General features: G+C 44.2%; 2 protein-coding genes and 1 pseudogene across 12 annotated transcripts in view; 2 read left to right on the forward strand and 1 right to left on the reverse strand.

Moving 5' to 3' along the window:
• On the forward strand, positions 13,099 to 13,664 carry Gm19140 (predicted gene, 19140; annotated as a pseudogene).
• On the forward strand, positions 20,352 to 77,451 carry Trmt9b (tRNA methyltransferase 9B). Of its 7 annotated transcripts, none has more exons than XM_006509136.4 (6): positions 20,352 to 20,423; positions 21,025 to 21,250; positions 51,911 to 52,112; positions 61,194 to 61,348; positions 68,419 to 68,592; positions 74,440 to 77,436. In XM_006509136.4, the coding sequence occupies exons 4-6, from the start codon at positions 61,195 to 61,197 to the stop codon at positions 75,453 to 75,455; spliced, it is 1,344 nt and encodes a 447-aa protein (XP_006509199.1). In that variant the 5' UTR covers positions 20,352 to 20,423; positions 21,025 to 21,250; positions 51,911 to 52,112; position 61,194; the 3' UTR covers positions 75,456 to 77,436. The 7 variants fall into 7 exon arrangements, with proteins under 7 accessions (XP_006509199.1, NP_001371028.1, NP_001371032.1 ...); NM_001384099.1 differs by having other exon boundaries at positions 20,415 to 20,758; positions 74,440 to 77,451; NM_001384103.1 differs by having other exon boundaries at positions 20,415 to 20,505; positions 74,440 to 77,451.
• A 53,154-nt stretch (positions 77,452 to 130,605) lies between these two features.
• Dlc1 (deleted in liver cancer 1) overlaps positions 130,606 to 144,179 on the reverse strand; it is a 385,446-nt gene continuing 371,872 nt past the window's right edge. For 3 of the 5 annotated variants that reach the window (NM_001194940.2, NM_001194941.1, NM_015802.3), the window contains 8 exons: positions 142,414 to 142,573; positions 142,091 to 142,289; positions 139,902 to 140,115; positions 137,674 to 137,788; positions 136,822 to 137,040; positions 135,535 to 135,752; positions 134,132 to 134,305; positions 130,606 to 133,270 (listed from right to left, as the gene is read on the reverse strand). In NM_001194940.2, coding sequence (NP_001181869.1) covers positions 133,150 to 133,270; positions 134,132 to 134,305; positions 135,535 to 135,752; positions 136,822 to 137,040; positions 137,674 to 137,788; positions 139,902 to 140,115; positions 142,091 to 142,289; positions 142,414 to 142,573 — 1,420 coding nt within the window. In that variant the 3' untranslated portion in view covers positions 130,606 to 133,149. The remainder of the gene's footprint in view (positions 133,271 to 134,131; positions 134,306 to 135,534; positions 135,753 to 136,821; positions 137,041 to 137,673; positions 137,789 to 139,901; positions 140,116 to 142,090; positions 142,290 to 142,413; positions 142,574 to 144,179) is intronic. The other 2 variants (XM_006509166.4, XM_017312892.1) reach the window with 1 other exon arrangement.

Here is a 144,179-nt window from a genome sequence, read left to right on the forward strand (position 1 = left end):
AATTCTGAATGCCTATGAGCCTGATGTTTGCCGACTTCCATTGGGAAGAAGTGAAGTGTATACTGGGAACGCCTGGATAGGTAGCTCTGCTTAGGGAAGGCAGAGACAAACGGGACAGGAACAGAGATAAAAAAATAAATAAAAAGCCGTGCGTAGCATCATCTCAGCAAAGAAAAAGAAATCAGAGGTTCAGCCCACAGAATAGACCCCCAAAGGGAAAAGAAACACTTATAAGGAGCTGAAGAGATGGCTCAGCAGTTAAAAGAACTGACTTTTCCACAGGATAGGGTGCAATTCTCAGTACTCTAACGAGAGTTTGCAACTGCCTATAACTCCAGTTGCAGGGGATCTGTCGCCCTCTTCTGGTATCCCTGGGTATTGCATGCGTGGGATACACAGACATACACGCAGATAAAACACCCAAATAGGAAGGCAAGGTTAGAGCACAAGGCTGAACAAGGAGGCCGGGTTTGTAGTATACAGCTGGATGAAGGGGACAGGTTTAGCTAATCCCAGTAGGAGCAGTTTCTGTAGGGGAACAGTCTTCAGGCCACAAACATCAGGGAAGGGATTAGGCTATGGTGAACATTTTTTTTTTCACACAGTATCAACACTCACATAAAAGAAAAATAAACAAATCTTTACAAAAATGTTTATTGGATTTAAAACATAACACACTTGCCAAATGTTTGTGCCATAAACCATCTTGATCCACCCACTCACTCCCAGAAAAACCTTAGTTCAATAAAATTCATAATGGATTAGCTTTATGAAAAGGGGCTCTCAGTTCAAAGGGGGGCTTCTAGCTGTCAAGGCCAGAGATTTGAGGGGCTTGAATTTTTGGATTCTGTAGAAGTGAGGATCTTAGAGTCTCAGAGTTTAGGAACATGCATAAGACAGCCAATGATAGGATTATACCTTCTTCCTGACAGCACTGAGCTCAATAGAGTTCACACATCCAAGAAATAAACAAGAAGAGAAAGAATAACTACAGGCAGCATGAGCTATTAACAGCAATACAAGAGCTGTTACCAAAGCAAGACCCTCATCGAGCGGGGGATACATGGGGGAAAATGTATTTTTAAGGAATCTATATATGCCCACAGGACAATAGGCACATTCCTGAGTGTGCTTGACTTCACATATACACAACTGAGTGTGCTCAGCTTAAGGTCTTTAAGAAGGAAAGACAGCCTAACAGATCGCTTGACATGCTCAGCTCGCTGGGTAGATGACAGTCTGACATACTTCTGGGCCCACTGAGCTTCTTTCCCCATAAAGGTTTTAGCTATGTGTCTTAGTCAGGGTTTCTACTACTGGACAAAACATCATGACCAAGAAGCAGTTGTGGAGGAAAGGGTTTATTCAGCTTACACTTCCATATTGCTGTTCATCACTAAGGAAGTCAGAACTGGAACTCAAGCAGGTCAGGGAGCAGGAGCTGATGCAGAAGCCATGGAGGGATGTTACTTACTGGCTTGCTTCCTCTGGCTTGCTCAGCCTGCTCTCTTATAGAACCAAGACTACCAGCCCAGAGATGGTCCCACCCACAAGGGGCCTTTCCCCCTTGATCACTAATTGAAAAAATACCCCACAGCTGGATCTCATGGAGGCACTTCCCCAACTGAAGCTCCTTTCTCTGTGATAACCCCAGCCTGTGTCAAGTTGACACATAAAACCAGCCAGTACACTATGGCTTTAGAAAAGGATGCTTTGAGAGTGGACTAATATATGAGTTTCTTCTTAAGGAAGCCCACGTCAGCTGATAACACAGCTGGTCCACAATGGAGCTGTTCTAGTCTTTTCCCACAATCACTCATCTTGGACTGGTCCTTTCTTACACCCCTCACCGAATGATTCTTCATGCTGTGGCCTCTTTTGCTGCCATCAGTCATAAACCCGACGTCCTCAGTCACTTGCTGGTGTTTTTCTTGACTCTTTATCCCGAGGGCTTTTGCTACCTGAGTTGTCTAGGGTGGTGAGAAAATGAAGAGAAGACTGACAGATGGGCGCACATACGAAAAGCTGGGATCAAGTGATCTGAGCTCTGAAGATGGAGAGCCCTCAACACATTGGAAGTTCAGCAGTGTTTATTATAGAGAGTTGAACAGGGAGGCGGGGGTATCATCTACAGCTGGACAAGGATGTAGGCTTATTACCTAAGGAGGCAGGGTTTGGGGTGTACAGCTGGGTCAGGAGGACAGGTTTAGCTTATCGCAGTCTGTAGAGAAACAGTCTTTACAATACAAACAGCAGGGGTGGAGGTAGGAGACCATATGGACATTCTCTTCACACCCTCAACACAAACTCCGTCCCCTGAGGGAGCCTCTGCTCTGGGACCCTTGACATGACCGTTGCCATATCAACAGCACGATGCACTGATGTCACAACTCAGTCTTCCTCTGCTCCCCACAGGTCTGATGTCTCAATTTGACGATGCCTACATCACTGCCTGGGGCTCTTGGAATCATCTCCCTATTTCAAATCTACAGGCATTAGTTTTGTTCCCTCCCGCCCCCATCCCCTTCTTTCTCTTTCCCACTGTAGAAGGTAAGGGGATGGTGAGACGTGGTCAGATTCAGGGTACAGTGAGAGTGAGAAGAGTCAGAGGTGAGTGCCCTTTCATTCCCTCCCCTCCCTGTCCCTCCCCCCTTCTCCTCTCCCTTCTACTCCCTTTCCCTCCCCTTGCTTCTCCCCCCTCCTCTCCCCTCCGCTCTTTCCCCTCTTCTCTACTTCCCTACGGATAGTCTCATCTGTGCTCTCTGTATTTACTTGGCTTTTCTTCGCAGCACATATAAGATATGGAATGCGGCTTATCTGTTTAAATGTTGATCATCTTATTTAAAAATAAGCTTTACAGCTTGGTTTCATTATACTTAGGACCAAGAACAACAGTGTTTGGCACAGGCGCTCGATCTATATTTGTCAATAATCTGGCTACTCAGTCCAGCAAGGTGATTCAAAATGACTGCTAAAAAAAAAAAAAATGTCGGTACCAGCAGTAGAGGAAATATAGCTGGGTTCCACAGTTCCCTGTTCTCAATCCTGACCTCCAAAAGCTCTGCTAAGTCATAGGTTAATAACTCACCAGCTTCCCCACCCCCGATATTTTGCTTGGCAAGTAACTCTTAAATTCATCTCAATGCAGTATGAATACATTCCAAATTTGAGTAACTTTGTTTTGGCTAATTTATTTTTTTACTTAAAATAAAAAAAAACAGTGTATGAAAATTCTTGGTATTCAAAGTTGTGTGTTTTGTAGATATTTTCTTTAAAATAGGTTTAAAAAAATAGCTCATTTTCCAATGGGAAAACTGACAGTTTTATTTGCTGATGGTAAAATTCAAGCTTAAAAGTGAAACGTAAGTTTCTGCATTTTCTGATGTCATCGGTGACTGTTGTCGAGTGTGGGTGGGGTCTTGAGTCTGTTTAACAGTTCTGCTCATGCATGGAAGATCACCATAGCTCAGTGAGCAGCCTCATGCCAAAGATCCAGTGTGTCATGTTACCAAATAAGTGGATTCACTCTTGGAATCCTGTACTCAGACTGAGGCAGAAGGATTGCGAGATTGGGACCAGTCTGGGCTGGCTGCCAAATTTTACTGATAAATTTTCAGATTTGACGTTTTATTGAATCTCTGGGAGATTATTGTTCCTTCCAAGTGCCAGCATATATGTATATGTGTGCAGTGTGGTATATGCAGTGTCTAGAGGGAGTGGGGAGGCTAGGACAGAGAAAGTACCCAGGGAGCTGAAGGGGACTGAAGCCCCATAGGAGGAACATTAATATGAACTAACCAGTACCCCCAGAGCTCCTTGGAACTAAACCTCCAATCAAAGAAAACACATGGTGGAACTTGTGTCTCTAGCTGCATATGTAACAGAGGATGGCCTAGTCGGTCATCAATGGGATGAGAGGCCCTTGATCCTGTGAAGGCTTGATGCCCCAGTATAGGGGAATGTCAGGGCCAGGAATGGGAGTGGGAGGGCTGGGGAGCAGGGGGAGAGGGGGATAGGGGATTTTCAGAGGGGAAACCAGGAAAGGGGATAACATTTGAAATGTAAATAAAGAAAATACCTAATTAAAAAAAATTCCCTATCAAATTTGCTTCTAGAAGCAGAGAATAGTAGGGTCAGAATGAATTGTAAATATTTACATTTTTCTGTGTCTCTTTCTTGGTGTTTGAAATTACAAAATAATAATAATAATAATAATAATAATAATAATAAGCTCAAAAGCATCATTTTCCTTATAGGAAAATGATGTCATTTGGACCCTAATATATTTTTATATTTTGGGAAATGATTTGACGTTATCTGTAATAACTAAGGGGAGCATATTCTTTTTCGGTTGGTAGGCTGGCTTCCTGTTTGCTCCTGTGTCGCACAGAGGCTTACTATGTGGCACATACAGAAGCGCACTGCGTTACCTTCTGACTCCTCTGCTTCCTAGCTCCTCCTCCCAAATGCTGGGATTAAAGATGTACGCCCCATACTTGCTGATGCTGATCATTGGTAGTACATAGGAACATTTTCCCAAGTCAGACTGTGTTTGCCCATTGAGTGTTGGCCATATTCTCAGTGTGCAACTGCATGTCATACTTACCGTTGTACCTTTTCCCATGATCCATATTTCTTGGTTGTGTAATCACAGAATCTGTTTTATCTTTTTCTTTTCTTTTCTCTTCTCTTTTCTTTTCTTTTCTTTTCTTTTCTTTCCTTTTCTTTTCTCTTCTTTTCTTTTTTATAGTGCTGATTAGTGATGAGCTTTGGCACCACCAATTGCCAGCTCCCTAATTTCTCCCCCGAAGTAATTATATCTCGTTTTCCCACCTACGCGCAAGCATGAATTTGTGACTAATTTGAAAATCATGAGGGAAAAGACTCTTAAAAGCCTGTCTTTTCCTGAAATAACGCAGTGGCCTTGATTTATAGCAGCTGAATTGTTTCCATCCCTTCTGTAAATACATCAGTTCGACAGAAATAGCTCAGGCCAGCTGTACCTCTGCCTGCTCCAGAGCACCAAGGGCCTTGGGTAACCGAGACTCACACAGGTGTGAAGCTTCAGTAGAAGAGTGTAGGTCGTGTTCAAGGACACATTTCCCATCGTTCTCAAATACTTAGGGGACTCTGATGAGCACCCAACCTACATTAAAAAGTAAGTAAGTCACACCTCTTCATCATCAGGCACAGCAGTTGACCCACTCATTCCACGATGGTTCAGAGAACCTGTCGTAAGCCAGGTTATGCTGTAGACATCACAAGGAACTAAAAGGATGATTGTAACATGATCCCTCACACAAAGAATGTTCTAACCTTTAAAAAAAAAATAAATGCACTCCAGTCCTTCATTGAATAATTACTATTGAGTGCTACTAAGTGCTAGGAATCCAATGGTGGCCAAGACTCAGCTATGGAAGTATAAAAGGAGACTAGAGCTCCACTGTAGTCCAGAGGGGAACGGGTTCATTTTATGTATAAGAAACAGGGCTTCCTATAAGCGACATTTGTGCTCTGACACCCCTGTGTCTTAGTGGGTAAAGATGTTGTCTTAGTCAGGGTTTCTATTCCTGCACAAAACATCATGACCAAGAAGCAAGTTGGGGAGGAAAGGGTTTATTCGTCTTACACTTCCACATTGCTGTTCATCACCAAAGGAAGTCAGGAATGGAACTCAAGCAGGTCAGGAAGCAGGAGCTGATGCAGAGGCCACGGAGGGATGTTCTTTACTGGCTTGCTTCCCCTGGCTTGCTCAGCTTGCTTTCTTATAGAAGTCAGGACTATCAGCCCAGGGATGGCACCACCCATAATGAGCCCTCCCACCCTTGATCAGTAATTGAGAAAATGCCTTCATGAGATCCAGTTGTGAGACATTTTCTCTGTAATAACTCCAGCTTGTGTCAAGTTGGCACACAAAATCCTCCAGTACAGATGTAGAAGGGTAGAGTTTCAGGACAAGAGACCTTAGGAATGTTGCAGTTTGCCAACCAATCTCTATGAAAATTGTCCAAAGGGTGGTGGTGTGGTTTCCTCGCTGCCCATCCCAATGTTCTGGGTTCTTGAATGAAACACACACACACACACACACACACACACACACACACACACACACAGCCTTATATTTTAATAAGCCTTAAACAGCTCAATAGCTGGGTCACTCCCACACCTCCACATTGCTAACACCTCCCATCTGATATTCCTGAGTTATTACTCACTAAAATATCTACTCCATCTTTGCTGCCCTAGACCCAGTTGGAGGGCAGGGGTTTAGGGCCGCTCTTCCCTGGCTCTTAGGTGATTGTTATGCTTTCTCTTCTGCACCTCTCAGGCCTGGTCCTTACTCCTTTCCCGACATGGCAGCTATATCTTCCTCCCTCCCTCAGTCCCTTGCCCCGGAATCCTAAAGTCACACCCCTGTCTCCCTGCCTAGCCATTAGCCACGGGTAACTTTATTTACCAATCAAAATCAACTGGGGCGCCGGGCAGTGGTGGCACATGCCTTTAATCCCAGCATTTGGGAGGCAGAGGCAGGTGGATTTCTGAGTTCGAGGCCAGCGTGGTCTACAAAGTGAGTTCCAGGACAGCCAGGGCTACACAGAGAAGTCATGTCTCAGAAAAAAAAACAAAAACAAAAAACTGGGAGGCAGGGTCCTTGGTATCTTACATGCAGATGTGCAGATTCCCAAGTAATTTGGGGGACCAAATTAACATAATTTAAGTAACATTAGATCAAATCCACAATATGGGAGCAAAGGGAGGCCTATGCAATAGTGTGTGTGTGTGTGTGTGTGTGTGTGTGTGTGTGTGTGTGTGTGTGTGTGTGTGTGATGGTAAATACATACCTGACACTCACATGTGGCAGATATATAAGATACGAGGTGTTATAGCACACAACTTCCAGCTTCCAACTGTTACATCACGGTGAGACTTAGCACACTGGAGAGTCTTCCATGTGGACATTTGTGGGTCCATGAATTCTTTTCTCTTTACTTACTCTGTGTTCAGGAGATAGAGATGAAGGAGGGAGGTAAGGAAAGAGGAAGGAAGGCAGCAAGCAGGTACCACTGCTTCTGACATCCTACTCTCCAGAGTCAGGTCACATGGACAAGGTACCAGTTGACTGCAAAGGACACTGGGCCATATGATCTCCCCAGGGGCACAAGAGGTAAGTGAACGCAGTTTGTGATCAGCGCTATTTCTATCATTACCTACAAACGCCCATTCATTTAAAGAGCTATCATTAAATAGCTTACTAGTTAGCATGTTGCTATTGTTGCATGTATCCTAACCACCACCACATATCTTGCTAGTAGATGCTGAATAACTGTTCTACAAGACAATGCTCTGGACTCTGAAATGCAGGCCATGCTGTTAGATTCCGAAGCGGTTTCAGATTTGACAGGATCAGGACTCTTAAGGATTGAGGGAAATAACAGAGTGCTCTATAAGGTGTGTTCCAAACTGCCAACCATACATAATACAACTTCAACTTTCCAAGATGAGGGATAAAAGAGGCCAAAGAGTGAAAACTCCGAGATGTACAGAGAAGGTTGAAACCCCTAGTGAACAGTGCTGTCTTCTCTGAGCAGCTTCCTATCAGCCCAGTGGCAACCGTCTTGCGCAAGCCTTCTGAGGGAAGGTGTTTAATCTCCTGACAGGTAAAATCAGGATCACAAGAAGTTTTGACACTTTGCTGGGGTCGTTTACATTTCTTATGTCTAAGTGGCTCTTTATTACCATGAAGAATACTCACTCCGGTGCTAGAGTGATGGGTGGGTACTTACAAGCCCTGGCTGCTCTTCCAGAGGACCTGGCTCAATTACTACATGGTACCAACAACTACATGGTAGCTAACAGCTATCTGTAACTCCAGTCCCTGAGGATCAAGTACTCTCTTCTGATGCTTTTTTGTTTGTTTGTTTGTTTGTTTGTTTGTTTGTTTTTTCAAGACAGGGTTTCTCTGTGTAGCCCTGGCTGTCCTGGAACTCACTTTGTAGACCAGGCTGGCCTCGAGCTCAGAAATCCGCTTGCCTCTACCTCCCGAGTGCTGGATTAAAGGCGTGCGCCACCACCGCTCGGCTTTCTGATGCTTTCTTAAATACCAGGCACACACAGGGTGCAAACACACACACACACATAGATAAAACACTCATATACATAAAGTACACTTTATAAACAAACAAACTAAAGCCTAGTGTTAGAGTTAAGTACAAATAACGTCCACCTATAGGACAATCATTCCTTGTCTTTGGGACAGTAGCTTAATATAGCCTCAATCTCCACGTTAGTGAGACCAAAACCTTGAAAAGGAAAATAACGTCATGATCTAAAGGCTGTCTCAGAATCTCCTGAGGATTTCCTGGGTTCATGCACAATGGTACTTTGCTCACCGGCTAGCACATGCAAAAACAAAATATTTTTTAAGTATTATAATAATGTTTAAAGTCAATATTGGGGGGAGGATGCAACCGGTTTGACATAACATGAAATATGATGAAATCCTGGTGTTGATTTTTAAAAGCCAGGAGAGCAGTGTGGCCACTATGTGTGGACGCCGTCCTTAGGAGCCACAGCTGGGAGTGCTTTCATTGTCTCTGCACGATTTTGTTTCTCTTTGGTGCAATTGACTTCTAAATCCCTTCCATCTCCTAGATTTGCTAAGCACACATAACTGCTTTATTAATGTCATCTGCTCTTTTATGGCCCTTCCTCTTACAGACAGGAAGACACACACACACACACACACACACACACACACACACACACACACACACACACATACACCCCAAAGCAGGAGAAGACAGGAAGACCCCACCCCTCCCCAAACCAGGAAATCTGTGTTGTGCCCTGGCCTTCGAATAATTGGCCAGCAGCATTAAAAATTAATCTGTTGAGAAGCAAATCGTATTTTCAGTCCCTTGACATTTTTTTTCTCTCTCACACAGTAAAAAGAACCTCTTAAAATATCTTTTCAAGTCCTTGCCCACCCTATTTTTCTCTAATATGCCCCTGGATCTTGACTCAATTCATGGAATACTGGCCATGTCTCATGTAAAATTTTATTTACTCAAGGTGGAAAATGGCAGTCGGTGTTATGCTCCAAACCAGTCCAAGCTTTTTTTTTTAAAGCTGAAGCTTAACGTATATTGAATTTGTACATTTACTCTAGAACACAACCTCGGGTAGAACTGAAATCTGGGGGAAAGCAGTCCATTTGTCTCAACACGATGCCCTTCCCGGGGCACAGACATCTCCATTTCTCATGCGTAGTCAGCCCTTTCTTTATATCAGGAGTGTTTATCTCTTAGTATCTATTCCATTTGGATGCAGGAGAACTGTACCTGACATTTTGCTTAAGCTGCTCGCTTTAGGGTACACGGATTTGATTTATGGCCAGGCAGAGCTGGGCTTGTTCGTTCGTGATGGCTGCCCGTGCTGCATTGTGCTTTCCTGTACGCAGCCAGAATCACAAGCATAGGAAAGCTTTTGTCTCAGAGAATGGGAGAGCTGCAACTGATTCTAGGTTACCACATTCAAAGTTTAAAAATGCTCATCTGCCTTGTGATCTTGACTTGAACGTCGGTCTATTTCACCTGAAATCTTGCCTGGTGGAAGATACTTACTCCTGTTCTGTGACCTTCTCCTTTTCCTTATCCCACACTTCAGGCTGGCCTTGAAGTCCCTATGGATAACCTTGAACTTCTGACCCTTCTGTCTCTACCTCCTGAGCTCTGGGATTACAGCCATGTGCCACCATGTCCAGTTTTATGTATGCTGGAGATTGCTAGACAAGTACTGGGCTAATAGAGCTACAGTCCCAACCCTTATTTTTTGCCTAGGGAAAAAAAATGCTACCATGTTTCTTGAGAATATTTTGTTTGTCAGTTACATTTCTCAAATGGTTTTAGTCATCTTACTACTGACTATCTTTGCTAGCTTCTTTTATTTCCTGTTCTTCATTCGTGTTAAATGCAAAAGTACATGAACAAATTTCACACTAATGTATGGTCTTATGTCAAAACAAGGTCCTCTTTCCCTGGATCTTCTGTGTGCAAGGCCTTGTGGTTGCCACATAAGAGTCCCTGCTCTGGACTCAAGTGAATCCCTTAGTTAGTGGAATATTAATCTTTGCTGTTCTTTCTCATATTTGTATGTGTCTTTTAAAAATATATTTCTTTTGTTTGATTTGTACACCATGGGACTGTCTCGCACCTGAAAATGCCAGAAATGATTGATTTATCTCCTGGGACTAGAATTACAGACAGTTGTGAGCTACAGTGTGGGTTCTGGAAATTGAACTCAGGTTCTCTGAAAGAGAAGCTCGTATTCATAACCACTGAGCCATCTCTGTAGCCCTCGTTTGTATCTTGACTGCGAATTCCCCTAAATAACCAGTTTCTTTTACATTATGTCTAAGGAGACACCACAAGAAGCAAAAATAAAGCAGTTGTGTAGACTCTGCCGAGAAGACCAAGCTCACAGTATCTGCATTCAGCCACTTGTCAAAGTCCTGTGTGTTTACCACTTTGTCTTTCATAGTCTCAGAAGATAAACTATTTTAAATTGTTTTCACATATATACACACATATGCTGTGTGTGTGTGTGTGTGTGTGTGTGTGTGTGTGTGTGTGTGTAATACTTTTATAACTCAGTTTTCTAAAACTAATCTCTACTAAGCTAACTTTTGGTAGCATACATTAGAATTTACTCTTTTAAATAAAATGTTTTAGATGCATTTACTTTTATTTTATGTGTATGAATGTTTTGCCTGCAGGCGTCGGTGTACTATGTTTGTGCAGTGCCTGCAGAGACCAAAAGAGGCCATCAACTTCCCTGGAATTGGAGTTACAAATGGTTGTGAGCCACCATGGAGGTGCTGGGAATCGAACCCTCAGTCCTCTGGAAGAGCAACGGGTACTCTTAACCACTGCACAATCTCTGCAATCCCAGGTCTTTCTCTTAACAATTCATTCATCATTATAAAGTATTTCAAAGCTTATATGCCAAAAATTCCACCCAAAATGGGGCTAGGGAGATGGCTCAATAAATAAAGTGTTTGCCACAGAGCAATGGGGACCTGCTTTGCTCCCCAACCCCCAGTAACCACATAAAAACCCAGAAGCAGTGGTCTTTGTCTGTACAGCCCACGTTGGGGAAGCAGAAACAGGTAGATTTTGAAGGTTATTAGCCCAATTGAAGAGCTCCAATCCCAGTGAAAGACTCTGTGTCAAAAAATAAAGTAGACATCAAAGAAGACACATGATATTTTCCTCTCATAGTCACACACATGCATGCACACACCTATGTGTATGTATGCGCACATGCATGTGTGTATACACCCACATGAACCATAACAGAAAATTTAAAATTCCACAGAGTAATAGTAGAGAAAAAAATATAACCAACCATCTTAAAATCTGCCCTCTAAGGGCTGGAGAGATAGCTCACAACCATTCATGGTGAGATCTGATGCCCTCTTCTGGTGTGTCTGAAAACAGCTACAGTGTACTTACATATAATAAATAAATAAATCATTAAAAAAAAATCTGCCCTCTCTTTCCCCAGACTTTCATGTCTTTAGGGACTCTGCATGCTTCTGGGACCATGAGCACACAGAATGATTCCACTTCTTTGCTTCTCCATTGTCCCCTAGAAACTGATTTTCATATAAACTATATTTCATTATTATTAACAGTGTATGTAGGCAAAATACCCAGGCAAAGAGTCAGTATTTGACCTTCCCCGTGTGTTACTTTATTGCTTGCTTCTTGTGATAAAAATACTCTGACAAAAGCAACTTGAGTGGCAAAGACCATTACAGAAAACCACAAACCAATCAAAATGGAGAGCTGTGAAGCCCAGTCCCAGTGGACACATCTACAGCACAACTCCTGCATAAGACTCAGGGTTCATTTAGAAAGATGAGGCAGAAAGATTGTTAAGATCCAGAGGAACAGTGAGTTTGCCATGAGAGTGTAGAGTTTGCCGTGAGACTGTAAAGTTTGTCATGAGACTGTAGAGTGTACCATGAGATTATAGAGTGTGCCATGATATTGTATCTGCTAAAATTTCAGAGCTGCTGCACCCATGAAGTCTCATCAACATGGCTGCCTAGTCATGACCTGAACAAGAATGAGCAACAGATGAGGTAACATGAAGACAGAAATCCCAAGAGGCTTCATCCCTAGACAAAAGCTATAACCAACTAAATAGTTGAGCAGGCCAATTGCTTACCCAGTACCACATGGTCAGCCTCGAAAACATATTCATGCAAGTAACATTATACTGACCGAGCTAACTGTATTTATGTATTTAGCAATGTATATCAAGAGTTTAAAAAATACCATGGATTTGAAAGCGATCAAGAGGAGGTTTTGGAGGGAGGAAAGGGAAGATGGAAAATGTTCTATTATCTCAAAAATGTTTTAATTATCATTTTAAAAAGCAATTTAAGAGAGACAGGAAACTGTGGACGGCGAGATGTGCCAGCAGGCAGAGAAGATGAGATTCAGAATAAGGAAGGAACCTGGAATCTGGAAACAGGTGAAGAGGAAGTGAGATCAGGCTATAAACCCTTAAGATTTGCCTCCTCCTCTTGAAAGGTTCCACAACCTTGCCAAACTGCGCCACTAGCACAGGGCAAACACATAAGACTATGAGGGAGGGAGCTGGAGAGATGCCTCAGCAGTTAAGAGCACTGACTGCTCTTCCAAAGGTCCTGAGTTCAACTCCCAGCAACCACATGGTGGTGCGCAACCATCTGTAATGAGCTCTGACACCCTCTTCTGGTGTGTCTGAAGACAGCTATAGCGCACTTACATATAACAATAAATACATCTTTGAGTTGGAGTGAGCAGGGGTCTTGACTTCAATTCCCAGCAACCACATGATGGCTCACAACCACCTGTGCAGCTACAGTATACTCAAATACATAAAATAAATTAATCTTTAAAAAAAAACACTATGGGAGACATCTTACATTCCAACCACATGTAATAAACATACAAATACCCAGTGGTTATAATCCAACATGGGGTGTGTGTAGCCAACCTTGAGCATGGTTGTGAATAGGTCTTTGCGATAAGAATGTTGTGGTAGACACAGCGTAGCAGTGGCAGTTCAGATACAGAGCAGCGAGACCCTGCCACCCCAGAGCCTGAGGAACAGGAAGAAAGAAAACCTTCTGCTACCCAGCAGGAGAGAAAACACCAAACTCCCTAGAAAACTAAGTTATCCACTAGTGCTAAAAGAATTCAGAGGGGCTGTCTGAGATCACCCGTGATCCTCCTCCTAACTGCAATGCTGGGCCTAAAGGAGATAACATTTATGATTAGAGGTCAACTAGACTTGGTCTACCAGGTTCTGTATATGAGGGTAGGTTTTTTTCTGGATACCACATTTCCTTCAGATTATCCATTTAAACCACCAAAGGTTTCTTTCCGTACCAGAATTCATCACTGCAATACCAACAGTCAGGGAGTCATCTGCAGATGTCTAGATGACAACTGGAGTCCTGCTTTGACTATTTCAGTTTTCACTCTCTATTTGTTCCTTTTTGATATATGGCAACCCTGCAGATCCTCTGGTTGGAAACATAGCCACTCAGTATTTGACCAACAGAACATGACAGAATAGCCAGATAGTGGACCAAGAGATATGCAACATAATTCACATCATTTGTATGCAGTGTGAAGGAGCAGAAGGCCTCTTCCCACCGTGCTGTGGATCTTTATAGCCTTTACAATACGGACTTCTGTGTGTATGTTATACTGACTCTACCCTTGCCTTTATCCTCTGGAGACTGGGAGAGTCCCCCAAAATGTAAATGCTACCAATAGTAGAACTTTGTAGCTGTAGATTAGTGATGTTTAAAATTCCTACTTGCAAGTCTTGCTTCTTTGGAATATCAAAATGTATTTTGTGATGCACTACGGATACTGGTCCTGAAGTCTACCAAATATTGCAGTGCATTTTAGCCTAATTCTTTATCTGTATGAAGTTATAAAAGTATCTGTAGATGAGTAGGAATTATGTCATTTGTATTAAGCCCAGATCTATTTCTGAGTATGTGGTTCATGCTGTTGTGAAAATGGGTTACCTTTGTCAGGTTGTAATGAGAGGATTTCCTTCTACCCTTGTAGCTCAGAGAGCACTGATGTATCATATCAAACACAGCATGCTTCTGAAAGCATAGTTTCTTGCCATAATGTTGAAAGTCTTGTCAGAAGGTGTGTCTGAGATGATTGCTAATAAAATAAAGATGTGACTATGAAGATTGATTATTAAGGACGAGTACAAATGAATGAATTATTAAATTGAAAACATTTTTTAAAAGAATGCTGTGGTAATTGCAACCACCATATTTACAACAATTGCACTCTCTTGCATTGCTGCACTTGAGGATTTAAAATAATGGTAAAGAAACAAGAGGACAGCGTGTGGCCACTGCTTTCCACATCCTCGATTGCTAAGAGCTATGTTGCAACATCCTTGCTCCTGCGAGAAAGGACTGTGGCTGTAAATAAGGGTATGCCTTACTTCCAAACAATATGCAGACCCCTTTCTCCTTAAAGATGAACTTTATTCCATATAGGTGAACATTAAAAATGAAAACTCTACTGCTCGGAGAAAACAGCTCACATGGTTTCCGCATGCTTGTCCAGTTTTTTTTCCTTGTACATACATGTTAATATTTGCAAAACTACATAGAGCTATTGTCCATTAAATAGTATGTTCTATTTCCATGTCATTCACTTGTCTTCAACATCCTGACTCTGTTTTGTTCCTTCTGTAAATGCTTCATTATTTATGTAATATATACTCTTAGAGAAATTTATTTTTTCATAGTCTCGTTTCCTATTGTGTCAGACACAGTCACTATTCCCATGCCCTGTCCATCCCACCATCCCAAACTAAAAACAACACAGAGAGAGGGGAGGAGGGAGAGGGGGGGGAGAGAGGAGGGAGAGAGGGGGAAGAGACAGAGAGAAGGGGGAGAGAGAGAAAGAGAAGGGGAGAGAGGGGTAGAGAGAGAGAGAGGGAGGGAGGGAGATAGAGAGAAGGGGAGAGGAAGGGAGGGAGGGAGGGAGGGAGGGAGGGAGGAAGGGAGGGAGGGAGGGAGGGAGGGACGAAGGGAGGGAGGGAGGGAGGGAGGGAGAGGGAGAGAGAAACAGAGAGAGACAGACAGAGAGATTGACAACATAAACTAAAATGTGTGTCACTCACTGTTGCTGGGGAAAAAAAAAACGCTGACTCTCAAAACTGTATGCCCTCAAATTGCAAGTGATAAAAGAGGAGAAATTTTATGGCGAGAGAGAGGAAAGTCCCATGATGTTCCCAGTGTCCTCAGAGACTGCAAGAAAGTGGGTAAATAACACAAAGGCTAACTGCAGGGTGGCCTAGTTTCTGCAAGGCAAAATAAACAAGCTTGTCTACAGTTAGAACAAATTCCAGGGACTGGTGGAGAGTGAGAAAGGACACACACTTGACAACCTCCTCTGGCCTCTGCATGAACACATACACTCACACACATTCACACACACACATCACATACTGTAGAAATCAGGAGAGTGGATAAAAGTGGAAAGCATGGGAGACAAATGATTGCGGTAGAAACAATAAGAAAGGAATGTGTAGATAAAAAGCTATGGAGACAAACCTGGCAAACTGCAGCTGCCAGGGGGAGATACTGGGTGAGAAACGAGAGAGTCTAGGGGCACACCAGGTGCCTCAAGGACAGGGATTCGTGGAAGAAAACTGCTAGAAGCCCATTTAGGTTCACAGAGAGCCCAGAGCCTGTTGCCAATGTGAGTCACCCTGATAGAGATGTCAAGCAAGATGCCAGTCACAGCGACCTGGAGGTTTCTGAGATTTTGTGGGTGGGGGGAGCACCTTCACAGAGTCTCTCCTGAGATGAAAGAGATGGTTGCCATGGTCCTGGGAAAGATCACACATGCAGAAAAGCAGAAGTTGGAAGACAGTTGGTTGGGGGGTGTTAACATTTGACACATCGGTTTTCACACAGTGCAAAAAAACAGAGAGGAAACAGGCTCCGTCTCTTCCTGGCTCATAAAATCTTATCAGATAGTTGCTGGGAAGACAACGGGGAAGCCCACTAGGCTTTGTAGGTGTGGGCGTCCAGTTCCCTGGACAAAGATAGCAGCTCCAGACGCTGGTACAAAAGGGCTGGAGAAGTGAAGGGCACAGGACTGAGCCATAGCCCTTGTCCCCCAGATACCTGGGGCAGGTCAGGGTGGCACTTCCTTGTCTAAATTGTGCTGACTTACTTTATAAACAGCTGGGAGCTCTTGGTTCCCCTGGCCAGTCGGACCGGTTTGTGATAGGGAATAATTTAAATCTGTGAGACTGTAAAGCCTTGCCCATCTCTCTCAAAGGACTGTTTTTGTCTCTAAGGCAATCTCTCTACAGAAACTACACTTCACAGTTTCTCCCCATGATCTCAAACTGACTTCTCCTCTGTTCATCATTCCACTGGTGACAGGCTCTCTTCTGTCTTTGTCAACAGAGTATTATGTCAACTAACTAGAATCACTCAAAACTGTGACTTGGAAGGGATGAAAACAGTAATTATTTTTTTATAAAAGTCTCCATCATCAAAATACGTTGTATAACTGAACTTTTTCAAAGAATAAACAAATGTTACTTATAAAAGTGTCTGTCACATCTATAATAAAAACAGATAATAGATAAGATAGGTAATAGGAATATATATACATATATATACATATATATATAGAGAGAGGGGTAATAGATGAATGGATAGATAGATGAATGAATGGATAGAGAGATAGATAGATAAATAGACACATACATATGTATACACACATATACATACATAGATACTTAGATACATAGGTGGTGGAGGAAGATATAAGTAACAGATAGATGGATACATAGATAGATAGATAGATGGATATAACTGTAAGAAAGACCTGCAGTAAGCCCTGGAAACAGTGAAATCATGACACCAGGCACTATGTAGACAATAGTGAGGTTTACAGCTGTAGAGGCAAACTCAGTCCAGATATATGCACTGAACTTTAAATGTTAGAGGTTGTGCTAAGTAAGGATCAAACAAGTCAAGCCATGATCAACAGCTCCAGAAAAAGCACTCGCATGAATGTCTTACAGGTACATGGGCGGCACCTATGGGAAGTGTAGAAGCTGAGACTGTATAAGCTGGAAATAACTCATGATTTTCCTTGGACTCAGACACATAGCCAGGCAGGGTCCAGTTCTTGAGGAGCCCTGCATCCCACTGGATAGGATTTGTGGTACATACTAAGACACGGAAAGAGAGAAGCAAATGTCAGACAAAAGGATTGCAGAATAATTTGTTTATAATTTTTATTAATTATATGTTTATTCTATGTTTCCATAAAATGAGTCATTTAAAACACTAGCTGCTACATTCTGGTTGTAGTTTTTAATAACGATTCCAAAATATTTTATAAGAAATTGTTTATTTTACTAGCAAAAATAAGAAAGTTAAAGGTCTAGAGAGATGGCTCAGCAGTTAGGAGAGATTATTTTGTTTTTGTAGAGGACACGGGTCTGGATCTCAACACTGACAAAGCAGTTCCAAACCAACTGGTAACTCCGGTTCCAGTGCCCTCTACTGACCTCTAGAAAACCCAAGGCATGCTCGTGGTGTACATGCATGCCCAAAGGCACAACACTCAAGACACGGAAACCAAAAATGAGATACAGAAATAATCGTGTTAAAAAGATCGACTGAAAAGTGACTCGTTTTACAATCATTTGTCAAGGAAAACATTCATGGCTTGTGCTTATACAGGGAAGAAGGAAGAAAGAAGAAACCACACAGGGGGCACGGTGGAAAGGACAACCAGAGATGCCTCTGATTGTCATGACAGAATCGGGGGCAATCAGGAAGCTGTACTATTAAATCAGGTCAAGTCGGAAAAGAATCAGCTTGTCTTATTGGTCCATGAGGAAACAGCCACCTGAGGAAGTCCGGTACTTTCGCTTCTTTCAAGGCAGAGAAGGAAACAATAGCACAGCTGAGAAGGTTCATAGCCTGAGTTCAAATCCACAAGCCCCCCCCCCCCCAAAAAAAAACCAGCCATGGAACCGCTGGAACTGCTCAGGGGTCATTATCTGTGATGACTAGTTTTGACCGTTGACTTGATACTATGTAGCACCTGGAAGCGGAATCTGCAGGGAGAATCTGGATTGGGTTGGCCTGTAGGCGTGCCTGTGAGGGATTTTCTTAGTTCGAAAGCCCCACGCTGAAAGCAGCTGCTCAGTTTCCTGGACTGGTCCGAGAGCCAGTTGAGCACTAGTGTGCATTCACTAATTCCTGCTTTCTGCTCTTGAGCAGGAGTGTGAAAGGACTAGCTGTTTCAAATCCCTGCATCTTGACTTCTCTGTAGCGGGAGTTGCATACCTGCCCAGGAGCTATCTTTGGATCCTCGAATGAAACACACACACACACACTCTCTCTCTCTCTCTCTCTCTCTCTCTCTCTCTCTCTCTCTCTCTCTCTCTCTCTCTCTCTCTAGCTTATTTTTTAAATGCCTTTGATTACCTCAAAGGTTGGGCACTCCCAATCCTTCCTACCCCACACCCATTCGGTGAAGTAGCCAGTGGTCACTTACCCGAAACCTCACATGGCTGGTTGGCTTTATCTCCCGCCACTCCTGCATCCGATCTTCTTCCCTGGGTCCTGGCGGTTGTCTGCCTCCTCTGCCCTGCATCCTAGCCTGTACAACTCGAAGCGTTCTGCCTTGTCTCCCTTGCCAAGCCATTGGCTACTGACATCTTTATTGATCAATCAAAAGCCAATTGGGGACAAGAACCCTTAGCATTTGAATCAAAGCATTAGAACCAATCTCCAACACTTCCCTATAGAGATGGCCTGGATTCTGGAACTATGAGCCAAATAAACCCTTTCCCATGAAGATGCTATTACCTATTGCCTGCTGGGTATGTCATCACAACAACAGCAAATCAAAACCAAAAAAAGCTAAGACACCCTCTAATACAGCACACTCCTGCTGGTGAGCTAGACACCAGTATGCCTGACTGAGCTAGTCATGTGGTGGGCAATGCTAGGCTGTATACAGGTTAGCACTGTGGTGCCTGTCTCAGACGTGGGAAGCAAACCATGCTGGGACTGAGGCATGTGCATGCACAAGACAGGTGCTCAGTGACTTCCGTCTTCTTCTGATGTATATGCCAGGACTGAAGATCTAAATAGAGGGTCGGATCAAGTAACGTCATCACCGTCACAATAATGAATAATATCACATAGCGTCGTCATAAAAGGTCATTTAAAAAGGAACCAAGCTAATTAGGCAGTATATAGTGGTTGTTTGTTTGTTTGTTTTGTTTTCTTCTGTTAAGTCCAGAAAAAAAAAACAGGCATTAGCTTCTCAGCATTCTACAGTGGTCTGGTTTCTATAGATGCTACGTCAACACATATCATCATTCATTGTAAGAGAATATTCATTGTTTCTGTTGAAATTCTTCTTACTACGAATGTCATGTGTATCATTACTGACATCTTCATACTATTTCCTTTTTCATTTCTTTAACATTTTATTTATTACTCCATGTGTGTGTGTGTGTCTGTGTGTGTTTATGTGGTTGGCTTTATCACCTGCCACTCCTGCGTCCCATCCTTTTTCCTTGGGTCCTGGCGCTCCTCTGTCACCTCTCCCCTACTTCCTAGCCTGTGCAACAACCCTAAGGGTTCTGTCCCGTCTCCTTTGGCCACTGGCCGCTAACATCTTTATTGATCGATCAGAAACCACATGTGTGCCTCAGCACCTGCAGAGGTTTCTACAGAGGACTAGGAGATGGTTATTTTGTTATTTGTGACATTGCAATAGAAATCCAAACAGAAGTTCTCCCTGGGCCACCCCAGTAGCCTGAGTACTAGAACACTATCCCTGAATTAAACTAATCTCCAGCAGTCCTCCTTGTGGCGTTTTAAATGCACATTGTCTTTGTGAGACCTTAAGATGAGTCCTTACCAACACTTATAACAGGACAGAAACTCAACAACATCAGGGTCTTATCCAAAAGCCAGCAAAGCATTACTGAATGTATTGGGCTCCGACTCCGGGGAACATGTATTTAAAAAAAAAAAAAAAAAGTACAAAGAACCCTGCCTGTAACTGTGTTGTTTACGAATAGGGGTTGAAGGTTACCAGCTAAGACACTGAAAGCAATTAACACTATTATTGCAAAAACAATGATCTATATCCATTTTGGGTGATCGCTTCTATATCCCACCCTGCACTGTTGTGATATACGCGGCTTTTGACCCGCTCGTTTTAGCAAAACATTCAAAAGATTGAGCAAGCGTGCCTGTGCGGTGACAGGCTGGACTTGATTCCTCCAATCCTGAGTCAGCCCACGTGCCCAGATACCCGGTAGGGATTTTTCCTTTACAGTAGGTTGCGGTCAGGATCAAAGGGGAAGAGTTGGGCTCAGGGTCACGTGGTGTCACCACAGGTACTGAGCTGCGCTTAAGGCCCGCCAGGTGTACCCGCCCAGTGGCGTCTCTCCCACTTAGGACCCTTCACCCCACCAGACACTGGAGGTGGGAGACAGGAAGGTCATCCTGAGCCCAGCCTCTGGCGCGTCCGGGCGCGGCGATCGCAGGGGACAGACAGAGCAGCCACACGGCTTGGGCTACGCCGCGCGCCCGCGCCGCGCCGAGCCGACTCGGAGGCGCCGCGGGCTTGCGGTTGTAGCCTGGGGAGAGGTGAGGGCGGGCCCAGGCGGTGGGGACTCCGCTGGGTGGGGGTCGTGGGAAGTCGCAGCTGTCACTCTGGCGCCCAAGCGGTGCAGCTCGGCAGGAGGTCCCCACCGGAGCCTGAATGCGCGCGGCCTCGCGGCTGCATTCCAACTTCTCTACGGAGCCGCGCTCTAGCCCGGGCGCGCGCTTCCGTCCCGCGCGTACTCCCAAAAACCCTTCCCCGCCCCCTGTCCCTCTCTCTAGTCCTCTCCCTTTCATTCTCACGCTCCTAGGCCGACCCGTGGAAGTTGCATCCTGGATAGCCCGGGCTGCGCTACTGAAGAGCTCCGAGCTAGAGCTCGGCCGAGCCTCCCGCCCGGATCCCGGGCAAAGACCGCCCAAAACCTGGTGCTGACCTTCGTCTGCACCGCTCTATGGTGACCCGAATCTCCGCTGCCCGAGTTGCAGCGGCTGTGCACCCCAAGGACTGCCAGAGCGCCCGGGAATCTGCAAGCCTGGGTGAGTTCCTGGTCTTTCTCGGCCATCCTTGTTAATGGTGGGAGAACCTGTTTACCCTGCAAACTTGAGATGTGACCAAAGCAGAGCAGCATGCCTTGCAGGACGTTTTTCAGATGGCAGGGAGGATAAATAGGCTCTCGGAGTCCAAGGCGACAAGCTCAGAAGTATAAAGGTGAAGTTGTATTTTTGTTTCTGGTCGCACGTGTATCTTTCCCTTTAAAAGCCGTGACTTGGGAAATGGTTTTCTACCCAGCAGGAGGCGGGAACTAAGATAACTCAGCAGCCTGAAAGTTTCCAAAGCTGAGAATGAAAATACAGTTTATTGGAAGGAAAGTCAAAACAGGATGGTGGGATCTATACAATGATACGTGCCTCCTGTGTGCGCCTGTTAGAATTAACTTGAGCTCTTTGTCAGAAATAACATATAAAAAGAGACAAAGATGCAAACAACTCCGAGCCCGGCCTTTCTTTATGTATTAGTTGGTGTGCATGAAATCTTTAAAATGCACCTAGGAAATTTCATGCAGGAAAAGACTATATCCGTCTAGCTTGGAAATTAAGGTTATTCCTAATACACCAGTAAAGGGCATTTAACACTCCCCCTCCCCAGCCCCCAGATAAAAGCACTGTTATTCCTATAGCCCGTTAAGGTATCTATTCTTTCTGCTTCCTGGGGGGGGGTGATTAATTTGTATTGAAATTTAGTGAAGGGAAAGTTGTTGGATTTTTCAGAGATCAAGAAGCCTGCTACAGCCGTGTAAACAGCTCTGGTGATGTGATCCATCAGTGACCTAGGGACACTTGGGGTGGGTCTCTGGAGATAAAGATCTCTGGGGAGGAATGTCCAGGAGCCACTGGCTGGCTGTGTGTGGTGCATTTAAAAGGAGACTGTGACAAGTTGCAAAGCATCCAATCACTAAGGAAACCATTGCAAAGAACTGCTGCTTTGTTGATGGCCACGTCTGAAAAGAGGGCCCTCTATAGGCTCCGTTCCTCACTGGAAAGAAAGCCTGCCTCTAGAAAGATCTGGTTGCTCTAAAGATGCTCTTTGAAAATACTTCATCCTTTGGCGTGTGTGTGTGTGTGTGTGTGTGTGTGTGTGTGTGTGTGTGTGTGTCTTGGTATATCTAAGGTAGTTCAGGTATTCTAATGTTTCTCCTTGCGGAAGGGATGGTGACATTGAAAATGACTGGTCTGCATAGTTAAGAACTTAACCTGATTTTAAATGTAGGGACCAGGGGGCAGAGCATTCCCACGAAACTGTAAACCTTCATTTTGTGTGTTTGTTTGTTTGTTTGTTTTATAAAGCTGAATCTTACTGGTTTGGAGGACTCTAAACAAGAAGTGCTAAGTGGGCTTAGTTCTGAAGTGTCTGCTTCTTTAAGACTTGGGCTATGTGTGTCTATCTGACTATCAAGGTTCTGTCACTGCTTTGAAGAAGCCACAAGCCAGACACAGTTGGCAATACAGAGTAACTTGATGTTGAGAGGACAGTTCTCGGTGATGCTCTGGCTCTGATTAGGATCTGAGCAAAAGATGTCATTGGAATGAGCCTTTGGCATGGCCAGTTGTCGTGATCTGTCGTCGTCCACGTCTGTGGTCATCTGTACATTCCTGGTCTCACTCTTACACAAAGGAGGATGTGTTCTAGATATGTAGCGGGGAAGTGTGAGGAAAGCTGCCAACTGTGTTTGAGGAGAGACGGGGGTGTGGGGGGGCGGGGGGGGGGGACTAAATCCAAACTGAGCTCAACTCATAATTGGATCCCCAAGAACCCTGGAAGAAGAGTGATGTTAAGAGGTTAGGTGAGTGCCCCTTAGCTTTTGTGACTCACTTCTCCAGATAGCCTGAGAGAGAAATTTGCTTAAGACCCTTTGATGAGAGGTTCTTCTCAAAGTGAGTGAATGTCATTCATTATTAGGGGACACTTCGAAACCAAAGAAACCAAAGAAGCAAGTAAGGAGGGCTTTCTTTCTTTCTTTCTTTCTTTCTTTCTTTCTTTCTTTCTTTCTTTCTTTCTTTCTTTCTTTCTTTCTTTCTTTCTTTGAGCTGTAACTAAATCTTCTAAACTGAAACCTGGCTCAAGCCTTTTCCTCATCTGTGACATGGGCATAATGACTTCTCTCTGAAGGCAGTTGTGGGGAGTGCATAAGTGGTGATTGTAAAATGCTTAGTTTGCTTTTAAAGGTGAGCAATTATAAAGAGTGGGTAGAGGGTCTGGAGAGACACTTCCATGGTAAATAGTACTCAAGGCTCTCACTCAGAGAACCAAGAGGTCATATCCCAGCATGGGAGCATCAGGCATAAATGCCTATAACTCCAGGTGTCCAAGGGATGAAACACCTCCTTCTGGTCCCTCTGGGCACTTGTATACACACACACACAAACCCATTTGTGTGTGCACGTGCACATATCTGGGGGAGGGGAGGAGACAGGCAGAGAGACACACTGGGTAGAAATAGAAGTGAACTGGGTGTATTGACACAAGTGACACCCCCCTGCAGTTGCACAGCGGGTTTACTGCATTGTTGGCTGAAGTGAAGATTTGCCTACAGAACTACCCGATAAGTGGAATTCCCAAGTCAGCCCATCAGGACACATGAAAGAAGAACATTTAATGGAAACTGAACACTACCTGTCCATAAGTAAGGGCTGGGAGAACTACCCAGAGCACAGGCATCTTTGACAGGAGCTGTGTGAAGGAGGCAGAAACGGTAGGGCTAGCCTGGGAGAAATGTGATTTTTTTTTTTAATTTTATATAGTCTTTGTAGAAATCTTGGGATATGGGACTGTCTTGCCTTGGGATGGCTTTATTCAGATTACACCATTAAACTGCAAAAGGGAATTTGCAATGTTTAAGCTACTCTGAGATGAAGTGGTATTTATCATAGTTCATTTGCCAGTGCTTTGCATTGCAGGTCTGAGCTTAAGATCCTGTAGGGCTGGAAATGTAACTCAGTAATCAAGCAAAGCCATTAGTCTATCTACCCTGTTGTAGAAATTATTTAATCCAAACCCGGGGTTTCTACCAGGCCTTTGACTATTTAGTTTCCAGATAAAAGACACACACAACCTTTATATTTACAACAAGCCTTAAACAGCACAAGAGCTGGGTAGATACCTGTCCTCTATGCTATTAGAATCTACTTTCCTTTCAATAACCCTGAGTTATTACTTTCTGTGTTTCCTCTGAGCTGCTCTTAACACCAGTTGACCCGCCCTCAGGACAACGTTCTCTTCTGGCTCACCTAACCCATGGTGGCTTCTCTCCTCCTCCTGCACCTTCTTCTCCCTCTCAAGGTTCTCCTCTGACCCCAGGCACAGGAAAACTAAACCCCACCCATGTCTCTTTTGCGAAACTCTTAGCTGTTGGCATCTTTGTTTGCCAGTCAGAAATAACTTGGGGGCAGGGTCACATAGCATCACTTGGGGTCTACATGCAGACTTCAGGTCTTAGGGTCCACGCTTAGTATTACAATAGTCAGCAAGACCAAGCCTCATATCCCTAGCACCCTCTTCCAATGCTAAACAAGGTTTAGATTAATCTTCCATTTATATATTCATATATTTTTTTCCTATTGGTCCCACAAATATTTTATTTGAATCTGGGGAACCCTTAAGGACCTGTAGGACATGATTCATTTTGAAATGTCATAGGGAAGGCTCTGGTCTCTCAGAGAAAAGGTCAGAGTAGAAACATGAAAACGGTCTCCCCTGAAGGGCAGATCTCCCAAGGTCATTTGAAGGACTTTTGGTTGGTTATCTTCTGCACATAGGTGGATTCATTATTTTTCTTTGTCTTTGTCTTTCCTCTCTTGTCTTCTGTCTTTCCTTCCTTAGTTATTTCTCAGCTTGTCTAATGATGCTTTGACTTCAACTCCATCCTTTCATTTAGGTAGCCCTGGGTCTGCTCTGTGGCATTGTTCTCTAACACACAGTTGTGTGCCAGATGGGCACAGGCCCCTTCATTTTTCTCCCAAAGCACTTCCTAACATCACCATCGGTGCTCCCTTTCTGGTGACCGTCAGAAAAGTGTCACAGTGACTTAAGCAAAAAGGGGCTTAGCATGGAGATGAAGTGGTCACAGGAAGTTAGAGAGGGAGGATGCTAGCAGAAGGGAGAGGAGAGAGCGCTTGTGAGCTCCATGAATTCCTGCCAAGCAGCTGGGCTGAAGTGGCCCTGGAGCTGCTGTTACCTTCATGGCCACTGTCAGAATTCTGAGACTCAGCCACCAGCAAGGTGCAGAGTTCACGAACATGTCACTTTTCTGTGTTCCACTAATCAGAGGAAATGCTGCATTCTTCCCCCCAGGAATCAAGGGAGTGAACCCTGCTGCCAACAACAAAAACAGGCCAGCCAATAGCGTCCCCAGACACTTTCCACTTCCTTCTCTGGCCATTCTGTCTGGTAGAACCTTACCTTTGTCTTGCACCCTTCAGAGGACTCTGGAAAATGGAGTCTAAAGACTTCTAGCCTCGGAGCTGATGGAATGAACACTTGAAGACTGAAATTTGAGTGACAGGACATCACGTCTAACACATATCTAAAATATCGTCTGAGACAGAATAATTAATTCAAAGTAGGCTAAGACTGACTTTGGGTAATATTTTTTTTTAAGTGAAAAAAGAAAGTAGTTGGTAAACAAATTCCCCTTCAAACAGAAGTATATTGTAGGTATAGAGTTGAAATTTCTAGGGGGAAAAAGTGTTAAGTAAATAAACTAACATGTTATACATCTAAACATAAAAATATTCTTCTGTTTGGGTTGGTAATCAAAAGAAAATATTAGGAAAGTAAGTTTTTATATGTAACTGTGTGCTTCTATGGTGTTTGTTTGAAGCTTACTAGGGTAGATGTGAGCATGTGTGTGTACGGGGCTTACAGGCCAGAGGTTGATGTTGGATGTCTTTCCTTGATGGTTGTCCACCTTAATTTTTTGAGACAGGATCTCTCTGTGTACCTGATGCTCATCAATTCAGCTCTACTGGCTGATAAGCTTGAGGGAACCGCTTGTCTCTCCCAACCAGTGTTGGGGTTGTAGACACAAGCCATGGTTCCTAACTTCTTGCATGAGTTTTGGGGATCCCAACTTCCCCAGCAGGCACTATAGACTAAGCCATCTTTCTTGTCCCAGAAGGAAGATTTTTAAGACAATCCTCCTCACCAAAGCTTCAGCTAGCAATACCCATTTCATGACCCATAAAACAAAGGAAGGCCGCAGTCCATTCAGAAATCATAGTCTCTGACTGGCTGGTTCATTCATTAGATGAATCACTCGTGAACTTGTGGTTTTGCTGACTCTTTCTTTCCTCTTTAACATGCATAGTACTCTTATTAATGCTGACAAAGTCAGAAATTACTCGTTTCTTGGATAGCAAAATAAAAATATGCTTGATTTTACTCCAATCACTTTTTTCATGCCCTGGCATTGGTCAGATTCCCCCCCCTCCTTTTTTTTCAAATTTCTTCTCTTCTGTTAGTAATTTATGACCTTGTTTGCACTCAGAAATTGCATTAAGACAGCTAGGAATAGTCTCTATCGTTGAATAAAGTAAACTTCACTTTGCTGCTAAAACTTGGGAAAGGAGAGAAGACAGGAGCAGATTGGAGCACATAATGAATTTGTTAGTCTGTTGCATCAATGTTCTTGTATTGAACGTTATCTCTTAAAAGATGACAACCATTTCATCATCTTCTCCAATGATTGATGGGAAATATTTAAATGCAGAATTATAAATGGTACCTGGGTAAATCATACTCTCATATGACTGTATGCTTCAGATGTAGTGGTGACATCAGTAATTTAGCCACTCAACCCCTTCTCATCAAGAATGAACATAGCTAAATGTTGCTCTGATCCATGAATACCCCCTCAAGTCTTCTATCCCAACCCACATCAAGCTGTTGTTCACGAAGCCTACTTATTTCACAGTCTCTTGGGTGTAACTGTTTGACTCTAACATGGATTGATTGATTAATTAATTTTAAAGGAAAGTAGGAACTACTTTCTATGTTGTAGTTACCTGTAAATGACCCCCCCCCTCCAGCTTCTCTTTCTTTTCCAAGTTTTCCTCTTTAAGTCATAGTTGAGCAAACATTGGGAGTAGAGCTCTATGTTTCTTTCTCTGGGCTCTAAGTGTGACACATTCTTGCCTTGTCCAAACATATTGAGTGTACTTGGAGATAATGGTGTTTACAAAACTGCTGTTGTGGACCAAGAGTCAATATGGGGCTGAAAAGATGAGTTGACAGTTAAAAGTGGTTGCAGCTCTTGCAGAAGGCCTAGCCTCAGTTTCCAGAACCAACCCGATGGCTCACAACATTCTGTAACTCTAGTTCCAGAGGGTCCAATGCCCTCTTCTGGCCTCCATGAGCATGAGGTATATACGGAGTATGCACACATATATGCAGGCAAATAGTCTCATGACCCAGTCCCGGGGCCAGTCAACAGGGTCTGCAAGAGAGAGAGAGGGGGGACTGAGGGACAAGAGACATGAAGAATGGCGACAAGACAGTTTGCTTGATCAAGTCTCAAGTCTCGTTTATTAGAAGGCAGCTATGGGTATATAAGCACAAGCTGGGACGTGCAGCTGGAGACACTTAACCACAAGTCCAGGATATATAGGAGAAAAACAAGATGTTATCAGAGTGTGCTCAGCTGTGGTGGGCTGCTTGCAAAAACATCATGCTAGGAAAACAAGTCTCTCATCAGGGTGGAAAAGTAAATAGCCCGAGATGGCTGCAGAGGTGATAGCCGCTTCCTGCTAAGAGTTGGCTCCCAACAGTCATAGATACAAAAGTTTAAGAAGTAATAAAAGAAAATCAAAATCAATTTTTATTTGCTAAGTATCATATAGTGTAGGCCATCCAAATGTGACTTTTCCTGGTTAGGTCGCTGGGATGCGTTTGAAAGGGAGATGAGTAGTAAACACCTGTGTGGACTGTTTGTTTATTTCATTTTCCATGTCTTTAACAAGTTTGTGGAGAACCAAACAAGACTCATGGAAGGACTGGCATCTATGATGTAGATGATAGTAGTGTTAGGACAGTGTGTGTGATGGTTAATCTCAATGGTCAGCTTGCCTAGATTTACAGTCGCTGTACTGGCTGATTTTGTGTCAACTTGATATAAACTAGTGTCATGAGAAAGGAAGGAGCCTCAGTTGAGGAAATACTTCCATAAGATCTAGCTGCAAGACATTTTCTTAATTAGTAATGGACTTGGGCGGGCCCAACCTATTGTGGATGGTACCATCCCCTGGGCTGGTGGTCCTGGGTTTTATAAGAAAGCAGACTGAGCAAGCCATGGGAAACAAGCCAGTAAGCAGCATCCCTCCATGGTCTTTGTCTCCAGGATCCTGCTGTGTTTGAGTGCCTCTCCTGATTTCCTTTAATAATGAACAGTGATATAAAAGTAGAAGCCAAATAAACTCTTTTCTCCCCAACTTACTTTTGGTCATGGTGCTTCGTCACAACAATAGAAACCCTAACTAAGACAGTGTTTGTACTGGCTAGTTTTGTGTCAACTTGACACAGCTGGGGTTATCACAGAGAAAGGAGCTTCACTTGAGGAAATGCCTCCATGAGATCCAACTCTAAGGCATTTTCTCAATTAGTGATCAAGGGGGAAGGGCCCCTTGTGGGTGGGACCATCCCTGGGCTGGTAGTCTTGGGTTATATAAGAGAGCAGGATGAGCAAGCCAGGGGAGGCAAGCCAGTAAAGAACATCCCTCCATGGCCTCTGCATCGGCTCCTGCTTTCTGACCTGCTTGAGTTCCAGTCCTGACTTCCTTGGTGATGAACAGCAGTATGGAAGTGTAAGCCGAATAAACCCTTTCCTCCCCAACTTGCTTCTTGGTCATGATGTTTGTGCAGGAATAGAAACCCTGACTAAGACAGTGTTCATGGAAACATACTCCAGGGTAAGCTTATATGGATGTTTCTTGAAAGGTTTAACTTGAAGAAGGCCAACCCACCCTGAATGTGGGTGACACCAATGGGCTGTGGTCCTGGTCTTCTGTGGTCAAGAAGAAAGTGAGCTGCGCATTTATCTTTTCTGGCTTCCTTACTATGGATGAAATGCCTCATGCTCCTTTGTCTATGCCTTCCCCACTTCATTTACTCATGGTGAGGTTGAAGGTACCATGAACTGAAACAATACTTTTGACTTCAGAGAATATTTGCATTGACAATAAAAGGGATTTGAGGAGCAAAGACAGCAACAGAAGTCTAGGACCATGTTTTTGTTGTTGTGTGGGAGCTGGTTAGTGAACATGTGTATGTAGGTGCCCTCAGAGGCCAGAAGAGGGAATTGGATCCCTGGAGCTGGAGGTATAAGTAGGTTATTCTGACATATGTGGGTGCTCAGAACTGAACTCAGATTCTCTGAAAGAGCAGTGATATCTCTTGGCCTGAGAGCCATCTCCCCAAGCCCCATGCCTTTCTTCCATCTATTTTTTTTTTAACCTGTAGGAATTGAACCATAGGATTCTATTCAACATTCAGTAGTTTTACTGTTTAAAGTAGTAATTTCATAAGAAGCTTGCTTTTGATATTTGAATATGATCAGAATATAGTAAAAATCAGGTACAAATGATCAGACCCTACGGAGTTTCACTGGGCATCAAATTTATAGTCAGAGTCATTCAAGAAAATGAAGATATACACATTTGCCAACAAAGATGAAGGTCCAATAGTTTGTTCAACTCGATGTTGTAGAACTAGATATAGCAATAGCCTCAATGACTTATTGTCTAAGCCAGGAAACCTTTGTGAGTGAATGGGACACTATTAATGACTGTCCTGGGGAAAGAAGCATAAATGAAGACTGTTATTAAATCTGGAGTGACAAAGGTTTACGTTGACCGAAGATTAAGACTTATTTTGTCAGTGGTCCCTGGTGTTGCCAGAAACCATGTGGAAATCCATTGTCGTTGCTCCCACTGACTGTAAAGAACAAGGAAGCTACTTTTGCCATTGATTAGTGCAGATTCAGTTGAGAAAAAGAGACATAAAAAGCTTCTGTTACAAACCCTGTTCCCACTTCACTACAACCCCACCCCCACCCCCGCCCAAGTAACATCATAGACAGAAAGCTGTCAAAGAGAACTCTTAAAAATTGTAATAAGGATGCTGAAGTGTAGCTCTTCACAATTGATGGTTTCTGGTAGGAGTAGGGATGGGAAGGACTCAGTTTCTTTTAAGAGGCTGGCCACCAGGAGTTTGTTCATGCTCTAGTCAACACAAATTGGACTTGGTCATCTTCGGCCTCTGCCTCCGCCCCCGCCTCCGCCTCTCCCTCTCCCTCTCCCTCTCCCTCTTCTTCTCCTTCTTCCTCCTTCTCCTCCTCCTTTCTCTCCTCCCCCTCCTCCTCTTAATTTTCAGTTTTTTTTTCTGTATCTTTGTCTTCGTCTTATTTTGGAGGGGGTGTCACAAGGGCTGGGGGCAGACCTGGAAGGACTACAATGAGGGTGTGATAGAATTTATGATATAAACTTCACAGATAATCAAGAAAAGTATTATGTTAACAAGACTTTACTCCTATACATGACTGTATACCTACAACACTGACTTTTTACAAGGCAGTCCTAACTAAACAATAATGTTTTAACCAGGTTTAAGGTACAGTTCTCTGTTACTTGGTAATAGTCACATCATTGTACAATGGCCACAATTGCCCATTTCCAGAACTCTCTACCTTCTCAGAGTCATTGGATAGCTTCCCATCTCCCCACCTTTACCCTGGTAACTTTCGTCCTTCTAAGTGTGGCTACTCTAGGAACCTCACAAACGTAGACTCACGTGCTTATTTGCCTCATTGTGGCTGGCATATTTCCCTTACCATAATGTGTTCAGTGTGTGGTCCGATCACTTGTCCATGCTTCTCACCTATGTTGTAACGTGTATCTGAGTCTATTTTTTTTTAAGGCTGAATCGTTGTCCTAGTTAGATGTTTGGTCATCTATTGCTATGATGACCAAAAGCAAGTTGTGGAGGAAAGAATTTACTTAGCTTACACTCCCACATTGTAGTCCACCACTGGGAACAGGAACCTACAGGCAGGAGCTGATGCAGAGGAATGCTGCTTACTAACTTGCTCCCCATGGCTTGCTCAGCTTGCTTTCTTATAGAACCCAGGACCACCAGCCCAGGGATAGCACCACGCACAACAGGCTGTGTTCTCCCCAGTCAATCACTAATAAGAAAATGCCCCTCAGGGCTCTCTGTGGCTGGTATCTCACATTGCATCTCATTCAAGGAAAGAAGCCTGTTTTCCTGTCATAACCTCCACAGTGCACAGACCACAGACACTGCTAGGGGGAAGGGGCTCCATCTAGGCTTTGAGTTTTTATGCAAGTGAATATCCTTCAGCAGCACAGAGAGCCGGCAGAACAGTGTGAGGCTGAATACCAGAATGTTCTGTGTGATCAAGAACATATCTGTAACAGGGGCCAGGAATTTCCTGGGAACGAGGTAGCTGGAAGGAAAGGAAACTAGCTCTTCTTGGATGCGACCTCTAGTCACAGAGACAAGTCTTCTAGCATTAGCTGTGGAAGTACATAGCAGAAGGCCATTGTCAGGGACACTGGCATAGGCGATCTCAACCAAGCTCTTCCCTCATAGAATACAAGCGTCAGAGAGTAGTTCTTTAAAACTGTATGGAATTCCATTTCCCCAGGTAGTTACCATCCTAGGAAGTAATACTATCGTGTCTAAAACAGATGAGAACTAGCCTCTGGGTAGGAATCACTAGGTAGGAATTACTCTCCCTCTTTGCATCCCTATCCACCATTGGCTATGTGTAAATCTAACAGGGAAAACTATGCATCTATGGGAGCACTCTTGAAGTAACATGATAAGCTTCTGACCGTCTGTAGTAAATGAACCCCAGAAAGTACCTCTGAAGAAGTTATGGGCTAAATAGACACAATAACTGAGGGTTGTCATTTTCAAACAAATGAACCCAAAAGCCTGGGTTTGGGGAGGTGGTGAGTCAGGGATTGAGAATACTGGCTGCCTTTCCAGAGGACCCAGATTTGATTTCCTACACCCATATGGCAGCTCACCCCCATCTTTAATGCTGGTTCTAAAGGATTTGCCCTCTTCTGACCTCTGTGGACAGCAGGCATGCACACAGTATACAGACATACAGGCAGGCAGAGCACCCATGCACAAAACAATGAAATAAAGCAATAAAGCAAAACCTGAGCCCAAAGTTATTTCCTTACAGATGCCTTGAATGGAAAGCATCCTCCCGATGATTCGCATTGAGTCGACTTGTACTGATGAAGATGGAAAACTAGTGGGCAGGTTCATCAAAACCCGCATGGCAGCTTTATTCATAATTGCTAACAATTGGAGGCAACTGAGATGTCCGTAAATGAATGGTTATGCAAACTGTGATATGTTCATATAAAGAAGTCTTAGCTTGTACTTAAAAAGAAATGGCCTACAGGAAGACACGAAGGAAATTAAGATGCTTATTACTAAGTTAAAGAAACCGATCTAGAGCTAAAGGGGTCTGCAACCCCATAGGTGGAACAACAATATGAACTAACCAGTACCCCCAGAGCTCGTGTCTCTAGCTGCATATGTATTAGAAGATGGCCTAGTCGGCCATCACTGGGAAGAGAGGCCCTTGGTATTGCAAGCTTTATATGCCTCAGTACAGGGGAACACCAGGGCCAAGAAGTGGGAGTGGGTGGGTAGGGGAGTGGGGGAGAGAGGGTCTGGGGGACTTTTGGAATAGCATTTGAAATGTAAATGAAGAAAATACCTAATTAAAAAATTAAAAATAAAAAAATCTGGGTTTGGTAAATATTGTAAGATATTAAAATAAATAGTGGTAAAATCTTAGGAAACAAAATAAAAATCAAATTACTGACAAAAATACACATATTTTAAATCATTGACAGAAAAGTTATAATTCTGATGTCTATATAGTATTGTTTGTATATATGTTTTCAGGATTTACCATTTGGGATTAGATATTCAGTGATGTTTATATTCTCAAAAATAAATGAAATACATCTTATTCTAAAAGAAAAAAATTAATTGAAAAAATAAATAAATAAAAATTAAAAAAAGAAACCAATCTAAAAATACGAAAATATGCTATGGTTCCACTAACTGTCATTCTGGAAAAGCAAAACTAGATATAGACAGAGTAAAATGACGAGGGTTACCAGGGGTAGAAGGTACAGGGAAATAGGAGGCACTTAGGACAATTTAGGGCCATAAACTCTTTCATGTTATTGCTGTAGTGGATACACACTATTGTACACCTGATAAAACTCAGAATTGAACACTCCAAAGAGCAAAGGCTAGAATAGACTATGGATACTGGTTACCAATAATGAATCAACATTGGTCTACAAGTCATAACCTGTCTCACCTGTGCAAGCTTTTAGTTTATCCATATCGTAAGATGTTTTTCACCACTTAGAAATTCCATTGGTACAAGATGCATAAAGCATCAATTCTAGGGGTCTGAATGGCAGTATGACAAGTAGTAAGGGCATATAGCGACGTCATGATGTGGGTAGTGTCCCTGTCATGTGCTCAGCAGAAGAGTCTCCTAAGTGACTCGACACCTTCGGGTGCAGACATTGCACCTGAGCTCTTAACAGGTAGGAAGAATGCATCCAGGCTTCCAAGTCAAGGAATCCCTCCTCACCATGCAGTTTCATATTGGTTATCCTTGGGGGAGAACCCGTAGACTCCATTCACTGATAGGCATTAACCCAGACAAAATGCAAGGCAGGGAGCTGCAGAGATGCCCATCACTTTGCCCTCCTGCCTGCTGCTGCAGACCTGATCTGGCTTCTCTGGATCACTTCCTATGTAGAAGCTTGAGGCTTTGTGCCAGGTTAGCAGCAGTGTGGATGGGCACTTATTTGGCGAGGCTGCACATTGTGGTGCCTATTTAACATGGGAAAGGCTGGAGTCTACTTGGGTCTCATAAGAAGCTACACAGACACCTCTGTAAGGATGCCGAACATGTAGAAATATGTCAGTAAAACTGTTGACTATCTACTTCTAAAGGGTTTTTTTTCCTCTCTCTCTCTCAGCTAAAGTAATTTATGATCTCTGGTAGTTTGTCTATTTTACTTGTTAAAATTCGAGCTTTCGGAAATGTATTGCGAGCGTGTCCACACTGAAACCTTTTATCCTCATTATAGTGATGCATTTTCTCTGGGGTAAGCAGGACGGGTTTATGTGTCACAAGCTATGTTACTGTAAGTTTTGAAATGGAGAAAGTCCTAGAAATCCTAATAATGGCCCACCTGAAGAAGACAGACGTCATACTCTGCGGTGTGTTTCACTACAGTCAAGAAGTATCTTGCCAATTATTTGTAAGGTTACAAACTTAATCATGTGTAGTGTGCATGGCCTACTTGTATGTACATGTGCCATGTAAATACAGGGGCCCTCCATGGCCAGAAAGGGATATTGGATCCCATGTAACTGGAGTTCCAGGCAGTTGTGGGTGCTGAGAATTGAACCCAGGCCCGTGGCAAGAGCGATACATGTTCTTCACTGCTGAGCCATCTCTTGACACTTTTCTTTTTCCTCCTAGCTTTTAGTCAAACTTTTAATTCAGAGTGCCCAGTGCTCTGGGTCTCAGGATTTATCCATTCAAGCAGGGAATTGAAGATTAGTTGGAAAATAAAATTTTAGATAAACAAAATGTATACAGTTTCTTGACATTTTTTTCTTATTATAGGTCAATAATACTCCCTTAAGACGTTAGTTACTGAATATGTAATGTAGTGCCTACCTTTGTTAGGACTGTGCGTGGGTCACTTCTGCCTTCTGTTTGTCTAGACTAGACCGTGGGTGGGTACAATGGCTACTCATGAATCCAATGCTTAGTCCTTAGGAATGAGATGTGTGTTTTCTGTGCTGATGGCCCCTCTGGCATACGTGACCCTCACCCCTGGCATCAGCCTTGGTTTTGCATTCACCTGCCTATTTTTGACTCGCCTTTTTCTCCTGCATGAGCTCTGTGACATCTCAGTTCCTACAAGTTGAGGAGGCCATGAACCAAAGGTCTGATGGTCAACAGAGAATGTGGAGCTTGCCGCAAAAGGTTGAGAGAACCAAGTCATTCCAGGTTATTTCTGTTATTTCTCATGAATTTTCAAAAGCACAATGTCTTGTCACTTCTGAAACGAGGCTTTTGCAACTCACTTGGTTAGTGCATGGCCGTACCTCACAGTCGGTGGCATATATTCCGCTTTCTTGACAATAAATAAATTATGCATAAGACAAAACAGATTGTAGCTTAGGCTCTGTGTAACGCTGTTTTCTGTCCATTTGTGAGAAACATTTCTCTCCTGCCTCAGGAGCTTTGGGTTGAGCGCTCTGTCATGTTTTAAAATTTTAAATTTAGAACCAGAGCTCTCTCACCCTGATTCATCCGCTTGAAAAGTAGACTATAGCGGCTTCCGCTGAAGGTTAAAAATGGTATCTGTGACTTTAAATCTGAAATAGTCAACAGTGAACAACTATACCTGGGCTTATCTCTGAAGAAACCAACCCATAAACTGCAGCATGGAAACTGAAAAAAAAAAAAATTAAACCTTTCCAAAACAATCCGGTTTATTCTGGGCACCGACTTAATCACTCCCGCTGCTAGGAGAAGTACAATTTGCTGCCCCGGGAAGGCTTAAAATGTCAAACACGTTCTTGCAAAACACAATGCTCTCGCTGCCTGCAGATGAAAGCATCCTTTTGACTGGAGCGATTCCTACTTCTGTGCAGCTTTCGTGATTGTAGCACTAACTCAGAATTGAAAGCCTCTCCACATGATGTAAACAGTCACACCCCCATGACCCTGCAGAGGTTTTCCTGAGCGCAAAGCAAGTGTGGGCTGAGGCAGACAATGGAGCAAACTGTAAGACCCACCTACAAAGGTCTAGGACAGAACCCAGAGTGTGGGAGTCCAGCAGGGAGCCCAGCTGAAGAGCAGAAGGCTCTCAAGTCTCAGGGTCGAAGGTGAGGCTGGCCTTCTAAGCATCTTCTCCTGATCACAGTACAGAGCCAACACAGCCTGTACACGGTCAATATAGGCACCGCCAAGTTCACTTATCCAAAACTGACTCCTCTGTTACTTGTAAATCTTTATGGTTCATGTTTTAGTTGGGACTCCAACAGAAATGGTCAATATTAAGCCCAGAGCAGAAAAAAAAATGTAGCAAATTAGAGAGTGAAGAAGCCTGCTTGAGACCATCACTGGGTGAGAAGTCACAGCAGGTAGCAAGGCAGGCCGCAGAGAGGTTAGAAAGCATCCCTTTTATCCATGGTTCCCCATCCACAGATTCAACCAATTTCAAACCAAAACTAGTATGGAGGGAAAAATCCCACGTAAATGTGTAATTTTTTTTCCTTACTGTTATTCACTGAACAATAAAACTTGACAGCTATTTGCAGAACATTTGCATCGTACAAAGGACCTAGAGATGGTATGATGCTTGCAGAGAGATGTGCATCACATGGGACAGGTAAATGTCATTTTCTATTTCACTTGATCATCCTGCAGTTCTTGATACCCTCGAGGCGAGAGTTCTTGGATAATTCTTGTAGATGATAATAGGTGATTATATTCAAGCCAGTTAAGGCCCTAGGGAGTATCACTATTTTATAACTCACTGCCCTGGGCCAGGAAGTGGATGTGGGTGGATTGGTGAGCAGGGGGAGGGGAAACCTGGAAAGGGGACAACATTTGAAATGTAAATAAAGTAAAAATCCAATAAAAAAAAAGTATAAAAAGTAACTCACTGTCCTAATTTGTCCTCAGTTGAAAAATGGTATTTATCAGCTGCTTAGAAAGAGTAAACTTATTTAGCATAAATAGAAAGTGGTTTTGTGAAAGCCATTAAAATAAATAATACCTCAGTACTGAAACAGATCCATTTCAGCTGTTTCCTTCATTAAATATTGTGACAGCTTCTTCTTTAACTGATCTAAACATCAAACTCAGCACGAATTTATTTAGCAAGGACTCTAGATTAATACAGCGATGCCACACGCCAACACCTTCTAACTTGCAAGAGTTGTGTTAATTTCTTTTCCACTGCTGTGATAAAACAGCATGACCAAGGCAACTTATAGAAAAAAAAAAGAGTATATCGGGTGTGATAGTTTGTACATGCTTGGCCCAGGGGGTGGCACAATTTGGAAGTGTGGCCTTATTGGAGTAGGTGTAGCTTTGTTGAAAGAAGTGTGTCACTGTGGGAGTGAGCTTTAAGACCCTAATCTTAGCTGCATGGAAGCCAGTATTCTGCTAGCTGCTTTTGAAACAAGATGTAGAATTTCCAGCTCCTCCTGCACCATGCCTGCCTGAATGCTGCCATGCTTCCACCTTGATGATTGTAGGCTGAACCTCTGAACCTGTAAGCCAGCCCCAGCCAAATGTTGTGCTTATAGGAGTTGCCTTGGTCATGGTGTCTGTTCAACAACAGTAAAGCCCTAAGACACAGGATTTTACAGTTACAGAGAGTGAGTCTGTGACCATCATGGCAGAGAGCATGGCAGCAGGTAGGCATGGAGCTACAGCACTAGATGAGAACTCACAACCTGAGCCACAACCATAAGTCAGAGAAAACTAATTGGAAGTGGCAAGAGAAAGGCATGCCTTCTTTACCAAGACCACACTTCCCAGTCATTTCCAAACAGTTCCACCAAAAAAAGGGCGGGGGGACCAAATATTCAAAAATATGAGCCTATGTTAATGAACCATTCTCATTCAAACCAGCACAAGAACAGAGACAAAAGTCTGTGGCTGCCTAGTGAGCAGCTCACTTTTGCCATCTGGATCAGGGAATCACCTATTGGAAATGGGGCTTGAGCCTGTAGTGTTCGGTACCATATGGCTTATGTTTTATGGTGTTCCTTCCTATTTCTACCTTATGATAGATTGTAATCCAAAGACATTCTGGGCCTTGATAGTGTCCAACATCATTAGATCCTCAAAATTGTTCATCCTCCAGAGACATGGGAAATTGTCTTAGGGCTTTACTGATGTGAACAGATACCATGACTAAGGCAACTCTTCTAAAGACAATATTTCATTGTGACTAGGTTCAGTCTACTGTCATCAAGGCAGGAGCATGGCAGCATCCAGGTAGGAATGGTGCAGGAGGAGCTAAGAGTTCTACATCCTCATCTGAAGGCTGCTAGCAGAATACTGGCTTCCAGGCAGCTAGGATGAGGGTTTTAAATCCCACACCCACAGTGACACACCTATTCCAACAAGGCCACACCTACTCCAACAAGACCACACCTTCTAATAGTGCCACTCCCTGGGCCAAGCATATACAAACCATCACAGAAATGCAGGTAAATAAATCATGGGCAGCATGAAAATAAGTTTTTGGATAGTTCAGGAGGGATTGGATTGAGAAGCACAAATGTTCTGCAAGTTTTGTACTCAAGTATTGCTTCCCTCTGGAATCGTGAACATCTTCACTGATGCCTTTGGCCACATAAATAATAAGGTGGTAGGCGAAAACACAGGAAGAAAGTCACTCAAGGTTTAGGATCATGTGTCCCTTGGTGGGAATGCATGGTGCTGCTGGGAGTTGACCTTGGGACCTCTAGTCTGTTCACACGCTCTTGCTTTACACTGTAGCTCCTACACAAGGTTCAACCCCAGTGGACCACAGTTAGATGGCAGGGGTGGCGACTTTAAAGGCAGGGATAGTGGGGTTCTTCTCATGTTAAAAAATGACATAAAAAAAAGACGTCTTGTTCCATCTTAGGATGTCCAGAGTTGGATTGTTTTTAACTTTTTCCCACCAAAGCAGTATAAGCAATACATCTGTTCTAATTAAAGCTGCTCTTTAAAATTGGCAAAGTCCCCTGGTTTTTCTAGTCTCTCTGTTAAAGTAGTCACTTTCCCGCTATAATGACAAACATTAATCCACCCAGTGCCAGATGGTATATTCTCAGTGGATGGATGATTGCCATGGTGTAATGTTTTCAGAACACTGTATGATAAAGCCATGCCAATGGTAACTGGGACCAAGCTTAGCCCCTGAATTTCAAGCATCATTACGAGTATAACCTTGCCATCGTTCCTCACAGGCCGAGGAACCTTTTTTTTTGTTGTTAATTGGATATTTTCTTTATTTACATTTCAAATATTATCCCCTTACCTGGTCCCTCTCCCAGAAACCCCCTATTCAATCCTCCCTCCCCCTATTTATATGAGGGTGTTCCTCCACCCACCCACCGACCCACTCCCACCTCTCAACCCTCAGTTCCCCTACACTGGGGCATCTATTGAGCCTTCATAGGACCAAGGACCTCTCCTCCCATTGATTGATGGATGATAAGGCTATCCTCTGAAACGAATGCAGCTGGAGCCATGTGTACCCTTTGGTGATGGCTTAGTCCCTGGGAGCTCTTGGGGAACTGGTTGGTTGATATTGTTCTTCCTGTGGGGTTGCAATCCCCTTCAATTCCTTCAGACCTTTCTCTAATTCCACTAATGGGGACCCTGTGCCAAGTCCAATGGTTGGCTTCGAGCACTCGTCTCAGTATTTGTAAGGCTCTGGCAAAGAACCTTTTAATATAGCTGCCTTTAAAAAAAATTATTTATTTTATGTATATGATACACTGTAGCTGTCTTCAGACACACCAGAAAAGGGCATCAGATCTCATTACAGATGGTTGTGAGCCACCACGTGGTTGCTGGGAACTGAACTCAGGTCCCATGGGGTAGAAGGAGAAAGCTGAATCCTGAAAGCTTGTCCTGTGGTCTCCACATGTACACCATAGCACATAGGTGCACACACATGCTCACAGGAATGTAGTTTTAAAAAGTCAATATACACTATGTACATAGTGAATGAGAGATGCTGGTCCAATTATCAATGTCAACTATGTCAAGGGACTGTACAGAAGTCTGCAAAAGTAAGGGACCTTCCTGGATTGTGGCCTGTTAATAAAGGATAATGTCAGAAGGGATCAAGGTCCACAGACCTTTCTGATTCTAATTTAGAAACGGGTAGGCTTGCTCTTCAGATGGAGTGATTCCATGTAGATTTTTCTCTCCTAAATGAATGCTGTCCAATGACAGACACTTTGACAAACCCTAGTTTCTTTGACATCAAGAACTAGATACTTCCAATTAAGTATACAACAGTTGTTTCTTGCTTTCTAATCTGTGGTCTGAATGTTGTTTATAAATTCAGTCCAAGAGAACTCCTCCCTCCGTGTGTTAAGCTCTTACTGGATCAGGCAATACAGAAAGCACCATTGTGAGCATTCACAGGAGCATCAAGTGCATATATTCCCTATGCAGAGGTCACTCTCCCTCTTAACAGTGCCAGTCAATTACTAGATGCATGGGCACCCATGCTCTTCATTACCTACCCTGGCTTGGCCTGGCTACATTGCAAGCAGCAGCAGGTCTATGGGACCAAAAGTCAAAAGTTACATAGGTCTTGTGTGTATGTATATACAGCCTGCATTCAGCCAAGTGGGAGGTTGGTTCCAGGACGCTTAAAGATGTCCTGCAGATACTTAGACCCCTTATGGAGAGTGACACAGTATTCACACATAACCTATGAGTGTCCTTCCATACACGTCTAATCATTTACATTAATTCTGTTTCCTAATACTAGCTGAACTAGCTATGTAAACAACTACTCTATTATTTAGGACATAAGGATTAGAAAAGGTATGTAGATGTTCAGTACAGATCCAATAATTTTTTTCAAAAGGTTTTAAATTTTTGTTTAGATAACATGTGCATGTGCTTATATGCACAGAGGTCCAAGGACAACTCTCTGGAGTTGTCTGTCTACCATCACGGTATCTAGTGATCAAACGCTACAAAGATGTGTTCTGACCTCTACATGCATGCTATGGCAGAAGCGTGTCCCCACCCATACACACCTCCCAACACACAAAGTACTTCAATAAAACACAATGAAAACTTTAAAAAGGAAAAGTAGAGCTTCATTTGGAAATGGAAATAGGAGTAACCTCCAAGCTTAGCAGTAGCTAACTGCTTACTGTCTATCTGTCCATCTGTCTGCCATGTCACATCTTCTCAGCTCCTGATTTGAATGCTCTAATGGATTTGAAAGTGTTGTGACCCGTCCAGCAGGTCCAGTTATTCGAGGGTCTTGAGGGGACCTTCTCCTAAGAACCAAATTGGGGGGTAGAGAGAGATGAGGGTCTTGTGCGAATAATGACACGGAAACGTTCTGAATTGCATCAAGACCCCAATGTATTAGCCAGGCCCAAGGTTTAAATGCACAAGCAAAAGGGGAAGTACTCAGCAGGAGGAATGGGGAGTGGAAATGCACCTCAGCAGGCGGGACGGGGCAGCGGAAATTTTTCTTTTGGCAACTACACTGGGAAGCAGGAACTTGGCGGTATCAGGGTACATCTTGAGGTCAGGACTTCCGGCGCTGACTTAGGGCTGGAACAATCTGTGGTTGTTCTCAGAGCGGTGCGTCGTGCGTCGGTGGCCCACTTTTGACCCTCTTTTCTTCTCGGGGGAGAGGCCCAATTCAGAGATCAGGACAATTGTGTTGTCTTAATAGCTCCCAACAGTGTTGGGGTACTCTTGGGCTGCATCAAGAATCAGAGCTTAGGGACTGGGGAGGTAGAGGCAGTGGAGGTAGAGTGAGCTTGCCTAGCGCCCACGAAGCCCTGGTTTAATCCTCAGCACCTCAGACTGCTGTATTAGCACAGGCTTATAAAGGAGTGTCAGGAGTTCAAGGCCATCCTCAGGACATTCCAGGCTATCCTGGAACACATGAAACATGGTCTTAAAACAAAGGAGGCAGGTGGGGGGCACACACCAAAGAGGAAGCAATTCCTGGTGGAATTGTTTCTACAGTTTGTTATTCTTGCTTTTGATTGTATTTTCAGGGCACTTTGTATATAAGCTCTGCATCTGGATCACTTCTGCCCTTCCCTTCCCCCAACTCCTCCTGGGTCCCCTCCCAATTATTTATACAGAGAGTTATATAGAGTTATATATATATTGGTGTGTGTGCGTGTGTGCACACATGCACACAGGTGCACAAACATGTACATAGGCTTACTGATTCCATCTAGAACACCTGTATAGACTCATGCCCAGGGCTAGCACATTTTTTCAGCATGCCAACATGTTACAACTTCTATTTTTGAATTTGTGTGAGAATATATATATATATATATATATATATATATATATATATATATATCAGATTTTAAACTGTGACCTTACGGGATTTAATAATGACTATTATTAAAGCACCTAGCATAAATATCTAGCATAGGACTGAGATTTAAAAGTATTTTATTAATTTATTGAGTATCTTATAGACAGCTTGTTCTATATCAAAAAAGAAACAAAAACAAACAAACAAACAAACAAAAAACTGGAGAAGGTCCTCTGACAGAAATTAAAAAATAGGATTGGGCCAGCAAGATGGCTCAGGGGGTAAAGGTGCTTGCTGCCTAGCCTAAGAACCTGAGTTCCATGACCAGAATCCTCATGACAGTAGAGATCCAACTTTCACAAGTTATCCTCTGACCATCACACACAAGCTGGAGTACACACACACTCAGACACACACACCCACTCACACACACACAGAATAAATAAATGTTTAAAGTAGTAAACGAGAAAATAGATGGGGGAAGCATAAAATGGATATTCCTAGAAACTTTTGAGCATTTTCCAAACAGCTGAGTTAGAGGCAGGTGCTGATACCCAAAACCAGGGAATAGCAAGGGTCCCAGATCTGCATCTCTTAAGAAGGGTCTTGGTTGCCTGATGCAGCGTCTCTTAGGTGCATAAGGAGCTGGGTCTGAGAAAGTAGAAACAATTAGACGCTGACCAACTCCTCCTAGAAATGAATGCTGTGTGGAAGGACTGTTGCTGAGCAACCTGGCAGGAACAGGAAGCTCCCAGAGAGAACTGCTCCCTTCTCTGACTCCTGCCTTCCAAGTCCCCTGTTGGCAGAGTCACCTGGCAAAGAAGGAATGTTGTTTGTAAAGTCCTGCCCTCCAAACACAAAGCGGAGGCAAGTTTAGAGAGGGAAAGTGTTAATTTGCTAACAGGTGTGGTCCCTGAGTGTGTTAGTGGCTGTTGCTGTCCTGCTGAGGCTGGAGGCTACACTACCTAAACAGGACTTGCAGAAGTAACTGAAAGCTTTGTTTTCATTGTGGTTTAACACACAAACACATACACACACACCCCTTACTATTTTAAGCATTTCTAAATACGCATTTCAATGGCATTACATACATTCACGAAACTTGCAACCACCACAACCAGGAGAGTGTTTCCTTGTCGGAAAGTTAGGGGAAAAGATCTGTGTCTCTGCCCAGGCCTCTTTTAGCAGCAGCAACAGAATAATGGTCCCCTGTGGATTCCGTCTCCAGATATATGTAGTCACCTGCGAGTCCTCCTTGTCCACCATTACTGTTTGGCGAAGGAACACTCTAACAGTAAGCAGGAGAGACTGCTGTAACTTCTGGCTACTCCGCATGCAGTGACAGCAGTGACTTGGAGCTGAAGCAAGGGGGGTGTGCTGTAGATGACACTGTACACCTGGCAAACAAAACACATAGGTTCTCTTGTTTAAAAGGAGACACACCAAAAAAGCAGTGGTGATCAGTCTCTTCCATCTCCCTCCCCCTCCCCCCTCTTCCTTTCTTTCCCTTCTGACCTCCTTTTTATCATTTTTGTTCTTTTCATTTTCTCCATGCCACCCAGTTGGCTGGATGAGAGCTACAGATCTGGCATTGTCAGGTGGTCTGTGATCATAGACGTGAAGTTGGCAGAGCAGAGGAGAAGGGAGCCATCAAGCTGGGGCCGCTTAATTTAAGGACTTCTTCCTTAGATGCAGCTGTGAAATGAGAGCTTAACCCAGACCATGATCTATGTTCACACATGAAAGGACTTTCATTTCTTAGAGCCATTCGAACCCACTTTAAACTAATGAGAGGATCTAGGAGCAAGGAGAAAACTGATGACTGAGAAGAGAGGGAAGAACGCAGGAGGAACTTGTTCACTGTCATGGGGTGGCTTTATGGGACAGCACAGTTCATCTCCTTCCCACTGAAGAAGATATGGAAAAGATGCAAATAGGTTAGTGAAGTGACTCGAGTGAACTTATCATCTGCCGATTTCTGATTTCTTCATGGGTGAGAAAAACGAAATGCTTTAACAGAGTGCTTATCGACCACCTGTAATTGTCCTGGGTTTACCTTTGGGTTTGGCTTTGAAGTTGCCTTTCACAGCCACAGATCTAGGGGCTGTGAGAATCACAGGAAACATGGGATTGACTGAGTTGTCTCTCGTTGGTTAGCAAACTCCTTTGGTGTGGGAGTAGGTGCGTCTGCAAGAGAAGGCTCAGTCTTGTGCAGAAGAAGACATGTGTCCCTAAATTCTCAGGTCCAGCTTTTATCCTGAAGCTTAGAACTTCACATAAACTACTCAGCAAGCTTCGAACACTCACACACTTTATCAATTCCCGAGTTCTTTCTTGTTGAGCTTCAGTAACCCTGTGCAACTTCAATAGTTACAGGAATCATGCCGACAGCTGGTGTTAACACCTTAGCCATTAGAGTTTAATTTTCTTAAGGTAGTCAAGTGCTTTACCACCTCCTTAATTCACTCCCTGGAGAGAGCAGCACTGACTCCTAAATGCTAACTCCTCCGTGTGCACACCTAATTCCTACAACCCAGGTGGTTAATAAGTTTGGTTTTAGCCACTGGAAGCCACCAACTCACTCTCCAGGCCATTAATGATGCTGTTCAGGATTGTCATATTTCACTGCGTGGATTGAAGCACGGCCACCAATGCTTTAAAAATTAGTCACAGTTGGGGTGTAGAGAGATGTTTCAGCAGTTGAACTCACTTCCTGTGCTTGCAGAGGACATGGCTTCAGTACTGAGCACCCCCATGGGCGCTAACGACCATCCATAATTCAAGTTCCAGAGAATCTGATGCCCTCTTCTGGCCTCTGCAGGTGCTTCTCCCATGTGTTACACAGATAGAAGAAGGGGATTACTCACACACAAAAATTAAAAATGAATAGTTTTTTATTTTTAATCAGGTAAGATGGGCAGGGGAGGTGGCTCAGGCCATAGGGAACTAGTTTTGCAAGCTATGTGATTCGGGTTCAGTCTCTGGAACGTATGTAAGGAGCAAAAGACCCTTTAGTGGCTGAGTGTAGGGCCCATGACCAGGTCATGCTATTTGATTTCTAGGGATGCTATAATATTCGGCCACAAAGTGGGTAGCCTAAAACAATAGAAATGTCCTCTTTCAGGGCTCTGAAATCCAAACAACCTGAATCAACTTGTCAGCACAGTTGTGCACCATGAAAGAGTTCAGAGGAAATCCTCACTTTCGCTACCATTGCTTGTCACTCCAGACATCACTGGCTGGGTCACCCTTCCTGAAATCATGGCCTCCCATCTTCCCCTTCCTTCCTTCTCTGTCGAGTTTTGTAAGGACACTTCCCTTTGGGTGTAGGCTGGACATGGATAACCAGGATAATCTCACCTCGAAGCCCTTAAGTATATCTGCAAACTCATGTTTCCAAGTACACCAGCTCTTGCAGGCCCCAGTGATGAGGACATCTTTTGGAGGACCACCATTGAACCCACTAAAACATCCCCCAAGGAAACAGAGAATGGGGACACTCCCCTGCTTCGGTGATTAAAGAGACAGACATGGCCCCATGTCTCACCAGTTTTCCCTACTCTGAGACTGTCCCAATAGAAAATGCAGTTGGGGAGAATTACAGCTTGGTGTTGGACAGGCAATAGAACCTAAGAGCAGCCATTGTGGTATGAGTTGCCTAGTGTATCTGAATAATAAAGTGTGGTATAGAGAGCATCTATACACATCTGTACAGATGTATGCATCCGTAAAGGTAAGTTTTGCTTATCTGTAGGAGAGAAGAGCTCCACAGAGAAGGTGGTTCAAGGTCAGCTTTGATTATGTGTCTGTAGTGGTCCAGGGGAGAAAGGAAACTGCAGGCAGAGAGGGAACGGCATCAAGACACAAACTATGTTCATATCATAAGCAGAGAGTGAAGGCAGAGCTGAGACCAGAGGCTTGTACCACCATGTGCATGCATGCTTTGTCAAGGTAAGATCTTCATGAGAGAAGCCATGCATTGATTTCCATCATGATATGAAGTTCTTATCTCACTGAAACCAAGGGCTTGTCGTCTTCTGTCACAAGCGGCAGCAGAGTTCAGGTCTCTATGGCAGGTGAGTCCTGAGCAGAGCTGCCCAAGGCCAAGCTGGACTCAGACCAGGGCAGCCTTTCCGTAGCATACTGACGTACTAGGAGTTTCATTCGTCAGTGCTGACAGTGGAAGACTGCCAGGGCAAGCTGCCGAGTGTAGATCTATGAAAGTGGGGAGTCTGAGGGAGTGGGGGTAGGGCACCATTACAGTTATTTGTTTCCCAAAATCCAGTTCGTTATGATCAGATTAGTTTGTGAAAATGTTGTCTTCGGTCCACAGTGAGATAAAAATGTTTACAAACACGGTTTAATTTACCTTTTCATAAAGTTAATCTGTATTCACTTTGAAAGGACTCTTCTTTCTGAAATGACAGTCTCCCACCTTCTGTGGGAGTAACGATCTCCCTCCATCTGAGCAATTATGGTGACAGCAAATGCTGAGCTCTAAAATCTCTGTGTGTCATGCTGTCTGTCATCTGTGTGATCTCCCCAACTCCTATCCTAGATTTCAGGGAAATATCAGCTTTTCCTAGTTAAGCAAATATCCCCTTGAGATTTTTCTGACTGTAAAACCTCCAAAAGGACCTCATGCGTTAGGTAAGTACAGAACCTCAAGCTAAGGGAATGGAAAGGACTTGGGGAGACACAGGAGGGGCAAGTTGGCAGAGGAACCCAAAAAATGAGGTCTTTGCCAGTCAGGTTTTCTATACTTTGTACACACGAGGTGTCTTCGTGAGAGTATCCTCAGCTTCATGCTTTCAGTGAGAAACCCAAAATGCCTGCTTTAAAGCTAATTGTACTATAAAATATATTTTGGGAAAGATGCTAACACAGCCTCGTATTTCTCCCTCTATTTCACTCTAGAAGGGGAAAAACATGACTGTGCATTCCTTGTTTTCTAGTTAAGCGCTCTAATCTTCACTTACAATCTCTTTGTAGAACAATTCCCCATCCCCCAGCCCTGGGTGACCATCCATCCTGACAGCAAAATGAGCCAGTGATGAGTGATTGCGCCTGGTACAGCTGTGCAGAACATTAGAATCCTCTCCTTCTGGGCCGCTCTTGTAAGATCTGATGCTTTGATCTCTGCGCAGACTGGAAGCTTGTTTTGTCAAATTGACACCAGCAGGGAAAGCCTCAGGGAAGCTGGCCACTCTATTTCCATTTCCCTTAAATTTCATATTCGACTTCCTCGTTCTTTTCTGGCATTTTCTAGTCTGTGAACTCAGAATGAATTATATAATCTAGTTAGCATGAAGAAGGCCCGAGCCGTTGTCTGTGGAGGAGCAGCTGCGCATGCTCACAATGCTCACATTCTCCACCCGGATGTCATGCAACTCGCTTTGGTTGTAAGGATAATTGTCAACTCCAAAATTGAAGTCCATTTAGACAAAGAATCCTGGGAATTTTTGAAGAAAAGAATAAAGTTTTGTTGGGGACATGTTGGGTCCTTTTCCTAAAAATAAATAAATAAATAAACAAACAAACAAATAAATATAAAAATTCTATCTGTCTCCTTCACTTATTGATAGGCATTGGAATTGCAGATGGGGCATATTCCCCCAGGACCCTGTATTTTGTTGTTGGAAGCCCCGTTTCGTTGTCTTTCTGTTGGAGCGTTCTCCGTTTTGTTCTCTTTGCTGCCCTGTTTGCTGGGATCTATCTCGCTGGCAGATCTTAGGGAGTGTCTATGCAGAGTTCTCAGCATTAATGAGACTGTTTCACCCATCTCCTTACTTAACAGAGTCACAGAGCTCCTATCACTCCAAACCGTAGAAGCAGCTCTTGCCGTGTGTGCTTTTGATCAGTCAGTCCTTGCTCGCTCCTTTTGTACATGGCCATTCTTCTTGGCTGGTCTCTCTTAGGCTAGAGTCTAGACAGTGGGAAAGCGCATCCCTACATACATTCCTTTTCTCTTCTCATGGTCACCAGTTCAACTGTTGGCTTGTCTCTGCACCCTCAGACTTCTTTTTTTGTTTGTTTGTTTTATTGGGTATTTTCTTTATTTACATTTCAAGTGTCAGCCCCTCTCCAGGTCCCTCCAGAAACCCCCTGTTCCATCCCCCCTTCCCCTGCCTCTATGAGGGTGCTCCACCACCCACCCACCCACTCCCACCTTCCCGCCCTGGCATTTCCCTACACTAGGGCATTGAACCCTCTCAGGACCGCTGATCCCACCGATGTCCAACAAGGCCATCCTCTGCCACATACGAGGCCGGAGCCATGGGTCCCTCCATGTGTACTCTTTGGTTGGTGGTCAGTCCCAAGGAGCTTGGGAGGGGGTCTGACCAATTGGCACTGTTACTCCCTCATTGGGGCTGCAACCCCCCTCAGCTCCTTCTGTCCCTTCTCCAACTCCTCCATCCCATGGGGACCCCACGCTCAGACTTCTTTAATGGCATTGAATTGTCTGTCACTCTAGTAGAGGTGGCAAGCTGACATCTGTGGCCTCACTCTTGCTCACTCTGGATGATTCTCCTCCAATGGGATGTATTCCCATGACCGTAATTGACATGTGCTAGGATAATGTTTTGTTTTGTTTCTTTGTTGGGTTTTGTTGTTGTTGTTGTTGTTGTTGTTGTTATTGCTACTTTTGCTACGGTTGCTGCTGCTGTTTTCGAGATCTCGAATCCAGTCCACTGTCCAAAGTTTCAAGTCCCCTTTACATATCCTTCAAATGCCACAAGAACCACCTGTCCAGGCCTGCACCCGGAACCTCCTCTTGTACTCCCTCTGATGATACATCACAGCATTGACCATGGAGGAGCCCTGAATGGGAGGAGGGTCTATTTCACCTTTATCCTTGGCATTGTAGCTGTACCCAAAAGCATATTAACTTTGAGAGTGCCCCATTAGTTTTTGTTAAATAAACAATAGCTTAGTGTGTTAACTCAGTAAAGAAAATCCTTTGACCCTAACACTGCCTTTGCTCTGAGGTTTAAGGTATGACCCTCTTCTAGGACAGCTCACACACATGCTGCGCCCCAGCATTTCAGAAGGTTTGTGCTGGAACAAGGTTTCCCATTAACGCAGGGAGAAGCGGAGACAGTGTATTTATTTTAATATCAAATGGCTGACCAAGATCCAGGACTTATCTGAATTCCGACTTATAAAAATAGATACTGCTGTGTTTTAGTTTTACTTGGTAACTTCCTGGAGGAGAAAACAGGATTCAAATACTTTGGAGAGAGGCAAATTTGGATCTAACGTACGACAGCTAAGTCAGTAACGTACAGGTATATGGAGAATATGAATGGGGCTTATACAAAATCCAGGTTGCTCATCTGTACCTTCCACATCGCTTCCTGCTCTTTCCACTGGCTGCTCTTACTGAGTAAGACATCAAAGCCCTCAGCAGTCCTGGGAGAGGGATAACAGGTCTGCCACTAATGCCGAAGAAAAGGCACATAGAGAGCCAGGCCAGAGGGTAACAATGTGTGCCTGGGCTGGGGAGGGTCATCCAAGTGCTAAGACTTTACATCAGATATAGCCTATGGGGCTTAGTAAACAAATTTATCTTATTCGTGATTAAAGCAATTTGGGAACAGGTGCTTAACTATCCAGGAGCTATCTCAAAATCTCTCTCTAATATACTTCCTTGAAAAGTTCTTTTTTGAAGCTCAATAGCACAGGTATCTAGTCACCTGTCAGATATCTCGAGCTCACATTGCAAAAGGCCAGAGACTCCTCAGAGACCCTTAAATAGGAATGATTCTGTGCAGTTTAGAGAATGACCTACCAAATGTATTGTATTTTGAGATTTGAATGAGTAAGCTTCTTAATTATATAGCAAGCAAAAATAAAAGAATAGTAATTAGCAAAGAAAGAGCCAATCAGTATCAGACCGAGTGCTCACAATGTCTGGCACAGACAACCAGAATAGCTTGACTCGGAGCAGATTGCAGTCTTACAAACATACAACAGAAGAAAAAAACAAAAAACAAAAAAACAAAAAACAAAACAAAACAAAAAAACCAGGATAGGTAAGGGACCCAGCTAGAATTCCTGAACAAGTTTTCTCTCAGTGGCTGAATGACCCGCTTCTTTCCCTCTGTGGGCATTTTTAGGTCATGGGATAAACAATACTAAGCACTTTTGGTAGTGAGTTACCTTCTAGCTGTTCTCAAAAACACAATGGTTTTATTCTTGAGGTCGTTTGCTCTTCTCTTTCCTCCTGGTTTCAGACTTGGGGCATGGGGGCAGATTGCTCCCAGATGATGGGTCCTGAGAGCTCTTTGAAATAAAAATGCTTGAGTCTGAAGTGGAGGGGCCCCTCTTCCAGCGTCAGCTTCTTGGTGAGCTCCAGGTCACTTAAGAATAGGTAAATACAGTGCACGCTACAGAGACCAAGATTGGGATGGGATCAAGAGCAATAGTAAGCCAGGCAAAGCACATGCTACCCACTCAGCCACTGTACCAGAAGGCGTATGTTGTGTCCTTTCATGTGTGCAGAATATAAAGAAAAGATCTGCCCAACACAGACAGCAGTGGCTGATGGAAATTGGAGTCTGGTGGCCTCACTTATAGATAAGCAATGAAAAGTGGGGATTCATTACAGAGTGGACTCTGTCTTTGATGTCAGGCTGCTCTTGGAGTCTCATTCTCCACCCCATAATTAATTTCTATGTTACAAAGAGCCTTTGCTGTGTGGGTCACTTTTTTTGGGTTTTGGGGTTTGTTTTGGCTTGTTTTGTTTTGTTTTTTGGGTTGTTTGTTTGTTTGTTTGAGTTTTTTTCTTAGTTGTTGGAAGTCTTTGCTGGATTTCATGATAACCTTATAAAAATAAAACATATGAACAATGCTGATTGACCAGGAGGACTCGTCAAAAGGATGAGGAAGAGGAGCTGATACTGTGAACAGAGATGGCTTCCCCAGTCTCTGGGAGCTCGTGTGTGCTGCATCAGCCCTGCTGTGTCTGGAAGATGCTGTCTCCATGGTTTCTTCCATCTCACTGCCTCATAATATCTTTCTGCTTCCTCTTCTGTGAAGTCCCCTGAGCCTTGAGGGGAGAGGTTTAATCAAGACATCCTATTTAGGGCTGAGTGTTCCAAGGTCTCTTTTATCCTGGACACTGTCCAGTTATGGGTCTCTGTATTAGCTCCCATTTCCTGCAGGAGGAAGGATGGTGACTGAGCGAGAAACTGTTCTATGGGTGTAGCAGACTGTCTCCAGGGGTCATTTCATTGCTACACTCCTTTAGCAGAATAATAGTATCAAGTGAATTTGAGATGACTCTCCGAGCTTATGATTTGGGGTAAAAGTACATTTGTTTATAAACTGTCCTGATAATTCTGGCACATTCCACATACTAGCCTTTCTTTACGGCTCCCACTTCTTTTAGTGGGACATATAGGTCAAGAGATCAACCTGGCAGTAGCAGGTTTTATATTCGTCTTTTGTTAAGTGGCTTGCTTTTGTTGTTTTTCCTTGCAGGGCCTGGATTCTCTTCAGAGACTCATACTGAGCGGTAGAACCTGTGAAGGGTAAAGGATTGGACTCATTGACTTGATTCGCTCTTCGTCCACTTGTGTTATATACTGAGAGAGTCCCAAGAAGCAACTGTTCACTCTGAGAAAAGAAGCCACCATGATTGACCAAAACAAGAAGTAATCCACGTGATCACAAGATGAGTCAGGTGAGGAGCTCCCCACTCTTACTGTAGTTCAGAGACTGGGGGGGATTTAGTGGTGAGCATATGCATTAAGCCCAATTAGCTCAGTTCCTATATTTAAAAATGTATCTTGAGATGCTAGAAAGTAGATTGAAGCTCCATTTTTGCATTGTGTAGGGAAAGGAATAAAAACTATATGAACATATTTGGTATTTGCTAGTGCTTTTCTAGGATAGCATATGTGTGTATATATACTACCTATTTATACATGTATACACACACACATTCATATACATATATATATGTATTTGAGACAGGGCTTCTCTAACCTGGATCTCACTCTTTAGACCAGACTGACCTCAAACTCGAAGATACACCTGTTTGTGCATCCCCAGCCTACCTCAGTGCCAGGTACCACCAGTGCCTGGCCTGATGTAAACATATTTTTAAGTGATAGGTTTAGAAAGCAATAATGGAAATGTTTGAAGAGCCACATGTTTGAAAGTGCAGTAAAGGCCACTGATTCTAAATAAGTCTTGTCATTGTTCTGATGGACATAAATTCTTACTTAGAATTACAGTTGGGTATATTCAATATCTTGAAATTTTAAAGGAGAATTTGATGCTGAACTTTTATGAAATATTGTGTCTCCTCTGGCACTTATAATATTTATGTTTATTATTCATTTAAGATATGTGGCAGTTATATAGCCAAGGTGTATCTATAAAACTTGTCTCTCAATGGACAAGCAATGGTACAAAATAGTACCAGGGAACCCGAGTCTGTGCTCTGCCCCTCTAAGAGCTTTCTGGGCTTCGGGGGCAGTATTCGTAGCCTCAACCTAAGACCTCCTTGCCTCAGGTAAAATATTGTTATCTGATGAGGGGAGTCAAAGCAACAGCTATTAATTCATTTGCTCTGTAATTATCCAGTGATGCTCTGTGTCCAGCACTGTCTGAGGCATTTCATTGGTGTGTGTATTATATATGTCATATATCATATATATATCATATATGTGCATCACATATATCTCCTGTCTCAGTGCCCATGTTCTAAGTTTATACTCCATTTGAAAACATACACAATTGAAAGTTGAAAATCCTTCAAGGGTCTCACTTGTCTCTGAGGTAAAGCTTGCACTCCTCATTCCTTCATGATGTGTCCCCTAAATCTGCAATGGCTTGGGTAGGATATGAGTGTGTCTGCTGAAGGTTCACAGGCCAGAGCCTGGTCCAAGTGTGGCTATGCTGAGAGATACCTCAGAAAAACAGCTCCAGCCTTGGCAAGCATAGAGATTTCAAATTCACGGAGGGAAAAATGATACATTATAGCCAGCAAGCCAGGGATGTCATAAATGTCGTAGTGAAGCTAGAGAAAGAAGAGCTCTGGGGAGGCAAGACTAATCCTTCCCAGAGTTCCTCAGAACTCTGTGGCTCAAGGGCAATGTCTGCCTCTTTGATGGCCCAGCAGGAAAACCTTGTCTTTGGAGCATCTTCAGCTCTTCCTAGTGTGTGGAAGAGTGGCAAACTGGGTGTATTTTTATGGACCATCAGGAAGTGTTATTCCTGGGTGAAAGAATGCAAACCTTTCATTTTGTTTTATTTTTGGTCAGATCATATACCCAGAGCTTGCCCCTGAAATTGTGCCCGTTGCTGCTTGCTCTTTTTCTCAGCCCAGGAGTTTGGCATTCCCACAATTACACATGGTGGAGATGGAAGGTAGCTCTAGGTTACAGACCTTCCTACAGAGGGATTCAAGGAAGGACACCTTGGGGTAGGGAGACAGACAGACAGACAGACACACATACACACACAGTCACACACACACATGGAGAGAGACAGATACAGAGAGAAAGAGACAGACACATACAGAGACGGAGAGACAGAGAGAGAGAAAGAGCACATAGACTGAAGGAGTTAGGGTTGTACCATCTCAGAATAATCTAAATTGATATGTTATCTCTTTCACACTGATGTCAATGAAACTTCAGAAAGGGCCATTCAGCAGCAAGACATAAAGGTTGTTTTTCGGGAGATATCTTCTCCCTACCAAGGCTGGACAGTAGCCATGTCACCACAAACTCACTGGACGTCTGACACATCTGTATAAAGTCTTTGAAGGAACCCTTCCTTATCTTCCACACACACTCTCCCACCCTCACACTCATCTCTTGGTAACAACCCTGGACTTTACTCCCTGGTTCCCACAAGCACTCTCCCCTCCCCCAAGCCCCATCCCCACACCCGCATCTCCTGGTAACAACCCTGGACTTTCCTCCCTGGCTCCATTCTTTCATTCATCCTGTCCAGCTCTCACATGCTTATTGCTCTGTGTCTAAAAAAAACATAAACATCATGGGCTCTCCCGTGAGGATCCCATCGTCCATGTGAAGTTAATAACACTTCCCTTTCAGAGACAGGGGAAAGGGATCCAGCAAGCCACAGACTGTGAAAGATTATTTCACTCAGAAGCAATCCTCATCTTTCCCGATCGTGATTGACACCCACCGACAGTCACGTGGCTTTGCCTGAGTTGAGAAGATGAAGTGTTTTATCACACATGCAGAGGAGATAATCCAAACACTTGTGATTTCTTAATGAGGGCCCTGCTTCCAGGAGCAGGAATTGCCAAATGTCCTTCCAGCCAGTCCCCAGCCAGGCACCCGCTCTGTATATTTCCCATTGTTTCCTCTTCTCTCTTGCTTGCTCTAAGGAGTAAAAGCTGTAGCAGTTGGTGTCAGGACGAGCTGGATTAGGCAGGGCTGACAGTGATGAGATCAGAAATCCAACAAGCTTAGATTGAGGAGGCAATGACTCTGCCCTGGAAGGGTTAAGATTAGCTTGTGCGACCACAAGAGTCCAAATCAGAGACTGCAGTACTGCAAGGCAGTGTCCTGTTACCCAGACTCTCTCCTCTCCTCTCCTCTCCTCTCCTCTCCTCTCCTCTCCTCTCCTCTCCTCTCCTCTCCTCTCCTCTCCTCTCCTCTCCTCTCCTCTCCTCTCCTCTCCTCTCCTCTCCTCTCCCCTGCTTGCCTTCCCTGACCTCATTGCCTCTACTTGGAGATGGGTCTTTTCCATATGGTCCGAACGATGGACCCAACAGCTTGATCTTTTCATCTTTCCAACTGTGATGTCAGAGGGGGAGCCACTTGCTGTTTAGCTCCACACTGAGATAACCTGCCGAAGGATCCACATGAGCCTGACTCACCTGCTCACCGTGACTAGTGACTGTGTTCAGGGATGTGGTTCACGTGCACAGTGACATCATCCATCTGAACAATGCAAGATGCAAGTGAGAAGAGGGGCATGAAAAAGTTCTGAGTTTGAGCACAGAGCTTATTATGAATCCTTCCTACTTTTCCTGTCTCTCCTGCATCACCAATGAGTACCATGGGGGCCTTTGCTCCCCACACATATTTCAACCTAAAGGGCACTGACTGGGCATGTGCCCTACAGTCCCTTTTTCATCATGTGCGGTCCCCCTTCTTCCCTCTTCTTCCCTTCCACTCCTCCCTCTTACACACACACACACACACACACACACACACACACACACACACACACACACCCAAAGCAAGCAACAACAAAACTAACAATAGCAAACAGCTACAATGTTATCCCCATAAAGACGTTGTTGTCGTGCCCACAAGGAAGACACAACACAGTCAGATTCTTCTCAACAGCTTTATTGCAGGAACGCCTCGATGCTGCTACGGGAACCCAGGGAGGACTGCTTATATACACCCCAACACTGGGGAGGGCTATGTGTCCTCCTGGGATTGGTCGGCCTGTTGACACTTCATTAGCATGCACCTGATCGGGAGGGGTTGGCGCCAGATTCGGGCTAGCGCCTGCGCAGTGTGTTGTTTATGGCCACGGTGTACCGGAAACTGGTGCCATCTTTTAGGCGTCAGCTGCCTACAAGACGTGAAATACGAAATATTTCTATCTTTTCTTACCTCCCAGTTCTCTCTCTACCGAACACCCTGGCAATCACTGATCTCAATTCAACTTGTTTAGTTTTGCTCCACTGTACTTTTATAATTAGAAAACACAGTTTGCATATCCAGAGTTTAAAAGACAGAAACAAACAAATGAACAAACAACAACAGTAAAAAAGAGAAAGGAAAGCAAGATGCGAGCGATCCTTGGGAGCCAGGAGCTGGTGGCTCAGACCCAGCTTTTCTGGAATCACAATGGAAAGGAGTCACAGGTAACAAGGCTTATAAAAAAAGAAAGAGAGAGAGAGAGAGAGAGAGAGAGAGAGAGAGAGAGAGAGAGAGAGAGAGAGAAGAGACGAGACGAGACGAGACGAGACGAGACGAGACGAGACGAGACGAGACGAGACGAGACGAGACGAGACGAGAAGAGAAGAGAAGAGAAGAGAAGAGAAGAGAAGAGAAGAGAAAAAAAGAAGAAAAGTGAGAAGCATGAAAATTGGCAAGCAGCAGTGTGGTCTGGAGACAGCTTCTGAAACCTAAGGTTGGGGTGGGGGTTACTGTGAAAGCAGGTGGGGTTTGTGGTCAAGGGAAAAGAACACAGATGGCAACATCCCTGATGCTTTTCAGGACTTTCCTCGACTTCTTCCTGCTGAGTCAGTCGCCCCTTTTGATGTTGGTACCAGTTGGATCTGAGCTGTCCCTAAAGTCATGTGCTGTGGTGGTTTGAATAGTTTTGCCCCACCCCCATAGATTCATGTTTCAAACCTTGGCCATAGGAAGTGGCACTATTAGGATGCGTGGCCTTATTGAAGGAAGTACGTCACTGTGTAGGCGGGCTTTGAGGTCTATAAGCTCCACCCAGTGTGGAATAGAATCTCCTCCTGGCTGCCTTTGGATCAAAATGTAGAGCTCCCTGCTCCGCCAGCACCATGTCTCCTGAACACTGCCATGCTTCCTGCCATGATGATGATGGACTGAACCTCTGAAACTGCAAACAGCTCCCCATTAAATGTTTGCCTTTATAAGAGTTGCTTTGGTCACAGTGTCTCTTCACAGCAATAAAACCCATAAAACCATACTAAAGACTTGGGTGCTCCTGATGGCTTAAGTGGGGGTTGGGGGTGGGTGGAAACCTTAGGGGGTGGGTTCTGATCGGAGAAAGTGGGTCACTGTTGGTGTCCCCTGGAAGCACATATTTCGTCCCAGTCCTTTCCTCTAGCTCTTTCCCTTGGCTTCCTGAATACCATATGGTGAATGTTATTGTCCAGCCATGTGCTCCCAGCCTTGAGCTTCTACCCCAGCTCATGAGCTCAGAGTAACTGGGCCAAATGTCCATGGAAATGTGAGACAAAATAAATCCTCCCTCCTTTTAAGTTGTCCACATCAGGTATTTTGTTGCAGAAAAGCTAACACACCCATGGAGTTGCTTGGGTTTGCGAATCATATTTATTATTATTTTATTATTATTATTCATGTTTGATTTTGTTTGTGTCTACCGGGGTTACATTGTCAGTTTCTTAGATTGCTTAACTACTGACACTAGCCGTCACTATCCTTGAGCACGAGTTGCTTGAAGTGTAAAACAATCATTTCTAAATGTCTTTCGTTTTAAAAGAAGCAATTTAATACTCTGGTTTCTCTTCAAATTGTATAAAAAGAAGCAATTTGTCTGTCTCGGGGAAGATGAGTTGCAAGAAACGTAATGAGGCTGGAGAGAAGACTATCCCAGGGCTAACTAGAATGCACTTGAAATTCCAGGTTAGGAACTGAAGAACTTCTGGGCTCAGCCAGCACTGAGAAGTAACATTTGTCTTGGAGCCAGGTGACCTGCAGGCAACAGTCCAGACCCCACAGAGGAGCTAGAACTAGGTCAGAGAGTAGGCTGTTCCCTCCTCCTGCTCTCCTCCCTCCAGCCTCTGTGAAACCGCACAGTCTCCTGTACTGTTTAAACGCTTCCTTTATTTTACAGTTCTTTTTTTTTCTCTTGTTCCATTTATGTGTGCGTGGTTCAAACTGGACTCCAGAACCCCAGAAACCCCGGAGCTCGTATGATTCTCCTGGCCCTTTGGTTCAGAGTCGCAAGGCTGAGCCAGCTCCACCTATGACCTGGTTCCCATTAGACTAGTTTTCACCCTGGGTCCAGTCATCGTAGCAGAGAAACGTTTCTCTCAGATTGCCAGCGATGACAGTGCAGAGTCTTCAGTCACAAGGTTAGGCTCACTGAAATAACATCGGTGGAAAGGGAGCACTCAGGAAAGGCTCCCTGTGTTTTAGGGACTTCCTTGAAGTGGAAATCACTGGAGGAACATTTTCCTAATACTCTGTGCAGAGTATTAGTCTGTGGGAAGAAACAACGAGTAGTGTAGGTCTGGTGGTTTTGAGAAATGGACAGTCTTACAATCCAACTTGGACTCCTTTCTGAAATGGATAGGGTGCTGGTGGGCATTCACATCTCACAGGGAGACACAACCATTAGGGCTTTCTCTACTGAGCCCTTTGACCTGGACTATTTTGCAGGTCTGAGATTTGGTGACACACAGAACAGGAAGCCTGGCTAAGATCATTTCCACGTCCCATGCTTCAGCTGGAATTCTCTGCAGGTTTTCCCCTCTGGTCTTATTAGCTTAATAAGCTAGCACACTCAGAAGGAATGGGCTTGTTTGGTGTACATGAAATTCCCATGGAAATTACTCTCAGAAATTCAGATGGACAGAATTTCAAAAGTGTTCCATTCACAACCAATAATTGACTCTGCAGCATTTAAACCTTGCGTGCGATACAATAAGAACAAAGTAGATCCACCCTGCTCACCCATTTCAAAACAGCAATTTCCAAGGCTACTTGGTTTTGGTAGAAGCCAAGAAATTTAGGAGAGAACTCAGAGAAAAGTCTCCAGGGGATATTATTCAGATACTAGACACAGCACTTAAGTTGGAACCATTTTTTTTTAACTTTGGTATTTAATGTTTTGCCATTTTTAAAATTCTTCTCTTGTTCACTACATCCTGAACTCAGTTTTTCCTCCCTCTGCTCTTCCCAGTCTCTCCCATCACCTCCCCTCTCCTCTCTAGATCTATTCCTCCTCCATTTCCCTTCAAAAAAGAGCAGGCCTCCCATCCATATCAACCAAACATGGCCTAACAAGTTACAATAAGACTAGGCACAAGCCCTCATATCAAGGCTGAAGGAGGCAGTCTAATAGGAGGGAACGGGTCCCAAGCACAGACAAAATATCAGAAACACCCTCCACTCTCACTGTTCGGAGTACCAGAGAACACCAAGCTAACCATCCCTGGATGCAGAGGACCTAATTCACACCCATGCAGGGTCCGGGTTTGTCTCTTCCGTCCCTGGGATCCCCTGTGAGCCCTGCTTAGTTGATTCTGAGGGCTCCATTCTTGCAGTGAATGGACATCGGGAGGAATCCAGTCTATGTCATTTTGCCTTACTGTGCTTGTCAGTGTCATTTGTTTTAAGGTTCTCCAAAATACACATGGCCTGATCGGTTCTGTAAAATGGGTACGGTATTCAAATAGACAGATTACTGTGATAGAGATTTTTGACTTGAATGAAAAGTTCACAGTAGCTGGGGCTAGGAAGATGGCTCAGTAGGTAAAGTGCATGTTGCACAAGCAAGCAAGTCACGAGTTCAGGTCCCCAGCACCCATATAAATGCCAGTGTGCATGTGAGGAGGTATGCCTATAATCCAGCACTTGGGAGCGAGTGATGAGGGATCAGTGGGGCAAGCTGTCTAGCTAGACTGGCCAAGTCATGAAGCTCTGGGTTAGTGAGAGCCCCTGCCTCGATATACGTAAGACAGAGAACTATTAACGAGTATACATAGCATCACCCTCTGGCTTTTATGACTGTGTGCATGCACACGCACACACACACACACACATACATATATACAAGCATGCATACTGCACATGATATACATAAATAGGTAAACAAACAAATGAACAAGCAGAAGAAAGGCATGAAGGATGTTAAGGTTTCTCCTGCGTGGAGTGCTGTGTCCTTGCATGGCTGCAGAGCTGAGAAGCAGCATGATTGGGTATACATTTCAACTACAGAGATTTAAGTAGCTATTATATAACCAAAATGGTGGTGGTGGGGGCATTAAAGGGCCAGAAAATAGATCTGTTTGCAGGCTGTTGATATCAGTCAGGTTAAAAGCTACTTACTCAAGAAGAACCAATGAACACAGAGAAATTGTTGGAATCCAAGCATCTTAAAAAGATAGAATTCATAAAGTCCCCTGTGTGTGTGTGTGTGTGTGTGTGTGTGTGTGTGTGTGTGTGTGTGTGTGTGCTCAAGAGCGCACTTGTGCATGTAGGCCAGAGGTCATCCTCATGGGTCATTCCTCAGTTGCTATAATTGCCAATTAGGTTTGGCTGGTGGGCCGGAGAACTCCAAGGGTCCACCAGTTCAAGTACTTTTTACCAAGTGAGCCATCTCCACAACTCCACAGTGCTTCTTGTTCAGAATGATAGCATCCTGTTACAAAATTTAAAAATCTACCTCGAATTAGACAGAGTTTCATCCAAATGAAACCATTTGGTACTAATGTCGGCCACGCCCCCCCCAAAAAAGAATTGATCCTGTGAAGAAACTTCTAGTGATTAGCCCATCCCCAAATTGGTGGTTTCTGAAAGTGAGCAGATGAATACTACACACTTGTTAAGGTTGGGGTGTTAATATTGATGCTTCATGAAGGTTTCTTTACAACTATCAGGAAGTACAAAGACCAGCAAAGCTTTTGCAGTTGTAGGTTCAATTATCAGGAAGTCTATTGTCTTAGTTAGGATTTCACTGCTGTGAACGGACACCATGACCAAGGCAACTCTTATAAGGACAACATTTAATTGAGGCTGGCTTACAGGTTCAGAGGTTCAGTCCATTATCATCATCAAGGTGGGAACATGGCAGCATCCAGGCAGGCACGGTGCAGGAGGAGCTGAGAGTTCTACATCTTTATCTGAAGGCTGCTACCAGAATATTGACTTCCAGGCATCTAGGACGAGTGTTTTACGGCCACGCCTTCTAATAGTGCCAGTCCCTGGGCTGAGCATGTACAAGGCATCACATCTATGCACCCCCTCTAGCTGTGTCTGCTTCCTTCTCTTACCTGCACGCCTCGTGTTGGCCCTGCTCTCCCCAGGATGGATCCTGAAGCTGTGGAACTGGAGAAGCGACATGTGCACAGTGTGTACGAGAACACTGCCCCCTACTTCACTGACCTGCAGAGCAAAGCCTGGCCGCGTGTCCGCCAGTTCCTGCAGGACCAGAAGCCAGGCAGCCTCGTCGCTGACATTGGTAACCCATACTTTTTTTTTTTTTTGCCATGTGTGGTCAGGCGCTTGTGTACCCATTTACTCACACCCTCTTCACTCATGTCTCCTATTCATTCTAAAAAGAAGCCCGGTGTTGTGTTAGTAGCATGGTAGTCTCTTGAACAGTGATTCTCGACCTTCCTAATGCTGCGGCCCTTTAATACAGTTCCTCATGTTGTGGTGACCCCACAACCATAAGATTACTTTGTTGTTACTTCATAGCTGTAACTTTGCTACTGTTAAGTGTCGTCATGTAAATATCTGATAGGCAGGATATCTGATAGGCAGGATATCTGATAGGCAGGATATCTGATAGGCAACCCACAAGTTGAAAACCGCTGCTTTAGAGTATTCAATTTACAGCCATCATCAAAGTCTGCAAGCAGAAAGCATCTCCCAGCCTGTACTGAGAGATCCATGCTGGGCCTTTATGCACATGCTCCATCCACACCAACCTGACACAGATGGGATAAAATAAGGATGGAAACGCCATGACGTTAGACGTTTTCCATGTAGAGACTTTCACATTTGGGAGATGTGTTTTGTATCCTTGGCTCATGGTGAGTGGTTCCATGTACTTTTATGAAAGGCCCAGACTTGTGAGGTTATTCGCTAAGTTTTCCACCCTCTCATTTCTCTGATGGGTCTCTCCCCCTTGTCTGTAGGCATCATATTATCAGGACATGCCTTTAATTGGGTAGTCCTTCCATAATCACTGATTTATGTGGGGAACTTCAGCTCAGCATCTTTCCGCATTGAGGAGTAGTAAACCACACTTAGTTTAAGACTTGGGTTTAAGGTGTGGTTGGAATCCCACTTCCAACTAACTCCACTTTCCAGGAATCACAAGGTTGCTGTGCCAGAGGCAGCTAAGTCTCCAGTTAACTCACTCTTAGTCTGGGTTGACACCACTCTTAGTACTGACAAGAGAGACTGCTGTGTGAGTGTGCACAGCACATGACAGAGGATGTAAGCAGACCGGGGTTGAAGAAGAGGCACCTGTCATGTTGAAGGTGGGAGTCCAAAGAAGATCTCCAGCATGTCAGTTTTAAAACCAAATACGGTTTCCTGGGGTGATGGATATGGTTTCAGGGATAATACGCATGTTCTCTCTGTTCAGAGCCCTGAGTTCAAATCCCACTGCCACAAAATGGGAAGGGTATCTGATTTGAGAGGATGTAATGAGCTCAGAGGTCCTACTGTCCACTGTCCGTGCAAAGCACAGGACTTTCATATGGCTGGGAGGAAAGGGGGAATTCACTAAGGAGGTTTGAGAAAGAAGCACACATAATAAATAAGGCGCTGTTTATCTTACATCTTATGTCTAAATAAATTCTAAAGTGCAGCAAAGGCTTAAGTGTAAGAAAATGAAATTAGGGAGGATAGCGAACTGGTTTTAACATTATCCTGATACAGAGGGCCTCTCTATGTCTTTTGTTTGTTTGGTTGGTTGGTATTTTTGGTTTTGGTTTTTGGTTTTTGGGAACAGCTATGCACTGATCATGGACTCCTGTCAGTTCCCCTGTTTGCTTGCATTTCCATGTAAGGGTTTCTTATTCCCTATGTCTTTCTTTTTTTTTTTTTTTTTTTTTTTAAAGATTTATTTTTATTTATTATATGTAAGTACACTGTAGCTGTCTTCAGACACTCCAGAAGAGGGCGTCAGATCTTGTTACAGATGGTTGTGAGCCACCATGTGGTTGCTGGGATTTGAACTCTGGACCTTCGGAAGAGCAGTCGGGTGCTCTTACCCACTGAGCCATCTCACCAGCCCCCCTATGTCTTTCTGGTTTGTTGACATTGAACTCTCAATCAACTGATTCTACTTATGCTTGCACAAAGCATTGTCTCACACAGTCTTCCCACAGACACGGTAGCCTTCTCTCAGGGATCCCACACGTGTTTCAGGGAAGAGGGGTGCATTTGTAAAAAGCAAAAACACAAAAAATTGCGAAAACTTAGGCACGAAATAAACTGTGAGGAAGACACTCATATATATAGTATTAGCTGACATAGACTCCACTTAGCCAAGGGCAGAGGAACTTTTACTTGTCTGGGCTTTGTTAGGACAACAATGTGGGAGACACCACAGACTCCAGAGACTTCACTCTGAGGTTTTATGTAAGTAACCCTGGTGTTACCAAAACTGCGAGGAAGTCATCAATTAGACTTCTATTTTTCTGGGCATGGGAAGAGTTTGCAGGAAAGAATTGGGCACAGTCTGTTGTTTCTGGGCAGTTTGTGAGAAAGGTTAAGTTTTATAAACTTTTACAAAGCTGGGGGATTTCATCCCAGAAAATCGCAGATGGCACCAGAGCATGAGGTCAGCCTAGGTGGGTACCCGACAGCTTGGTTTCAAAGTTCTCCTGTGATGGACCAGATACTTGCGTGGCTTAGTCGGGCCTGGCAACTCATTAAGTGTCCAAACCAATTAGTGCCTTGGATTTTCTTCCCAGACAACAATCTAAGGACTGCAGCAACTCATTTTGTCCCCTTATAGTGCACACACCATAATGACCTTACAAGGGCTGTCAGTGCTGGGTTTAGCAATATAAATAAACCTTATTAGCTAGATAAACAGCTAATATGGAATGAGTCAGTAGTATAGAAAGACTGTATTGAAAACTTTGATCCTGTAAAAGTATAAAGTCTAAAGATCTAAAAGCAAGCAGAGTACTATATCAGCAATATTGCTAGTAGGAACTGACATGTAAAACGAAAGTATGCTAATGAAAATTCAAAAACGAATTGTTGAGATACTAAGGAAATATGCTAATGTGACTCTCACGGTGATCCTGTCCACAACCAGAATAGGAAAGTACAAAATCTTTGCTTGCTGTACAGAACATTTTTTTTAATTAGTGTAAGGCCCCAGATCCTGTCATTTGTGACATCATGTGGGAACACAGAATACATGATGCTTAATGAAATAAATCAGACAAAGAAAGACAAAGGTTACATGCTTGCAGTTAGATGTGAGACCTGGAAGCATTGAACTCAGAGTCTAGAGAAGTGATTACAGGAGGTGGAACAGAGATGGGGTGAGAAGAAGATGTGAATCTTGAGATGTTAATCAAATGATGCCCAGGTTCATTCGTCAAGAGAAGCAAATCTACATGATAAAAAGAAAAATGCCAGCATCCCAAAGCCAAATGGTAAAAGGATATAAATGAATCCTTTTATTTATAAGAATTGCATGAAGTCGGAGAATTCAGATGTGCAGGTCATCTACATACAGGGGTTTAGTTACAAAGCTATGGAAGGACACACAATGAAAGAAACCACTCCATCATATCACGTCTCCAGACACTAGGTATCCCATGCTAGGGATAACTCTTCCGACCAGCTCACTATGCAATCCTGACCTATTTTGTGTGACTATAGGAGCCTCTGGATGCATGTGATTGGATGTCCCTTTCCTGAGTGCACAGATGGTGGTACCGCATAAAGTCACCCATCTAGCCTTGGACATCTTTAATATATTACATATTCATGTATATGAGTTGCCCAGGATTAAAAATCTGCATAGTATCCAGGCTAATGGTACCACAATACCAGACTATTTTCTCCCTGACTTTTGGCACCATAGATTATAAGAAGAATGGTAGTCTTTGAATCCCTCTCTACAAATCACTAACTATATCTGTAGTAAATACATATTTTGCTCATTTAGTTCATATATGATTTATGTACTTAGACAAATCAGTAAATAGTAACGCTTTGATTACAAGATGAAGGGTGTGTTTTAAAGTAGTTGAAATTTAAAAAGAAATAATGGTATTCTAACCAAAATTCTTCCGCTGTGCTGGATTTAGCCAATAAATAGGAGGGCTGGTTGGGGAGGGAAGAGCTACGTTACTAACAAGGCAGAAAATTGAAAGCCAGGCTTTCTCCAGACCCAGGTCTCTTAGCTTTATGAGCACAAAGCTTTTATAGGATCTTTTAAGAAGCCATATCAGTAAGGCAGGCACTGAACTAGCTATCATTTTAGAGTGGTCTGTTTTTTCTTCTGATAAATGGTTGCTGCTATTTGTAGATCACTGAGTATGCTGGGCTCTATAAATCTAAATAAAAGTTTTAATTAGAAAACCGTGACTCATCTTCTATTTTAACCGCCCCCCCCCCCGAATAGCTAATTCTGCAGCTAAAAGTTAGGATAATATAGGTAAAGTGTATGGTGTATCTGAATAAAAATCCCATGAAAACATCACTTTGTATGATGTCGCCTAATAAAAATTAAAATCAAGTTGTTGGAACATAGGAAGAGGGTATCCCCCGGCCCCTCTCTCATATGCATATCCCACAGGTAAAAAGAAAATGGCTGCTTTTATTGCAGGGTGGAAGAAGTCAGAGAAAAACTGCTTTCACATCCCTTGTTTGATCCAGAAAAATAATCTATGATAGCTGTACTTATGGCTTGAAAGTCTGTAGCAAGTAAAGGGACAAAGACAATAGCAAGTGAGAGTGAGACAGAAGCAGCAAGTAGGTAGAAAGCATCATCAAATCAGTTTGCAACATCCAGCAGAAACCATCATCCAAGCAACATTTACAACTTCCAGCAGAGAGAGTGAGTGAAAGAATGTCTCACTATAGAACCCAGACTTGCCTGAATTAGACACCCCCCCTGCCTCAGCTAAGGTGTCTGCTCCCATATCATGTGGGAAATTACAAGTGTCTGCCCCCATACCATTCTGGAAACCCAAAAGATAGAGATTAAAGGAACATGGAAACTGTCATAAACCACACCTTCTATGGTTCAACAGCAGAAACACTGAGGCAAGATCCAGGAAACTTTGCAATTGACCCATGTGGCCATGGCAGTTTATCCAGAATGGGCTGGTCTGTTTCATATCGTTTGCATGTAGCATGAAGGAAGCACTTGGGTTGAAGTTTTTAGCTAAATGAGTTCATAAAGCAAGAGAGAGACCAGAACTATGTCTGGCCAATGACATGACTCTGCACTCAAAAAATGAACTTAAAATGTGCATTTTATTTGTCTCTTTCAACAACAATAACAAAACCATAGAAAAAGAACTCTTCTAGATGAGATATTAACAAAGAACAAAATTGTTAATGTAGTTGTCTCTTGTCTGGGGATGTACCTAGGATGCCAAGCTCTTGCCTAGCATGATGGGGCTCTTGCCTAGCATGATCAATCTCAAATACAAATGGAAAGCAGGGCGAGTTTTTCCTACAGATATTAGAAAAGTATTCATTTTTGTTATTTTCATCAAATATTCACCCATATTGACTCAAAAGATTTTGATGAATTGGAGCTGGGCATGGTTATTAATGAGATCTTGCAAGGGAACAGGAGTGTCATGGACTGGAGCCTTCTATGGTATGATGAATGCTCAGTATACATCTGAGATCGTTGGAGGATCTGGCTTGTTGATGGGCGTGACTTCCTCGTTCTAGGAAAGTCGTCTCCTTGCCAGCATCTCAGAGTTGCGCTCAGAAAGGAGCAACTGCATCATGTCTGGAGGTTCTGTCCAAAGCGATGTCACCAGAAATGAACATGGAAGGATGAGTGGAGGATGCTAGAGAGCTGGGCACCCAGAGGGAAGAAACCCCAGCCTCATTGTTATGAAAGGCTTTCTGAACATCCTCCGCCATCTGACATGATTTATGAGCAGGTTCTCACCAGAATCCTCAAAGCGATTTCCTCTTTCTTTTCTCACAGTGTATCTCCCAAGCCAATAAAAAGAGAAATGAATTTCCAAGATACTTATTAAAATAAGGCTATCATCGTTGACACAGACAGGACTTTAACACTGCAATACAGTGTGATTTATACTTTCCCTGTGACTGTCTTCAAATAGCAGACACTTTTATTCATAAGCGTTAGGAATAATGGCTATGAGATCTAAAATGAGTATCTAATCTCTTTCTATTGAAAGAATAACATTGGAAAACTGATTTTTTTTTTTATTCACCTCCTCTCCACTGTCACAGATGGCACCAGGGAACCTTCCTTTATTTTTTTCCTGCCTCGTCATTTTGAAATAGTATATTAAAATGGAATTATTAAAGAGCTGGCCCAGACTTGTTACTCAGAAGCAGCAAACTCTGAATTTAACCAGTGAGTGATCTTTTCATGCCCCAGAAAATCCTCTAAATAAGAAATGCCAGGAGATTAAAAAAAAAAAAAAACTGCTCCCTTGATTTCTTCACCCACCTCTGGGACCTAATTTACATATTTGAGACTGAAGATCATGCTAGGAGCCAGATGCAGATGCATGTCCCTAGGGTGCCAATTTCTTGGAAGACTGAAATGGCAAAACTCCCTTGAGCCCAGGAGTTCAGCCTGGGTAATACAGAGAGACCCAGTCTCAAAAGAGAAGTTGATGGTAGTGCTAAAAAATAGAAGGTGGGTGTTCCGTGGCAATTTGTCATTTGTGTTACTCTCTATCATACTATAATGTTTGATCTCAGTCTTTGGATTGGATACTTGGGCTTCTGCCACTAGGAAATGAATGTCAAAAATCATCTGGACTTTTTCCCAGACTCTCTGTTAGAGCTACAGACTGGCCCAACAGAGAAGCCTTGTACCTGCTATTAACCTAAGAATGTGTGGGAAGATGTTTCTTCTTCAGTCACAGTCGTGTTTCTTAAAAGCCACATTTTGTTGCCTAGATTTTTCTCTTCATAGACATTCAAAAGTTGTTAGCAGTAATTTGTTCAACAAGGTCAGAAATTGATAAGACCCATTGAAACAGACATTTGAGACAGCACACACACACAAAGTAAAATGCATACGTCACTATGAAGACAACGACCCCTCATGGTTAACCCCAGTTTCCGGATGTCATAGCTTTTGTTTCTCAGGGATGAGCCAGCTCATGAGATTAGGTTGTGCTACTGTGCTGAGCTCCATGGGCAATGCTTCAATAAATATTCCATACATTTCCTCTCTTGTGTATGAAACAATACGTAAGTGTTCTCTGAAGTGTTGCATCTTGGTCATTTACTATAAAGTTCATCCATTACAGCACACATTAACTTGCATCGTTCCAGGAAGGACAGCATGTGACGCTGGTTTTTCTCTTACAGGTTGTGGAACTGGAAAGTATCTTAAAGTGAATAGCCAAGTCCATACTCTGGGCTGTGACTACTGTGGGCCTCTGGTAGAGATTGCCCGGAATAGAGGGTGTGAAGTCATGGTATGTGACAACCTTAATCTTCCCTTTAGGGACCAGGGCTTCGATGCTATCATCTCCATAGGAGGTAAGGCAGCCAGGCTTTCATACTTTGCCATGAAAAAAAAAAAACCCACAATCAGACAACTCACATGACTCAATGTCCATTCTGTATAGAGGTCTATGCAATGCATTTTGTCTAAATTTAAAATATACACACTCTGTCGCATGACTTATTTGACTCCTGCCTAATACAGTTATGATATGTAAGCGGTTTTAACTTTCAACTTTCAGGCTGTTATTGTGTTATTTTTGATGATTTGTTCCCATGTGTTTCGCTACATGCAAGAAGGGTGTCGGAGCGCCTACTCATTGAAAATGTACTTTGCTATATTGAGATCAGGTCAGATCCTCCTGACACAAAGGGGATTATTCAGGTTTCATGTTAACAAAAACAGACTACAGCAGTGTCCTTGAATTTCAACAGAAAATTCTAGAACTAATGTATTAAACATCCCCCCGAACAAGTATGCCATCCACTGCTACTCAAGTTCCCGGAAAAGGCAGACCCTACCTGGTCCCAGATTTCATTGTCTTAGCATGTCTTTCTGTTCCTAATTCTAGAATTTGTTGATGAATCTAGGGAATTTTTTTTCTCACATTTCACAAGCCTCCCCAGGAAACTCCATGCCAAAGTGAACAAAACAACAGGAATATCAGCAAAGTCCATGCCTGGAACACGCACAGATGCATGAGACGTAGCTCATTTTACGCTGTACTACTTACTAGGAAACCCTGTACTAAAGTAATCCCCTAGCCAGGCAGGGTGCTACACACCTTTACTCTCACTCAGCATTTGGGAGACAGAAACGAGTGGATCTCTGTGAGTTGAAGCCAGCCTGGTCAACATAGCAAGCTGTAGGACATCCAAGACTACACGGAAAGACTTTGTCTGAGAAGTCCAAAAACTAGAAACAAACGACTCTTCTGATAAGTTCTTTTCAGTGGTAACATCTTTTGCAAAGCAAATTACTTGATTGAACACATTTTTTTAATTAGCCTTTTGACATAACAAACTTTATCAAACTATCAAAATAAGGTGATCTTAGGGAAGTTGACTACCATTCATTTTATATAGATAGATAGATAGATAGATAGATAGATAGATAGATAGATAGATAGATAGATAGAGATAGAGATAGAGATAGAGATAGAGATAGAGATAGAGATAGAGATAGAGATAGAGATAGAGATAGAGATAGAGATAGATATAGATATATAATACTTTCTTGAACTAGACAAGAGGTTGTTAGGTCTCCTCAGATGGGAACTGTATCTTTGCATAGTGGGAAGACACAGGCCTGGATGCCATAACTTTAGAAACGGTCAGGAACAGTGAAAGATGGTTGCCATGGGAACCTCCCTTATGCTGTCTTTCTTCTCTGCACTTGAGACTATTAGGTGCCTTTTGTGGTAAGCCTTAGTCCATGCAGGCTGCTATAACTAAGCATCACAGACCCCTGTGTTTTAAACAATAGACTTTTATTTCTTCCCTCAAAGAACCAGGCATGCCAGCTCCTTGAGAGGGCTTGCAGATGCCTACAGCCTCCATCCCTTTTTGCTGATTCCCTGTCTGACAGAGGTAGAGGCTGAAGATCAATCTCTTCATATGATGGCAGTAATCCAGTCATACAGGACCACACATGAGCCTAGTGATTTCCCAAAGGTCCCATTGCCTATGGACATAGTCTTTGTTGGAGTGACACAGATGTGTTAAAGGGCTCATTTTGACCTAAGCAACACAATGCTGAACTCTGAATCTTTAGTGGGAAAACATTTTTATTTAATCACCTTTCTAAAGAACTAAAAATTACAGAGACTTTAGGAGAAAGATAGAGTATTTGTGCTCATAAGCACAAAGCTGTTTATGTTGGTTTTGGAGTCCACAAGGCTCCTATCCCAGCACCACTCCGCTACTGTGACAGAGTGTGTAGTGTTGACTCCTTATCTGCTTTTCAGAAATGTGCCATGTTCCTATGTTCTCAGCTTAAAGGTCCCACCTTTCCCTTATAGAAAATGGAGGATGCTACACTCTCATTTGTGTCTGTTCCAAAGCTTATGTTAGAATGTGTCACAGCTCTTCTGAATGTATGAAGCCTGTTATAGAAGTGAGTTCATTATCACAAGGAAAGTCCCTAAACAAGAGAGTTGGAGAGAGATTGGCACAACTTTTTCCAAGGAGAGGTGAACCCCAGATAGGGCATCTAGTACAGTCAGGTTTCTGATAGGAACATGGGAAGACTTACTTATTACTTTCATGTCTCAAAGGCAACTTGCCACTGAAAAATTCCCACCAAACATAGCTTATAACTCATGGATAAGTGTCACAATGTATAACTCATGGATAAGTGTCACAATGTATAACTCATGGATAAGTGTCACAATGTGTAGGCAGCTTCGCTAAAGAGTCTCCTCTCCCCCAGCAACTGCTTACTCTTTGTATAGTCTCAGTGAGCGGCTTATAAGTCTTGTAAATTTTGTGAACTTCTAGTTTTCCAGGGTCTCACACTGCACCTTCCTTGAAGTTTTCAATTCAGAGGAAATATCTGTGTAACAGTGAGCTTGGCAGAGTGTCCCCCTCAACTCCCCATGCCTCACTCAGTGCTCTTTATCATTTGTGCCCTAAGCTATATCAGGAGGCAGCCTGAAGGTCCTCACCTATGCTGACCCGCTGTTTTGAAGAATTATGCTCAACTGGAAACACGACCCGAATAGGTTTCTATTGTTTAAAGTTTATTGTTTCATGTTTCTATCGTTTATCGTTTACCTAGTCTTTGGCATTCTGTTACAGTAGCAGAAATGCACTAATACACCCCATTACTTTCTTTCAATTGAAAAGGACTTGAGAGACATGGTGGCACATAGCTATAACCCCAGCCCTGTGCAGGCTGAGGCAGGAGAATCATAAGTTTAAGGTCAACCTGGAGTACACAAAGAGGTGTTGACTCAAAATAAATTAGCCTAACAAAAGTGTCCCTTTAAGTTCCCAAATATGCTATTAGGAATTATAGCTATGAGGTAACATGATAAGGTCATTTTCACATTTAGAATAATATGAGAAGTTTCAAAACTCACTCTTACATTCATATGTATTTATTCCCTATTTTTGAATTTCATATTTTGGCATTTCTGGCTTGTCCTGACATGAGGACATATCTTTCCCCCACTTCTTTATTTTCTTACGTTTTGGAGTCTTTTAGTAAAAGAGAGACAACTGCCGTACTCAGCTATAGGCACACTGGGCTTCCCTGGCAGATTCCGAGAAGGAACACTTTTTGCCCTTAGAGCAATTGGCAAACTGTCTAAAATCATGTAGCAGTGTAAACTGGTTGAATCAACCTCTTACCTCACGCCAGGCTCTCCAACACCCAACCTACAGGGAACATCCGGCAGTACCCGGTGACGTTTAGGGGAAGTCGCCAGGGGACAGGTATATATGTGCTATCGTCATTGACAGGAGGCTCCCCAACAACAGGAATCCTCAGGCCCCAAACACCAGTGAAAGCAGTGTTTTAAAGCCTGCTTTCTGCCAAACCTGGAAGTTCTGAGTGCTCAGTAAGACCTACGCACTTAGAAAGTTGAAGAACAGTAAGTCATAAAGTGAATGACTTGACAGGGTGTTAAAGGAAACCTGCTGTCACCATTTGGTTCTGTAATCCAAAAATTGGATCCAAGTCATCTTTTTAGCCTTTCCACCGGAAAATTGCTCTAAGTACATATATGCAATGTATATATGGACTGCAAATATGGAATACTATTTTTGCATTTGAGTTGTGACTATGATTCACCAACAAAAATGTTCTTTTACTTCTTAAAATTTTCAACATAGTTTCTCAGCAGTGACATTTCGGATAGATTTCACTCTAGTGATGTTCATGGTGCGTCCTACCAGAACTTGTATATGTGTGTGTATATATAACGTGTGTGTGTGTGTGTGTGTGTGTGTGTGTGTAACACATTTGACATGTGTGAGGAAATCTTCCTCTATAAGCTTCTTTTTCCTCCAAAACATTTGACTTGGAGCTGGAGGGATGGCTCAACTGTTAAGATCACCCACTACTCTTGCGGAGGACCCGGGTTCAGTTCCACAACCCAGGTTGGGTGGGTCACAGCTGCCTAGTGCAGTCCCAGAGGATCCAATACCCTCTTTAGCCTCCGTAGGCATCTGTATACATGCACCGTTTGCTCACACAGCTACATAAGCATAAATAAAATTTTAAAAACACTTGCTTTAAAAGTTTGTTACCTACTGCCTGTTACATACACATTTAAAACACAAGAGTCACTTTTCTGCATAAAACTATGATTAAAAATGAATTATTTTGTACTTATCAATAAATGAAGACTTTGTTTTCTATACAACACCCTTTGAAACCCAGTAGGGTCCTGGAACATTGAAGACCTATTAGTCTATTACAAAGAGTTATTTATAGCATGTAAACAGACCTGTTTTAATGTGTTTCCCTCGTCCCTTCTTTGGGCTTTACCAGGTTAATGCAGTGACTTATCACGATCCACAGAAGCTGCGTTCTGTAGAGCCTTGTGGACACTGCACAGCAGCTCACAACTGTCTGTACCTCTGGCTCCAAGGGGTTCAATACCCTCTTCTGGCCACTGCACAAATGTGGTGTGTACATACACTTATGCAGGTGAAACACCAGCCCACACACAAATAAAACAGACGATAGATATGATAGATCGAAAATAATGCCAATTGTATTCTTGAGTGACCTCCCTCCGAAAACTTTTTATATAGAGATCAGGCTTTTTATATGGGCCAGACTTCTCTTTAGTTATTTGATGCATACCTGTGGCAGGTAAACCTCAGAGCTCACTAGTTTAAAATCCTCACTAACGGCTAAATGATGTGAGCGTCAAGAGGACAGGTTCAGCTGCTCTCTGCCAGCGCTGCTGCCCACATCAGCGCTGGAGTTGCTCAGTTTTGCTTGGAACCAGACTCCTCCCTGATCTATGTAGAGGTTCCTGTTTGGAAACAGAGCTTCCTCTTGGCACAGTGCTGTGATTAAACACCTCCAGTACCTAATAGATGAGGACTTTTCTATATATTTGTTTGGTGAGAATACACCCAATAAAACTGGGGGTACAGTCAGAGGTAGAGTGTCTGTTATCATGCGCAGTCCCCTGAGTTCCTTAATTACCTAGTGTGACATAATCAGTACTACTAATAAAATGTACCCGTAATAGCACACATACACGTAGGGGAAAGATGGATTCTATTCAGGAAATACTCGAATCTCCCTCTGACTTTTCAGGGATTAAAAGTGAAATGATAACTAATACATTTTTTTAAGCACACACGATTATTGTATTATCATTAGGAAGGGCTTTTGACCTTGTGTTTAGCTGGCTTCTCTTTGCATCATCTAACTAAAAAATACATAATATTTAAACTTTCTCTGTATGTTGTTTTATTAATATTACTAACACTGATTCATGGTATTCACCCATGGCTTCTATAGAAACAAATTATTCAGTAAAACAATGAGTTAGTCCCTAGACTCCAACAGAGAACACGGCCGCACTACATGTCCCTTTCAGATTTCAGTCATTCACATTGGTTATCCTTGTGATAGCCAATTTTCAAATCCCATAGGCTTTGAGGCTGAAGAGAACTTGCTCATTATCTCTAAGGGTTTTTTGTTGTTGTTGTTTTGTTTTGTTTTTTATTAGACATGAGGGAACTTAAAATCTTCAGAATTTGTTCAAGTCAAAAACTGTCTCTGAAAGCCAGACCCATATTGTTTTTCCAGTTTATTGTGATAAGGTTCTCTGTAGGCCAGGATCTCATGACCAGTGTATATGTGTTCATGTATATGATATATGCACAACGACATCTATATTTTTTCTTTTTTAGTCATACATCATTTTTCTACAAAAGAAAGAAGAATTAGAGCAATAAAGGAAATGGCCAGGGTTTTAGCTCCCGGAGGCCAGTTGATGATTTATGTCTGGGCAATGGAACAGAAGAACCGACGCTTTGAGAAACAGGATGTACTTGTGCCGTGGAACAGGGCACTCTGTTCCCGGCTGCTGTCAGAATCCCACCAGTCATGGGGTCATCACTGTGAGCATCCCAGGAGCCGAGGCTTCCAGGGCCCCGGTTCCGTGTGCGGCTGCGCAGTGTGTTTTAAGGGCAGATGTGATTCCAAACGGTCCCACAGCATGGACTATGGGTCTGCGGTGGCCAGAACCTGCTGCGAAGCTATTTCAAAGGAAGGCGAGCGAGAGAACGGATTGTATAGCAATTTTGGGAAATCCTTTCGTTCCTGGTTTTTCTCCAGGTCTTTGGATGAATCAACCCTGAGGAAGCAAATTGAAAGAGTCAGGCCCATGAAAATCCCAGAGGCTTGGGCCAATAGCACCGTGTCCCAACAGCCTTCCAGACACCCCAGCTTAGACTTGCACGCTCCGGAGCCATTTTCAACAAAAGGACCAAACTTAGATGAGGTGTTCGTAGACACATCTTCTCAAAGACACTTGGGCTGGCTGAGAACACCTGGCACATCAGACAACTTCAGTGGACACAAGGGAGGAGGGAGCAGGAGGAAGGAGGGGGGCAATTTTCTGGACATCACTGATACCGGGGACAGTGTGGCTGCTAGTAACAGCAGTGATCCTTCTGCCAGAAAAATATTAAGGAGGGTTTCTGCATTCGACTCCAACGACTCCAACTCAGAAGACTCAAGCTTTTTGGAAGCACAACGGGATGCCACCGATTCCAAAGCCTTCATGCGTTACTACCATGTATTTCGGGAAGGTGAGCTCTCCAGCCTGCTGCAGGAGAGTGTGTCTGAGCTACAGGTTCTGAGCTCCGGCAATGACCATGGTAACTGGTGCATCATTGCAGAGAAAAAGAGGAGCTGGGATTAAACGACACGGCTCAAGGCAGAGGCTACGGTGGTGGCCTATCATCTGTTCAACGGGGCTGGTGTGGGTACCAGAAGCAGCATCCTGTTTCATTGTTTTCAAATCCAGGTACGAGTTGGTACTTAAGCACTTTGACCGCATCTTCCTAATTGTTGAGTAAGCACGAAGTCTGACACGTACTGCATCTGCTACAGGATCTGCCTGCTGAAGTTTCAATAAGAGAATCTGAGGAAGCAATAGGAACTGAACTTTAAGTATAGGCTTGATCTTCTTCCTCCCAGTGATGAAATTATTATAATATGTGTATGTCAAGCGTCAGTATTATCTTTTGGTTTTTAAATATTCTGCTGTTAAGTATACCCTTTAAAAGCAGTTTGTTTGTTTGTTTGTTTGTTTGTTTTAAATAAATTGCATTGGTTCTCAGGTAATTACTTAGACCTCTGTGGAAGGAACAAGGACACCTGTTCTGTGGCTGGGTGTGTTTGAGACTTGCTGTGGGGGTGTCTTGTTTCCTGACTTTGTTGCTAACTACGTCAAGCCTTCTAATATTGCCCAGATGTTCTAAATTACATGCAAACATCGTTTGGGATGAGCAGTGTTAATAATACTGTCTTCAGTGTTGCTCTGAAGCTTCTTAAAGGCGCTGTTAGCAGAGGGTTAGTGTTAGAGCAGCCAGCTCGAATGCCGCAGAATCAGCATATATCCACAGTACCACAGATAGAATTTAAAAAAAATAATAATAAACACACTGTTAGCATGTAGAGAGTGTTACATGGGTAGGAGATGTTCTGTCCTCTGGTGACATTTTCTCCAAAGGTATTAGGAGCATAAATAGCCAAGTGAGGTTGTGCCAAAATTACCCAAAGAGTTTTCAACTAGGAAATGCTCATCAGTTATCGGAGTCTAATTGGAGCTGTTTTACTTTGCCTGTGGGGACAGATCTGGAAAGTGTCATGTATTTAGCCTTAGTGGACACATAATTGGGACTTGCAGTTGCATGCCATGGCATTTATTCCCTTGAAGGTAACTGCATTAGATCGTTATATCAACAATCTGGACAGAATCGAAGCTTAGTCACAGGTTGAATTTCTGCTAGTCTATAGTGCAATGATTCATCTGGGCATTGTAACAAAATCCATGCCTTTTTTTTTTTTAAGACTAAACCACGACTGTGATTAATTCTATGTTGTGGATCCCAAGGAACAATTATGAAGGAACAAGAGACTAGGCCCGGGAGAAACAAAAATAAGTTGGCCACGGAATATGGTTCCAGATAATTCGTTAACAAGCAGAAAATCAAATAGTCATTGTGCTTTCTGGACCAATATAATGATGGAGATTAGATTAAAATCCAATCTTCATTTTATTTTTTCTCCCACTACAAAATTAACAAAAATTGTAATGGATCATATATTTATTTGGTTGTTTATCCTCTTCAGAGATTTTGTGGGAGCGTAACAAAAAGGAAGCTACTTTTGAAGACAAATTCAAAGGTGATTTGAAAAATGCAACAATGTGTCTTTTAAACTTTAAAAGTGTATAGCTCCTGAAGTTCTTCAAGTCAAATTTCCATCTCCTCACCCCTGTGGTGGGAGTGGTAGGCATGTCTTATAATTTTTTGTGTACATTTTGTACAGGGAGACATGAAAATAGACACAGGGGTGAAGTATAAGTTAAAATCTACTGTACCTTTTACTTTTCCAAGTGAAAATATTAAACTGTATGTGCAGTGGCTTCCTGGGAGAAATGGTGACTCTGAATTAGTTAGCAGTGATGACCTCTTTATTATGGTTTCCCCCTTCTCTGAGATCTATGCCACTTTCACGTGGCTTTGCTGCCAGACGTCTGAGCCTGACATCACCCTGATTGAAATGTGCTACTTAAAGCTTGTTATATGGAACCCAGTTCATTAGGCTGTGCCAGGATGCTGTACCAGCTAAGAACAAGCTCAAAAAATAAACACACACCTCATTTTGTATTTAAAGCCCTTTGGAATGCTTATTGGGAGGCAGAGAAATTTTCGTACAGCATTGACAGAGCTGAGAACACTAATGACAGCAGCCTTGCTAAGTGCAGAAATTCTATGCATCCAGCCGTTTTGTTGTATATTAAGCAAAATTTGTGGCTGGCAACCTTTCTTCAAGGGATCCCTGTGAAAAGCGCTTCTTGCATTCAATTTTTGCCTTTCGATGATTAAAAAGCCATTGGAAACTAGTATAAATATCTCCATCATTTAAAAGCTTGCTCTTCTTTAGGACTGTCCTCAGAAGGAAACCCAAGTCATAAATGCATACAAATGGAGACAGTGTGCGACCATCAGTGTTAAACAGCTAGTGGGTAGACTTCACTGATCTGCCTAAAGCGATCTGAAAACCTTTACCACTGTTAAGACAAAATGATGTTTTTCTAGATCCTTCCTGGCATCAACACAGAGTTCCACTGCCTGACGGAAGTGAAAGTTCAGGGAACTTGTTAGATGCTTGTTAGAAGTTGCACTAGTAGTACCTCCCTGGCTTGTGTGGGGAGCTTTGTGGAAACAGACAAATGATTGGGGGGAGGGGGGAGCATGCAATGACATAAACAAAAGATGAAATCAAAATAATATTTTCCTTGTGGGCAAGTGACTGGTGAGTTTCTCTGGGTTATTAGGTTTTGGTGTATATGTGTGTGTAGAGGTGGGGGATGTTGGCTGGTTGTTGGCAGTTATGAAATAAGACCAGAGTGCTTCAGTAACTATAGGCTGGCTATGCACACACGTTGGTTGTCACACAGATTTGATCCTTCCCTCTTGCCTTACATCCCCATACTGTCTATCACTGATTTTTGCCTATCCATCATCCTGATTCTAGAGGCCAAAGATTCCTGTGTGTTCAACTGACCTTCAACTGACTCAGCAAAACAGTTTGAAGGTAATGCAGATGGGAAATGGGCCAAATGTAAACCAGGAATTCAAAAGTACTTAAGTACTATTTATTGGTCACTGAACAAACAAATGAACACTGGTGGATCTTTCACATACATGGGCTTCCAGGAGAGCAGAAAATGGGACCCTAGTTGTACTCACTATGGAAGCGAATGCCTTAAAAGTAAGGTGTGAGGGGCTAGGGAGTGGCTTACTGATTTTAGAGTGCCTACTGTTCCTTCAGAGGACCTGAAATTGGTTCCTAGTGCCCATGTCCGGTGGCCCACAGTGCCTCTTTAAGACTCCAAGAGTAACTGCACTTGCATGTGTACAGACCTATCCATACATGCACGCACACACACACACACACACACAAAATAAATATTTTTTAAAACCATGCTATGAACACCCAGCTCGGATAAGGATACTGGCATAACTATTCACTACTCTGTCCTTCACAGCCTGTTCTGACGGTAAAGAACAAAGCAAGCCAAGTCTCACTTTTCCTGAACAGAAAAAGAGGGAGCTGTAATAATAGCAGCTAACTAATATTTATCATTTTTATCTGTAACCCCCAATAGCTGTCTCAAATAAATATAATTCCCAATTTGCAGATAAGAAAATCTAAGGCAGGAAAAAAATAATAATAATGTGCTAAGTTACCAAAATCTACATAAGCAGTAAGTATCACACATTTAGTGAAGGCGGAGCTAAGATTCAGTCCTAGATGGTCTGGATCCAGTCTGAGTTCAGAACCAGGGTGTCCTACATGCCCTCCTGCTGGATCCCAGGCTCTATGCTAAGCAGGCAACCAAGTGTTCAAGATTAACTGTGATTGTTGCCTGCAAGAATGCATTAAGCAGGCTAAGAAAAGACTACGCATCTTTCTCCCCTTTATGTCTTCTTTTCAGTTTTTCACATGTGTTTGTCTGTGTGTCTGTGTCTTTGTGGAGATCGGAAGACAGCTTGCAAGAGTTGATTCACTCCTCTAAGATCTTCATGGTCCCTGAGCCCTCTTACCAGCCCTGTTTTGTTATTTGTTGGTTGTTTGGTTGGTTGGTTCTTTAAATCTCTCTCTCTTTGACTTGAAGAAAAAAAAGAGATCTTGATCACAGAGCTCTCTAATCACTTTCTACAATTCTTGAATACTCTAAAAAAATACCCCTATTTCCCTGTTTTATTAGTGAAGAACTTGGGGGCTAATGCAGGTATTCTTTTTTTGTTGTTGTTGTTCAGAGCTGTGCAGTGTCCCCAGATACAAATGATGTAAAGCCAGGACATATCTGGGGTATTGGGTTGCACATAATATTAAGACATAATGACCAAAAATTCAAGTGTCCTGCTGGAACACGTTTTGTATTTGCTGTATGCCCATGCTCAAATGATATTGTTAGTTTTGTAAAATACAGTATTCAAATCTCCCTCCTGGGGTGGGGTAGGAGGGGGGCAAGGATGGCAATGCATGTTAATTAACATGGAGAAGGCCTGTCTGACACAGTTAGATTTCACTTAACTGAGGCTACCCTGGGCCAACTGACAAGCCTCGAGCACAAGCGCTCGGTAAATCTATTTCAGAATAGAATGTATCCTGAAGGGTAAGATATGAACTCATTCGGAAGGCACGCAGGCCCCTGGTAAGCCGACTCAAGTTCTGTTTCAGACTCATTTCCTACAATTGCACCTGTTTTCTGTTCTGCAATCGGCTATTTTAAACAATAGATTTCATTAAAATTACATAATAACAAGTAATTATCCCATGCCTTGAAGGGATCTGATATATTCAGACTTGAAACGCTGTAATTATAAGCTTTCCTCAAAGACAGATGCACCAGCAGGCTCATTCCATCAATAGGCACAGGAACACTACCACTCACTCATTTGGCAAAAAAAAAAAAAAAAAAAAAAAAAAAAAAACAGTCCCGAGGGCTGTAAGAGGATCAGAGGCCCCACTGGATTTTTCAAGTCCTCTGTGCACAGTCTTGGTTCAGAAACCAGAACTGTATTTTGATACCATGAACTCCATCTTCATGCCCTCAGTTATATACAAAACTGGGGTAAGAACTTAAAAAGAACTTTTATCAACCAAGGACTGAAGTCAAAGCACAGATAGCATTCCACAGGAGGAAGAACAGAAATCTAAGAGAACGGTCAAACAGAAAACACAGGCTAAGAAGTGCACAGTTTTTTGGTTTGGTTTGGTTTGGTTTGGTTTGGTTTGGTTTGGTTTGGTTTGGTTTGGTTGGCTTGGCTTGGCTGGGCTGGGCTTGGCTTGGCTGGGCTGGGCTGGGCTGGGCTGGGCTTGGCTTGGCTTGGTTGGAAACAGGGTCTTATGTATCCTAGGCCGGCCCTGAACCTGCTATGCTCCTGAGGATAACCTTAACTTCTGATCCTCCTGGTTTATATGGGACAGAAGATCCGATGCAGGACCTGACAGTGGGTAGGCAAGAACTCTCCCCATTGAGCCTCATCTCCAGCCCCAAGCTGTAAATGCATTACTTACCCTGAGACCCGGCAGTGCACCACAATAGTAGGAGTGTTTCATTGTAGTGTTACCCTACAGTCTGTCCATCCGCTATGATGGTTCCCCTTCAGTGGATTATAAACAGACAATGGACCACTTGTGAGAACTGATATCCAATTGGATACCCAATTGGCAAATACATGCTTTTTCTTTCAACTAGAGCTGGGAAAAGCAAAGCTGGCTCCAGTTTAATTAAGTGTTAATTCAACCCCATGAAAACCCCCAGTTTTCTCCACACTGCTTCATGATTTATCTAAGGCTCCTATCTCATGGGGAAAAGTGAGTGCCTTAGTTTCAGTTTTATTGCTGTGAATAGGCACCATGACCATGGCAACTCTGGTAAAGGTAAGCATTTAATTAGGGCTGGCTGACAGTTTCACAGGTCCATTATTATCATGGGAGGAAGCATGACAGCATGCAGCCAGGCATGGTGCTAGAGGAGCCAGGAGTTCTACATCTTGGTCTACTGGTAGCAAAAGGAGACTGGCTTTCCTTCCACAGGCAGCCAGGGGGAGGCTCTGATTCCACACTGGACCATAGCTTGAGTTTATATTTAAGACCTCAAAGCCCACCTCCACTGTGACATACTTCCTTCAACAAGGCCACACCTACTCCAAGAAGGCCACAGCTCCTAATAGTACCACTCCCTTAGGGCCAAGCATTCAAACATGTGAATCTATGGTGGTCAAACCTATTCCAATCAGCACAGAGAGTCATGGTAACTGCTCTATAGCAAGTGTAACCAGACACCAAAGTCCCTAGACAAAGTATCCACATATTTTCATTCACAGAGAAGAAAAAAAAAAAAAAACCCTGAAAGACAAGCATTTCTTACCCACTAGTCATAAAACTTCTGCTTAGATGGTCTATGGTAAAGATTCAAAATTCTCCTGTTTGTTTATCCAGAACATTGGAGATGTTTAAGACCCACACATAAGTGAAAGTTCCAAGCAAGACACGCTGAAGATGTATGTGAACATGTGCCATGTTCTTCAGATGCTCTTATATATGTATGTATGTAAATATATATGTGTATATGCATATTTGTAGACTGGCAGTGTTTGCTGTCCTTGCTGACCAAAGAAAAAAGTTCTCTTTTGCAGCAGAAGATATTAAATTAGCAACTACCATAGAAATGCATTTCATTCCATTGGCTTTTGCTGTGGCTTCAGGAGCATTTAGGAAGATTGCTACATGCTTCCGTGCCTTCCCTGGTGTTGACATATGTATTTGTGTCAAAAGCGTGAAGTTCTTTTTTTTTCCCCCTACAATATAGAGCTACTTAAATTTTTTCCCCCAGAGGGAACTAGCAATAGATTTAGAGCACAAATTGCTGCAAAACACCCTGACTCTTATAATAACCTAAAGATATATTATTTATACGAACCAACAGTGGTCAGGATCTTTTTGTAACAGATATTAAAAATAGTGTAATTTGTATGCTTGTGATACATAGTTGATTCTTTATGTGTTTGTGTACTCTTTAATAATAGACAGAACTGGGCTATTCTCCCTCCCTCCCCCCAATGTGTCAGGGCAGGTGCTGTTTAGTTTGGCCACACAATGCTTGTTACACTTCATCAAAACTGAATTAGTTTGTACTTGAATTCTGTTCCGGTTGTCCAGAAGCTGGGGTTAACCATCTAATGATACAGTATCTTTTATGGGTTGATAGAAAGAATATTATCTACTTTTTAAAAGACATATTTTAAGACTAATAAAGACGTAAGTAGACCACCCAAAGCGACACTGTGGCGAGGAGTATTTATATTGTTCGACCTTTGACCTGCTCCATCTGCAGGTTGACAGGTGGTTCTCTTTGGAGAAAGATGAAAGGGATCTGCACCTGGCACCACGGTGGCTCCCACAGAGCTGCAGGGAGATGCATCCAGTAGCAGATGGTACCTTAGCATCCCGCTGCTTGGCAGCCCCTCGCCTGTGCTCTCAGGAAGGGCGGCTATCATCGGAGTGTTGCTTGGCCCTCCATGTCAGCTGGAGAGACAAAAAGAAAAGTGAAATAGGAACTCAGGACTGGAGACTTCAGGCGCTCTGTAATCCAGCAGAAGTCTTCCTGGTCAAAACATACCAGTCGCTCTGGTCTTTAGAAGCCATCAAGTCTTTCTTTTTGTGTTCCGTTTTTGAAGTATTAATTACTAATTGAGCTTCAAGACTGCCTATTTGCTGGCGTATGGCAGGTTTCTCGGTTTTCTTGAGAGTTCAAATGGAAACTTTTAGCTTCAACTTTCCAGCGTGGTTCTCCACTCTCCACTCTTGAGAAATCAGGCTTATACTCCATTGAGATGCTAGTCCTCAAAGGGTTCATCAGCAGAGAGGAAGGCTTGAACAGCCTTCCTAGCAGGGATCCTGTTGGGGCATGAGCAGGCCCCTACATGCTATCCCAGGAGAAGAAGGAGCCTGATCTGGGGTGGCCCCTCCTGTCACGGTGGCTCTGGTCAGGGACAGCTGGTTGAGAAGCTGCACAGAGCAGTCTTAAAGCAAGGCTCACTTAGCATGAGAGTAGAACCACTGCCTGTAAATGGCACGCCGGGCCACCTGGGCTCAGGGCCACATGTGAGACAGCTGCCTCCAACCCGATGCACACAAGGGGCGCGCTGCCTAAGGCCAGAACCCCCAGATGCAGATGAGTTTCTCACCATAAGCAATGTAGTCACATGTCAGAGCTCCACGGCAAGTCCAAGTGGCAGTGAAAGCCGACACTAAAACTGGGAATCCAAGCAACTTGCCCTCCACAAGAGCAGCGCAGCGTGCTGGCAGAGGTGGTGGAGAATGGTCCTTCCCCTCACCCCCCCCCCACCCCCGCCCCGTACATCTGCAACCTCAGAGGGAGGAGCTTGAGGGAGAGCCCTGGTGCTGTGTCACAGCCATCACAGGGCTCAAACGTAGCTGCATCAAGGAAGAGACATAAAGCAGGGCTGGTGAGATGGCTCAGTGGGTAAGAGCACCTGACTGCTCTTCCAAAGGTCCAGAGTTCAAATCCCAGCAACCACATGGTGGCTCACAACCATCGGTATCGAGATCTGACTCCCTCTTCTGGAGTGTCTGAAGTCAGCTACAGTGTACTTACATATAATGAATAAATAAGTCTTAAAAGAGAGAGAGAGAGAGACATAAAGCAGAGTGGACAGAATTCAGTTCCTTATTGATGAACGGGCTGACTTAAAAACTTCATTTCTGGCCTCCTCCTGACCCCGAAGTTGTATGGCTACGAGATTTTTTCATCCCACAATCCCTTGCGCCCTTCCTTTCCAGATTGGGCCGGCCAGAATGGCTCCCACAAAGAAGGGTGTCAAGAAGAAGGGCCATTCTGTCATTGGTGAGGGAAGGTCCTGAGTTCAAATACCAGCAGCCACCATCCACAACCACCCATAATGAGATCTGACCCCCTCTTCTCCGGTGTCTGAAGACAGCTACAGTGTAGTCACATATAATAAATAAATACTTTTTAAAAGAATGAAGTGAGCTCCTCGAGCACTAAATTCAAAATTTTACCCTGAAGGAAATGGGGACTACAGATGTGCGCATTGACACCAGGCTCAATAAAGCCATCTGGGCCAAGGGAATAAGAAATGTCCTGTATCACATCTGAATAACTTTGTCCAGAAAACATAATCACCAAGAGAAGCTCAATTTATGTGCCTGTTACCATATTCAAAAATCTCCAGACGGTCAATGTGGATGAGAACTAACCGGATGGATGGATGTGGAATAAGTTGCAGAACTGCCCAAATAAAAAATAAAAATAAAAACTCCCCTTCTTTACATGTTTGTTGAACAACTTATGAACATTCTATATAGGCAAGGGGCTTTTTAGAAACCTTTGAGGACTTAACGAGAGTCAAATTTAGTTCTCAGTCTTGACCAATTAAAAGCCAGCAAGATATGGGGCTGGAGAGTTGGTACAAAGGTTAAGAGCACCAATTACTCTTCCAGAGAACCTTAGTTTGATTATCAGCATCCACATGGTGGCTCATAATCGTGTGTAACTCTGGTTCTAGAGTATCCCACACCCTCTTCAGGTACCTGGCACCTATGGGGTGCACATATGTGCATGTAGACAAAACACTCATATCGTAAGGTTAACAATTTAAATTTGAAAAAGAAGAAGAAGAAGAAAAGAAGGAGAAGGAGGAGGAGGAGGAGGAGGAGGAGGAGGAGGAGGAGGAGGAGGAGAAGGAGAAGGAGAAGGAGAAGGAGAAGGAGAAGGAGAAGAAGAAGAAGAAGAAGAAGAAGAAGAAGAAGAAAAGAAGAAGAAGAAGAAGAAGAAGAAGAAGAAGAAGAAGAAGAAGAAGAAGAAGAAAAGAAGAAGAAGAAGAAGAAGAAGAAGAAGAAGAAGAAGAAGAAGAAGAAGAAGAAGAAGAAGAAGAAGAAGAAGAAGAAGAAGAAGAAGAAGAAAGACTAGTTAGTCCCTTAAGGACAACGTCAGTAGACGGAAGGCAAGGAGTTGGAACAGTTCTTAAAGGATTCTGGGAGACTCTGAGTCATTTGTTGATGGCAACAATGGTATCTTTCATTATGCCGGCTCTAGAGATCAGAAATCTTTATAGTACCATGTATTTCTGAGGGTAGCTGTCACTGATAGATCTGTATAGACAAACGCTGAGACTCTCAAAGGCTACACCACTTCTATGGACAGTGAAGGCTTTGTCCTGAACCGTTATTACAAAACCCACAAGAAGGTGGTTTTGCAGGGGACAGAAAAAGGCAAAGACACCCGAGAAACAGATTGCAGCTTGATTCTCATGATTATGACCACCAGGGTGATAGATTCAGGCCTTCCCTGCTTGTTGTACGCGTTTATTTTCTTCACTGTTAGAGAGGCATTGGGATATTCTGGACAGGTGCTTATAAACACTCTCTGGATAAGAGAGCAGCTGGCATTTGGAAGGGAAGGAAGCCAAGGGGGAGACACAGCGGTGGGAGCTCGGTATATTTAGTATATTTAGAAGTAGAAATAAGACTATGTGAGACTAAAAGAACGCGGAGCCTAATTAAGAGAGCGGTTGGAGAAGAGGAAAACTGGCGGAACCGGTTTTATCCTAGACAAGATCGGCGGGAGGTACGCGTGGGAACTCTGAAATGTGGAGAGAGACTGCCCTCTTCTGGACAACTGAAAGCTTCCTTTGAAGCCCTGGACTGATCAAAATGTTGTTAACTAAAGGTGAATGAATCCACCTTCACTAGGTCTTTCAAATAAAAGGTAACTAATAAGTGGGTGCCCAGGTAGGAATTCAAGCGGACCCCCCCCCAAAAGGTCTATAAAGACAGGCTGATGTATCTTCAATGTGGATCACTGAGAAGTCAAGCGATTTGGGAATAGAATGCCACTTAGTTGAACCCATGTACTTCTGGACGCCTGTGACACTTCTGCTCGGCTGGCTGTGAGTCACTGAGAAAGTCACCTGCATTAGAAGCCTTTCCTTGGCTCTCCTTTCAGTATGGAAACAGACCTCAGTGCTAGTTACAAAGAGATGCGACGCAAAGTCAGGACAAGCAACCACGCTAGTTAACTAGTTACGCTGATAGATATGTCCATGACCTTACTTTGACCTTTGCAAAATGCACATATAACACGTACCCCATAGATGTGCATGATTATGTATCAACAAAATAAAAAATAAAAGGGAAAAAGAATCATAAATAGCAGCAGCAAGCACCACAAAAAGACTGAGAACCTTAATACACGCCAGTGAACAGGATGCACCTGGGACTCTGCAGTTCAGACCTTCCACATCTGAATCCTTTTAAACATGTAGTCCTGTGAAGGGACTCCTCTGTGTGCAGAGGCAAGCCTCCATAGCTCTCCACAGAGAGACTACTCTCCCTGCCTGTGCCTCGCCGCACGTCTTCTCAAGAGACAACCAGTACTGTGTCCACGCAAACACCCAAGTGTCTCCTGAACATATCATGCCTGGAAGGTTTTGCACAACGACCTGCCAAGGGATCTAGGGTCCAGCTACCCACAGTGTGTTTTACAGACAGCATGAACCTCATCCGGGACCCTAGAAGCACAATGCCCTAGGGTTTCTATTGCTGTGATGAAACACAATGAGCAAAAACCAAGTTGGGGAGGAAAGGGCTAATTTGGCTTACACATCTACATTATAGTCCATCATTGAAGAAAGCCAGGACAAGAACTCAAAGGGGCCAGGCGTGGTGGCACATGCCTTTAATCCCAGCTCTCGGGAGGCAGAGGCAGGTGGATTTCTGAGTTCAAGGCCAGCCTGGTCTACAGAGTGAGTTCCAGGACAGCCAGGGCTATACAGAGAAACCCTGTCTCAGAAAGAAAGAAAGAAAGAAAGAAAGAAAGAAAGAAAGAAAGAAAGAAAGAAAGAAAGAAAGAAAGAAAGAAAGAAAGGAAGGAAGGAAGAAAGAAAGAAAAGAAAAGAAAAGAAAAGAAAAGAAAAGAAAAGAAAAGAAAAGAAAAGAAAAGAAAAGAAAAGAAAAGAAAAGAAAAGAAAAGAAAAGAGAATTCAAAGGGGTCAGGAACCTAGAGGCAGGAGCTGACACAGAGGCCATGAAGGGGTGTTGCCTGACTGGCTTGCTCCCCATGGCTTGCTCAACCTGCTTTCTTATAGAACTCAGAACCACCAGCCCAGGGATTGCACCATCCACAATGTGCTGGCGCCTCCCAAATCAGACATTAATTAAGAAAATGCCTTATAGCCAGATCTGCTAGAAGCATTTTCTCAAGTGAGGCTCCTTCTTCTCTGATGACTTTAATGTGTGCCAAGTTGGTATAAAACCAGCCAGTACACATAAAGTCAAAACCTGCTCATTTGCAGACCACCAAGCTCCAACAGCGAGGTTCAAGAAACATTCTAAAGACCTCCCATTCAGGCTTCCATTAACACCTCAGGTAATTCCCCTTCTGAGAAGCCTCACTTAGGCAACCCCTCTTCACCCCGTCAATGGAAATAACAGAGGTCATCTAAAGTGTAGTTAAAAGTGAGGCGACTCACTTGGGAGTAGACTGTCAGGGCATTGCCAGAGGAAACTTTGAGTATATGGACTGGATGTTCTTAAAGACAAAGCAGGGAAACCTCACAAGATATTTTAATACAATAATTCCTGTCCACAGCACTGAAACTCACAGGAGATGCCAGCCTGGTGTTGATGTGTCCATCACTATGCAGCTGTTAGCACAGAAGCAAGTTTTGTGTGAGATTGCAGTGGTCCTTGTGCAAAATTGTGGTCTGGGAAGCCTTTTTCTCTAAAGCCATCGTACTTACGGGAGACCTTCCTGAATAATGTCTTGTCTGGTTGACGCATGTGACTCCATTTTGATTCTGGGAGCTTCCACATGAAGTTGCCTTTGAAGAATGAATTCCTCTCCTCGATCCACCGGTGTTTCCAGATTTATGGCACTCTTATAGAAAGAACTTACAAACAAGCCACACTAAGGAAGTCTTGCTAAAAAGTCACAGTGCAGCCGGGCGTGGTGGCGCACACCTTTAATCCCAGCACTCGGGAGGCAGAGGCAGGTGGATTTCTGAGTTCAAGGCCAGCCTGGTCTACAGAGTGAGTTCCAGGACGGCCAGGGCTACACAGAGAAACCCTGTCTCGAAAAACAAAACAAAACAAAACAAAAGTCACAGTGTACACCCATATGGGTTTCTCAAGAGACCTTTTCTCTCTCTTTCCCTGGCATTTGGATAGCTCATCCTATGGGGGGAAAAACTTTAATAAGAGGAGAACTATTCATAATTGAAACATGGAATTCCAGGAATGGATGGAGATCTACCTACCTCCCAACCTCTAACCCCCCAATCCAATATACTTAGCTTGTTGATTGATTGATTGATTGATTGATTGATTGATTTTTGACAGGGTTTCTCTGTGTGGTCCTGGAACTCACTCTGTAGACCAGGCTTGGCCTCAAACTCAGAAATCCTCCTGCATCTGCCTCCCAAATCTGGGATCAAAGGTGTGCACCACCACCACCTGGGAGAGGATCGAGGTTTCAGGAAGTGAAGATACAGAGAGGAAGAAGAGAGGCGTCCCTGACCAGGAATCAAACCTGGGCTGCAGCTGTGAGAGCACTGAATCCTAACCACTAGGCCGCCAGGGAGCATCCCTATATACTTAGTGGTTTTGTCCTTATATAGGGTTTAGAGATGTGTGGCTTTATCACATGGTGGAAGCAGCCACTATTACATGACTAGTGACATGGAAACTCCATTAAAGTGCACGAAGCATGTGCCATTTTTGTTTTGTTTTGTTTGTTTTTTGAGACAGGGAAAGTATAGCCCTGGCTGTCCTGGAACTCATTTTGTAGACCAGACTGGCCTCGAACTCAGAAATCCGCCTGCCTCTCAGAATCTGAGTTCTGGGATTAAAGGCGTTAGCCACTTTTCCATGATAGGTATCCATGACCAATGTCCTCCATTACTATGGCTCCATCAGCCTCCATTCACTGCTGCAGTCTGGTTCCTTCTTTCCTCTGTCCAGCCTACCACAAAACACCATTCCCCATGTTTTCGTTAAACAAAACTCAGGCTGAGCACACATTGCATAGCTGCTTGCTCCAGAAAATCTGGGTTCCCTAGGGCAAAAGCAACCATGAGCTGAAGAGCTCAGATATCAAGACTCAGACTTTGTCCATGAAAACAAGCTCCAGGACCCTAATTTACTGCATCAAACACAACAGAGCTATAACAGAAAGAAAAAAATGTGGATGGACCACAGTACTGGCTGGTTTTGGTGTCAATTTGACACAAGCTAGAGTGGTTAGAGAGGAAGGAGTTTCAGTTGAGCAAATTCCTCTATGAGATCCAGCTGTAGGGCATTTTCTCAATTAGTGATCAATGGGGGAGGGAGGGCCCACCCTATTGTGGGTGGTGCCATCCCCAGGCTGGTGGTCCTGGGTTCTCTAAGAAAGCAAGCTGAGCATCCACTAAGAAAGCAAGCTGAGCAAGTCATGGGGAGCAAGCCAGTAAGCAGCACCCCTTCATAGTCTCTGCATCAGCTCCTGCCTCTAAGTTCTAGCCCTTGCTTGAGTTCCTGTCCTAACTGCCTCCAATGATGGACTATGATCTGGAAATGTAAGCCAAATAAACCCTTTCTTTCCCACCTTGCTTTTTGGTCTTGGTTTTTTTTTTTTTTTTCCCAGCATCTGAAACTCTAAGACCACACCCAAAGCCACCTTGCAACATGTACCTTAAACCCACTTGTCCTGGACCTGTTGTATAAATACTAGAAGTTGGTTTTCTTTCTTTCCGGGGGAGGGGGGGGGTTGTTTGAGACATTATTGGAAGTAAAGTTCACTTCCTACAGGGAATGGAAATAAGGTTGGTTTTGTTCAATTGATACATTTTGTAGTCAGTGAGCAGCCAACATTTTCCTGGGAAAATGTTGTTAGGGTGGAAGCTTGGGCTAGAGGCTAGGCCATTTCATCTTCAGTGGGCTAATTAAGGAGGCAAAGAAGTGACTACGAAAGCAGAAAAAAAAAAAAAAGGAGATTTATTCAGCATGGCCATTTGGGGAAGAACAAAGAGGCCAGGTGACATCCCCTAAAAAACACCTTTGTGGTGATAACAAGGTGTGGGCTTAAACAACTGGCAAGTGATGTTCATAACTAAGCAGTCTCCATCCAGGTGTGGTCCTGGCCACCACACACCCACCTCTACCTAGGCTTCAGTTTCTCCTTTAAGTTGTTAGTGCTGTGTGAAATCTCTTTCCAGGGGACAACTTCCTCCTCTGGTTGGCACCAGGCTACAGCTTTTTCCGCCTCCCAGCATGAGATTCCTGGGGAAATTCCAATTTCTTGGGGTCCATTGTTTCAACAGTCTGTTAGCAAGCGGGAGGGGGTATTAGAATGTGTTTAGAATGTCTTTTATTCCTTCCAGGAAGCGTAAAGCATATCCAACACACAATGCTGCAAATATTTATCTGTGTGGCGGACACTTCCTCAGCTCCCTGCTCCATCCTGCACACAGGCACAGACGGACACATCCTGCACTAGGTCCAGGAGGCCTTGGCTAAACCCAAAGACAACTGAATAAAGACATTACTTGAGAGCAATCGAATGCAGTGAGAGGCCCGAGTGTAGCCTGCATCAGAGGAGCCATAAATATTGACAGGAAGAAAGAACATGGGTCTTGTGGTCGCTGCACTCTGAGCCCAAGCCAAGAGGAAGCTCTTTTCTATCCCTCCCCCACCTCCTCTGCAAGGATCAACACTATTCCATCAAATCCACCCCGAGTACCAGCCGCACACAGAGTTTGCAAACACTAGAGAGAATGGAGGGAAGCCGGAGCCTGAGGCAGGAGGCAGGAGGAAAGCTGCACTAAGGACCAGGAAGTGTTGAGAGAGCGGTCCTGAGGGAAGGCATTTCCCATCAGCCTGCAGAAAAAGAATCCAGCACTCCTGTCCCCTCCTGCCTGCCCCAGCAATGCCCTCCACTCCCTGAAGGCACGAATTCCCTGGAGAAGCCCCGTTTCCTGAGCAGATGGTTCTGCAGCATTTCAGAGGTGGAATGTAAGGCTTAAGCTGAAAGCTAAAGGCTATCTCATACATCCTGTGTGTGCTTAGATAGCCATTGTTTGTCCTTGGTCAGGCAATGTTTACGATGTATAAATATTTAAGCGTGTAATATACGTAATACTGGCTTGGGTATCTTAGAGTGATAATGTTTGCATCCACCCACTGTAGAGATTAGGTCCTAGCCAAGAATGTCTCAATTAAAAGTTATACTTCACATACTGCTGGCTGCAGATGAGAGGCAGGATGGAGAGCCATGCACAATTCCCCATAAGGGGCCCTTCGAAGTAAGAGGACAGCAGTGACAGAAAAGGACAGAGCTGTGGGTTAAGGGTTTTTAGCAGTCCACATGACAGGGTGATTCTAATATATATAAATTCAAATATAGAGAGCAGGAAAGACCCTCATACCAGAAGGCACACACACATACATGTTCTTAACACTTCCTCATAGCCCATACATGGAAATTACCTAGACATTCACCAAAGGTCAGACAGGAAAGTGAATTGAAGTGTATTTGGATAGTTTAATGTAACAGAGCGGGAACAACTCGCTGCCACACTTAATATTAAGAGTAAATCCCACAAGTATGGTTTAAGTGGAAGAAACCAGAGCCAAACACTGACAGAATTAATACAAACTGAAAAAGTCAGCAGTACATCTCCTCAGGCAATGGGGCTGCGGCTGCGGAGAGTCCTACTTGCCTAGTCTGACTGTGGGAATATGGGTACGCCATTTGTGAATTCAAGGGTATACTTTGATGGCTGTATTTATATGTGAGTGCATGCCCTCATATGTGTGCATGTGTGTTTGTGTGTATATACAACTATACATACATATATAACATGTAACGCATTTATGAAATGCTCTTAAAATTTAAGAAAAGATTCCATATAAGTTTAAAAGGGAGAGAGCAGAAAATTCAGAGAAATAGAATATGTGGCTATAAATCACTTGAATGTTAGTATAAGATATGATTGTTTTCTAACTATTTCATACCCCTTAAATATGTTAAACCCCATAAGGTAAAGAATAGTCCATACCTCAGTCACCTTTGTGTCCTCTGAATGCCCAGAAGAGTCACACAGTGGCTGTTCAGAAAATACATACATTATAAAATATTTGAAGCTTGGCGGTAGCACCACACTCCTTTAATCCCAGCACTTAGGAAGCAGAAGCAGGCAGATTTCTGAGTTCGAGGCCAGCCTGGTCTACAGAGTGAGTTCCAGGACAGCCAGGGCTACACAGAGAAACCATGTCTCAAAAAACCAAACCAAACCAAAACAAAAACAAAAACAAAAACAACGACTGAGTCGGAGGGAAGGAGAGAGAAATTAGAATTTTGTGTTTATAGCCAAGTTCTTTTTGGTAAATAGAATGATTAAATAAATATTTACAGTGAAAAATTGATAGAGGCAAAAGGACTTTCTGGGTGGCTGGCTGTGGGCCGCTTAGAAGCAAGAACTAAGAAAGGCAAACCCATGCAGGACAGTATTAAATGTGGATTCTTAGTGAAGTGGTAGTAATAATTTGTTGCTATCCCAAACACAGCAACTTAAGACCATAACCATCTATTCTTTCAACAATGTCTGAGGATTACTTCTGAATGTGAGTTAGCCTCAGGGTTCCCTTTCGAGCCTTCTCTCCAGGGCGAAGTCTTAAATAAAGAGCACACATTAGGAGATGGAGCCATAGCAGGGTTAAGAACACTTAGCTGCTATTGTAGAGGAACAGGGTTCGGTTCCCCGCATCTACGAGGCAGCTCACAGTACCTATAACTCCAGTTCCAGAGGATCAGATAACCTCTCTGACCTCTATGGGTACCAAGGAGGCATACGATGCTCATACATATGGCATATAGTCAACGCATTCAGCAACGCATTCAGGTTTTCTGCTACCCAGCACTAAGATTTGTAATGCACTGGCCATCACACATGGCTTTTAATGCCTAGGCTACCACATATGGCTTTTAATGCATGCACCACCACACACGGCTTTTAATGTGGCCTCTGGAGAATTGAACTCAGGTCTTTATCTTTGTGTGGTAGGCGATTTATTGATAAAGCTATCAGTCCAGACCAAAAATGTAGTTGTAGTAGTAGCAATAGAAATAATAATAATAATAATAATAATAATAATAATAATAAATAACAACAACTTTCCTAATACTTTCCAGCAGCTTTCTGAGCACATGACAGACAGACAGACAGACAGACAGACAGACAGACAGATATGCCCCCTCCTGCAGCTTGAATCCCTTCCACTTTGGTTTGTAAAATGTGATCAACTACAAAGGCCCCCTACACTGTACATGGTGTTCTGATTAATCCAACACCATTAGCCTATGCCAACTTTGTTTTCTGTTATCTTCTTTTCCAAATTGTAAACACGAAGGGGAGAGTAAATTATCATAGTATTCATCTCATGGAGTTTTATGAGCCTAAAGGTTTTAAAATATTAAATAAAAAGTTAAATATGAGCCGGGCGTGGTGGCGCACGCCTTTAATCCCAGCACTCTGGAGGCAGAGGCAGGTGGATTTCTGAGTTCGAGGCCAGCCTGGTCTACAAAGTGAGTGCCAGGACAGCCAGGGCTACACAGAGAAACCCTGTCTCGAAAAAACCAAAAAAAAAAAAAAGTTAAATATGGCCAAATTATAAAGCCCTATCAAAAACATCCCAATGCCCAGTAAGCGACAACAACCCTGTGTGTTTACACCAGGACACAGTGACCTCTTGGAAAACGGAAAGTCACACATAGCTGAAAAGTGTACTGTTGGTATCATAAATCATACTGGGGCTGGCAGAAGGTTTTATAAAGATTGAGAAGGTTTCTTGGAAATATTTACACCTAAGAAACAGAAAAAGCAAACAGAAAAATTGAGGCTGATCAGAAAGTAAACAACCACCATGTTCTTACACAGGAGCGTAATTACCAACAGCATCCTATACTAAGAACACAAAAATCACCCTGAAAAATTAGAAACAGAACAGAACCCCGGTGGAGCGACAGGAACAGCAATCTACCCACAAAGCTTTTGACCCAAGGATAAGTCCTGTCTACAAGAAATGCAGGGGCTGGGGATGGAGCAGAGGCTGAGGGAATGGCCAACCGACAACCAGCCCAGCTTGAGACCCACCCCATAGATAAGCACCAATCCGAGCTAGAGAAATGGCTCAGCGGTTAAGAACACACTGACTACTGCTCTTCCAAAGGTTCTAGGTTCAAATCCCAGCAACCACATGATGGCTCACAACCATCTGTAATGAGATCTGATGCCCTCTTCTGGAGTGTCAGCTCCAGTGTACTAAGATAAGCACCAATCCCTGACACTATTAATGATACTCTGTTATGCTTGTAGACAGGATTCTAATATAAGTGTCCTCTGAGAGGCTCCACCCACCAACTGACTCACGCAGATGCAGACACCAGCAATGGATGGAACTTGGGGACTCTCATGGAAGAATAGGAAGAAGGATTGCAAGCCCCTAAGGGGATGGAAACTTCACAGGAAGACCAACAGAGTCAACTAACCTGGACCCTTAGGCCTCTCAGAGACTGAACTACCAACCAAAGGACATACACGGGCTGGACCTAGGCCTCCCTGCACATATATAGCAGATGTACAGCTGTGGGTCTTTATGTGGGTCCCGAACAACTGGAGTGGGGACTATCCCAAAGCTGTTGCAAGTACCTGGGATACGTTCTCCTAGCCAGACTGCCTTGTCTGGCCCCAGTGGAAGTGAAGCGCCTAGTCTCGAAGAGACTTGAAGTGCCAGAGTAGGGGAATATCTAGGCAGGCCCCCACCAGCTCAGAGAAGATTGGGGGGTGGGGGGCGGAGGGTTGGGAGGGGGTGTGACCAAGAGGAGGGCAGTGAGCGGGATGTAAAGTGACTAAGTAAAAAGTAAATTTTAAAAAACATGAAGAAAAAGAAAGAAAGAAAGAAAAATTAGAATCCAAATATGACTCTGATCTAAAACACAACACTGAGAAATCTTTGCTTTTCGTGGAGAATCCGGAGATTCTGTAGGTCACAAAACATCGTTGGGGTTTGTAATAAATAAATAAATCTCGACACTCCTAGAGATTAGGAGAGCTAAGTTCAAGGCTTCCCCAGATGTTGGCCTGTTTCAGCCAGCAAAATTTCAAATACCTGTTAATCAGGAAAGCTTTAGCTTTCCATTGAGTCGCTAGATGGCGCTAAACCCGCTTGCGGAGAACCCCCAGGAAGCCGTCAGGGTGGGACAATCAAAGGCTGTCAAACAAGTTTCCTATTTGGTTCTATTTTAAATGTTCCTACTCGGATAAAGACACAGATGAATTAAAAATGCCACGGGTGCACACTTAAACCTAATTGAATGTAATAAGAACAGAACAGAGCTGGATAAGTGACAGGCAGCCCAGCGACTCTGGTCAACCTTTGTCAGGACGAAACCCAATCTCCAAACTCTAGAAGCTCCAGGGACAAAACAGGAAGCAAACACATTGTGGCCTTTCTTGGCAGATAAAGCCCTGACATTTGTAATATTTGTGTAGCGACAATGGGGCCTGGGTAATAAAGGCTCGCGGAGGAGACGGTCTCCAAGCACGGAAATGCAAGAGGATAATAGAGAATTAACTAAAGGGAATACAAAGGCTAAGAACACATGGACTCGCACGGTGTCAGATCATACGGGAGGGAACCGAGGATTTCAGAACAGCAAACCCAGGGGAGCAGAAAGTGAACCTTTGAGCAGAAGCCAGAGAATCTGAGCCGGGAGGAGACTCAGACAGAAACAGACCTGAGCCTGAAGATGAACTACCTTGCCCAAATCCACTCGGGTAATTAGTGGCAGCCACGTGAGGAACCCTCGCTGCGGCTAACTGGTGTCTTTTTTTTTTTTTTTTCCATTAGGCGCGCGTGTCTAGCTGAAAACCTTTCGCAGAGACTCATGAAATGCATGCAGAAGCCGCCCCTTGCCTCCTCTCTCCTCTGCACACACGTGTCCGTGTGCACACACATCCACCATCATAACAATACAGGAAATTGAAGGAAGCCGTTGGAAACCTCGGCGGTGCCTGGTCACTGCTGCCCCAGATAACATATCAAAGGGCAGCCTGGAACCGAGCCCTGCCGCGGGCCTTCACAGAGGAAGCCTGACTCCAGCTGTTGGCCCCTATTTAACACATCTGCCCCATATTCACAAAGAATGCCAGGATACAACCACAAAGGAGTAAAAAGGCTAACCAGTGATCTTTTCCTAAGGAAGAGGACCGAATCCAAGAAGTTTAAAGGGAGGCCTGTTGACCGTGCAGGAAATTTGGTAACTGTGACATCACTGTCTTAGCCAGCCCAGGGAAACAGCCTTTTATGGCAGTCGTTTGAATTAACTCCGCTCAGAGCCCCATTCAATATCGACTGCTCTTAATATTTTGAATTATCATCTAATACATTTTGAAGGGACCTCTCCTAGTAGCTACCCCTACATAATAAGCCTTGGGATAGGACAAGGTGGTGTGGCCTGTTTTGAGTTTCTTACATGAAAATGGAGTGGGTTAGCTATTGCCTCACAGAATATCTCCTTTTCAGTGAGGAAATTAAGAGTCTGTGGTTTATGGCATAGGGGACCCATAAACTAGCTGTTCTCAGCCTGTGGGTCACATATTATATATCCTGTATATCAGATATCTATATTAACATTCATAGCAATAGCAAAATTATGGTTATGGAGTAGCAATAAAAATAATTTTAAGGTTGGGGTCACCACAACATGAGGGACTGTATTAAAAGGGTCACAGCATTAGGAAAGCAAAGGATCATTTCTGTAAGTAAGCCTTAAGCTATTCCCACCCCAATCCCCCCACCCCCACTCCCCTATCCCCCATTTAATGTTCACTTTGTCTCAATGGCAGGGGCTTGGTCTCAAGAGAAGAAGAAAAAAAGAACCTGGTGCCTCATTTGCATTCAGGTCTTTTGAGACACACATACATTACCATCTCAGAACCCACTGTATTCTTAAAAGGTGAAAATTACAAACCAGGCCTAGAGACCCAGCCAGCCCTTGAGGGGACGAGACAGGAGGCTCGAGAGTTCAAGTTGTCTTCTGCTACGTGGAAAGTTCAAAGTCAGCTAGGTCACTTGAGACCTTGTTTCTTTAAACAAAGACAACAAAAATATCTAGACATTTCACAGACATTTCTAAGGTAGATTATTAATAAAGCAGTCCATTGCCTTTTATGGGGAAAGATACATTCCATTCCAAGACCCTAAAGAGTGCTTAAAACTTCAGATAAGGCCGGGCGTGGTGGCGCGCGCCTTTAATCCCAGCACTCGGGAGGCAGAGGCAGGCGGATTTCTGAGTTCGAGGCCAGCCTGGTCTACAAAGTGAGGTCCAGGACAGCCAGGGCTATACAGAGAAACCCTGTCTCGAAAAACCAAAAAAAAAAAAAAAACTTCAGATAATACAATTTTGTGCATTTTTAAATTTTTATTTATTTGTTTATTTATTTTAGTTTTGCAAAACAGAATTTGTTTAACCTGGCTATCTGAAACTTACTCTATAGACCAGACTGGCTTTGAACTCAGAGATCTGCCGGCCTTTGGAGTACTGGGATGGATAAAGGTGTGCGCCACCACAGCCCGACCCTTTTGTTTTTCCTAAGCATACACTTTTGAACTGAAATTAAAGGCTAAAAGTGAGTTTCTTATTTCAGATGTATCAGAGAGAGAGAGAAAAAAAAAACCTACCAAAGTATTGTATTCATAATAAAGTATTGGATCCTAGCCATGAATGACTTAATAACTTTTGGAAAACATTGGTCAAGCTACATATGCTTTTTAAATTAAAATATATTTTACTAAATGTCCCATTAGCTTTTCCTGGGGAGATGTGAACAAATGTCTATTCACCACAGAAAAGGTACCAATGACCAAAAAAACAATTCCATCCAGGTCTAGTGAGGTAAACCAATGGGCTTAATAGAGATGACTTATAAAAATATAGATGAGGGGACCCTCCAGGAGTGGTTCTCAACCTGTGCTTACAACCCCTTTGGGATCACATATTGGCTATGTATATAACAGTTTGTAATAGCAGCAGGATGACAGTTATGAAGTAGCATTGGAAATGTTATGTTTGGGGTCACCACAACACGAGGCACTGTATTAAAGGGCCACAGCGTTGGGAAGGTTGAGAACCACTGTCCTGCAGCATAGATGATACCCGCCAGAGAGAGTTTTTTTCTCCCCATTACTGTTAATTGTCTAGACACCCTCCAGGAGCCATGACTCTCCTATGTCTTGTGCCATCTCCTGTGGGCTTTTGAGCTACCAGTTTTCTCCTCATGTGCTACCTCATGGACCTCCCTCCCTTCATGGGAGAATGTCAGTGGCAGGACCCATCGTGTGAGGATCCCATCTTAGCAACCATGGCTGCTCTGGTTCCAAGACTGCATTGTCTGCATCAGGTCTGGAGTATAACATCTCACGTTGTGTGAGAAGCCCACACTCATTAATGTCACCAAGAATCCCATGAGGATAGTCTGGATCACTTGTGGGATATGGCTTTTGTGTGTGTGTGTGTGTGTGTGTGTGTGTGTGTGTGTGTGTGTGCACTTTGTGCAGGAACACATGAGTGTAGGTACCTAGAGAGGCCCCTAGATCTCTTATGAACGAGTCACCTAATGTGGTTGTTTGGAGTCAAACTACTCTGAACAGCTGAGCCCCTGATCACTTGAGGCCCAAGTTTTCTATACCTCAAAAGTTCTCCCCAGTTCAAATTTAATCTTTGTCTACCAATTCTACCTGGCCTTAAGTTGGGGTGACAAGCTCACTTTTCTCCTGGGAGAAATTGGCGGTGGAACATCTAAGTCTCAGTAGCTAAAGATTCTTCCCTCCTCAAAAAGTTGCCGACCCATAAAAACCAAACAGTAGCTCTCTTGACACAAAACTCAAGGCAAGTGTTTTCCTCATTGAAAACAAGCATGCCTTTCTGTCCAACAGGAATGTTTGCTGTGGAGTTGCCCTGTGGTCACATGGAATATCAATTAAACATGTACTCAAAAGTGGGGATTTAATAAAACAATTTTTTTATTTGTTTGTTTGTTTGTTTTTCAAGACAGGGTTTCTCTGTTATGTTCATGGCTGTCCTGGAATTCACTCTGTAGCCCAAGCTGGCCTCAAACTCACAGAGATCCCCCTACCTCTGCCTCCCTAGTGCTGGGATCAAAGGTGTGCACCACCACCACACACTTTAGTAAAGAGCTTTTTAATTGCATTATTTTATTGTGTGTAGAGAGACACGTACATGGAGGTCAAAGGACAACTTGTGTAGTCCATATTCTCCATCTACCATGTGAGTCCTAGGAATTGAAATCCGGCCATCCTACTTGGCAGCAAGTACCCTTATGCACTGAGCCGTTTCACTGGCCCTGTGGATTCATTTTAGTTAACAAAGGTTTTCCTCCACGTTTGTTCATTGTGCGCATGCGCATTAGTCAGGCGCCCATGACTGAGTGTGCATGACTGTGGAGGCCAGAGGACAGCCTCAGGCACCTTTTCTCGAGTACTATTCACCTTGATTTTGGAGAACAGTCCCACTTCTGCTGGAACAGCGGCTTAGATTAGCAGAACAAATGCATGCTGGGAGTTCCTGGCAAGCTTGCCAGAGGATGCTTCCTTCTTTGGTTGTCCAGAGCCAAAGGAAATTGACCACAATGTACACAGCCTCAGCCTCTTCCTACAGAGTGTTATCAGTGCTTGCTACCCTCTACTGAGGCCTGGATGGGCAGTTACAAAACAGAAGAGGTTTTTGCCTGAAAATAATCGGGCAGATATATGTAATAGAAGTTAGGCACGGGCTAATCTCTCACCCGTTTATTTCTCTTCTCTGTGCGTTTTATGATACTGGGAAGATATTTGAACAGTGAGGGTTTGAGCCTCAAAGGTCTGCCTTGTGCTCATTCACGCCTGTGAATTTAACCAGATGGCGTTAATGGACCTTTCTGATTGCAGGCCCGTTTCCTTCTCCTACACCTACCACCAAGCCTCGGGCGGGCGGCAGATTGCCTTCTCCACACCCTCAGTACTGCAGTCACGAGTTTATCCCTGTCTAACCTTTCCCAAGTGGCCTTTAGGTATCAAATTCTCCCCAGATTCCTCTCACCACCATTCCTGACCTCTCACTGCTGCATGCTCTGCCTGTGGCTGGTGGAAGATAGAGGGAAGGAGAGAGGTGGCGTTCTTTGTGTGGGAAGTGCTGTTGCTCCTGTGGTAACATATAGAGCATGATGCTGGTGGGACTCTGTCTATCCCTCCTGCTAGGGGTGTAACAAGGCCACTCGTAGAGTACACTACCATATTTCACTTGGACAAGGATTCACCTAACACATGCATCTAGACCAAACCTAACAAATATAATAAGTTCAGCAATAACAGAACACACTTACACACACACACATCACTTACTACCACTTGCTCAACAAATGTTCTCTGGCTGGATGTACCGGTGCATGCCTTTGATACCGGCCGGCACTCAGGAGGCAGAGGTAGGTGGGTGTCTGTGAGTTCTAGGCCAGCTGGATGTACACAGAGAATTCCAGGACATCCAAAGCTACATACAGAAGACTCTGTCTCAGAAAAGAAGAGGAGAGGAGAGGAGAGGAGAGGAGAGGAGAGGAGAGGAGAGGAGAGGAGAGGAGAGGAGAGGAGAGGAGAGGAGAGGAGAGGAGAGGAGAGGTTAATTTCTGGCTTGTTTTCATTCTCTCTTTACCTCAGCAAGATGCAGTTGTTCTTCAGGGAAGAGGAAATGTCCTTAGCAGCAAGATGCCCTTTTCCAAGCTAATTGTTTGTTTGTTTGTTTACATTCTGGTTGTTTTATTTTGTTTGAGATTTAGTCTCTGTATGTAGCCCAAGCTGGCCCCAAACTCAGTATCTTCCTGCCTCAGCACCTTGAGTATAGGGGATTATAGTCACACACCACTATGCCAGGCCATTTCCCCCTTCAGCACCAGGGATTGAATCTATGGTCTTGCTCTCGCGGGGGAATGCTCTGTCTAAGGCACACCCACAGCCCTGCTGGTATTGGCTTTTGAGGCTGGTCTTTTTCTTCAGGCTGAGTGGCCATTGCCCCCAGCCTTCACTTGCCTTTCCCGAGGTGCCCTCTCTTTACTTCCTCTTCTCTGCCTCACTGAAGCTCCGTGGTGTCTTCATAGACTTCACTTGCTCCCTCTGGAGGTAATTCCTCTAACCCCAGCAGGTCTCATTGCAAGGATGTGCTGCCATGGTTTTCTCCCAGGGAAGAGTTTACCCTTTCTTAAGAAGATTCCCAGTGACCAACCGATGTTTGTCTCCTCAACAGTTCACCCTGGGAAACACTGGATTTATTAGGCTTACTCAAAGATCTCGCGTGATCCTTAGCAGATGTGCGGGTGATCCTAATGCAGGAACCCTGGAAGGGCTGTATCCTGATGGATGATGGCTCCCCTCAATGGCTGCATAGATAAAGTCTTATTCCCTCATCTTCTCCAGCTCAGAAATGTAGTACAACCACCTTACACTTACCCCCAACCAGCTTACAAATAAAGGAGACTCAGACTATGGTTATTTTATTTGGCTCTGACAACTATTGGGGGGTCATCTGGAGTCTACTCTTCTAACTGCTGGTCTGGCTACCTCCCCAGCGGTGTACCCCAAATACTTGCTGTTTCTCCTGGCCAGGTGCTCATGGTCCACCTCCCCTCATTACGGCTTGCTCCTCTCCTCCCTCTCTTTCTCCTTGTCTGCTTCCCCCAACCAGGTCACTCCAAACCCACCTACCTCTAATCCCTCCTCCGGTAACTGGTTGTAGCCATTTTTATTTGGCCAATAGTTTTAAATCAAGGAACAAGGTTTGCACAACAGAGGCTTGTAAACAGAAGTCATTCCTAGGTCTAGATCTTCCGGGTTAGAACTTAACATCACAATACAGAGCAACAGATCGAACCTCAGCATGTGCACTCCAGGATCCGGCTCAGACCTTGAAGTTGAATCTGATTAGGGAACAACGGCATACAAAGGGGAGCGAGCAGTGACCTTCTGAGGGTCTACTGATGCTTCCCATCCTCTCATTCGCTGAGGGGATGCCAAGTTTGCCTCATCCCAATGGATCCTTTCAGGTAGACACCGCTGATCTCATAGAGATGGTCCTGCTTTGGATGGGAGAATAGTAGTACCTTACAACAGACTGCTAGAAAAATCTCCTTTCAAAGTCTACAGTGTCATCTCTGTGTGACAGGGAGCTGCACCCATGGAACCCCGACATGGTGGCTTCCTGAACAAAACCTACACGGCACGAGTTAATGTGGATGGGCAAATCTCGAAAGGACCCTCTACTAGATGAAGAACTACAGGCAACTAATGGTTGCCAAGAAAGGGAGAGTTAGACCTCTTTAAGAACAAGTCCTCAAGGAGTCACCTTTAAACACATACAAAGGGCCGGGCATGGTGGCACATGCCTTTAATCCCAGCACTCAGAAGGCAGAGGCAGACAGATTTCTGAGTTCGAGGCCAGCCTGGTCTACAAATCGAGTTCCAGGACATCCAGGGCTATACAGAGAAACCCTGCCTTGAAAAACAAACACAAAACAAAACAAAAAACACATACAAAGGGACTTAGCAGGTTGTATGTATATTTGTGTACATATTTATATGTAAGTAATATTAACGATAATAACAAGGTCATGAATTTGAGAGGGAAGAAGAACTTGGGAGGAGTTGGAAGGAGCGAAGGGGGAGAGGAAATGGTATACATACAGTACTGGTAAATAAAATTCTCAACTAAAAACTTCTAAAATTGCTGGATAATGTACACACATTCCTTTAATCTCAGCACTTGGGAAGCAGAGGCACCTGTGTTCTGTGATTTCTAGGCTAGCCTGGGCTACAGAGGGAGTTCCAGGACAACCCAAGCTACAAGAGAAACCCTGTCTCCGAGCGAGAAAGAAAAACCTCTTTAAGAATTAAAAACAAAATCAAGTCCACTATGCCAGTTTCTTAGTATCCCTATCAGTGGTGAGCGCTGGCGATGACAGAGGAGGGAAGATGCTCTTTATCTTTAAGAAGAAGAAACAGGACTTTATCTTTATCTCAGAAAAACCAGGACTTCCCCTCTGCTACCTCCGTGCCAGTCACCTAACTGTTTAAACATGGATGTATCATCCCTAATGGACCTAGTGGTAGGTGAAGAAGGAAATGGGCCTGCAATCAGAAAGGCCCATTAACACCATCTGGTTAAAGTCACAGGCGTGAATGAGAACAAGGAAGATCTATGTGGCTCAAACCCTCACTGTTCAAATATTTTCCTTCCATTTCCCCAGTATCATAAAACTCACAGAGAAGAGAAATAGAGAGGCATAAGATATTAGCCCGTGTATAACTTCTATTGCATGGAATCAGCCCGGTTATTTTTAGACAAAACGCCTTCTGTTTTGTAACTGTCCATTCAGGCCTCAGTAGAGGGTAGCCAACAAGCAAGATAGGTAGGAAGAGGCTGAGGCTGTGTGTTGTGGTCAATTCCCTTTGGCTTTGGACAACCAAAGAAGGAAGCATCCGGCAAGCCTGCCTGGGGACTCCCAGCATGCACTTGCACTGTGTATTTAGGCTGCTGCTCCAGCAGAAGCAGGAGTCCTTAGCTAAACCAGAATCGACGCACGAGTGCTTGTGAGGCTCAATGAGACTTGACAACTCTCAGTGACACAGAGGGGACAGCATGTGGGTCATTTGAGGGATACATGCCTAGGTCTCTCCCTCTGTAAATGGGGCATTGAGGAAGACAGGGGACAGCAAATACAAAGAATTTCATTGCTTTTGTTTGGTTTTTTGAGGCAGCTCAGGCTGCCCTTGAACTACAATCCTTCTGCCTCCATGTTCAAGAGCTCCTACATGTAGTTGTCTGACCTCCACATAGCAGGGGTGTCTTAGTCAGGGTTTCTATTCCTGCACAAACATCATGACCAAGAAGCAAGTTGGGGAGGAAAGGGTTTATTCAGCTTACACTTCCATACTGCTGTTCATCACCAAGGAAGTCAGGACTGGAACTCAAGCAGGTCAGGAAGCAGGAGCTGATGCAGAGGCCATGGAGGGATGTTCCTTAATGGCTTGCTTCCCCTGGCTTGCTCAGCCTGCTCTCTTATAGAACCAAGACTACCAGCCCAGGGATGGCACCACCCACAAGGGGACCTCTCCCCTTGATCACTAATTGAGACAATGCCTTACAGTTGGATCTCATGGAGGCATTTCCTCAACTGAAGCTCTTTTCTTTGTGATAACTCCAGCTGTATCAAGTTGACACACAAAACCAGCCAGTACAATGCTGTGTAGATATGCGCATACCCTGGTTAAAAGTAGGTTGCAAAAAAAATGTATGCCTACAATTTTCAAGCAGATCTAGTCCATTTAAAGACCCTTAACCAAGTTATGATTCCTCAGCTCTGAGCTTGTTATCACCAATGGTGCGGGTTTCCTTCAAACATCTCCATAAGCAGACATTAGGTCAACACCTGGTTCAGTTCTCAGAGATGGATCCACCTTTACCTTCTCTTTCATCCACCATGAGGATTTTATACAAAAGGACGCAAGCTTCCAAATGTTTTCCTTCATGTGCTTGTTTTCTTTCCTAAACTCGCAACTGGCTGTGCCAAATAATTAAGGTACGAGTCTGGCAATTTCCGTATGTCTCTTACACCTTCCTAGAGCTGCTTCTGGATGTGGTTATTTGAAATGAATATACATACAGTCAAAGAGTACAGCTTCTGACTTGCAGACAGTGGAACTGAACTCATGGTGAGATTCCACCATTGTGTACCATGCCCAGGGCCATGCAGGATGTGATGGTGGAGCTCGCCAACCTCATCTTCTGCTACTTCAGAATGTGTGCCACATTCCAGCGTGGCTCCATGAGCAGCAGGAGGATGGAGGGTTGTTCTGCTGGCTTTGATGAGTGCATGAACCTTCCATTTGATGCTGCAGAAGAGAGTGGATCTAAAACAAAGCCAAGAAAATACTGGGTTAGGCAGGACCTGCTAAACAGAGATGATAATCCTCTGCCATGAAGTGTTCCCAAAGAAGAATGATCAAGAAAGTGAGACTTGGAGATGGTGTGTGTATTAGTCAGGGTTTCTATTCCCGCACAAAACATCATGACACCATGACAAAGCAAGTTTATTTAACTTATACTTCCACATTGCTGTTCATCACCAAAGGAAGTCAGGACTGGAACTCAAGCAGGGCAGGAAGCAGGAGCTGATGCAGAGGATATAGAGGGATGTTACTTACTCTCTTGCTTCTCCTGGCTTGCTCAGCTTGCTTTCTTATAGAACCCAGGACTCCAGCCCAGGGATGGCACCACCCACAATGGGCCCTCCTACCCTTGATCACTAATGGAGAAAATGCCTCACAGTTGGATCTCATGGAGGCACTTCCTTGAAGCTCCTTTCCCTGTGATAATTCCAGCTTGTGTCAAATTGACACATAAATCCAGCCAGTATAGTACGATTTGTTGTTGTTGTTGTATGTTGTGTGTTGTTGTTGTTTTATTTCAGTGTCTTTTGGGAGTAGAATTCTGGAGTATTTATTTGTTACCTTTTGATACTGCACACTTTCTATCAAGGGGTAATAAATGCTATAAAATTGCTGTGTTAAAAAAGAAATGGCCTTGTTTGAAACCTGTAAGGTCAAGCACTATTTTTCTACCAATGCAGAGAGTGGATAAGTCTCACCCGCTTGTTTCCTTGAAGATTTTAAAGAAAGTATGGGTGCAGGTCTGAAAATTTGAAGCGTAAGTAAGCTGTGCTGGATTAGCCATTAAAAGCTGCTATCCAACGTGGAGGACTGTGTGAAGGTATATTTCTTATCTCTAATAGCTTCAGAGTCACTCTTTCTACAAAAAGAACAAACTGAGAAGTAACATACACACTTCCCGAGTGAGATCAGTCAATGTTATTCTTCCTTAAGAGTCTAACAAACCCCAGCAAGGAGTTTGAATGAATGAAGCAGGGCAAGGAAGGTGTTTTGAGGTGGGAATGCATTATCTGAACTAAAGGAACTAAAGGATAAGAAGGGGTTATCTCGGAAGAGCTCAATTTATAGGCTTGGTGTCAGATAACTTCTGAGGAGGACAATTAAGACAGAGAGGTCATGTTGACCCCGGGCACACCTGTTGTGATCACAAGGAGTATTTGCAAAGACAGCAGAAATCAAGAGGAAGGTGCATAGGAAGACCAGAAGCCCTGTGTTGGGTTGTAACGTTTGTGATGACTAGGTGTTGAAAGAGGAGATGGCAGGTCAGGGTCCTGGCAGGAAAGTTTAATATATGGGCTATTTACAATAATGTAAGTGGAGTTTTAAAAATAGATCTGTGCTACTGTAGTTTGTTGAAGGCAGTAGAGCACATTTCTACAGCTAGCTTTAAAGATAGGAAGACAGAAAAAGAAGGAAAGGGAGGGAGAGAGAAAGAGAAGAAGAGAAAGAGACATAGGAATGGCAAGCTCTTGAGATTTGTGACTCTCAGAAGTATGACACAGCCAACCTGAGGGGACCCACTAAGAGAAGTTTATGAACCTCACTTGCCTCCAACCCCTAAAACCTTGTTTGAAACCATCACAAGACAAACATTCCTGGAAGTCAGAGAGATTATCAATGAATCCCCATAAATGGTTGATCCACCAAGACAGAGAGACAGGTTAGAGAGAAGACAGAGGAGAACGGATGGGGAACATACATATGACAGGCTCTCCAAGCAGGTGTGTGCACCGGCTGGGAATAATTAGCATGCAGATGAGAGGTTAAACCGAAGAAACAGATGAAGTCACAGAGGGAGAGAAGCCCCATGAGGAGCAGTCGCTGAGCTACGGTGAACACTGATAGAGGGAGGTGGCTGGGGAAGAGGTTCACGAAGGAGAATGAGAAATGAAAGACAAAGAACCAAAAGTAAGCCCGGCAGTGGTGGTGCACGCCTTTAATCCCAGCATTTAGGAGGCAGAGGCAGGTGGATTTCTGAGTTCGAGGCCAGCCTGGTCTACAGAGTGAGTTCCAGGACAGCTAGGGCCACACAGAGAAACCCTGTCTCGAAAAACCAAAAAATAAAAAATAAAAAAGTCAGGGTATCCTAGGGCAGAATCAGGGGACCATTTCTGAGCAAGAAGCATATAGCTATAGAGCTTAGAGGTCCTCAAAAGACGAAAGCTGAGTGGTGGCCGTACATGCCTTCCATCCCAGCACTGGAGAGTTAGAGGCCATCCTGGTCTTCAGAGGAAGTTCCAGGACAGCGAGGGCTACACAGAGAAACCCTATATAACTAAGCTAGAAACTAAAGACAAGGTCTTGAAGAGACAGTAGTATATACCACATAGATGTTATTCATGATAGTAAAAATGAAGAAGCAAAAACCTAATGTCCATCAATGGATGGTGACTAATATAATAAATTCATAAAATTTGTCACACACACATATATATACACTCAAATACTTTTCATCCTTAAAAAGGGAGGAGATTGTGACCTCTGATACACCCTCAGTGAAACTTGAGATCACTGAATAAGCCAGCAACAAAAAGATAAGAACTGCATTCTCTCACTCATTTGGGTAAGTCCATGATCATCTCATCATGGTGGGGAACATGGCAGCAAGCAGGCAACCTTCGCACTGGAATGGTAGCTGAGAGTTTACATCAGATCTGCAAGTTGTAGGCAGAGAAAGTAAGGCTGGGCTTGGAGTGGACTTTTGACACTCCACCAACAAGGCCATACCTCCTAATCCTTCCAAAACTGTTCCACCAACTGGGAACCAAGCAGTCAAATAGATGAACCTACAGGGTTCTCTCTGATGACTCTAGCTTATGTCAAGTTAATACACAAAACCAGCTAGTACAATGTTTGTGAATGTCTAGCTGAACAACCCTGAAAAGAGAGCATGCCTGGGATGATCCCAGAAAAGTTTCCATGTAAGGACTGGCAAGAGCCGTTTTGGAGGCCACGAAGTGCTTATCTCCCCGTCTTAGTTAGGGTCTTATTTATGTGAAGAGATACCATGACCAAAGCAACTCTTATAAGGACAGCATTTAATTGGGGCTTACATGTTCAGAGCTTCAATCCATTCATTATCACCAAGGCAGGAGCATGGCAGCATCCAGGCAGGCATGGTGCAGGAGGAGCTAGAGTTCTACATCTTCCTCTGAAGGCTGCTAGGAGAAGACTGGCTTCCAGGCAGCTAGGACGAGGATCTTCAAGCCCACGCCCACAGTGACACACTTCCTCCAACAAGGCCACCCCTTCTAATAGTGTCACTCTCTGGGCCAAGCATATTCAAACCACCATACTTTCCATCTCCAGAACTGACTGTATTCGTGTATGAGATGCCGTAGGCGAGAAAGAATATTAGGTTGTAAGGAAAGCTTGGGCAGGGGAAAAACCATCTGAGAGATAAGAAGACAAAGAAACACGTAGAAGTCCAGCAATCAATGGGCAAGAACTAAGAAACTTAAGGAGAATATGCAAGCACAAATGCTAAAATAGGAGCTGGGAAGATGGTTCAGTGGTTAAGTGCCTGCCATACAAGCGTAAGGACTTCAGCTCAGACCCATGGTTCACATGTAAAAAGTCAGCCAATGTGGTATGTGCCTAGATTCCTAGTGCTGGCGAGGCAAAGATGGGAGAACCCTGGAGATGCCTGGCCAGCTAAATCTGTGAGCTTCTGATTCCGTGAGAGCCTGTCTCAAAACAAAACAGACACTGCAGAAATCTATAACTTAGAAAATTATAGAGAGATAGCGGTCATAGACCTCTGGTCTCTGCACACACACACACACACACACACACACACAGAGAGAGAGAGAGAGAGAGAGAGAAGGAAAGATAAAATAGTTTTGTGGGTTGTTGGTTTTTTTTTGTCTTTTCTTTTTTTGACAAACTCTTATTACATAGCTCAATTTGGCCTCAAACTCCAGATCTTCCTTCTTTAGCTTCTCAAATGCTAGAAATACAAGGCTTTATTACTACCCCCAGATTATAACAAAGATATTCAGAACAATAACCAAACCTAAGAAAAAGGGGCCATAACATGATTTAACAATTCCAAAATACACCTCACCCTGTAGGTGAGACGTATTATATAGACGTTTAACTGGGTAAAAAGGAGCCTCAGATAATTAGACTAAATGGTCTGGAATTGCCCCCAAATCAGGGAACATCTCCAGGGCTGAGGGTCTTTGATCTCTGGTCATTTCAGGAAGTAGTGACACTGATGTGCCACTGGAATTGAGCAGTCATGTCTAGGAGGAAGAAAGCAAAGATGTGGAGGATGACACAGAGGAGAAGGACTCTACCCCTGGGGTGCTGGGTACCAAACTCAGGGCTGGGATATCTTCAGCCCCTTCTAAACTTTAATAACAATAATAATCAGTGTCATTAAGTTACTCAGGCTGGCCTTGAGCTCACCCTGTAGCCCAATCAGCCCTCAAATTCATAATCCTCCTGCCTCAGCACTTCTAGTATCCGGGATTACAAGCCTAGTTTATTAGTCCTGGTCAGCTGAGCACGCTCATTAAAAAAAAAAAAAAAAAAAAAAAAAAAAAAAGATACAGTTGAGAGAGGGAGGTTCAAAATTTCTTCCCTGTTTCTTATTCATGAATCATGTAATTGAGGTTCTCTTTCAAGCTACTGTATTTCTTTTGATTGATCAGAGTCTGGTCAGCTAGCCCTTTCTCTCGTTATCCTACCATGCACCATTGTGTGCATTGCCCTCATGCCAAATCCTGGATGGCTACCCTGAATGCTAGGCTGTGTGTCAGAGCCACAGTCTCCCTAACAGTTTAAACAGTCCACCGTACACCCGACATGTGCAACTCGGGCAGCTCTCCTCTTCATGCCAGACCTCGGCGTGACCTACTCTTCACCTCAGTCCACCAACAAATCCTTTCAATGAAGGTTCATAGCTGGTAGGTCTCCAAACACCCACTGTTCCTTCAGTCACTACCCTCAGGCTGACAGAGCATAGTTCTCCCTGTGTGGCCTTCCCTGACCCTGGGAGAGCTGCCTGACTCCTCACCCCTACCCCCCTCTCTCTGCCCATTGTTCCTCACAGCCCAGATGGACTACTTGGGCATCTTTTACTTTCTCTTGTTTATTGTCTGTCTTCCCATTCTGGGTTCCAGAGGGTAGCCGGCATCCTTTCTCAAATCTGTTCCCAGCCTCCAGGAGTCAGGCAGAACTTAAAATATCAGCTAATCCTTGACAGAATGAAGCTCATTTCCTGTTTTCAAGAGCTGTAGGTCCAAAGTGGAAAACTACTCTCCACCAATAGCTGGACCCCAGTGCTGTGGTAACCACCCCGGGCAAAGTATTTAGGGAAAAGCAGCAGCAAGGAAGGGATGCTAAGGGAAGTGACAGGAAGCAGAGATTAAGGACACCTAGGGAACCAGGAAGAGGAATCAACCAGTGGAAGCTAATAAAGGACAGACATGGGATGGGCCCTTCTACCCTGAGGGGTGTGGGTCTCCGAGGTGGGGGTTGGGAAAGGAGTTGCACAATATTGCAACCAGCCTTAGCTACCCCTCCCCCCTCCCTCCCCACAGGACACCTTTTTCTTTCCTTTGCTAACTAGGGCCTGAGGAATGCTACCCAGGCAGGCGGGCGGGCCACCCACCACTAAACTCTAAAGTTTCTTTTTAAGACAGGACTTAACTAATTTACCCAGACAAACCTTGAACTCCTTCCGGTACTTCCCCCCTCCCCGCTCCCTTCCCTGGCCTTGAACTTTCTATCCTAGGGCGGCTGGGATTACAAGCTTGGACTACTCACTCAGTAACCTTAGCTTTAACCTGGCAGACACCTATTGTTCTTACAGTGCCCCGGGAAGTAGAGCCCCTCCAGCGCCATGTTTAATGATGAAGGGATGGAGCAATCTCCCACACAGCTGCTAGTGGGGAGCGCAGCATGGGTGATTTAACATGCTCTGCTTTCGATAATCCTCTTTGGAAGCCTGTTTGTGTGGCCAAAATTTTGAAGAGTTGTGCCCTTAAAGAATGACCCAAGTTCAAACAGAGGCGATTTCCTTTCACCACACCGGAGGGCAGTTCCCTGAGCTGTCACGATGGCAGAGATAGACAGAACTGAACCTTGGGTTCTCACACCTTCTCGAGGCTCAGCCATAGTGAACAAGGCTGCCCTCAAGGACCAGGGCAAGCGAACCTTCTTCAGACTACGTTCTGTAGTCAGCTCTGATGGGGCTTGGGGGAAGGTGGGGACTCCGAAGCGATTGAGCAAATGATTGACACAAAGGGACACCAGCATATGCACAGCTGCAGAAATGAATTGACTTCTTCAGGTCTTTGCTTCAAAGTCTTAAATTACGAAACTGAAAAAAAAATGCTAAGGGTAAGGGTAAGACGCTATGAGGCAAGAACGTAGCGCCTGCGGGTAGGGGTGGGGCGGCGCATCCTTTTAGAGCTTTTCCTTATCTGCCAAAGGCTACTGAAATCCCAGGTCCCAGAGCACTCTGCAGCCTCTGTGACACTCCCTCGGCTTTGAAATGTGCAACTTGTATAAATGTGCGGGTGCATGGTTTCTGTCAATTTTTAGCAAGTGAGCAAATAATGAGTGGTTAGGAAAACCCAGATGATCCCTACACCATCAATTGCTGACCTCGCGAAGTCCACAGTCCTTGGTAGCGCAGAGCCACGCTGCAAGAAGGCTCGGAGCTACGTGACTGAGGGCTCGCCACGCCCCTGGCCACCCTAGGTCGAGTTCCCAGCTGGGCCGGCTCAACCGCCTGGGACTGGCTGCTCAGACACGCCCCACTCCCCTGGGCCCCAACTGCGCTAGACCGGCCAGGTCGCCCATCCACGTGCAGAGTCCTTCCTGCGTGCAGAACGTGCCAGCTCTGTCCTCTCTTTCTGAGCCTCGGTAATTCATCCTTAGACTGTAATGATTTAGGCAAGCCTCACACAGCCAGCAGAACTACGATTTGAGGATATCTGGTTTCGTGCCTGTTGGATTTCTAGTATTTTAGACGCTAGTGAGGTCACGTCTATTAAGTGCTATGAGTTTATTGGGGTCAAAGTGCTGATTTAATTTTGTCGCCTATTTTTAATTTTTTTTTTAGGTGATCTCAAGTCCGGTGTTTCAAGCAAAGTTTACTGAGATGTAGTGACAGGGGAACATCCCCACGTGGTTGACACATAACTTGGAGGGCACATAACACATCAGGATCAGTTATTAGTCCTCTTATAACTGAGAACATTCATATCATTTCTTATATAATATTAGCCAGGATTTTTATTAATGAGATTCACGTTTGAATGAGAAGGAAAGCAACGTTTGAGAATCTCTTTTTAGGCAACTTTCAAGGAATGCTCCGTTCCTAACCTTAAACAAACCAAAAGGGCAAAGCGATATTATCTTTTCCTGTCAGGATAATAAACTGAGCTTTTCTGTTTTCCTTCAGTCTTTTGCAAGCAGTGACACTTGAGAAGTTTCTCACCAGCAGGTTTCTGTCCCCTGCTTGAAAATTGTCTGACTGACATGAACCTAAATAAGGCAGGGGGCACAGCGGTGGGGGTGGGGACCTCACCAGCTCCACTGTGTCCTGAGCCAGCCAGCAGAACCAGGGCTAGAGATTTGATTCCGACTCCCACCCTTGAAGATAAAAATCTCAGGCCTTGTGCACTTTAGGCAAGCTCTTTGTCACCAGTGACCTACAAGTCCCAGACCTGAGGCACAGGTCTTAGGAAATCTTGATTCTTTTGTTCTTGTTGTGGATCTTGCTGTTTTCTTAAATCACCGCTCATTTGCAACCTCTAAAAATGGCCAAAAGGCTGGGGAGGGGTGAAATTTGTCAGCATCAACTTTCTCTGAAGTTTGGACTTCATCAAAGGAACCCCAGCAGTGAAGGTCACACGGCTGACCTGGCATAAGAAGAGTAGCGGAGGCTGATGCACACAGCCCCACCTGCAGAACCTCTTCTGGCAGCCATTTTGCCTTGGCTAGTTGTCGTGGTTCTTTCTGTTTTATCATTACATGTCTCGTGATGATGTTTGGGTCAGCAGTGGACCACATATAAGGCTGTGGTCTGGAAAGAATGTATAATGAGCCCTATAGCCTAGTGACATCCCAGCCACCTTGTCATCGTAGCACAATAAATTGGAGCGATGCTGATATAAGTGAGACTACTGTGTCGCCATCTGTGTAGAAGTACACACCCACAACACAGAAGGCTTGGCAACTGTAACAGTGTTGCTGGTCCATGCATCTGCCTGCACTATACTTTTCTGTTCATATTTCAGAGTGTATTCTAAAGACAAAGGTGGCTGGTGTCAGATGGCATACTGTGCTGTCTTAGTACTGGCCTTACACATATCTGGTTACTCACATCTCTTCACTGCAAAAAGGATTCCCCTGGCATGACCTGTCCGTGCCTAAGGATGAATTTCTCAGATGGATCATTAAGTGAAACAGGACTGCTCTAAGAGGCTCTGGAAAATCGCCTCAAACAAAATGGCCAACAATTAGAAAGCACTTGTCCCCAAGCCCTGCTGCCTGAACTCATGCAAGATGGTGGATCTCTCTCCTGAGCCATCACCTGACTTCTTGTAAAGAGGTGGTTCAGTTAGAACTGGCCAGCAGTGGGGCCCAGTCTAAATCAAGCCATGTCAACCACTTTGGTGCTATGTAAGGTGCCTTCTCTCTGCAACTATAGCATGATCTTCAAATAGCTCTTGTTATCCAAGGTAGCTTTATTCTGTGAAGTTATTATGAATATGGGATTTCTAAATGCTGAACACTGTGCTAGGAAAAATAAAATGTTAGTTTCTTATGTCATATTTTTGTCAAATATCTATATCTATCTATCTATCTATCTATCTATCTATCTATCTATCTATCTATCTATCTATCCTGGGGTTTTTTGAGACAGAGTTTCTCTGTATAGCCCTGGCTGTCCTGGAACTTACTCTGTAGACCAGGCTGGCCTCGAACTCAGAAATCCGCCTGCTTCTGCCTTCCAAGTGCTGGGACTAAAGGCATGTGCCACCACTGCCCGGCTAATTTATGCTTTGTTGTTTTTTGAGACAGAATATCTTTTTATAGCTCTAGAACTAGCTCTTTAGACAAGGCTGGCCTCGAACTCACAGAGATACTCCTCTACACTGGGATTAAAGGCACATGCCACTGCCACCTGGCTATCAGATATATAGCTCTATTTTATGTGAGTTTCTATTTGAAGACATGCCCCTTAACATGCATTGTTGACTGAGACTCAGGCAGGTTTGGCATTGCATACCAGGATTGGGGATGTGGAATCAGAAAGATCAGGAGTTTAAGGCCATCTTCAAGTAACTGTATACCAAATTCAAGACCAGCCTGGCCAACGTGAGTCTCTGTCTCAAAAATAAGAACAAACCCAAGTACATAAGGCTTGTGCCCGGTAGCACCCGAAACTCAGATTTTGTCCACGAGGTGTGTCATAGTAATAGTCTTAGTCTTTCATGTCATAGTAACATTCTTCATGGGTTCACTAGGCAGCATTTCCTAGCTGGGTGTGTAGAGAGGGGCCATGGGGTGGGGTGGGGGGAAAGATCATTCTAACAAAAACCAGAAATGCCAAAAAATAAAATTCAAAAGGCACTAACGAGAAACAGATACATATGAAAACGGCACTTACTTATAATAAGTAAGCTAGAAGCGTGGAAGTCAGGAATCTGAAAGTTTTCACCGCTTCCCACATCACACCCTCTGATGTCTGTGAAGAAGCCTTTATTAATTTTTAAAGATGTATTATTTTTATTTTATGTGTCTGAGTGTTTTGTTTGCATGTAGGTGCCTGGTTTCTACTAAGGTCCAAAGAGGACATCAGAGTCCTTGAAACTGGAGTTATAGACGGTTGTGAGCTGCCATGGGCTTGCTGGGAATTGATCCCAGGTCCTTTGAAAGATCAGTTAAGTTCTCTTAACCGCTGAGCCATCTCTTCAGCCTTGGGTGTTTATAAAGGGGCTTAGAGATACATTTTAGCCGGGCATGGTGGCACACACCTTTAATCCCAGCACTTGGGAGGCAGATATGGGTGGATTTCTGAGTTTGAGGCCAGCCTGGTCTACATAGTGAGTTCCAGGACAGCCAGGGCTACACAGAGAAACCCTGTCTTGAAAAAACAAACAAACAAACAAACAAACAATCAAAACAAAACAAAACCAAAAAAACCCAAAAACAAAAGAAATACATTTTAGTGAGCAAGCTCATTTGCAAGAGAAGAATCCACAGATAACCAGAGTAGTCACAGGTTTAGTGGTGACCAGCTGGATGGGGCAAACGGACAAATATCCTCTGTGTGCCCCTTTGTAACTAATGCTTACCAACTCCCAATCTGCAGTATGTTCCATTTCCTCCATGGGCTCGTTCAAGGTAAAGACGAACCTAAATCAGTTACCGGGGTCAGGAAACTGCGAACTTGGGTGATTATTACTCTGAGACGTTCTCCAACCTGTGCACCTAAATTCAGTTTCTTTCTTTCTAGACTTTCTGTTATTCATTCAACAAACTTATCCCTCCAGTGCACTCTGGGTTGTACGAACTTGTATAGTGTTGTGGTCATTGAGAGCCTTAGTGTCACAGTTAAGGTTTCTATTGCTGTAATCATACCACTGTGACCAAAAAGCAAGCTGGGGAAGAAAGGGTTTATTCAGCTTATACTTCCAAATCATACTTTATCACTGGAGGAAGTCAGGGCAGGAACTCAAACAAGGCTGGATCCTAGAGGCAGGAGCTGACACAGAGGCCATGGAGGGATGCTGCTTACTTCCTTGTTCAGCTTGCTTTCTTATAGAACCCAGGACCACCAGCCCAGGGATGGCACCACCCACAAAGGGCTGGGCCCTCCCATCTTGATCACTAATTGAGAAAATGCCTTACAGCTGCATCTCATGGAGGCATTTCCTCAACTGAGGCTCCTTCCTCTCTGATGAATCTAGTTTGTGTGGAGTTGACACAAATCCAGCCAGTACACTTAGTGATTGTGTTCAGAAGGCATAAGGCAGAGAAAGGTTCTTGACCTGTGGGTCATGATCCCTTGGGGGGGGGGAGGTCAAACAATCCTTTCACAGGGGCCACCTAAGACCATCAGAAGACACAGATATTTACATTGCAACTCATAACAGTAGCAAAATTATAGTTTTATAGTAGCAATGAAAATAATTTTATGGTTGGGAGTCAGCACAGCATACGGAACTGTATAAAAGGCTGGAAGCAAGGAAGGCGAGGACCACCGTCATAAGGGACAGAAGAAAAGAGTCTGGTTGACTTTCAGCTTGGGTGATGAGACTTTGACACTGAATGGTTTAAACACTTTGCCTGGGCCTTTTCCATTTCCAGAAAGGGTTTCAGGACAGCATAGAGCAAAGCAGAAGTAAAAATCAAAAGAGGGCTGGAGAGATGGCTCCGCAGTTAAGAGCACTGGTTGCTCTTTCAGAGGATCTGAGATAAGTTCCCAGAACCTACTGGGAGGTTCTCAACTGTCAGTAGCTGCAGTCCCAGAGATCTGACACCCTCTTCTGAGTTCTTTAGACACTGTAGTGCACACACATGCATGCATGCATACATACATACATACATACATACATACATACATACATACATACATACTGTACTGGCTGTTTCTGTGTGTCAACTTGACACAGGTTGGAGTTATCACAGAGAAAGGAGCTTCAGTTGGGGAAATGCCTCCATGAGATCCAGCTGTAAGGCATTTTCTCAATTAGTGATCAAGGGGGGAGGTCCCCTTGTGGGTGGTGCCATCCCTGGGCTGGTAGTCTTGGTTCTATAAGAGAGCAGGCTGAGCAAGCCAGGAGAAGCAAGCCAGTAAGGAACATCCCTCCATGGCCTCTGCATCAGCTCCTGCTTCCTGACTTGTTTTGAGTTCCAGTCCTGACTTCCTTTGGAGATGAACAGCAATGTGGAAGAATAAACTGAATAAACCCTTTCCTCCCCCACTTGCTTCTTGGTTATGTTTTGTCCAGGAATAGAAACCCTGACTAAGATACATACATACATACACACACTCATACATATAAATCCAAATAAATATTTTTAAAAATCAGGAGAAAAGAGTCTAGCAGGGTAGGGCAACAAAGTCAAAGAAACAATATCATACAAGCAGCTGATATGGGGATTTAAAAAAAGGTATGAGAGTATGTGTGTCTGCATACACACATTCGAATGTGTGTGCAGTGCTGCTGTCTCTGGCCTGGCTGAACGTGGGATCTGGGGGCTTGTTCTCTGCATAACAGACCAAATGCATAAGCAGCTGCTCCCTGACCCTGCTCTCCTAGCATCTCTGATGAAAATGTGTTGAGTCTTCCTTCATTTAGAACCTAAGTCATTAAGCATCTCAGCGTTTACTTTTTTCTGACATCTGGCTATATCCAAAGAAGGAAGCCGAAGCAGCAGGAAAGGAAAACGGACTGAGATTCTGAAAGGAGGTCTCTTGGGAGACTCCTCCTCGCTCAGCCCTCAAGACAGACCGTGTTTTGTGCTACTCACTGAGGGGCGACTTAGCCATAGTAGGCTGTGTGGACGAGGAGGGCTGGATGTGTAGGCATGGCCAAGATTTTTTTTTTTTTTCAGGAAACAGTGTGGTCCACCCTAGCCAGGAACAAGTGAGACCTTTATTTCTACAGAGAAGGCCAGAGGTGATTTCATCCTGGAAGGCTGTCAAAGCTCCTATCCACCACCCCACAAAAATATTCCAGCAATTCCCACATTTGTAAGAACAAAAACTCGTGGTTCTCCTGAGCCTTTCTGCAGAGCTGTGTACCTGAAGTCCTTTCTGACTCACCCCAATTTATGTCCTCAAGCTGTCTCTGTCTCTGTCTCTGTCTCAGTGTTTTTCAAGACAGGGTTTTTCTGTGGAGCCCTGTCTGTCCTGGAATTCTCTCTGTAGATCATACTGGCCTTGAACTCAGAGATCCACCTGCCTCTGCCTCCTGAGTGCTGTGATTGAAAGTGTGTACCAGCACTGTCTGGCTAAGGTGACATTTTTTCCCCTCATGTTCCTTGACAAGGAAACCAAAAGGTTCAGACAGATGAAGGCACTCCATACAGTCCCATAGCCCTCGTTCCCTGCGACCTTCCCAAGAATTATGTTCTCTGAGCTCCAACCGTCAGCATTTCATATTTATGGAAGGCATGGCTATGTGTTATGTTAACATCAAGTAACAGTGGCGGGTGGGCTGGAGGAGCCTTTGTATTATTTTTCATAATTTCTCTACTAATTTACATTTCTGCCAAGTACGTAGCGTTTCTTTGCATGGACATAGTCACCAGCATTTGCTATTTACTTTAGTCTTATACAGTAGCCCAACTAACTGGGGTGGGATGGAGTTAGCCCAGGGCCTTGTGACTGCTAAGGAAGTGCCCTACCAGCGAGCGATATCCCTAGTCTCTCCTTGTAGCTTAAATTCAGTTTTCATAATGGCTGAACATTTTTCAGATATTTATTGGTCACTTTTGTTTCTTCTTTTGCAGGGTCTTTTCAAATCATTGATCTATTCGTCCATCGGATTGCTTGATTCTATTGCTGCTATCTTTTAATTCTTTAAACATTCTAGATATTAGCTGTCTACCAGACAAATGGCTGGCCAAGGGCGTTCTCCTGTCCTGTAGGCTGAGTCTTTGCTCTGTTTGTTGTTTTCCTTTGCTGCGCAGACGGTTTTTAGTTTAATGTACTATCCCATTTGTCAATTTGTGATTTTTGTTTCCTGTGCCTTTGGGGTCCTATCCAGAAAAATATCCCCATATGTTTTTCTTTAATCATTTCAGGGTTACGGGTCTCCCAGCCAAATCTTTGATCCATTTTGAGTTATTTTTGTACAGTGTGAGAGATAAAGGCCAAATTGTAATCGTTTGCTGGTGGATCCACACTTTATACGGTCTTTTCTCCCTTCATTACAGCAACCAAATGGACACTGGCCACTGTCCCAGATTTGCAAAATGACAGAGATGAAAGGGTAGGAAAGGGTCTTTGCTCAGGAAGCCCAGTGTCAGGAAACAGGGTGCTTAGGAAATTGCAAGCCATATGTTTCCCGTCCAGCACACACCGACGTCTGGGGTGGTTGACGAGTTTAAAGGTAGCTGTCTCAAAGTAGCTTAAGGAACTAGTGGAATGGCTCAGTGAAGAAGGGAGCCAAGCCTGAAGGCCTGAGTTTGGCCTACCTGGTAGAACAAGAAAACTGACTCCAGTAAGTTGTCTTTTAACTGTCATACATGTACCATACTACATCATACTTACATAGATAGATAGACAGGAAGACACACAATAAATGTTTTTTGTTTTGTTTTGTTCTTTTGTTGTTGGTGGTGGTTTTTTTGGTTTTTTGTTTTTTGTTTGTTTGTTTGTTTGATTTTTTGAGACAGGGTTTCTCTGTGTAGCCCTGGCTGTCCTGGAACTCACTTTGTAAACCAGGCTGGCCTCGAACTCAGGAATCTGCCTGCCTCTGCCTCCCGAGTGCTGGGATTAAAGGAGTGTGCCACCACGCCCGGGTAAGCTCAGAGATTTTTAAAAATTCATTTAATAAAAATTAATTTTAAAAATGTGTTTAAAAACATTTATTGTAAGCCGGGCTCTCAGCTTCCTACTGGGGAAGCTGAGACTGGAAGGCTTATAGCTTCATTAAAGCCACACATGAGTGGAACTTCATTTTAGGCAGGGAGGAATGTACGTTTGTAGTTGAAGCCTTTGGATTTTGAAAGAAAAGAGGATGAAAGAGGAACATCCAACAGAGATGCTCTTAAAATCCTCCTAATTCAAAATTCTCTCCTGGCTCCGTTCCTCTTATCTCTGGAGTAAACCCATGTTTAGATCTTGTCTTGCAGGGCCCAAAGAGTGAGAGAAGATATTTAGAATCCAGTTCCCTCCCCGATTCCTGCACCTTCCATTCCCCTATGCTGGGTCATTGAGCTTCCACAGGACTAGGGGGCTCCCCTCCCATTGATGCCAGATAAGGCCAAAGTCTGAATACCCAGGATGCAACTCACAGACCAGATGAAGCTTAAGGAGGAAGAAGACCAAAGTGTGAAGGCTTCAGTCCTACTCAGAAGGTGGAAGAAAATAATCACAGTCGGTAGAGGGAGGGAGGCATCTGGGAGGGAGAAAGGGGGGGCAAGATTCGGGGTGTGGGAGGAGACAGGGGAGAAGTCCAGAGGGTCAGAAATCCACCTTATTTTTAATTAAGACAAAATTTTACTACATTTATTTATTTATTTATTTATTTGCTTTGTGTGCATGCATATATGTTGGGGTCACACATACGACCACACATGTGTGGAGGTTACAGGACAAGTCCCAGGAGTTAATTCTCCCTTCCCAACATATGAGTTCCAGAAATACAACTCAGGTCAGGCTGGGTAGCAAGTGCCTTTTCCTGCTGAGCCTTCTCACTAGTCCCCCCACCCTTACCCAGCCGTGTGTGTGTGTGTGTCTGTGTGTGTGTGTGTGTGTACACATAGGTGCTTCTACGGTGAAGGCCCCAAGATGATCTGCCATCAGTGTTCCACCTCCTTCAGTGAGATCCAGTCCCTCAGTTAAACTCAGAGCTTGCTGATACGGCTGGTCCAGCTATCTAGCTCACTCTGTCTGATTCCCAGCTCTTCTCTCTGAAGTTGGAATTACAGGCGAACCTCTTCACTGAATCCAGAGCCTGCCTATGTGGTTAGATGGGTGGGTCTGAGAGCCCCAAGGACGCTCTTGTTTCACCTCCTGAGATGACAGGCCTATGCTGTCACCTCCTGAGATGGCAGGCCCATGCTGCCATCTCCTGAGATGACTGACAGGTCTACGCTGTCACCTCCTGAGATGGCAGGCCCATGCTGCCATCTCCTGAGATGACTGACAGGCCTACGCTGTCACCCCCTGAGATGGCAGGCCTATGCTGCCAAGCGAGGCTTTTTATGTGGATGCTGGAGATCTAAACTTTTGTCCTCCCAGTCACGGAGCAAGGCACTTGGCCCACTGAACAACCTCAACAGCCTCACTGGTAGGGTTTGAAGAAAAGTCAGGACTTTAATACTTCAGTGTGGCCCGGTTGGGAGGTGAGTTTAGTGTAAGGTGTTTCCAGCATGGTGTAGAGCCCCCATTTGAGACAGATTAATGCCTTTCTCACAGGATTGGCCCAGTCATATGGAAGTTTGGGTCCTCTTCTCTTCTGCTCTCACCTCTTTACCTAAAACCAGGCGAATGCTAGTACATGCTCTCAGACTACCCAGCCTCCAGCCTCCAACCCCCAGCCCCCAGCTCCCAGCCCCCACCCTCCAGTCCCCAGCCTCTAGCTTCCAGCCTCCACCCTCCAGTCTCCAGCCCCCAGTCTCTAGCCCCCAGTCTGCAGCCTCTAGTCTCCAGCCCCTAGTCCCCACCCTCCAGCCTCCAGTCTCCAGCCTCCACCCTCCGGTGTCCAGCCTCTAGCATCCACCCTCTACCCTCCAGTCACCAGCCTCCAGCCCCCAGCCCCCAGCCTCCAGCCTCCAGCCTCCAGCCCCCACCCTCCAGTCTCCAGCCTCCAGCCCCCACCCTTTAGTCTCCAGCCTCCAGCCCCCACCCTCCAGCCCCCAGCCTCCCAAACCAAACATTTTGTGTCAGTTCTACTTTTCCATCCCCCTCGACATAAGTGCCCGAAGGGAGAAAGAAGCATTTTCACTCATGGTTCTGGAAGCTGCTGTCTGTCACAGCAGGGAAGGACAGCAGCTCACATCTTCCGCAGCTAAGGAGCAGAAGCCAGAAAGGCTGTGCTAGCTCATTTTGTTCTTCAGCTTTGATTCCTTTCAGGTTCCCAATCTTTGATGGTTCTGCTTATATTCAGGGAGTTTGACTTCATCCCCTTGGGTGAATCTCTGGAGACTCCCAGACACCCCCTACTGTGTACCCCACTGTCTCCTCAGTGTGTCTGCATTCGGTCCTGTTGACAAGATTCAGCACCACCCTTGGGCTTTCTATAAATCAGCCAGTCTCAAGCATGCTATCAGAGACCAGGCTAAGGCACTGTCTCACGAAGAGAAAAAAGTTTCTTCTTTAGTAGCCCTAGACTGGAAATGTTCAAGGCAGCTAATAACGTCCGTTTCTTTCTTTATCCTTCAGAGAAGGCTCACATCACAGCCGGGTTTCTGCATCCTGGTCCTCGAATTTACAAAACTCTAAAAATATGCCAGCTACCATGTCAGGTATTGGGGGTGGGGGTGGGGGGATGGGTGGAGAAAGGAGTGTGTAATGTTTGCCTTTAGAAAGGTTACAGTCTTGTAGCAGGACCAGACCAGAACTAAAACCAAAATAAGAGCTGAATGCAAAGACTGAACAACCCTACAAAACAGAGCTTGCCCTGAGGGACTCCTGTTCTCTGGGAGGATTGCCTAGAGTGGGCTAGGTAGGCTTTAAAAGTTTTCCACTCACCTTTCTCACGGCAGTGTTGGGACATGTTAGACTCTCTGGTTGACCACAGGGGATGCCTGTGGCATTGCTGGGTGGTACCCAATTCCCTCACAGGGACAGTGAGTCAGAGCTGAGAGCACACAGTCAGCTCTGACTTTTGTTTGTTGTTTAATCCCAGAGACTTCACCCTTTGGAAAACAAACAAACAAACCGAATCTCTGCCTGTTAAAATGCATTGATTAAGCTATTCCAATTATGCATGCTCAGAGTATATGCAAGCCATATATGGCCACATCCACCGACCCACACGCAGGCATATATACGTAATTAAAAATAAAAATAAACCTTTACAAAGGTTTGCAACTGCCAAAGGAAGCCTGTGGTTCCCAGAGAAAAGCCAGAGGCTGGACACTGGGAGCACTTGCTGCTCTTTACACAATCAGCAGCCACCTTCAGCCCATTGGCAGCTGTACTGCTGGGGCTTGCTCTTGAACTGGCCCCTTTGGTCATTCCTTGGTTTTACCTTTGCGTCCTGAGATACTGGGGTAAGCAACCCCTTTCCCATGAGACACACTCTGTGAATCTCGGGCTGTGTGCAAACAGCATACTTCAATGTTTTGCTTCATGAATGTACACACTTAATGATACCACCGCAACACACACACACACACATTCACACATCCACTCTTTATTTCCACTCTATTTCTGCCTCCAGTTGCTTTATATACTGGATGGTTTTGTGTGTCAACTTGACCCACGCTGGAGTTATCACAGAGAAAGGAGCCTCTCTTGAGGAAATGCCTCCATGAGATCCAGCTGTAAGGCATTTTCTCAATTAGTGATCAATGGAGGAGGGCCAAGCCCCTTGTGGGTGGTGCCATCCCTGGGCTGGTAGTCCTGGATGCTGTAAGAAAACAAGCTGAGCAAGCCAGGGGAAGCAAGCCAGTAAGCAGCACCCCTCCATGCTTCAGCTCCTGCCCCCAAGTTTCTGCCCTGTGTGAGTTCCGGTCCTGACTTCCTTTGGGGATGAACAGCAATGTGGGAAGTGTAAGCTGAATAAACCCTTTCCTCCCCAACTTGCTTCTTGGTCATGATGTTTTTACAGGAATAGAAACCCTGACTAAGACAGACAGAATCCATAAACAAAGCTCATCATTTCCAGTAGGGTAGAGAGTTCATGAGTTTAAATATTATGTTAAGGGGAAAAAAAAAACCCACAGGTTCTCGGTGATTATTAATGACCCATTTCCCTATCTTATGACGCTGTAATCATTTTTTAAAAGGTAATTTCCAGTTATATGCCAGCACTCCAGGCTGGGACGACTGCACAGGACTGGCATTTTGTTTTCTCTAGGGCCAGGACGGTTCCTTATCATCCACGGATATGACTACCTTCATCCACAACCTGATGCCTCACACCAGGCTTCCCTCAGGGCCTCTTCTCCTATCTTCCCATGGCTCATGAGACAGAAACATCTAGGCATCAGATATGGATCCATAGTCCAGCTGTCTGTACTTTCCTATTCTCGAACCTGCTTCTCCTCCAGACCTGCCTGCCTGCAGAACGTCACTTGGGACTGACCTCAGGGTCTCTTCATGCTGGGCAAGTGCTCTGTCTACACCATACTTAACTCTTCCATCTCAGCCCATCCACAGTCTCTTGGGATTCTCTTGCAGGGGATGCCAAACTGCTGGGTCTGCCTCGATCCTTCTGGCCATTTCCAGCCTCCACGTCACGTTTCCCCTTAAGAAGTCACATCTACTGGCATTGCTCCTTACATTCAGAGTGTCCTGAAACTTCCCAGTGCCTTAGGTGACATTCAAAATCCTCAGATGGTTGGGGGAAAGAAAGCACTTTTTAAGGCTCACCAATGCCTTCCCAGATGCTACTCTGTCTCCCCTCTAGCCATGTGGTCCTCCCTGCTCACACCCACCCTCCCAGCTCTCCCAGGCTACCTGCCTCCCCAAGGTTACCCTACCAGGAATGATTCCACCACCCCTACCCCCACCCCCCACCCCGCCATCATCCTTCAACACTCAGTTCAAGTGGCACCTCTGTCCCTGGGCCTCAGTGGCATCTCCATGACATCACATCTCACTGAAGTGATTTCTCTTGTCTGTTCCCTTGGAGATACCATAGGCACATCGTCTAAGCATCTAAGGCAAAAGGAGAAAGTTATCATTTTTGTGGCTTTCCCTCTGAGATGTTTTGAACAAATACGTGTTTGTTGAATGATTCTCTGGGTAAGGTATGGGGTCCATATTGTTAAATTTTAGAACATCTGTAGGAAAAAACAAGCTGATGGGCTTTAACTGGGTTGCTTGTGGGGTCCTGACATCTAAGTGTAGGTCATATTGATCTTGATAAATAGTTATTGTAAAGGTATATGCAGTTTACTTTAAAGGCATGGTTTAAACTAAGAGAGAAAGAAGCCATTTAGAAGTGACAACACTTCTCAGTGTTTACTGTGGGTTGATTCTGCCTTGCTATCTCTGTTCTTAGAGGTGCATACAGAGATGGAGGTGACCTAATGAATTCCTTGAAGCCACACTGCCAATCCAAATGATTGGTCGATACCAGAGATCCCGTGGCATTGAAGCCTATGTGGTTACCTGATACAAGACATGACCCCTAGTATTATAATCCAACAAACAATAGCTAGCAGCCATAGAGGCTTACCACATGCCTGGCTCTGCTCCTAAGTTTTGTTCTGTGTGACTAACCTTCTAGCAAACACTGGGTGACCTGAGCCGGTAATTCTTTGTTTCTCTTGTTTGTAAAGTATGATAACGCTTCCAGTCTTTCATGGCAGGGATTAAATAAAATAATAATGGAGAAAATGTGGGTCATATCGACAACCTGCTTCAGCTAACAACTGTCCACGGACTGTAGTGAAGGTACTCTTCCCGGGTATCTGTGGGGAACAGACCTTCTTTCAAATGTCAGCAGGCACTGATGCTCATGTCCCCCAGTGTCATGGAGTGATGCTTGCATAGACTCTACGCCCCTCTTCCCATACAATTAAATCATCTGGGGTTATGTATAATACCTAACACACTATATATGACACATACACATGTGTTATACTATGTTGCTTAGTGAATACCGACAGGAAAATAATCTGTATCTGTTTAGTAAAGATTCAGTTCAGGATATTTTTGATTCATCATTGGTTAATAGGCAGATGGGGCATTGCTAATACATGAACCAGCCATACATGGCAAGTTAGATCCTGGCAGACTTAGCTAGCTGGGTCAGTGAAAGCTCTCCGTTTGGGAGACTTGGGGGATCAAGCAGAAATGACAGAGCTGGTTAATACTGGCTGGGGTCTTCTTGGTGGGATCAGAGGTGTGAGTGACACCTGGTCACTTTTATGGTGGGCCATCCAGAAAGAGATAGCTGACATCAACTTGCTTATTTTCCTTGTTTAGGGTTTCCAGCCTGCTTATTGTTCTTGTTTGACACCTTGATGCAGTTCTAGCCACTCTTGAGGTTGCTTTTTTCTTTCTGAAAGGGATTCAGCATCTTGAAAGTCCTATACATGGCTATGACATTTGATTTGATAGACTCGAGGCACTTACATATCAAAATCACTTTCTGAATGGGCTATCTTCAAAAAAAAAAAAAAAAAAAAAGGAATGTCCCTAACCTGTATAGAGAGCCTTCTCTTTGGTAAATCTGTCTCTCAATCTGTAGGCCCCAAGGCTGCCCAGTCATCACCCACCACACTGTGACAGTCTTTCTGATGTCTCACTTTCCTGGTGGTGTCTGGCTCTCCAAGCCTTGCCTTACCACCCTCCTGTTAATATTCCCGCTGTGATTTTTACATCACTCTCCATTGCAATGGGACAAAGCCCATGATCTGTGCAGAGGATATGGGTTGAATCCTGGGAAGGACCTGGTCCCTCTGCCTTTGCTTCCTGCCCCGCTTCTCCATTCTTTAGTTGGTTTAATGAGAGTTCTGTTTTACACGACAGGCACCACTCCCAGTGCTGCTGGATCTTGTCTCTGTCTGTCCTTTTCTGGACACTAAATAGTAGTAGGATGAGAGAAGACTAGAAAGTTCATGAAGGCAAACAGGTGAAGGAAGCCTGGGAAGTCTGCTTCCTACTCCCTGGGATACTCTGCTCAAGGAATTTCATCATTTAAGAATCACCCATGATGTATTTCTGGCCTTTGAATGGGTACAAGTCCTGTGAGAGGCAACTAGACCTCAGGCCAAACTGCCTACAGGGGTCATTTATTCAAAATGAGAGTTTGGGGACAGTACTAGCCAACCCATGCTATAAAGGCCTCCCTCAGATGCCAATTTGAGGCCTTCAAAGTGACTCAAGTCCCACAGTATTTGTGGAGGAGTTTGGCTAAAATAAAACAACAACCATGAATGTCTGAACAAGAAACTCATAAGCCAGCCATTCTACCCTTATTCTGCCTTGCTAGCTGGCCAGTTGCCTCTCGAAATTTAGCTGCTTCTTCTTCTTCTTCTTCTTCTTCTTCTTCTTCTTCTTCTTCTTCTTCTTCTTCTTCTTCTTCTTCTTCTTCTTCTTCCTCCTCCTCCTCCTCCTCCTCCTCCTCCTCCTCCTCCTTCTTCTTCTTCTCTTCCTTTTTTTTTTTTAACTGTACACAAGCCATAGGATAAGTAAGATGTTCCCAAGATGAAAGCCTCCTGATCTTTTTGATATCCCAACATTCCCATGGTTCCCTTCGGGTTCGTTTTCTTTTTGCTTTAGTCATTTTTACAGTGTGTGAACTCCGAATTTCCTGTTTCCTTGGAATGTTATGAGTGACCTGCTTGTCTGTTTACATTTCAGAACGCTGCAACAACAACGAAAAAGGAGTTCGGTTTATCTTCACTGTTGGAAAAAGTTTACCCCTTGTCTCAAGCCCTCGAAGTAAGGAAAGTTGGCTGATCCAGGCCAGATTCTAAATCCCTCATTTCCTTGAGTGTTTCTGTCATTGCCAAGTGCTTCAGAGAACATGGGTGGACCCTTAACAGCTGCAGACCTGGGGCAGCCAGAGTTCCAAAAGCCTGAGAAAGTTGCTTTCAATGAAGAACCTTTGCAAATCACACACCAATACAAACTGCTTTACACGTCCCCTTCCGGGCTTTCCTATGCTGATGAGCACCGAGGAATTATATAAAAATAAGAAAAGAGAGACATGGCATCTCAGTGTGTTAGATTATTTAATATGATAAACCTTTGGAAAACCTGAAAAGAAATAGAGTATGCTAAGGGACGTAACACAGGGGCCTTTCGAGAGCAAAGGCTGGAACTAGAAATCTGTAGAAGGATGGCGCATCTTGAGGTTTTTGCCACTGACATTTGGGTGTCTTCATTGCCAATCCTGGTATGATAATCCACTCTCTAGTACTGCAATAAAATAAAATTCTGAGGTAACAACTTATGAAGAAAAAGGTTTATTTTGCTTCATAGTGTCATTACATGAGCAGTTTGGCCCTGCTGCTTTAGTAGTAGAACTTGTTGACTACAAAAAAAGGGATGATTTAGTTTGAAATTTGTATTTGTGCGTGTGTGTAGACACACATGTGGGTGTGTATGTGTGTGTATGCATGTTTGTGTGTGTGTGTGTAGGTATCCACAAAGGCCAGAATATACTGTCATATAACCTAGACCTGGAGTTTACAAGTGGTTCTGAGTTGAGAGTCTGTAACTCTGGTCACAGACAGTTGTTGTGAACTGCCCTGTGGATGCTAAGAATTGAACTTGGGTTCCCTGGAAGAGCAGCAAGTGCTCTTAACTGTTGAGCCATCTCTCCAGCCCCTCCAAGATAAAAGCTTTCTTAGAGTCGAAGAACAGTACAGATCTCCTCTCCAAGATCTTTTGTATCTTAACTGGAAAAAGAAAGACACATAGCTCCCGTGGGTGACTGACTTCCTTTCCCTTGGTAAAGCCCAACGACATGAGAAATCTCTGCAGAGATCCGTTGTAGGTGTCAACACAGCCTTGGGCCCATCTGGGCAGACTGGCTGCTCTCTGCATCTCTGTACACACACCAAAGGTACTCTGGGCTGCAGATGCTAACATGAGTGTGCAGACTCCCAGGCTGCAGAGGACATGTCATCCTCCTGGTTTCACCAGCATCACGTTGCTCTCCCACCCACAAAGAACGAGCCTGAACTTATTGCACATGTACAGGGCTGGCTATCTGAGTTACCCCAGCCACTGGCTCTTTGAGGGCTTTCGGGATTTGCTTTCCTTAAACAAACGGAATTTAAATTCCTTAGGCAAATTTCATCCCAATGAAACACCAAACTGACACTTGCGCCAATGATCTCATTCTTCAGGATTTATGTCTTATAAGCACTCCTGTGTGCTTGAGCCTGTCTCACACTCGTGACTAGCCCTTTGGTTTTGAAAGCACCTGTAAGTTATCTCCACAGCAGTTCATGGAGCTCCTGCATGGTGGCAAAGGCATAAGATATCATAGAAAGAATTCAAAAGACCAGAAAAACAGTTATCAACTGCATGTAGGTTAAGAAAAAGCACGAGATTCTGTGTACCCTTGTATCATTGAACAACTGGTAAGTTGTAATCAGAAGGCATTTAACTGTCTCTGTGTGCAAACTGGGAGTCACACTTTTCTATGCTCCACGAGGAGGACACGTGGAACCTTAGTGGGTTTGAAATCATTTATTTGGTTGGCTGGACAGAGAGCTATTACGTTATTTCACCGGCTGTCAAGATAAACTTTGCCCTACATCCCTCTTGACCTATTTAACTCCTCTTTGATCTTTCAGTGATGGAGTGATAAGACAGGGCAGCAGTTGCTTCAGGATGCTAAGAGCTGCTTTACTTACAGCCTGATTGATTTACCATGGTTCTTCCTGATTCTAGAAAGAAAGACGCAAAGGTAGGTTTTAAGAGCATGGGGCAGGGTGAGCTTAAAGCTACAAATGCATGACATAAAAGCAATGCAACTCTGTATCTGGGGCGTGTAAACTATGCCATACTGGTCACTGTGTCCAGAACCCGCTAATAATTTAGGGATTCAGGGATCTTCAGATAATATAGATATAGGTATTCTGGACCAAGAGGCTTTTATTTTGTATAGCTGTCTGCAAAGACAAAAGGGGGAAAAATCCTTTTAGACAGTTACAAGGTTTCCTGCTTTCTGACTCAAGTAAACACTAACAAAATTAAACCTCTTGTAAATGGACATCACAAGTTATGGGAGACAGGAAACTGGTAAAAAGTCCATCAGAGGATCTGGGGAGGTCCTTTAGTGGTAGAATGCCTATCCTGTATGTATGAGTCCAACCTCAATGCCCAGAACAAAGACAAGAGGGTCTATTATTTAACCTTGGCAGTCCTATAACTTACTAAGTAGACAGGGATCCCTCAAATTCACAGACCTTCCTGCCTCTGCCTCCCTGGCATGGGTATTAAGGGCATGTGCCATCACACCAGGCTCGACAAAGAACTCTTTGATTTAGAATCAACATACAGAGAAGTCGCCATGCTGTCTTTTTTAGTTTAAAACTTAACATCTCCTATGTTTACCAATTTCTAGTCACTGCAATTTCCAAGTGGGCAGCATCTAGGCATAGTAGTACAGGCTTATAATTCTAGGAGTCAAGAGACTGACCCAGAAGTGTCATAAGTTCAAGGGCAGCCCGAGCTAAATAGTGAGTCAGAGGTTAGCCTCGGCTAATATAGGAAGATTCCCATCTCAACCAAAATATTGACAATAAAACCCAAACCAAAGCAAGGATGGAAACGATGAACTGAAGTGAGGGCTTAAGGGTCATGCTAAGCTACCTTTTTGTCTCTTAAAAAATAAGAGAAGCAAATTCAATCAGTGTTCTTTAGCAAATGATCAATTTATTAGGTGTCTACAAGTACAAAACACTGACAGCTGCTGTAGAGAAGTAGAAAGATGTGCAGGAGATGAGCCTGCCCTTGAAGAACTCACAATCTAGACCCAAGAATCATCACGGGGACAAATCGTGGCCACAGTACAAGATGTTAACACCAGTTCTTGGAAAGTTCCGTGCTCTGAATTCTCTCCTCTGGCCAGACGTAGGTAATCTCTTCAACAGGAAAGTCAAAAGTGGGAAAGAGACCTCTTGCGGACTCATCAGTGACCTTTCCTTTGCTTCTAAGCATCGTTCCGTTGCTGTTGCTCTGTTCTTGGAACCTCTGGGCATCCTTTCTGACCTTGGTCTGGGGAGACTCTCCAGACTTCCTGAACCTTCACCAGGCCTTCCTGTTGGTGGGTGAGTGGCTCAGTTGCAGCTTGGCCTTGGAATGATTCGTCATTGTCGTCTGACTTCTCTTTAAGCTGATGCATCTTTGGTCTTTGCTTGGCACGGGGGCCCTAAGCTTTGCAATCCCTGCTTCTAAGGGCGAGGAAGGTGCAAGTCAGAGAGCAGGCCAGACTCTTCCCTTAGACATTTAATAGTGCACTTACCGAATATACTCTGTACAGATATAGGGCAAATTATAAACCTCTTCCTTTATTTATTCTTTTTTTTTCTTTTGTTCTCTAAAACTGTATTCACTTAAAGTGTATTTACAATGTGGGGAGGGGAACCTTGAGGTACAAAACCCGAAAGAATATCTGAGGTATAAATACAAGTATATCTTAAATAATAATCTTTATCATGCTTTATCTATGTCTGAAAGCACAGTAGACAGACATGTGTACATGTTTCTCAATAGAACGGTATATACAGCATACAATCTTACAGATCCGGAAGCCATCAAAGTTGAATATACACACACACATATCTTCACAAAGCAACACTGATAATTTGAAATACTCAGACTTTAAAACTCTACTCTGACCCCTCCCCACCCCCCCTATTCTTCAAAGAACCTTTGAAATAATACTGACAAGGTAACAATGTTATAACAAAATAAAAGTCCTTCTTCAGCTCTCATTCATACGGTGCTCACTGTTTTGATCCATACAAAATATATTTACTAATACTGTCTCGAGTCGATCCTTACCATTACAGTAAAACCTGTATAAAGACCACCCTTCCAAGACCCTGCGCTGTTTGCTTTTCACTGAGATTACTATCCCACATTACCACTAAAATACAGTTCAAGGGCATAATGAGAGAGAGAGAGAGAGGGAGAGAGAGAGAGAGAGAGAGAGAGAGAGAGAGAGAGAGAGAGAGAAGAAACACAGGAAAATAACAAAAAAATAATTATTTGTGGATGAGGACAAACCCCATTAAAATACACACATAGCCGTCAGGAACACTGACAGCACCACCCACAATTAACAGCCTCTGGTGTTTGGTTGGGTTAAACCTACTGGGGACATAGTTCCCTGGGCTCCTTTGTGTATCTTGGAGTTCATGTCACAAACAACAATATACTATGAATTGTAACAGGTAAACTGAGCTGAGCCCTTTATCCCAACTATCAGACCTAGATAACTTGGGCTATAGAGTGAGGCAGTTGTTCAAGACCAGCCTGGGCAACATGGGGAGACCCTGTCTCAGAATAAAGAGTGAAAACTGTAGAGCACTTGCCCAGCATATAAAAGGCTCTGGGTTCAACACCCAGTACTGGAAATCAGAAAGCGTTGATACTTTGCTTATGGGTGGGGTGTGTCAGCATTCAGCTTTTCCATCTCACTTAAATAAAAGCCTTTGGAGCCAGTCAAAGGGAAGCTTGGTGGTTAGCCTTGAACTAGTCTTATGGCTAAATTCCTAGTCACGGGGAAGCTACAGTTTATGGGAAAGCAAAGGTTTGCAGAAAAGAAAAAAAAAATGCTTAATAACCCTGGAGGGGGCGGGTGAAGAAGGAAGCTGGATTCCCCATCTGGGTGGCTCCCTGGGTAGTCAGCTATTCCAGGTTGAGCTAAACCTGGTAGATCAGCATCCTTTGCGGAACATCTCAGTGTGCCAGACACTGCATCGCATCCCTTCATCCGTGCCACTCAGCCAGCAACACACACATTCACACTCCCCTGTGCAAACCCTTCTCTGCTCATCTCAGTGAGAAAACCTGTCCGAGAGTACCAACTATTCCAGTGGATACATCGGTCCCTCAGTACACCGCAAACAAAGGAATAGGTACACATACGCTGACGTCACAAAAGAACGACACCTCTTCGTTATCTTCCATTACGCGCCGAAAAAGTTCTTGCTTCTCAGAAGCAATCTGAACAATACAGGTACCCCCCACCCACCCCTGCCCCCAAGTGTTATATATTCCAGTCAAGGTCTATGATATAGACCTAAGACAGACAGGAAGCAGCTTTATGAACGTGTCAAATCTCTACAGTCAATCAGACCCAGATGAACTCTTCTTCCAAGGACTGGCAAGGCTCTAGCAACAACCGCCCGGGTTGCAGTCACGGGTGCTTCATTCGCGTCGGTCATCACCTAGATCTCGTGTCCTTGCTTTCAGTGTTCTGATTACTGAAGGAGTCTCGGATCTTTACCACTTCGGCTGCACACAAATGTCCAAAAGATTTTGAGTACCACTCCGGCATGTGGCCCCTGTCACACAGAAAGAAAAGCTGGTGAGTTATTTAAATTAGAAACAACGAAGGCATATGAGGATCATGCTCAGGACCTCATGATTGAGAGAAAAAGTCTTCACTACTGTGCTGTGCCAAGGGTGCCTACTGCCATTCCTGTCTCTCTTTGACACAGTATCTCTATATAGCCCAGGCTGGCCTTGAACTCACTGTGACTGGTCTGCCTCAGCCTCTCACGTGCTGTATACCTATTGTCAATCCTCCATGAGGAACACGTGAAAGTAAGGATTGCTTTCTGTCAGCATTCCCATTACACATTTAGGCCCAGAAGGTTTCCAGGGAACACCATTTAAAGCTGCACACCCGGGATACTGGATAACACTCAGCGACCCTGCTTAGAAACAGCTTCAGCATGCATCATAGATACAGATGGCATGGGTAACTGAAATTTACAAAGGGGGAGTGTTTTTGTTTTTGTTTTTAATGAAGTGAGCAGTCACTAGTTGATCTTGGACATTTTTATATCTGAAGAATCAGGTTCATTTACCGCACAAAGCAAAGCATGCACACTGTTCAAACACCTTCCATTATAAAGTAGGCAGCATCTACTTGTTGGTTCAATATAAAATATACTACTTCCTGTGGCTTTAAATTTGTGATGAATCTACCAAATTCGCAGCGCTTTAGTAGCATTATTTCCTAGACTGGAAGCAGTACCCAAAAGGACAGCAAACACCAAGGTTTTGCTTCGTATGTATTATCATTTATTAGGTCTCCAAAACACAGTGACAGGCTCATGTCCCCTTTCTTGGAATTATATGGAAAGTCTGCACCTCCTGCATCACCATCCCCACATCCAAAGGTCGGGATCAGAATGTACCTTAAATCAGCTCTGCACATGTAGGTAAGCTTGGATTTTCCTGACCCGCAGGGTTCAATCAAATATCTGGACAGGAGCACATTAACCCTCACCCCCGCCACGGGGGCCCGGTCGTGATCCACAGAGGTGAGTAAGAGAGCACAGGCCCCCCTGGGTAAGTTAGTCCTCCAGGTCCTGCGGAGACAAAACCAAAGGGGAAATGAGATTTCTCAGAAGCCAGCTTGAAAATGGTCCCTCTGTCCTGGGATCCTCCCAACCCCTGCGCATGGACTCTGTGTGGACAACCTGCGTGGGGTGTGTGCTGGCTGGGTTTGTGTGTCAACTTGACTCAAGCTGGAGCTATTACAGAGAAAGGAGCCTCCCTTGAGGAAATGCCTCCATGAGATCCAGCTCTGAGGCATTTTTTCAATCAGTAATCAATAGGAGAGGGCTCAGCCCACTGTGGGTGGTGCCATCCCTGGGCTGGTGGTCCTGTAAGCAGCATCCCTCCATAGCCTCTGCATCAGCTCCTGCCTCCAGGTTTCTTAAGTTCCTGCCTTGATTTCCTTTGGTGATGAACAGCAGTGTAGAAGTGTAAGCTGAATAAACCCTTTCCTCCCTAATTTGTTTCTTGGTCATGATGTTTGTGCAGGAATAGAAACCCTGACTAAGAGAGGGTGGAAATGCTCAGTCACACAGTCTCTGAACGTTTTGTTTGTTTGTTTGTTTGTTTTAATGTTTTTTGAGACAGGGTTCCTCTGTATAGCCCTGGCTGTCCTGGAATTCACTTTGTAGACCAGGCTGGCCTCGAACTCAGAAATCTGCCTGCTTTTGCCTCCCAAGTGCTCGGATTAAAGGTGTGAGCCACCACCGCCCGGCTCTTTTTTTTTTTTTTTTAATTAAAACAAAACAAAACAAAACAAAAAAACCCACTTTTACATTTCATGAATGTCTCAGGTCATGGACATCAAACAAGCAGTGAACAGTTCTGGAAGAGTTATGTGACATTTCCTCAAAGCTTTCTGAAACTGCTCCTTCAATAGCCTTCAGACTATCGAATTCAGACTTGGGAGTGACGTAACAAATAAATCAGCCTTAATCACAGATCACTTGGCACTCAATGCTATTTCCCTATCCACTTGTTAGCTGTTTCTAGCCAGAATATCTATATTCGATGTGGCAGAAATCTAGCACCATGGTGGTGCACAGTCACTTGAAAAGGCGTTCCCTTTCTGAGCTCAGTCACTACCCAGTGAAGCACCCTGTTGGGACAAACATGACTGTGCTTTGAAATCGCTCATCACTGTTCCCGACATCTACCTCTGGTTTTGAAGGCTGTAATCATATTGTACGTTTGAGTGGCACATGGGCTCAGTCCTGATGTCTAGTCATCCATGTCACAGTCAAATCAATTTGGGACTCACCTCAATACGACGTAGTCCCGCGCAGGGTGGGGCGCCATGCTGTTTTGGACGTATTGGTAGATTTCAGTCTGGCTGTCCAGGATTTCAATCACCTTGGAGTCCAGCAGGTCCACATCCCAGAGGTGTTGCTCCTTCAGAAGGCGCTTTAAGATCTCCTCGGGTGCAGCGGGGACTTCGATAGTTGACCTCCAAAGCCTTAACGGGGGTCCTTCGCTGACCTGAAAGGAAGATGTGGATTGTTTGTTTGTTTGGAGATGGGATTTCTCTGTGTAGCCATGGTCATTCTGGAACTTACTCAGTAGACCAGGGTGTCCTTGAGTTCTAGAGATCCACCTGCCTCTGCCTCCCAAGTTGGTGGCATGCACCACCAATGCCAGGCAAGATGTGGTTTGCTTTTTTTTTTTTTTGTAATGCTAAAGATATATACTTTGAGTCTGAAAGCAAATTTTGAGTAGGAGACATGGCCCCTCTGTTCACAGACTGATTAGTCAATCTATGAAGTTGATTAGCTATGGGTTCTAAATACATTCAAGAGCAGTCTACAAGTACCAATAAAATAGTGTCCAATTCCTGTGGCTTGTATGAGGATGACTGTGACAAACTCATTTATTTCATCCCTAAGTCCGTATGGCCATTTGACCACTCCATTTTCAAGGTGGTAGAGACAGTGTTGACAAACCTCTTGCTGAGCTACAAAGAATGCTCCAAACAATGGCTCAGAACACATGGGAGTGTCCAACTATTTTCTTTACATTATATAGGAAAAAGACATCTCAACATGTACCAAGATGCCCTTTAAAACCTTATAACACTAGTGAACCTTCTAGGTAAGGACAGGGCAGTGGTTCTCAACTTTTCTAACGCTGTGACTCTTTAATAAAGTTCTCGTGTTGTGGTGACCCCCAACCATAAGTTTATTTTTTTTTTCCTTGCTACTCCCTAAGTAATTTTGCTAGCATAAGTCATTCTGCTACTGTTATGATCGTAATGTAAATATCTGATATGCAACCCCGAAGGGGTCACAGCCCGAGGATTGAGGACCACTGTTCTAAGATGATTCGGTGGAAGGAAGGACCTTCTTCCCAAGCAGACTGAGCTGTCGCAAGGGTCAGTGTTTGTCCCTCTGTGGCCAGTGTCCATTTCCCCAGGGGATCTTAATCACCTGGCTGCCCAACGCAGCGACAGTTGTCAGTAATAGCTAGAGATTCCCACAGAGAGTACAACTGGGCAGTCTCAGGTCTGATGACTCAGTCATAGCCACAGGAACGGACCAGGGAGAAGACTGACCTTCTTATAGGACAGCTCAGCCTGTTCGGAGGTGGGGTAGCTGACCCAGCCTTTGAACTTCTCTTTGACCTCCTTAAACAGGCCATCCACACAGTCCTGGAGGAAGTGTCTGTAGTCAGCAGGCTGGTCACTATTCAGGTGTCCCAAGGCCTCCAGGGTAAGGGGCTTCAGCTCTTGTTCAGTGTAGGAGTTACGGCACCGGCTCATTTCCTCAGGGACCTGGGAGAAACACACAAGGATAGATGGGTCCGTCAGCACCTCAGCAGAAGTCGAAGGGCAGAATCAACGGCCTGACTCAAGCTGGCAGTCTGCTCCCTCAAGACAGTGAAGGATTTAGGTATTCACAACAGGGCTGACATGGAGCAAAGCAGGGTTCTCAGACACAATGTTAATTCCAGATAATCTGTTGCTTTTGCCTTTTTTGTTAAAAAAAACAAAACAACCTCCCCACCCCAACAAAAACAGGGTTTCTCTTATGTGGTCCTGGCTGTCCTGGAGCTAGCTCTATAGACAGACTGTCTTCAAATTCTGTTTTTGCTTTTTAAGTAAAAGGTAGACAGTTTCATCAAAAATTAACTGCAAAGGGTGTATAGACATACATTTATTTAAATACATATAAAAATGCCTGTCTCTGTGTGTATGTGTATGGATGTGAGAGAGAGAGAGAGAGAGAGAGAGAGAGAGAGAGAGAGAGGAGTCTGTCTGATTGTCTGTAATTCTTTAGCCTATGTACATAATCTCCAATTATGGGAAAGATCTTTTGTGTGTGGGAACAAGTATCAAGTCGATGACCTTCGCCCACCCGTCCACATTATCCCGAGCCCAGCAGCCAAGCCTTGCTGGGATTGTTACCTGGAAGAGCTTCTTGCACTCAGCAATCATGTGGGCCAGCCCTTGAGTCGCCGCTAGGTTTTCATTCAGGTCTTTCTGGTCTGGTTTGCCCAAACTCTGTTTTCTTTGCATTACCCTGAGAAAAAAAACAGAAAGGGTTTTGATAATGAGCATGTGACGTAGTCCAGAGAGCCTTTCACTTTTGTTCAGCACAGCTTCTCAACAGTTTCATTCAAAATACAACGCGAAATACTAAACAGACACATTCTAGTTAAATATGGAGACTGTGTAGAGACATCTTAGTAAGCAGTTCACAAGAGTGCTTACGTGCGAGTGCTTACGTGCTGAGGCACCTTCTAAAGGGACTGATGCGGGCGCCGTTTGGACTAGGGATGGATGGTTATTGGCTTTGTTACTGGCTAAGTAAACAGGATCCCTTACCGTAGGCGAGGGATAAACCTATTGTTCCCTGGAGGTTTGGTCTTATTCTTATCTGGCCTCTCTTCTAATCATCTCCTGTAGTTTTCCATCCCATTAAAGTCGGAATGTCCCAACAGCTTTTAACACTAGTTAAAAGGCTATTTGAGTACTGTGTGGTTTCCAGGTGCAATGGCGGCAATGTATCAAGCTGAGAAACACTTTTCAGGTTCCTATGGCAAGACACGGGATGCGCTGGGTCCACAGACAACCTTTCCTCCCACAGTGGAGGGGATGTCTTCTCAGGAGCCATTTGCCTAAGAACTGCAAATCAGATCTGCTACACGTCCTCTAAGCTTCACTTTATTTTTGAGAGAGAGAGAGAGAGAGAGAGAGAGAGAGGAGAGAACAGTATGTCCATCTCCTGTGACTGTTATGATCTGAGAAGGTGAATGGAAAGGAAACAGCCCTATACTAGGTATAGAGTAAGTCCTGGTGAGTATCAGCTGTTGTGAGCACTCAGGTTCTTCCAGTTTTCCTAAAGCTACTCCTGCCTTCTAGACAGAAATGTTTGCCAACAATTGGCTTAGGCCATATGTTAAGTAGGAACAACTCAGGCTCAGAACCTCGGTCCTTTGTAGCTTTGCTTTCAACTTCAGGAACAGACCAGGAAGGTGTCTTTCCTGATCCCACAGAGGCTAAGGCTCTGGGGATCAGCCACCCGCTCAGTTTCAGGTCAGTAGGTCTGCAAGGCTTTGTGCAGGGACAGCAGAAATGACACGCTTTGGTTTGCCTTCAACACTGATCCCGTCAAAGCACTAGCCTCTGTGGTGTTCCCTCTCAGGACCTCTGTGGTGCTCCCTCTCAGGACCTCTGTGGTGCTCCCTCTCAGGACCTCTGTGGTGCTCCCTCTCAGGACCTCTGTGGTGCTCCCTCTCAGGACCTCTGTGGTGCTCCCTCTCAGGACCTCTGTGATGCTCCCTCTCAGGACCTCAGTGGTGCTCCCTCTCAGGACCTTAGTGGTGTTCCCTCTCAGGACCTCTGTGATGCTCCCTCTCAGGACCTCTGTGCTTTCAGAAAGGAACACTGGGAGAGGAGACAGGCACCGGGTTGCTCTGTGAGCAGACAGTGAGAGTGGCTTGGGCAGGATAGGTCCCCAAGAAGTTCACACTTAGGACAATTGGTGACAAGCTGGTGGTACTGTTGTGGCAGGTTTTGGAAAAGTTAGGAGGTGGGACTTAGCTGGAGAAAACAGGTCACTGGGAGTTGGTCCTTGGGTATCTTGTTTAGTCCTGTGTGTGTTCCCTCTGCCCCAACCCCCCGGGCCACCATGTAACAAAGGTCCTCTCCTGTTGCCCTGTGATGTCTGCCTAAGACATGGGGCCAACCAACTATGGTTTGAGTCCATTGAAACCATGAGCAAAGTCAACATTTACTTCCTGTGATGGACTGTATATGCCTGGGCCAGGGCATATACACTATTAGGAGGTGTGGCCTTGTAGAAGTAGGTGTGTCACTGTGGGTGTGGGCTTTAAGATCCTCATCCTATCTGCCTGAAGTCAGTATTTTCCAGCAGCCTTCTGATGATGTAGACTGCACCATGCCTTGGTCATGGTGTCTGTTCACAGTAGTAAACCTTGACTAATACAATCCCTTAAGTTGTTTGTGTCAAGTCATCTTTTACAGTGACATACGAGGACTTAATTCCAGGACTAACCCCCTTTGCTAGGTCCAGATAAGAATCCAATAAGGACACAAGGACAAGGCTCTAGAAGGTGAGTGATACCTCATGGGAACAGAGCCCAGGCATGCCCCTTGCATCTGATCTGTACCTTGGAGAAGAATTCTCTCGCTTCAGGGTGTTGAGGTGGAAGAGGGACGGAGCTAGGCACACAGCCAGGTTGGTGGGAGTCATCTGGTTTTCTTTCACAGCCGCTGTGACATCGCTCAGGAAATAGAGAAGTGTCTGCAGAACCTCCCGGTTCTCGTCGGGCAGGAGCATAATGGCCGCCTTGATGGCTTGGAGGCGCTGGTCCTTGGGAACATCTGCAGGACACAAGCATTGCCACCACCAACTCAGTAATTTTCCACGCACGTGGGCAAGTCCACATCCCAAAGCAAACATGGGCATCAAATACTGAACGGGCAGTTGTAGAAAGCATACTAAAGATTAATAAGGGAGAAATTATGGGCTGCCACCGGCGTCACTACCCTCAAGTATTTCCTGCCTTGTGGGGGAGTTAAAACATTTGAAACACCCACAATACTAACATGCTTTTAAATCGACCTCAGACTTCGGCTCCAGATGACACGCGCCTTAAGCGTACAGAACTGTTACTTCTAAGCACTTAAAAAAAAATCTCTAATTTGCCATCTTAATTATCAAAATCATTCCACCTTAAAGACTTTGTGTAGTTTCAATAAAATGTTTTATGTGAGACACGTGCAAGACATTAAAAAACAGGGGCTGCTCAGCTGAGCAGAAAGGGCTCAGTATCTCTGGAGACCGATTTTGACCCATTTGCCCATTCTTTAAATGGGGAAAGGTTGTGGAAAAACATGAAGCCAATTTCAATAGACAGAGCTTAAATAATGACGTTTAAAGTTTTTAGAAGGTACACCAAGAAGCAAACGTATCAAAGTGCACATCACCCTGTAGAATAACTTATACTGGAATAAGTTTGTGCCTGGCATTCCGGTCTCATTCACCAGGCAAATTTTCTTTAAAGCAAGTGGTGGAAAAAGCAAGTCACTTAAATGCAAGGTCCTAAGACAAACTGATTAAAGGGCTCCATGGTTACGACGCATAACAAATACCTCAGCAGGGGCGGGTGTGTGTGTGTGTGTGGGGGGAAGTGACCTGTGTTTTCCTAAAATATGAAAGGTTGAGAGAGAGCCTGAAGCAGTCCAGACCAGCTCCGTTTCTCATAAAATGAAGTCCAGCACGTCACTTCTAAAGCTTATTTCAGCACTAAGACGGGGCTGCTTTTAAATCATGCTGCTCTGACGTCACGAGCCCAGAGAAAGAGGAGGAGGCTGTGAAAGCCACGGTCCTCTTCTTCATCATTCACTTCCTCAATGGTTTGCCCTAAGCCGAGCCTAAAAGTGAGGAGGGCACGCGTATTGTCTCCTTAGGTGTTTATGGGAGGAACGGTGATGATTAACCGGAAAAGGGGAAAGAGGATTATTTTATTCATTTCCCAGGGAGATAAAATACACATGAGAAAAATTTGAATTCCACAGCCCTGTTAGAGAAGTATAAAGTAAATGAGAAGTCTATATAGATGGGGAGCAGGGAAGGAAATGAGAGGTGGGGGAAGGGAAGGGAGAGGGGTCGAGGTAGAGAAAGTGGAGGAGAGGAAGAGGAAGAGGAAGAGGAGGGAGGCAGAGAGGGAAAAGGGAGAGGGAGAAGGCCAGCATACCATTTTGGTACCCTATTTTTGAACACCTACTGCTCTAGATAAACGAAAGATGACAGTGGACTTGATGGTAAAAATGTACAACTGACTTCTGTACTTCCTGACTCAATAGCAACACTGATTTTCTCTTTCTTTTGAAGACAATGTCTCATGAGACCCAGGTAGCCCTCAAATTCAGTATGCAGCCAAGGGTGACCTTGAACTGATCCTCCCACCTCCATTTCCAAAGTGCTAAGGTTGCAGGTCTGCACCGTGACACCTGGTTTATGTGATGCTGGAGAGAAAACTCAGTACTTTATGTGTGCTACACACAATCCCTCTGCCAACAACATACAGTGGGTCATAAAAGTACTTCTCAAGCTATTTAGTAAGGATACAGTAAACCTATTACACACACACACACACACACACACAGACACACACACAGACACACACACACACACACACACACACACACACACACACACACACACTGTAACTTTCGAGAAGATCAGCATGCAGGTTTTTCTCTACAAAAGGATGGCATACAAAGAGGCTGTGTGCTTCAGTTGGTCCCATGGAACCCGACATCAGTTGCCTTAAGAAGAACCAAGAACGCTTACACTGGTAGATCTGCAGGAAGGTTTCGGAGAGTTTGTTCGTCATGAGGGGCTCAGGAAGATCTCGAAAATATTGCTTTAACATGTCTGCCACATCATAAGCAGACTGGCCTTCATAGTTGACATTATCTTCAGCGCTTTCATTCATCTGGCGTAGAGCCTGGATCCGGGATTTGACACCTGACTTCCTGAAGAGCCCGACCTTTTGGAAGGAGAACAGCAGGGATGGGTGTGGAAGCAGGACCCTTCCCCACGAAACTAGAAAAAAAACCATGCAGCCCAAAGCTCCGCTCCCACGAGTGGGATCCACAGGCAGCTGTACTCACCTGGTCCAGACAGTGGTTACGGAGGTAGCGCATGGCCTGCTGGATGCTCTGGGGCAGGGGCTGTCCTGAGCGCTGCACGTTCACAGTCAGTGGGACCCCAAACACACTCCGGTCCTTGTAGTCTGGAACCTTGATCCTTTTCATGAACTTGGGCACAGCCCTGTTTAAGGAAGATGGGGTGGAGGGGATAAAGCATTCACTTGTCTGAATTTGCTTACCCCCCCTTCTTTTCAACCCCTCCCCCCACCACGAATTTGATCCCTGTCAATACAGGGACTATTTAAATGAAAATAAAGTGACCTCTTCCGTTCTGTAGCTGTAGTAGCCACATTAAAGACCTTTTACTGGGTCAGTAGCTGCCACAATACATTATATGAGTGTAAAACGCCCTGCTCCAAATTACTGGACAATGTCATAGGAATGTGTGTGGTTTTTTTTTTTTTTTTTTTTTTTTTTGGTGGCGGGTGGGCAAAGTGCTTTTGGTTATCAAACTTGGAGACTCTGGAATCTATCTGGGCAAGTGCTCTGTTACTGAGCTACAGCCCTAATGTCTCCCCGATTCCTTTGTTTTTGTAAGACTTTTTATTATTATTATTATTATTATTATTATTATTATTATTATTATTATGTAGCCCACTCTGGTCGGTCTAGATATCTGAAGAGCTGGAACTAAAAGACCTGGACAAATACCCTCATCTGGGGAATCTGTTAGCTCCTGTTAATCTTGAGAAGGGTTGTCTGTGGTCCTCAGGGAGGCTAATGGACTTCCTTACACGAGAACAGTACAGGAAGGAAGAGGCAAAAAATATGTAACACCCTATTTAGGTACTTCTGATATGAGCTTGAGAAACAACTTCCCACTTTTCCTAAAAGGGTATGAATCCCTTCTGGGTTCTTGGAAGAGACCTGAGTTGATTCATTTATAAGGAGATCCGGGTAACATTGTGTAAAAACCAGCCAAAGGCTAACTGTCTTGTCATACTGGGAACCTAGGCCAGAGATCAAATAGGGCTGGATCTGGAGTCAAAATAAATTCCCCTGCCGATGACTCCAAAGAATACAGCATCTCCAGGCTTCTATGGGAAAGGGGAAAGGCACAATGGGGGTTTTGTGAAGCTCCCAAAGGCGGCCAGGCATCCTGAAAGCAGGGCTGTGCCCAGCCATATATGCGACAGCAGGAAACCCAAATCAGGCATTTAAGGATGTCAGGCAGGTACAAGTGACCCCTTGAGGGAGACCAGAAAGGGCAGAGCCGAACAGGAAAGGGACTTTGGGCAGAAGTGCTCCTTGCTGTCCGAGTTCTACAATGCCAGGCATTTACATTTTGGTTTTTACACACTGGAAAACCTGACCAGAAGTGAAGTAAGTGGGAGGGTGGACTTGTAGATTTTTTTTTTTTTTGAGGGTTTGGTGAGAAAGGGGGTAGACAACCCTGAAAGGAGAATGTAAAATATGCAGTTTTAAATAGCAGTGAGGAAAATATTACTCTAAGCACAGAGGGAGACCACAGAAAGCCAACTGCCTTGCCTTCTGGGTGCTTGCCCGCGGCCATGGTGTGCCACTCTTGATGGCTCTAGAAAAGGAAAAGGCAGAGAGTAAAGCCAGATTTGCATTTCCATACAGTTAGGAGCAGGGCACAGAGGCAGAAGTGTGCATAAAGCTCGCTTTGTTGTGCGTGAAGGGCCCAGGCTGTGGAATGTGGAAAGAACACATTACACTCCCCGCTGAGAATCTGAAGCATTCTGGGATAAACTGGTCAATACGTA

Source organism: Mus musculus, chromosome 8 (assembly GCF_000001635.26).
Source record: "Mus musculus strain C57BL/6J chromosome 8, GRCm38.p6 C57BL/6J".
Classification (NCBI taxonomy): Eukaryota; Metazoa; Chordata; class Mammalia; order Rodentia; family Muridae; genus Mus; species Mus musculus.

Excerpts from the sequence above, each read along its gene's own strand:
- Trmt9b (XM_006509136.4), top strand. The coding sequence starts at position 61,195 with ATGGATCCTGAAGCTGTGGAACTGGAGAAGCGACATGTGCACAGTGTG. Across the intron at positions 61,349-68,418 it reads CAGCCTCGTCGCTGACATTG|GTTGTGGAACTGGAAAGTAT; the intron begins GTAACCCATACT and ends TTTCTCTTACAG. Across the intron at positions 68,593-74,439 it reads TGCTATCATCTCCATAGGAG|TCATACATCATTTTTCTACA; the intron begins GTAAGGCAGCCA and ends TTTCTTTTTTAG.